This window comes from Lytechinus pictus, chromosome 2, assembly GCF_037042905.1.
Source record: "Lytechinus pictus isolate F3 Inbred chromosome 2, Lp3.0, whole genome shotgun sequence".
Lineage (NCBI taxonomy): Eukaryota > Metazoa > Echinodermata > Echinoidea > Temnopleuroida > Toxopneustidae > Lytechinus > Lytechinus pictus.
Genome location: NC_087246.1, coordinates 23,745,786 through 23,887,009, shown reverse-complemented (window position 1 = coordinate 23,887,009; position 141,224 = coordinate 23,745,786). Strand labels below are relative to the sequence as shown.

The window sequence follows — 141,224 nt, the reverse complement described above, 5'->3', positions numbered from 1 at the left end:
TTTTGGCCTTGAATTTCCAGCAAATTAATCAAAATTACGGCCTAAATTTAGGTCTATGTTATCAATTATATACTAATTTCATAATTATAATGTAAAACGGGTACTCACGGGTTCTTTTCTTTCCAAATTTTGTGTTTTCATCGCCTCTTCTGAATTCTGGCCAACTCTTGCGATGGATTTTGTCGCCATAGGATCCTGTACGTGCAAATCCAGGGCGAGTTGTCACATGACGCTCGCGAGTCTCTAGGGGTAATGGCCTTTAATCAAGGCGTTCTTTTTGCTATAATTTTATAATGACGCTTAAATATCGAAATCAATGTAGACGAGTCTGTGCAGGGGCATAACAGGGGTTAGACCAAAAGCTTCAGTCTCTGTATTTTGGTTGTTCCGCTGAACTACGTTGGCTCCACTCACCATACATAGACTGAAGGGGATGGGGCCCCGTACCTACAGCCAACGTATAGTGAACTAGCGTTTTATAGATCGCGATTTAAAACTGTTTTTTAAGCAAAATTGAAAGTTTCATGGTTTCCATTATCAGGGAAATATAAATAAATTAAGTAATTGCATACCTTGGGCCGGAGTTATTGAAAAAAATCCTCTGGATGATTGAGAAATCTGTCATCTAAGACATTTTCACCTGACCTGACGGTTTTTCTTGCAAGTTGCCATCTTGAATGACGTCATTATCGTTATTAACTTAATGTCTCGAATCGATATATCGCGATTATAACTAGTACTAGTACTAGTATAACTAGTATCGTTTATCTTCGGTTTCGTTCGCATATGGAGCAGATCGTATAATATCGAAAGCAATATCGATATCACATTTGTGATTGTTGACGTTCGTTTGTAAATATTTTATAGTTTGGCTGCCATTTTGACCATTTTTATTGTGTTCAACCCAATTAAACATCGGTAAAGTATATTTTTCATGCCTTTTTCATCTATATCGTTTAAAGTATTTAAATGTTGGAATATAAATAATTAAAAGTTTGTTGTTTATACATCCTTAGATTGTAAATGTGATGTGTAAAATTACATCAAACTTTGGACTGTGAATTGACAAAAGGGAGGGAATGAGAACACATGCGAGCCCACACGTACACCCTACCGTCGGTAAATGGGGATTACAGTAAAATGTCAGAAATTGTTGAATAAATCCCCAGAAACGACGGTTATTCCTGTCTAAACGGGTATATAAGAGGGGGCATAGTACATGTCGCATGTGGAAGATACAAGTTACGTAATGTAAGTCCCGAGCACTAGCGTACCTAGGGGGGGGGGCAGTCTGCCCCCCCCCCCCCCGATGAGTCACAAACCCATGCAAATTACATATCTCTGCCCCCCGGCCCCCCTGACGAGCTTGAAAACCTATTTTGCCCCCCCCCCCCCCCCGACGAGCTTGAATACCTATTTTGCCCCCCCTGGCGAGCTTGAAGACTTTTTTTTTGCTTGTCAAATTTTTTCTGGTACGATTGAAGACCTTTTTCATTGAAGAGCCTTTTTTTCCTTTTTTTTTGCTTGTCAAATTTTTTGGCGGCCGATTTTGCCCCCCTGTGGAAAATCCTAGGTACGCCATGCACTGCCCGCGCTACATGTATGTTGGTAGCCCTGGGACCTCTGGATATTAACTAATCCAATTTAATTACAGATGGCAGATTTTTTTATTATCTGAGTAGCCCCCCCCCCCCCCCGGATTATTTGTTCTCACATTACTTTCCTTTTTAAATTTCCTTTCGTTCTTTCTTTCATTTTTCTTTCTTTCTTCCTTCCGTTGCTCCTATGTTTTTTTTTCAGGTGAAATCCACTCGGGGGATGGCCAGCCATGCCCCCATCTGTTTATGCCTCTGAGATGTAGGCTATACTCATGATCTTAATCTTCGATTTTCCAAAGTAGGGGGGTGCAATTTCTCAAGTAAAATTTGACAACCCCCCCAAAAAGGTTATCACAGAAAAATTGTCATTTTGTCTCGCGTAAGATTTGACAAGTAAAAAGAAAAGATGGTTACTAAAAATAAAAGACTCATTTTGTCCGTGTAATATTTGGCAAGCCTCCCCCCCCCCAAGTTTAACATATCGGAGCCCTTATAAAAAAAAACCATGGTTTTACAACCGTAATCATGGTATAACCATGGTTAGGGGCGGTTTTACAATGGATCGATGGTAGTCCATGGTTTTAAATTCATAACCAAGGTAAATGTGTGGCGGAAGTGTGGTAATACCATTGTTAAAATACCATGGTTATAATAACATGATAAAAATGTCATTTTATGACGATTTTAAAACCATGGTTATAAAAACCATCATTATACCACAGTTTTAAGAAAGTTAAAAAACAATAGTTATAAAACCATGACAAAATCATCGTTCTACTTTGGTGAAAAAAACCATAGTAATTTAACCATGGTTGTAACCATGGTTTCACAGTAGTATAAAAACAATGGTTAGGAAACCTTGGTTTAACTCCCGTTCTACTAAGGTTGGAAATCAATGTTATAAAACCATGATTTAAACCATGGTTTTATGATAGCATAAAAACAGTATTTATAATACCATGGTTAAAATTCCGTTTTACCAAGGTTGAAAACGACGGTTATACACCATGATTTTAACCATGGTTTTAAGATAGTTTGAAAATGATGGTTATATAACCATGGTTTTAACCGTGGTTTAATGAGAGTGTAAAAACAGTGGTTACAAAACCATGTTTAAATTTCCGTTTCACCAAGGTTGAAAACGACGGTTATACACCATGATTTTAACCATGGTTTTAAGATTGTTTGAAAATGATGGTTATATAACCATGGTTTTAACCGTGGTTTAATGAAAGTGTAAAAACAGTGGTTACAATACCATGGTTAAATTTCTGTTTTACCATGGTTGAAAACGACGGTTATACACCATGATTTTAACCATGGTTTTAAGATAGTTTGAAAATGATGGTTATATAACCATGGTTTTAACCGTGGTTTAATGAGAGTGTAAAAACAGTGGTTACAAAACCATGTTTAAATTTCCGTTTCACCAAGGTTGAAAACGACGGTTATACACCATGATTTTAACCATGGTTTTAAGATTGTTTGAAAATGATGGTTATATAACCATGGTTTTAACCGTGGTTTAATGAAAGTGTAAAAACAGTGGTTACAATACCATGGTTAAATTTCTGTTTTACCATGGTTGAAAACGACGGTTATACACCATGATTTTAACCATGGTTTTATGATAGTTTGAAAATGATGGTTATATAACCATGGTTTTAACCGTGGTTTAATGAAAGTGTAAAAACAGTGGTTACAATACCATGGTTAAATTTCCGTTTTACCATGGTTGAAAACGACGGTTATACACCATGATTTTAACCATAGTTTTATGATAGTTTGAAAATGATGGTTATATAATTATGGTTTTAACCGTGGTTTAATGAAAGTGTAAAAACATTGGTTACAAGACCATGGTTAAACATTCGTCTTAGCAAGGTTGAAAACAACGGTTATAAACCAAAATTTTAACCATGGTTTTAAGATAGTTTGAAAACGATGGTTATATAACCATGGTTTTAACCGTGGTTTAATGAAAGTGTAAAAACAGTGGTTACAATACCATGGTTAAATTTCCGTTTTACCATGGTTGAAAACGACGGTTATACACCATGATTTTAACCATGGTTTTATGATAGTTTGAAAATGATGGTTATATAATTATGGTTTTAACCGTGGTTTAATGAAAGTGTAAAAACAGTGGTTACAAAATCATGGTTAAATTTCCGTTTTACCAAGGTTGAAAACGACGGTTATACACCATGATTTTAACCATGGTTTTATGATAGTTTGAAAATGATTGTTATATATAACCATGGTTTTAACCGTGGTTTAATGAAAGTGTAAAAACATTGGTTACAAGACCATGGTTAAACATTCGTCTTAGCAAGGTTGAAAACAACGGTTATAAACCAAAATTTTAACCATGGTTTTAAGATAGTTTGAAAACGATGGTTATATAACCATGGTTTTAACCGTGGTTTAATGAAAGTGTAAAAACAGTGGTTACAAAACCATGGTTAAATTTGCGTTTTACCAAGGTTGAAAACGACGGTTATACACCATGATTTTAACCATTGTTTTATGATAGTTTGAAAATGATTGTCATATAACCATGGTTTTATCCGTGGTTCAATGAAAGTGTAAAAACAGTGGTTACAATACCATGGTTAAATTTCCGTTTTACCATGGTTGAAAACGATGGTTATACACCATGATTTTAACCATGGTTTTATGATAGTTTGAAAATGATGGTTATATAATTATGGTTTTAACCGTGGTTTAATGAAAGTGTAAAAACAGTGGTTACAAAATCATGGTTAAATTTCCGTTTTACCAAGGTTGAAAACGACGGTTATACACCATGATTTTAACCATGGTTTTATGATAGTTTGAAAATGATTGTTATATATAACCATGGTTTTAACCGTGGTTTAATGAAAGTGTAAAAACATTGGTTACAAGACCATGGTTAAACATTCGTCTTAGCAAGGTTGAAAACAACGGTTATACACCAAAATTTTAACCATGGTTTTAAGATAGTTTGAAAACGATGGTTATATAACCATGGTTTTAACCGTGGTTTAATGAAAGTGTAAAAACAGTGGTTACAAAACCATGGTTAAATTTGCGTTTTACCAAGGTTGAAAACGACGGTTATACACCATGATTTTAACCATTGTTTTATGATAGTTTGAAAATGATTGTTATATAACCATGGTTTTATCCGTGGTTCAATGAAAGTGTAAAAACAGTGGTTACAATACCATGGTTAAATTTCCGTTTTACCATGGTTGAAAACGATGGTTATACACCATGATTTTAACCATGGTTTTATAATAGTTTGAAAATTATGGTTATATAACCATGGTTTTAACCGTGGTTTTATGAAAGTGTAAAAACAGTGGTTACAATACCATGGTTAAATTTCCGGCGTTTTACCATGGTTGAAAACGACGGTTATACACCATGATTTTAACCATGGTTTTATGATAGTTTGAAAATTATGGTTATATAACCATGGTTTTAACCGTGGTTTAATGAAAGTGTCAAAACAGTGGTTACAAAACCATGGTTAAACATTCGTCTTCGCAAGGTTGAAAACGACGGTTATAAACCATGATTTTAACCATGGTTTTAAGATAGTTTGAAAATGATGGTTATATAACCATGGTTTTAACCGTGGTTTAATGAAAGTGTAAAAACAGTGGTTACAAAACCATGGTTAAATTTGCGTTTTACCAAGGTTGAAAACGACGGTTATACACCATGATTTTAACCATGGTTTTATGATAGTTTGAAAATGATTGTTATATAACCATGGTTTTAACCGTGGTTTAATGAAAGTGTAAAAACATTGGTTACAAAAAGCATGATTAAATTCCCGTTTTACCAAGGTACTAACTTTGTTAGTCTGGGCCTATAAAGCTTGTCACGACTAACTCAGCTGTGGACTAACGAAGGTTTTTCATTACTCGTATTTCGTAAAAAGACAGGCTTGACTAACACCATTTGTGGTTTCTGACTAACTAACTTTCGGCCATCATCCAAAGGCATGACTGAAATTATAAAGGCCTGCGACCTGAATTACTAACTAGGCAGGGCCGTTGTTGTTGATCTTGAAGGTAGTCGGGCCGGGGGTGGCCGCTGGTGTTTTTTTTTTTTTTTTAATAGGACTATATTATCTTTTTGTATAATTTCAAAATATGTCTGCCCAGTCACTAAACATTGTCTGTCTATACGTATATATATATCATTTGTCATTTTGAACCTGTCTACTTTATAATTGTGTTCAACACGAATTTCGCGCATTCCCCGCCTGCCCCCCCCCCCACCCCTCCCGCTCATTTTCGCGCCCTTTTTTTATGCGCGTCGATGTACTAGTAGTACCACCGAGTACCACATGTGTAACGCACAACCCGCACATGTATGCTATACACACCATAGACAAATGCACACACACACGTACGCCGGCCGTGCATGCAGATACAATCAGCTTAATGCTTCGAAGGCCAAGGGCTAGCTAAGCTTCAAGTTCATGAAATTCAGGCAATTAACTGCATTCAACTAATTTTTTAACTGAAACTATAGGAGAACAGACAAATTATGGAACTGTCAGGAGATAGTTAACGGTAAGTAAGCTTATCTAATCAGTAATCTGTTGGGCATTCTCGTGAATTAGTCCACTCCTGGCACCTCCTTGGCCTTGCATGACTCGGAAATTGAACACTCGGCGGATTGTGCGCGTACCGTACCAAGCCCGAGTAGAACCGTACGGTACTGCACTCTGCAGCAGGCAGTGTCACTGTCAGTGCAGTGGATTATTTCAAGAGTTTGCCTTAGTCTGTAATGTTGCTGCATTTATTTTGATTAGGAGTGTTGCATGGATCTAGAAATGTATTCTGACTTCAACTTGAAGTTGAAGCCAGGCATTGGGGCTGGCTACATGTAGGGCCTAAAAGTTATTTATGGCTATATATTATAGGCTTGAGCTTGCCTTGGACTTTGCCTTTGGACTAGATTTATTATTATGGTGGAACACGTCGTACTCATAGCCTAGTCCCGGCCCTAGCCTAGGCCTAACTTAGGCTAGCGCTTGGCCTACCTGAAAAAAAAACTTGTTGGCTGCCATTGAGTATGAAGAAAAATTTTGTACTAGATCTCCTACTGGCTTAATTAACGTTAGACTATCGACTAGGGTCTAGATCTAGATCTATACTTTAACTTTTTAAAGTTTACGTTAACGGTTAGACTTAGAGTACGGTGTCGGTGGTCCTAATTAATGTTATACTTTTGAACGGCAACAGCATTCAGTCCACTGATCTGTATTCTTTTTTTTTGATGGGTCTAGTCTCTAGGCCTAGGCTACAGACTCTGCTACTGCGGGTTAATTAGTCCTCATTTAATTAGTAATACTTGATCAATGGATCAGCTAGCTGCAAAGTAGGCCTAGTATGTTTTAATAAATCCTTTATTTTTAAGCGGGAGTACAATTCATATGTCTGTATATGTTTTTCCATGTGAAAATCTGTTTTTTTTTTTTGGTAAGTTCAGAGTGTGGTTGTGGGAACGTGGCTGGCTCCTTGTTTCGACGATTTCTACAGCATGCATGCACATTACGATAGTAGATCTACATAGTTGTACACAACTGAAAGATATGCGCATTTTCCTAGCCATAGCGGCGATGATTGTTACCAAAAGAAAAGTAATGCCAATAGTTCTAGTGTTTACTTTCGAGTCTCCTTGGTATTTTCATATATAGGCCCTACAACTATTTATGAAAAATCCGAGGCCAAACCACGTAATGTGGAATTTCGTCACAAATGGGTTAAGTTATTAATTCAGGAAGTGTTGTTCCATATGTGTCACTAATAGTGGAATTGTCTGAAATTTGTATGAATTTTAAGTATGGTTGGTTATTATGAAATGAATGAATTTTCATGTGATGAAAAATGGAAATACCATCGCTGGACCGTTGTGTCGTAATAGTACTGTATCTTAATTTCAAATCAAAATTTTTAATAGACTACAATACAATTTTCTTTCCTGGTAGCGGGAAGTTAAAGGGATGGTCCAGGCTGAAAATATTTATATCTAAAAGTATATAAATGGAGTAAAATTCACAGAGTAAAATGCTGAAAATTTCATCAAACTTGGATATCAAATAACAAAGTTATTGATTTTCAAAGTTTATCAATATTTTTTGGAATATGCACATCATCATGAATATTCAATAGGTGGGCTGATGATGTCACATTTCAATTTTTTCTTATGTCATTACATGACATCGTAAATGTTTCATTTTTTCATACATGTGTAAATGATGTGTCTCCATTATGATGAAATAAGTTGAGGCAATAAATAACTAGTCCACTTAATCAGTTGTCAATCCAATTGTTTTAGTTCTTGGTAGCAATTTTTTTTATTAAACCAAATTTCACATAATAAAACACAAAAGAACAAGTGGGGATATGACATCACCAGCCAACCTAATGAATATTCATAAAGACATGCCTAGAACTGTTTCACCAGAATAATATCATTTGAAATTCAAAAACTTTATTTGTTATTCGATTTTGATTAAATTTTTAGCATTTTGCTCTGTAAATTTTCTTCTATTTATTGAGATATAAATATTTCCAGCCTGGACCATCCCTTCAATTTTACTAATATTCGAAGACAGGAAACTAATACTAGAAAAAAAGATAAATGAATGGAATATGTATCACCAAACCCAGACAAACATTGGAATATGTCTTGTTTGCCTCTTGCATCGAGGCAAAAACTGAATATTTGTGTCCATGTACATGCAATATCTTTTGATTACACACATTTATCCTGAAAGCTCTTTGCATACATTATTTATTCAAAATTCAGGTTTAGTAAGAAAATCAATTACTTTTCATTCCAGGTACAAATTTTTATTGATATATGGCCAAAATCAAAGAAGGGTGTTGGTAACCAACAAGTCAGAGGAGACCTCAAAACAGGAGCTGCTTAGGGTGGTGTGCACAACATTTGGAGTGAAAGAAGAAGATATTTTTCCTGCAGACATGGCAAGACAAATTCTACGATTTTGCAGACATGGAAGAGGACGAACTTGTGACAGGCCCATTGAGAGTAAAAATTACAAACTACCTGTGGTCCTCGGTGCACAGCAACTGGTGAATGGTGGAGAGTAAGTATCTGGTACCAAACAGAAACCCCAATTAACTCTCAATGTGCCATAGTCTTGCCCAAGTGCATGCCATTTAATTTCTTTGGCAATTGATTCATCCTTCTAGATAAATATTTTACTTGATAATGGCCAAACTTAAAGGCATTTCTCTTTTTCACATGACATAGTTATATGAGACTCAACCAGAAGGATTATTAAAGAGGATTAGAACTTGGCCAGTAAAAACGCTTTAAACGTGTATGGGGCACCTTAAGAGTTGATGAATTAAGTAAATGTGAGTAAATGCATAAAATATGAGAATATTTCTTGCATTATAACTTACTAATGTTTGAGTATCACTATTGATGCAGGAATCTTACAGTGGCTACATTGTTGTGACATTTTGTAATGCATTTCTCTGTTAGATTTTACCTAAAGTTAATTTTTTAGTCTAATTCGCATGTATATGGTTCTGCTATGGTCTTTCACCAAATGTTAACTGGTACAGTGTGTTTGTGACAGATAGTCGCAAAGTGTGACCAAGTGGAGCTTTTCTGTTCTTGTCTTTGGCAACAAGACTGGCGTGTCGTTGCATAAAACTTGCTATTATAGTAAAATTTGCTGTAAATATCTATTAAGGACTCGGATGAAAAGTGATTTGACAGAAACTAAATGAATGAGGATTCTAAATCTATTTGTTTTTTCTTTTTTAAGTATAATTTTTTATTCTTTGTTTTTTCTTTTTTTAAGTATAATTTTTTATTCTTTCCAAATCTGACACTGTTGCAAGGCACATAGAGTGGATGAGCACTGAAAAAAAGGCAGCCAGACTTCAAGAGAGTTGAGTTCTGCATGCAGAAGACACTGGCAGACAGAAGGGCATGGATCATAAATTCTGTCCCTCGGCCAAGGATCACTGATGACCGACTGAAGTATCCTTGGCTCTTTGATGAGGATCAGGTAATCTATGCAGAGTTTTCTCACCAGATTTTGAAATATACTGAATATCCCGAGATTGATTGAATGCTGACGGACGTTGATAGAGTTGCTTACTCAATGTTTCCCTATTACAGTGATTTACAGAATGTATTGGAAACTTCTAACTCCACATGGATTATCCAAACTTGCTCATAAACTTAATTTATTCAAGAGGTGTGAACTTCATATGTGGTCCTTGTATGTAAAATTCAGGTTATTTTCTTGTCAAAGCAATATCACCTAAACAGCTTGAGGTATGGATGTAAAAACTTGGTGTTTAACATGTACCATCATTAGGAAGACGATTTGAATGGATTTTGGAATATGTAGGTCAAAGGTCAATTTGTGAAATTTATTTGTTCAAACACATGGGCCCGTATTCTGATAGCAGGTTTAATTTAACCCTAGTCTAAAGTTAACCCTAGTTTAATTAAACCTCCTCTAAACCTCACCTCTGGTCCAAGTGTAGTTTAATTATTTTGGTATTCTGATAGCCGGGTTTAACTAAACCTGGGTTAAACCCGGGTTTAAAATTCTTTTTGAAAATAATAACCCTCTTTTAACCAAGACTAGCACCTTTTTGGTAAATTACTGCTGCAGGGGTGATTGCAACAAAGTTGAAAAAATGGCACTAAAGTCGTTTTTTCTTAAAATAATTGATATTATGGAAACTAATAACAACTATTGTAGTGAAAGAAAAGCATTCATCACCCATATATGGTAAGAAATTTTCATTTCAATTATATTTATTTTTGTTAATTACTAAAACATTTCAACCCCAAACCGAGTGACCTGCACAGTTTTTGAGTATCAGTCCCATTTATTTATTTTCATGTTTGTCAAAATCTAAATTGAATAGATTCCCCTCAACCACTCTAGACTAGAGTCTAGACCCTAGTCCTAGATCTAAAACAATAAGCTAAGAGGTCGACGTCTTTATTCTAACTTTAAGTAAGGGAATTTTTTATAACTTTTGAGAGTAGTCTTGAGTCTAAATAGGCCTATAGTTAGATCTGGCCTAGGCCCAATTGTTTGGAGGAGAATTGAACATAGTTTTTACTAACTAAGTTAGGCCTAGGCCTATTTGATTTTTTTTTTTACTTTCCTGAAGCAAAACATAGTCTAGTGAGTTAGTGGAGCAACCAAGACTGAAGATAAATATTGGTCTAGGCCTAGAACAGCATTCATGACTTAGGCTGGCTTAGCTTAGGGACAGGGATAGATTATAGTACTATTCTAAAGTAACCTTAGGCATAGGCTAGATCTAGTGGAATGGATCTGATTTGTCTTAGACAAAAAGCTTTGAACAGTCTCTGTATTGGTTGTTCTGCTGAATTATGACACTCTACGTTGGCCTCTCTCACCAAGGCAATGTTATATGACAGTAAAATGTCAGAATTTTTAAAATAAATCCCCAGAAACAACGCCAACGGTTATTCCTGTCTACAGACAGTACAGTGTTAGATCTCATTATCGCTGCATTGCTTGCCAAGTAACTGAGCCTGGCTAAATTTAGAATTAGTTCAAGACATCTCTCTACTCCTGTTTTAGGTCCATATCTGTTTCTTTGAAGAGTTTTTTATTCAAACATTTTTGGGGACTCGTTTAGGTTTCCAGATCCAGGACTAGAAAACAGGCCCAAACCTAGACCAACAGCTCAGTCTTGACTAACCCAGGGAGCTCCCTGGGTTAAGTCTTGACTAGACTAGGCCTGGCCTAGATTTATGTAAGAATTTAGATCTAGGCCTAGGCCTAACGTTAGTCTGTGCTATATATTCATTCTAGATTTCTAGCCTAGCCCTAACTGGCTGATCTAGTCTACTGTATGATCTAGAATCTCTAACGCTGGCCTAGATCTAGACTAAATAACTTAGACTAAAAGTTAAACCCTATCTAGACCTAGAACTAGATCTATATCAATGTAATACATGTAATAGGTCTAGATCTAGAGATTTGTAGACTCTCGACATGCTCAATGTAGATTCTAAATAAATAAAAAAGTAAATGTTGGCTAGTCTCGAGGCTAGTCTACAGTAGATCTAATCATCTAACGTTAGGCCTTAAAATAAAGTAGGCTGGAGATCTAACGTTGGATTATTTCTATTACTAGATCTAAAGGATCTAGACCTAGATCTAAAGCTAGGGACTGTAGTGGGACTGTAGTTCGAGATCTAAAGTTAGAGGTCTAGCAACCCCCTTAAAACTAGTACTAAGCCTACAGCTACATGTTGTTCTCTGTGTAGCCAAACAACAGTTAGCATTGTCTTAATCTTATTTTGGTTTGTGTAGTTACCGTACAAACACATATTTTGATGAATGAGAAAATGTGCCTTGCAGATTATTTTACCTCAAGTCAAAACCTCGTGTTCTAAATTTCATGAGCATACATGTAGGCCTATGTCATAAAATGAAGAAGCAGTTCAATCCATTAGATGTGTTTACACATTTATTGATTTAATATGCTGTCACCATGGCAACACAGTTTCCAACACACACAAATATATGTCTTGCAGATCTATACCTCAAAACCAATGTGTGAGCCAACTTTTATAAGAATTAGTTGAAAACTAATGAAGGAGTTCAGATTTTCACCTAATTTCATTATGTAATATGTTGTTACCATGGCAACATGATTTCTCATACATACAAAAATATGTCTTGCACATCTTCAACTTAAGACTAATGTGTGTGCCAAATTTTATGAGCATTGGCTGGAAAAAGATGGGAGTTCGAACTACCAAATTCTCACCTTATTTTCTTTATTTGATATGTTGTTACCATGGCAACACGATTTCTGATACAGACAAAAATATATCTTGGACATCTTCATCTCAACATTAATGTATGTGCCAAATTTCATGAGAATTGGTTAAAAACTGAGGAAGTAGTTGGAACAGCAAGATTTATACATAGTTTTTGCCATAATATACCGTTACCATGGCAACACAATTTCCGACACATGGAAATATGTGTCTTGCACATCTTTACCTCAAAACCAATGTGTGAGCCAACTTTCTTGAGAATTGGTAGAAAACTGATAAAAGTATTTTAAACGGCAAAATTTTTGCCATAATATACTGTTTCCATGGCAACACAATTTCCAAAAAAGAAAAAAAAAATTCTTACACCTCCTTACCTTGAGAACAATGTGTGTTCCAAATTCCATGAAAATCTGTTAAAAACTGAGGAAGTAGCTTGCAATGCAATATAGGCATACATTCTAAAAAAATTGTTGGCCATGCTTTGTTGGATTTAAACCAGGCTTAAACTACCCCCAGCGCGAGTTTAACTTTTTGAAGATTTATTACCACACTTAGACCAGGGTTAACTTAAACCTTGCTATCGGAATACGAAACTTAAACCTAGGTTTAAATATGGCAGTTTATTACCACACTTAGACCAGGGTTAAGTTAAACCACGCTATCAGAATACGGGCCATTGTCACCTTAACAATTTGAAATATAAATGTGAAACTTGGTGCTAACATGTACCACTATAGGAGATGATCTGGATATATTTTGGAATATGTAGCTCGAAAGTAAATTTGTGAAATTCAGGTAATATCTTTGTTAATGCAATGTCACCTTAACAGTATGAAATATGGATGTAAAACCTGCTAGCATGTATCACTGGGAAGAGGATGCATTGAGTAGTGTATGTTTCATTGACTGTTTTTGAAAATTTGACTCGATGTCTCTAATCTTCAAATTAAAGGTCTAGTCCACCCCAGGAAAATGCTGATTTGAATAAATAGAGAAAAATCAAACTAGCATGAAATTTTAAAGTTTTGCTTATTTTCAACAAAACAGTGATATGCACAACTAGGTGAGCCAATGATGTCACTCACTATTTCTTTTGTTTTTTATTGTTTGAATTATACAATATTTCAATTTTTACGAATTTGATGATTAGGACCTCCTTGCCTGAAGCACAAAATGTTAAAATAATTGAATTCCACGTGTTCAGGGACGAATGAAACTTCATTTCACATGACAATGACGAGAAAATCAAAATATTTCATACTTCATATAATAAAATACAAAAGAAATAGTGGGTGAGTGATGTCATCAGTTCCCTCATTTGCATACCGACTGAGGTGTGCATATAAGCGTTTTGTGAAATGAAGCAAAAATTTAAAATGTCATAACTTTCTTATTTTACTTCCGATTTTGATGAAATTTTCAGTGTTATGCTTGTTGAATTTTTCTCTTTTTATTCAAATCAAGGTTTTTTTTTTTTTTTTTTTTTTTGGGGGGGGGGGTGGACTTGTCCTTTAATCTTGCCATATCTGTGTTACCTCTGTGTGAAAAGTACATTAATTTATTTAGTTTATTCAGGGATTTTTTTTTGTATATACATATAGTCTTTCTACCTTGTCTTCTCAGTCAAACCAAATCTTATAAGATCAACAGCAAAAAAAAAACAGTTTTCAGGAGTATATGACATCATTCTGCATTCCATACTTAATTAAGCTTGACATATCTGTGCTAACTCTTAATTTATTTAGAATATTTATGATTGTTTAATGCCTCCGCCAACGAAGTGGCCGGAGGCATTACGTTTTCGGGTCGTCCGTACGTCCGTCCCGTTTTGTTTTGTCGAAATCTCAAGAACCGTGGAGTGGTTTTACATCAAACTTGGTATGAGGGTATATCCTGGGGGGATAATACTTTGTTTTGATTTTATGGTCACGGGTGAAAGGTCACAGAGGTCGTTATATACCTTAAAATGTCCTGTTCTTGTGATAACTTAACCATTGGAGCTAATAACTTCAAACTTGGTACATTCTTTATATACATAATAGAGGGAGAATGATCTGATTGGATTTTGGGGTCACATGGTCAAAGGTCACAGAGGTCAGTATGCCTTAAAATATCTTGTTCTTGTGTAACTAAAGGAATGTTAGAGGAAGTAACTCCAAACTTGGTACATATATGCTTGATATAGGGGGGGGGGGGTAATTTGGGGGGGTTGCAGGGCCAAGTTCAAAGGTCATAAAGGTCATATACTTACAACTTTTTTATCCATTTAGTAATTTTCTTGTGTTTTATGAATACTAAAAATTATTTTCATATATCAAGTTTGATTGTAGGTCAGTGTATGCATGAAATTGTTCTTGTGATAAACCAAAGACTTCGATAGATCAATTTCAAATATGGACAATGCATACATTATGACATTGACTTGAGAAGTTCAAAGGTCTAAGAGTTCATGTCTCTTGTCACAATTGCTTGTAGATTCAATATTAATGGTTCTTGGATGCATATATGAGAGTGATCAATATGATAATAGAAAATATCAATCAAGGTTTTCCGTTGGGTAGATTTAATTTTATTGAATAATTTTTGCCTTATCCAAATATAAGTGAACACCAAATGTTCAGGCCAGCTATGGTAGGAATCGAACTCACGATCTCCTGGTTACTAGACAGGCGTCATACAACTAGACCACCAGGAATTAAGCCCGATGGCTATTGGCTGCTATTATGTGATATATCAACACAGTACTGTACCTGCTGCTATTATGTGAATCAAACCGACTACCAGCCATCGGGCTTCTCGGTGGTCAAGTGGTATGACGCCTGTCTGATAACCAGATGGTCGTGGGTTCGATTCCTACCCGAGCCGGCCTGTAAAATTTTTTCTTAGCAGCTCAAACATGCACTGAACATTCAGTGTTTATTTATGTTGGGATAAGGCATAAATTATTTAATATAAAAAGAATAGAACAAATTTGAAGATTTATGGGAAATTACCTGTGCAACATATTTCTGATCTAGTGGCAATGGCGGAGGCATACATTTCGACTGTGTGCAGTCGAGAATCCATCTAGTTATTTTCTTTTGTTTTTTGTATAAAGTCTTTCTAACATGCCTTCTTGGCCAAATCAGTTATATGAAATCAGCAGTAATAAAACAGTTTTCAGGAGTACATGTATACATTCCTTACTTAGTTTAGCTTGCCATATCTGTGCTAACTGTTTGTGTGAAAAGCACAAAATTTATAAAGAATGTATTAACATTTATGTGGGTTCTTTTATAGATATGTATTCAAACCTGCCATGTATAAAGACTTGCCTCTTTTGTCAGCTAACTTGGGTAATGTTTCCAGAGCTGTACATGTAGTACTGTATTAGATGTGTTTGACTTTATTTTTATTAAAAGTTTTCATTGCGTTGTTCTTAACACTGATTTGCATTTTGTCCCTTTTTAGGTCATTGTGTGATCACTCACTGATTGATACAATAAGTGGCGATGTGTAGTGTGGAATATGACCTCTGTCATATTATCTGTCTGACTGACCTACAATTTCAAATGTAATTTCTTATTATACCATCACCAATGTGGCTCTTTGATGATGTAGCCGAATGTGTACATTGTAACTGTATTTTGATTGACTCTTTTCTTTCGCTGATACACTAGAAACTCAATATACAGAGATTCCCAATATAACAGTCAAATTTGCTGGTCCAAGGTCCTTTTGTTTTTGTGCCCTGGTGAAGTTAGATTCCAGGTATAATAACAAGGTTCATGATCCCAAGGTCCTCCTTATACTGAGTTTCCACTTTATCTCATTTCAGCAGATAATATGATAGAGGTAAAAAGCAGACAGGTTGGATGACGTGTATGCTGTGTATGACCATACGACCATGGTTATACTCTGGTTTGGGTGGTATAGCAGTTGATGGTTATACCAGAGGTCGGTTGTAAAACCATGGCTCTACTGTGGTTTGGTTTGTAGAACCAGGGATTTATCATCGTTTCTGGCTGTGAAACTACAGTTAAACTTTGGTTTGAGCTTGAGAACCACGGTTTTATTGTCTCACTTGCATAGCAGAAGTGAGACATAGGCGCCGCTTTTCCGGCGGCGGCGTCAACACCAAATCTTAACCTTGGTTAAGTTTTCGAAATGGTATAATAACTTTGGAAGAATTTGGTCCTATTTCATGAAACTTGGGTATAAGGGTAACCAAGTATCACTGATCGATCTGCTATACATTTCAGGTCACATGATCAAGGTCAAAGGTCATCTGGGGTTACTGAACTTAGGCCATGTTTAGGTGTCAATATAAAAAACTCAAAGATTTTGAAATATCATAACTTTGATCGTTTTTAAAATCGGTGTTTGATCGATGTCATCGAGCGCCGGTGCAGATTTTGCGAAATCGGTGCATCGAAAAGAAAAAAAAAATACGTCGACCAGCCGATTTGCTTGGTTAACACAATCATCAAAATAAACAGTAATGTCCAACTTGACTACTACTTACTTGATCTACATTGCCCCCAAAATAACACCTATTGTGTAATTATGATGCCTATTCACCACTAATTCGAAGTTTATTTCGATCAATATAGTTCGAGTCTAAGTCGTCTGCTCGTGCCGAGATAATTTATGCACGATGAATTCATGAATGGAAATGGTAATACTGTTGTAAATCCTTTCAAATTTACCATAGTTAAATCACAGTAACTGTAGTACGATCACGGTTGAAGGATGTCCAAACCATGGGCAGACCAAGGTGCACCATGGTTTAACCATCATCAGACCATCATGCACCATGGTTAAACCATGGGTATGTCGCACAATGGATCCAATATTAACCATGCATTTACCATGATTTGAGGATGCAAGACCATGGTAATTCTATGATTGGTTTGTAGTGAAACCATGGTTATACTTTGGATTTCATTGCATAACCATGTTATTATCGCTGTTTCTGTTTTAAAATCATTGTTTCACCTTTTCTTAACCATAGTAAAGACACTTTGAAACGATGGATTTACCACAATAAAAACAAGGTTGTAACCACGGTTAAACCATGGTAGCCATGGTTTATCTACAATGAAACCATCGATTAACTGTGGCACATTATGGTTAAACCGTGGTATACAATGGTTAAACCATGGTTAGACAGTACTTTGACATGGTTTAACCATCATCATACAATATTGCACTAATGGTTAAAAGGTGGTTTTACCATATGATTGATCATGGTTTTACCGTGATTTGGGTTGTAATTATGTGGTTTGGCTGCTGTAAAACAATGTTTTCACCGTTTTCTAACCATGGTTTCACCTTCGCTTTACCATGGTTTTACCTACCCTTTACCATGGTTTTATACTTTCTTAACCATAGTTTCACCTTTTCTTAACCGTGGTTATAGTACGGTAAAAACACAGTTGTGACCATGGTTATGCCATGGTAATGTCATGGTAAGTGCGTTCCAATTTAACACCTTTTAACCATGGTTACCATGGTTTACCCATGCTAAACCTATAGTTTAACCGTGGTACACCATAGTTAAACCATGGCTAGACAGTACTTTGACATGGTTCAACCATCATCATACAATATTGCACTATGGTTAAAAGGTGGGTTTACCATACAATTGATTATGGTTTTACCGTGATTTGGGTTGTAATTATGTGGTTTGGCAGCTGTAAAACAATGGTTTCACCTTTTTCTAACCATAGTTTCACCTTCTCTTTACCATGGTTTTATACTTTCTTAACCATGGTTAAACTATGGTAAAAACATAATTGTTACCATGGTTATGCCATAGTAATGTCATGGTAAGTGCGTTCCAATTTAACACCTTTTAACCATGGTTACCATGGTTTACCCATGCTAAACCTATAGTTTAACCGTGGTAAACCATGGTTAAACCATGGCTAGACAGTACTTTGACATGGTTTAACCATCATCATACAATATTGCACTATGGTCAAAAGGTGGGTCTACCATACAATTGATTATGGTTTTACCGTGATTCGGGTTGTAATTATGTGGTTTGGCAGCTGTAAAACAATGGTTTCACCTTTTTCTAACCATGGTTTCACCTTCTCTTTACCATGGTTTTATACTTTCTTAACCATTGTTAAACTATGGTAAAAATATAATTGTGACCATGGTTATGCCATAGTAATGTCATGGTAAGTGCGTTCCAATTTAACACCTTTTAACCATGGTTACCATGGTTTACCCATGCTAAACCTATAGTTTAACCGTGGTAAACCATGGTTAAACCATGGCTAGACAGTACTTTGACATGGTTTAACCATCATCATACAATATTGCACTATGGTCAAAAGGTGGGTCTACCATACAATTGATTATGGTTTTACCGTGATTCGGGTTGTAATTATGTGGTTTGGCAGCTGTAAAACAATGGTTTCACCTTTTTCTAACCATGGTTTCACCTTCTCTTTACCATGGTTTTATACTTTCTTAACCATTGTTAAAATATGGTAAAACCACAGTTGTGACCATGGTTATGCCATAGTAATGTCATGGTAAGTGCGTTCCAATTTAACACCATTTAACCATGGTTACCATGGTTTACCCATGCTAAAGCTATAGTTTAACTATGGTTAAACACTAGTGCACCATGATTTCACCATAATTAAACCATATCTTACTATGGTTAAACTATGAAATTACTGTACGATGGATCCAATGCAAAACCATGGTTTTACCTTAACATCAAACCATGGTTTTTTTTTACAAGGGAGGCGCGATGGCTCAGTCGGTAGAGCAGGGGTTTCGGATTCCGGTGACCCGGGTTCGATTCCCAAGTGGTGCGCTAGTGCCCTTAAGGCTTATCCTCATTACCAGGTCCCTCGGAGAGGACCTTAAGCCGTTGGTCCCCTGGTTGCTTGCTCACAGGCATTCGTGCTTTTTTAGCAGTCAGGTAAAAAATCTCGATATAACATAACATTAAAAAAAAGTGAAGGTCATTTTGTCCTGCGTGAAATTTTAAAAGTAATAAAAAGATGGTCACTAAAATTGAAGTTCATTTTGTTTGTGAAATATTTGGCAAGCCCCCCTCCCAAAAAAAGGTTTTAACTAAAAATGATTGAAGGCCATTTTGTTCCTCTTAAAATTTGTCAAGTATAAAAAAAAAAATCACTAAAAAATGAAGGTCATTTGTCCCACGTAAAATTTGACAAGCCCCCCCCCCCCTAAAAAAAAATGAAAGGTAGCTGATAATGATTGAAGATCATTTTTTCTTGCATAACATTTTACAAAAAAAAGTGTGTCACTATTTGGCGAGCCCCCTACCCTCCAAAAAAAAGGTTTAATTAATAATGATCGAAGGTCATTTTGTCTCTCGTAAAATTTGACAAATAAAAAAAAAGTTGTCACTAAAAAAAGAAGGTCATCTTGTCGCGCGTTATATTTGGCAAGCCCCCACCCCCCTAAAAAAGTTTGTCATTAAATATAGAAAGTCATATGTTCAAAGTAAAATAAATTTGGGAAGCAAAAAAGAAAAGGACAAAAAAGAGCAAAGAATATGAACAAAATATCCCCATTACAAATATTGCTGTGATTCTCATAAGGAGGTGGGGGGGGGGACTTAACTTTGTACGAACGACATTTTTTTTTTACATCCAAAATATTGACTATGAATCTCAAAAGGTGGAACGGGCCAGAAATGCTCAACCCCCCCCCCCCCCCCCCGATCTGCCATTGATTCCAATCGATAATGACTTTTCCCTGCAATACTGATGCTTGAAATCAAGATACTGAAGATTGATATATTGTAATATAAATTATGAACGTCTGACAAAAAGATAACCAACCGATCACCTGACCGATCAGCTGACCAGTACGTGAATCACATCGTAGTTGATCAGTCCCCACAGCGTTTGGAACGCTCACCAAGAATTCAAGAAAAAAGACTGAAAATGTAAGTTTAACCTCAATCCATTAAATTTCAAATGTCGTAGAAGTTTCCTTATCATGTTTAAAACTAATTAATACCTAAATTGTTACCATCCACTATGTATTAAGGCGTACATTTGCCAAAGTTCTTGGGTGCAAATAGAAACGGCAATGTCTAACCGGTTTTATCACTGATGTCGCCTATGAGGTCCATACATGTAATGTTTGGACCTCATTGGTACTAGGAGTGATTTGAAATACCTTTCAATACAATTTTTTATCATTTGAACCTACATGTATAACTGGGTCTATTTTTTTAGACTAGTCGAGAAAGTAGGCGACGGCGGCGGGCGCGTGTTGGAATGTTGTTTTGATTGTAGGGGGGGGGGATATAAAAAAGGTTGCATTGTTTCGAAACATGAAAGGAATTCTCCGACTCCCACCCCCTATCTTTCTCTCTCTCTCCCTCACACACACAAAGATGGGGAGGGGTCAATTTATTTCTGAAGGCATGAGTGCATGCTATGATCTCCTGGTGAACGCACGGATATTTTGAGAGCTCCCGATATTTCAACAATAATTGGTGGAAATATCCCTTGAACTGTTGCATATTCCTGAATATGGATAGAGGAATGCGAGATTACAATCTTAAGGCGCAGCAGAAAGGAAAATCTCAATCTAATGCCGCAACTAAGAGCAAAAACAGTGAGGTAAATTCCGTAAATACTACCGATAGTGAACAGTCCACCACTACCACTACAGGCACCATGACAGGTGACACGTCATTGCACGAGGAACGCAGCGCTCAGGGAGCAGCCATGATAGTTTTATACCTCCGGAACTCGTTTCTTTTATGCTGGAGTCAAGGGCTTCATTCACACAATTAAACGGTAAGCTGGATAAATTTATGGAAGAAATGTACATATGAAAGCAGATCTCGCTAATACTAATCACAAGGTATCGGATCTTGAAACGGGTCTTACTCTTACTTCTGATAAAGTTTCAAGTATTGAAAACACTTATCTTCCCCAGTTGCGTTCCCAATTCCTCAAGAAAATAGAAGAACTTGATGAAAAACTAATACTGAGTGAAATCCATGATAGGAAATCTAACTTGCTCATTTACGGAGTTCAACAAAGAAATGAGAAGGAAAACACCTACGATGTAGTGCATGAAGTGTTTGTTCATTTTATGGGAATATCAAAGGAAGAAGCGTCCCGGATCCCGCTTGTTAACGCACACAGGCTACCCTCTTCCACCCGTGGAGTTGCAGAATCTCAACGTCAACCCCCAGCAATCATTGTCAGATTCGTCAGGATGATTGACCGTGATCGTTTGTTGTATGGATTTGAGCGACGACCACGTCAACACTCACCGACATCTACCCAGCAGCCCAACCCACAGCCTCAATCTTCCCCCTACAGTAAAGTTACCATACATGTACGCACCGATTTGCCCCCGAAAATGAAAAAGGAGAGGGGTAGATTGGCCTCAATCGCGTATTCACTACGAAAAAAGGATCATGTGGCTACGAGAATCAAAATTATTGGATCGAAAGTGATTCTTCAAACACGCAAATTCTCGAGGAGTGCTGGAGCAACCCCAGAGAGCTGGTCTGTTTGGTCCGATCCCGGTAGCGAAAAGTAGTGATGTTTGCAAGTGTCAAAGAAATGTTTCAGAAGCAAAAGTGAAGAAAACAGCTCACTGTTGGAAAAAAAAAATCAATTAAATAATACTAAAATGAAATATGTACTTGAACAGTGAAGAGTGTATTCACGCAACATCTATACATGAGATAAAACATCAGTCAGGCGATGTAATTATTCCTTTTTTAAAAGAAGATGAACCCTTTGGGGCATTTTTTTTTTTTTTTTTTTTAATACTTCCTTTCTTTTTAAGTTGCTTTATAATCAAAATGGTGTGTTAAATGGATAACTAAGACGGCAAAATTTTGCAGATGATAAAAGTATGAAATTAGTATATATTGAAAGAAAATGATGGAAGGATAAAGTAAGGTAAAGCTGCTTGTCACTTTTCTTTTTCTTTATATTCATAAACAACTTTAATCTTTATATGATTGACTTGTGTATTTATAACTAGAACAAATGTTAATAAGCATCTACCAACAAGCCATTAGAAAGAAATGTTGGAAAAGATGAAATTGTAGAATACAATGTAACAGAATGATACATATTTTTTTTCAAATTGAAAGTGCCTTTCACTCTTTCATTTTTATTTTTTGTATTTTTTTTTCTTACGGAACCAGATGTGAAAGGGTGAGAAATTTAATGAAATTTTAGCCAAACAATGAATTAAAAAAAGTGAAAAAATTTGGCATAAAAAATAGTTTTAAATCAAATAATTGAATTTGGTAGCATGTCTTTATTAAAAAGAAGTGAAAGAACGATTAGGAAGGATTGAATAAGTTGAAATAGAATTTTTAAAAATATATCTTTCAACTGAATGTCCTTTACTTTGTATCACGAACATTTTAATGAACACTACCTGTAGAATGTGGCTCCAGTGTTCATATATCTAAAAAGTTGCTGCAAATAATCGTAAGTGTTGAAAAGGAAATGTTCAGAATGAAGTGATTGAAAGATTTAAATGAAGGAAGGGCAGAAAGAAATGAAACAGAAGGAGAATACATTTAGACTCTCCGAATGGAAAGCCCTTCACGTTTCTTCTTTTTCTTTAAAGTATAATCAGTACCTGAAGTGAAGCATAATGGTTGCATTGTTTATTATAATTTATTTTGAGCAAGTAATCATTAGTATTCAACTGAAAGATCATGTTAGAAAGAAATGATAGAAAGATGACGGAATGAGAAGAGTTTTTTTTTTTTTCTTCGATTGAAAGACCTTCACTTGTCTTTTAGGTTTTCTTTTTTTTTTCTTTTTCTTTTTGTGAAAGAGGGAAGGAAAATCGTTAAAGATGTTTACAATAACAGATTACAATACTCAAAGCTGAAGCAAAGAATTATAAAAGTATGACAGCAAGTCATCAATAGAAAATTATAGAAATCGAGGAATGGATGGAATGGAATAAAATGTTTACTAAAAGAGTTGTTTTGACATCAAGTCATTTCTAGAAAGAAGTTGATGAAAAGATAGAGAAAGGGTTTAACTGATAAAAAAATCACTTCAGGCTGAAAATTTTACCTCTTACTTTTCTGTTGCTGTGGGTTTTTTCTTCTTTTTTTTCTTACTTTTTTTTTTTTATGGCTTAGCTGTATAAAATGTTGACCTGGGTACAGTGTAACTTGCAGTTGTAAGTGGTAAAGAAGGCAATGGTGGATGAAGGAAAGATAAAATGATAAGAAACAGAAGGAGAATGCATTCAGAGTCTTCAAAAGGAAAGTCTTTCGCTTTTCTTTTCCTTTTTTTTTATAAAATAACTTCAAAAATGTGTAAAATGCTTGAATTTGGTATAAAAATTTAAACAAATAATAATAATAAACATTCAGTTACAAGTAATAGAAAGAAATGATGGGAAGGGGAAGAAAAGATAGGATGGAAATCAGACAATGACTCTTCCAATTGAAACTCCTTCTTTTTCTTTTTTCTGGTCGTTTGATGATGATATGTAAAGCTGAAGCAAATAAAAGTATCTGACAGCAAGTAAAGGAAACTTTTGGAAATCAAGGAAAGGACGGAATGAGATTTAACAAAGGGAAGATAGTTTTTTTGTTGTTGTTGTTGAAGTCTGAAAAATGATTCCTCACTTTTCAGTTAGCTTTTTTTCTGTAATGTTTTAAACGACAGTTATGAATAAGTCAGGAGAATATAGTTAATTTGGGCAATGGATTTAATTGAAACAGAGTAAGAAGACAGAAAATCCTTCCCTCTCCTCTCGCTGGTATTTAAAATGTATAAGCTGTATATTGAGTATAGGATTATGGAAATGTGGACTTGGATACAGAGTATCTAAATGAAAGTGATGCAAAATATAATAAGACATTTAAAAGCAAGTATTTAAGAAGGAAGTAATAGAAAAGAAAGATGAAGAGAGTGTGACATGAAATAAAACATAGGGGAATGTAGATTCTGCAAACGGATAATCCCTCTTTTCTTTTCTTTTTTTATTTTCGATATCTGTAAAAGGTATACAAAATGGCTGATTTGGGGTTCTTTTAAAGCTGAAGCAAATAGGAAGGTATTATAAAAAATTCGTGAAAAAAAAATTGTATAAAGGATGGGAAGGAAATGAAACAATGAAAACTTTCTTTCAGATTGGACGTCCTTCTTCATGTTCTTCACTTTGAAAAGAAGGGTTAACGACATGAAGCAGAGTTGGAAGAGTTTTTTTTTTTTCCTGTTTGGTTTTTGTTTTGTCAATGATGAGCATATGTATGTTAAATAATTTTGAGTACAATGCTGGTTTTGGGACAAGTAATTTTAAATGTGAACTCTGGCGTGTCTTTAAAATGTATGTTTGTTAAGGATTGCTTGGTATCCCTCATTTTGTTGAGGTTTGAGGATGGACGAAAGGTTTTGCACATAACGTTATACAGATAATGCTGTCGTATTTAATCAGATGTAACAGGTGCAAAGTCCGGGAAATTATGTTATTTGTGAGTTTCTCATGCATCTGATTGAGAATATCAAATGGGAAATTAGAATGTAGTTTCCCCGTTGGTGTCTCTTTTTTATATTCATTTTCTATGCATTTCTACAAGGTGCAATTACAATGAAGACAGAATGTTGGAAAAGCTTAGAGATGGAAGATTTCATTCTCCTCTCCTGTATTATTTGTTTTCCTTTATTTTCTTTTTATATTGGATCATCTTTGTTAGCGTTTGATGATTTGCAAGCATTACTACTTTTCTTTATTTTTGTTTGTAAAGGGTTATTATGTTTTACTTGGAAAATATTTCCTAACGAATTTGTTGAATGTGAATTGGAAGGGAGCTCTCTCTATGTTTAAGGCTATTTTTAAGTATGTGTGTTCTTTACATGGGTCTGTACTTTTTGATGAATAGTGTAATTGTGTTTCGATTGGCATGTACTTGGTGTTGGGTGTATGCGTGTGTCTGTAAATGGGAGTGTCTTTGGTGTGGTCCAGTGAATGTGAGTGATTGTTGTTTGAAGCGTGGTTATGCCTGTTCACATTTAAATCTGTTACTTGGTCAGTTTCATTTGCATATTTTTCGGGATAGGGTGTTTAGGCTTCAATAGTAGGTCGTATTTTACTTTATTAACTTTAAATGTCAGAGGGCTAGGAGATAGAATTAAAAGGAAGAACATTTTTGAATTTTGCAGAGATAAAGGCAGTAACATATTTTTTTTACAGGAAACATATAGTACGGTAGAGGTGGAAGAAAAATGGAAATCAGAGTGGAATGGTCAATTACTGTTCAGTCACGGAACTAATCATAGTAAAGGTGTTTTAGTTTTGATTTCTCCAAATATAAATATGAAAATTAAAAATGTGAGTATTGGCGAAAATGGAAGATATATTATAATGAAATTAGAATATCAGCAATCTACTTTTTTACTAGTAAATTGTTACTTTCCCACCAGGGATAAAGAAAAGATGCAAATTGAATTTTTAGATGAATTGGAAAATTGTATTTCAAAGCTTTATAGTTCCGGAGATACAATAATTTTAGGAGGAGATTTTAATATGATAATGAATGGGGATTTGGATTATATGGGGCCTCGAAAGTCTATAAAAAACAAATTTAACGAAAAGTTCGAAGACCTCCTGGACAGATTATTTTTAGTAGATATATGGAGAAAAAAGAATCCAGAAAAAAAACAATTCACATTTAGACAAAAGTGGCCGGTCGTTCAGAGTCGGTTGGATTATTGGTTCGTTTCCTCTACATTACAGGATTCCGTTAACTGTTGTGATATTTTGACATCAATTACACCAGATCACTCAGGTGTACTGCTTCAATTACGTAACTTTGTAAATGCTCCAGACTTTGGAAATTCTTATTGGAAATTCAATAACAGTTTGTGCGTAGATCAAGAATTTGTTAGGATGTTTAAAGATAGAGTAGTTGAATTAAAAGCAGAATGGATTCCAAAAATAAAGGACAAATTACTGTTATGGGATTTTTTGAAAATGAAAATGAGACAGTTTATTAATACCTATACAAAAGAAAAGGCAAAGGTCAGAACAAATGAAATTAAAAAAATAGAGAAAGAAATAGAAGAATTAGAAAATAAACTTTTGTCTCAGCCATTGAGAAATATAATTGATGACATTGATGAGAAAAAATCTAATTTGAACAAGTTATATGATTATAGTCGACAAGGTTTAAAAATTCGGTCAAGGGCAGTTTGGTTTGAAAAAGGAGAACAAAAAACACAATATTTTGAACAGTTATTGAAGTCTAATAAACGGAAAAGTGTGATAAAAGAATTATATGATGACGATGATCACATCATTAAGGATAGAAAGGAAATATTGAAGAAGATTGGAACGTATTATGAAAACTTATACTCATTGAGTGAAGCTATTGTTAATGAAAATTCTTTGTTCCTTAAGGATATTCCTCAATTAAGTAAAGAAAGTTGTAATATATGTGAAGGTAGAATAAGTATTCATGAATGTTTAAATGTTTTTAAAAGAAATGAAATATAATAAATCCCCTGGTAACGATGGTTTTACGGTAGAGTTTTATTATACTTTTTGGAATTTATTAGGGGGACTTTTGGTAGATGTTTTAAATGAAACATATGAAAGGGGAAAACTGACAACCTCACAAAAGCAAGGTGTGATAACGTTATTGGAAAAAAAAGATAAAGATCCATTATATGTCCAAAATTTTAGACCAATTACACTTTTAAATGTGGATTACAAAATATTGTCAAAGGTTTTAGCAAAAAGATTAAAAGGTATACTAAATGAGATAATTCACAATGATCAAGTTGGCTATGTAAAAGATAGAAACATTGGGGATGGTGTAAGATTAATAGATGATATGTTATATCAATCTAATTTAAAAAATATTGGATATTTAATCACTGTTGATTTTGAAAAGGCCTTTGATTCTGTTTCACATGATTTTCTTTTTAAGATCCTTAAACTATTTGGATTTGGGCACTCATTCTGTTCGTGGGTCCGTGTTTTATACTCGGATATTACTAGTAGTGTTATGAATGGGGGGTTTTCTTCCGGTTATTTTAATATAAAGCGAGGGGTAAGACAGGGGGATCCCCTCTCCCCATATATGTTTCTGCTCTGTATTGAAATACTTGCTCTGGCAATAAGAAAAGACAGACAGGTTGAAGGAATTCCATTTCAGAACCGTGAAATAAAGCAAATTTTGTATGCTGATGATATATCATTGTTTGTTAAAAATACACACTCTTTAGATCGTCTTCAATACCTTTTTGAAGAATTAGTGGTCTAAAAATAAACAAAGGAAAAAATAATATTTTGTGGATGGGTCGGGATAATGACAGACCTCAGACACAGTTGTTTGGGAATTTTGTTCAGCATATTAAAATTTTAGGTGTTTACTTTTCTCTTAATGTTGTAATAAAAGAAGACATGAATTACAAAGAAATACTTAGTAAAATAAAAAGACTGTTGGGATGGTGGAAACAAAGGGATCTCACACTTATGGGGAAAATTCACTTGTTAAAAACATATGCATTGTCAAGGCTAAACTTTGTTTCGTCACTAATAGTGGTTCCTCAGTGGTTGTATGCTGAGGTTGAAAAGATCACATTTGAATTTTTATGGTCCGGAAAAGATCGGATAAAGAGAATTATAATGTACCAGGATTACTCACAAGGGGGTTTAAAAATGATGAATTTTAAGTTGTTTGTAAAGTCTCAACGTTTAATGTGGCTTAAACGATTACTTTACGGAGAACGAGATGCAGGATGGAAGTTGTATTTAGATTTTTGTTTTCGATCAGTTGGGGGGAGATTTCTGTTTCTATGTGACTTTGACACTTCAAAATTAAATATAAAAATGCCCCCATTTTATTCAGAAATGATGAAGGCTTGGCAAGACTTAAGGAGATTTCGTTATTCTGAAGAGGAGGTTAACCCTATTATATTCAATAATCAACATATTTGTATAAAATGTAAAACAATTTTTGACAATGATCTTTTTAATAAAGGAATATTTAGCGTTGATCAAATCTTTGATAATGGCCACTTGAAGCCTGTGACTTTTTTTCAAAATCTCGGTATTACCGCAAATCAACTTCTTCAAATAATAGATATTGTGCACGTTATACCAGCAAGCTGGAAAAATTTTAATAGTTTAATAAAGTTTTAAAAAATTGATTTGGTAGACTTTGGGATAAGTATGAATATTGGAAAACAGGAAACAGCTTTTGAAGTAATTAAATCAAAAACAATTTATAACTTGTTTATTACTAAGCTACAAGAGCTATACAAGTTAACACTTAAGGATGGTCACAGTGATTTTGATTTTACTGATGTAGAAAATGAAATGTGTAAATTATTTGAATGTATCAGGAGTACAACTCTTATAAGAAAACAAAGGGAGTTTCAGTTTATGCTTTTACATGGAGCAATATATACAAAAGAACATTTGATGAGATTTGGTTTCGTGGGAGATAATTATTGTTCGTTTGGTTGTACAAAAACTGAATCGTACTTTCATATACTCATGGATTGCATAAAAGTTAAACCTCTTTGGCAATTTTGTATTGATCATTTTTGTTTAGCTGAATTAAGAACTTTGAATTGGAGGGAAATATTCTTAGGGTTACCTGGAAATTCTTGTAGAATTAAATGTGTCAATTCTGTTATTCTTTTTATTAAATATGCAATTTTTGATTCCAGAGCTGAAGGCCGGGTACCGCCATTTATTAAAATACACAAATATATAACGGGTTGTATAGAAGAAGAAAGACGCCTGGCAACGAAGTCAGGCAAGTTAAGTTTACATTTGCAGAAATGGGATGAACTGAAGGTGAAAAGGGATTTGAATGTGAACAGGTGGGATGTGTCTAGTGTGGTGCAAGTGTGAATCCTGGTGTGAATGTTGATGTTTTTTTTCTTTTTACTAGTTCTTTTCAATTTCCCCTTCTCTTGTATCAATATGATTTGCAGGGTTTTTTTCTTTCTGTATCCTATTGCGCCAAAATGTTAAACGTTCATTATGCAGATTTGTATATATTATGTTTGTTTACGTATGCATGGTATGTGCATGTGTGTATGGGTGTTAAGGTGGGTGTGTGTATGTGTGTATAATTATGTAAAGTTATGTTGAAGCTTGATTTAAAATGGGATGCAATGATAATACATTTAGGTTGATTTTTGTTTTCCTGCAAATCATTTATATAGCCATTTAACATTAATTATTATTGAAATACATGCATAGAGGGTTGGGGACTCAGTTGAGTTATTTTTTTTTTCAGATATAAAAGTATAATTTTAAGGAGTTTCATTCCGTCCTTATTTGCTTCAGTTCTTGGTAAATATATATGTACTTTTTTGCATATCCTTGTTGATATGAAATGAAGATTTGTATTTTTTTTGGTATTTATCTGCAGTTTATGTAATTCATTTGAATGAAATCCTTAATAAAAACATATTGAAAAAAAAAAAAAAAAAAGACCTTTCCTGATAGGGGAACCACGTGGCTTCTTTGTTTCCCAAAAAGTTTCATTGGCTATCGAAGGTCCAATCAGCTCAAGTGAGCTGGTTGTGTGTTTACTTTCTGTTTTGAGCATGCAGACAATAAATTATATTGTGTATCGAGGGCAAGGCCGGGTGGGGCCTGGGGTTAACATTTTCGGAGCTCTTTCAGGTCGGTGTTTAACTGTGAATGTGATACAATCATTGATCAGTTTTGACAAAAAACCTCGGTAGTTTCATTTTTAAACCTGTATCAAGTATTCAAAAACCGTAGTCATCATTGTTTTCTTGTCATTTTGTTATTATTACTTGGGTATTCGAGCTATCCAACATCATAATCGGGATCTGCCGAACATTCGATTAGTGTAAATTTTGCTAATCGATTGGCGATCGGCGGCAAGCCATTCGAGCCATTCGATCAATCAATGTTTACTCCCAGGCCTAGGAAATACCCCCTTCCCAGTGGCGTAATGAGTAAAAAAATTGAGGGGGCAAGATATGGTGTACCGGGAACGATTTATTCACAGTTGCTATCGAGCGAAGCGAGCAAGCAAAAATTTCGACATTTATAGATAACAGAAATTCAATTTTTTGATAGATTTTGACATAATATTCAGAAAAGAATACCATATTTCACACCTGCCTCTTCTTTTTTTTTTTTTTTGGGGGGGGCAAATGCAATCCCCCATCTGTAGGTCACTGCCCTTCCCTCTCTCTCTGTTTAACTGATAGGAGATACTTGACCAGGTGGGTGTTTCATAAAGCTGTTCGTAAGATACAAATGACTTTACGCACAACATCCTTTCTTGTGCTACATGTATGTGATATCCCTATGTAATTGATTTATGACCTAAGAATGTGTACCAGTTGTACGTAACTACAAAAAGCTTTATGAAACACCCACCTGGGAGGAGAAACCTGCGAGTCGCTGTGATTCAGTTCCCTTTCATCTCTCAGGCACAGGTGATGTCAAAACAAAATTAGAATAAACAATGTTCATGGTTGTGTAGTTGTACTATAAAAATGTCAGTTAAATGCGACAAATAAGTCTTTGAAATTCAATCCTGAATGGAAAAATGTTTCTGTTTAATAAATAGTCAATGAGCTAATATTGCTGTTTTTTTCTATTCCTGCAGAAACTCTCTTTGGAGTGGTAAGCCTGAATCTGTCACCATTCACAAGTGTATCTGTCAACCAAGATGGTGGATATGTCAATGTCAGTCTCCTACTCTATGACAGCGCTACCAACACACCTAGTATCAACAGCTCTTTTTTTATTGATGAAGATGTAAGCAACATATGATTTTAATAATTAGAGAGATCAATTGGTTCAACAAATTTCAGCAGTTTAATCAAATACTCTCGTGTCATACACCCATGATGTGCAAATTATTGTTTTGAGAAAAAATGCGAAAATTATTTTTATGTTTTCATAATAATTTCAGTGATAAACTGATATGGGTGTTCGAGTTTGCCATATTTATTCAACCAGTCTTTGTAGTGGGATGGTCTTGACCTTTCAAGTGAAAAAAGGCATTTAGGATACAAATTAAGCCTATACAATTCATTTTTTTTTTACTGTTCCCACCCACCTTTTTTCATTATTGTTTTTTTGCTATATTTTCCTGAGACCAAAATTGGGTTAGGGTTAGTATGATAAGGTTACATTTATTTTCCCTTGTATAACAACTGATAAGGTTAGTCAGCAATGGGATTGAATTGAAACACATGCATTTATGTGTATGTATTTATAAATCAAATCAAACAACTAGAGCTCTTTACAATTTACACCAAAGAAAGAAGAAGGAACAACTAACAAGAATAGATATGCATATAAAGTTGGAATTTATTCTTCAATATAGATACATGTAAAACTTTAGTAATGCATGATGGTTTGCAGTGCTTAGTAGTCTAGATTAGTTTTCATAGAATACACTTCTTTGTTTCTACAGGTGGTTGTCAGGTGCAGTGTAATTACGCCTTATGAGAATGGTGATTCCAGGGTGATGTTCACAGAGAGTGTCATTCCATCGTTTGCAGAGTCAGGCTCGATTGATTTCAGGTAAAATGAGACTTCATATACTGTACAAGCTATTATTTTCGCATACAGAATTTTTCGCGAATCACGGGGATCCCGACATTTTCGTGGGTTGTTGTATTCGCGATCAGAAGATGTACTAAACATTTCCACAGCATTTTCAAGAAGGAAAACTATTAATGCAAATCATGTGCATATCTATGCTCCTCAAAGTTCGTGTGTGTGTGTATTTGAGTTTTGTCAGACGTGTATCAATCAGATATGATTATTTACGTCTGGGACCGACCTTTAACGTCACCGTGACCAGGGCTTGACAACCTCTGCATCAATTTGTAACTCCCCCACAGCTTGGATTACAGGTACACATCACAGCACCCGATGTAAGGGCTGATGAGTCTTTTGTACATAAATATGTCCCTGTAAAAACAGTTACAAAATGTGGAAAAAAGGTGGCTTAAATTTCACTTATTTTACCTTTAGATCTGAAAATTCATCATGTCGCAGTTTGATCTGAAATCCATAGGGTTAAGCAATCTTTGGAATTTGTGTTTTGTGCGATTCATTTTTCAAAAATTTGGTAAAAGTGCAAAAATGACGAATTTTGTGAGCAGAATCTTACACTTCTGAAAGCTCTGGTCATGTGACTTATGAATATTAATGAGTATGCAAATAGCTGCCACAATGTGTGTGTAGAGTAAATCAGATGTCAATCAAATCAAATTATTTCATGGAAAATACATTTTAATATTACAATGAGTGAATAAATATTTATAAAATTATGTTAGAAAATAGTTTAGGCTCTTATTTTGTTTGAGAAATAAAAAAAGTGAAATTCAAGCTAACTTTTTGAATCACTAACTGTACTTTCTAAGCCTTATTTTTTTGTACATTATACAGAGGTGAAAAATAGCACTTTATTACTACACAGGATGTTTTCAATAGCAAAGCTTTGCTGTTGGGGACATTGGCACTAGCCAAGAAATGTTAATATTTTCGCGGCCGATCGGCAATTCGACAAACCCCCGCGAAAATAACAGCTTATATAGTAGTTTTGTTTTTAACTCTTTGCATGCTAAAAAATAATGACAATTGTTTCCATGTTATTTTCTTTAATTCAAGATTTCCATATTGTACCATTTATACTTATTATTGCTATATAGATGTTATCCAAGAACTATTGTCTTTTATAAGTTTACCTAATTTAAAGGTAGGGGAGAAAACTAATTATTTAGTTTATTCTCTGAAAGTCTCCAGAGTGGTAGGTTATATATGGTGGGAGAGCAATTGTAATAAGTAATAATTTCTTTCAAAAATGATGAGTAGTCTTGAAAATGACCCACTTAACTTCGACATAACATTGGGTAAGAAATTACCTTTTTTCTCTTTTATGAGGACATTAATAGAATGTTATCTTTGTTGTGTTAAAATTACTGAACATAAAGCAAGGCAAAAATCACAAATTCCTGATAATCAAGTACACAACAAATAAAGTGTTGGCCTTAATACCACTTTCAGGATTTACACATACTCACCAAATTGCCATTTGGATGTTTAGATAGTCTTAAGGATCTTATTTTTCAATCAGCTATTTAATTTCTTATTCCTTATCTGATTTCTTTCAAACATTGAGCTTTCTGTTTATCTTGTATTTCTCCTCTCACATAAATAACTTTAATTATTGGATTCCTCTTATATTTCTCTGTTGAGGGGAATGGTTGTGACAGGATCGTATTTCGTGAGGATCAGGGATGGATTATTGTTTGAGTTTAGGCTTTATGTTTGGCTTTCAGAATATTCATTGGATCACTGAAAAACACTCCATCCTTTGGAAAGGATTTTAAATGGAGGTCCCATAAAGAGAAGAGCTATTACCTTTTTCTTGTTAAGAACCCACTGCACTATTTTTATAAATGCAATGGGGGGGGGGGGGGACCCCAAGTATATTGGTCCACCTGCATACTCACCTACAGGTCACAGTGCTTCGCCAACATGGCATACACATAACTCCACAAAAAATGATAGTGATGATATTCTATTAACTGCATTTTTTTTTCAGAATACATGTAACTCTCCCTAAATCTTTATCATTTTTTCTTAGCATCGTTGATCAAGGTAGAGCAGTTGAGGCGCAGTGTAGCGGTGAGACGTCACCTGATAATACTGGTACTACATCATACTTCAGCTTTGATACCTCGGCAGGACCTCCTGGGTATGTGAAATTCATCATGTATTTCGTACAACTCGTTGTTTGAATAATTTTTTTAAACTGGTTATATTCAATATCATTGTGGGGCCGTATTGTTTGTGTTTGATGTTGGTCCTGTCCAAAGTATTGTGTCTAATCCTGCTAGATCTTAACCTTCACCATGCCATTGATGGCCAATCCTGCATGGCCCTGAGAAACAGGGTGTGTGTGTGGGGGGGGGGGGGGGGGGGACTTGTCAAATATTTTCTGACCAATATCATTTTGTAGTAAAAACCAAGCCAGCACCCCCTCTTTAAAAATCATTCCCAGGCCCCTGCAATCCTACTTAACTTGTTTCAGAGATTAACATAATGCTTTCGCCAAGAATGGCTTTAAAATTTAACTTTCCTACAGAACCTGTGTGCCAGATGTGCAATGTTTCATGTTATCTAGGCTCGTTTTATTTTTTAACAAAAGCATGGTAGAATTCAATGTACACTTTGGGAAAGTTAATATGGGCAATTGCTTAACAATAAGGTTGTATGGAGTGGGTTTAAGTTCAAGGTGGATATGCACCTCTTCTAATTTCTGAGTCCATAGTTTGTTTTTGAAGGCCTTAAAGATCTACAGAATTCAATTTTCCATTGAATTCAAAGAGGTTGTTTGTATCTTCATAGGCATTGTAAATCACATGAATACAAAGTGATAATTGCCATCTTACACTATTATCAGTCTATGGTGTTTGAGGTTGGAAGATTACTGACTCGGCTCAATCATGGCAATTTTGTTCTCTATGTCAACAATTTCATAAATAATTATCCTTTCCTCTGCTTTTCAGATTTTTAGTGGTGAAGAAGAGTCCTGTGGTCAGTTTTTGTGAGTCTATAATCTTGGTTCCGATCTCAAATGGGATAACATCATCAACAGTAGAAGTTGAATTGAGGTAATTACTGAGCATATCACTGGTATATAATATTTGTCAACCATATCCATGCCAAGTTCAAAGGAAGTCTAACATTGGAATCAGCTTTTGGTTTGGCAAATTTTAAATTTCATATCATTGGGTCAAATTACTTCTTTATTTTTTTTAAAGCAATGATCACAAAATATGGTTGTCATTTAGAGATATCTTGATATAATCTTTTAATGAATTCGAAAATATGGTTAATCAGCGGCATCTGGGAGATATGTGAGAATCATATTATTTGTATGTAGTGCAGAGTTGGGGCAGGGGGAGAACAACTATGACAGCCTTCACTGAATGGGACAATATTATAGCATAGAGGCAGATAATTATTTTTAGAGAAAGTCAAGAATCCTGCCTTTAAATCATCTTTCCATAGTTCAGATTTGTAGGTTGAAGGCTTGAAATTCACTATCATGTGAAAGTTTTCACATAAATAGTGAAATTTCCAGATTAAACTAATCTAGATTTTCATTTAGATTTCAATGGTGCACCGATTCCCAACTTTCCCAGCTAATTCACTCACATTTACATGTCAACCATCACAGGACCACAATTTATTGAAATATGCTAGGGATTGTCTATGTATTGTCTTGCTCATGTCTGTTTTTCTTTCTCATTTGTATCTCCCTCTCAAGTGAACCTGTGATTGACTATCGGGTGACTGTGTCGTGTAATATCATAGGCGTGATTGACGGTAAGTGTGAATTAATTTTTTAGCTTGTAACTGTCACTTGAGTATTATTTCATCCATAGATGCATTCCTTGTTGATTCTCCTCAGTTCATGTTGGTTATGTTGAGTTGAAATTGTTTTTTATTTTCTCTTATATTTTGTTTTTTATTTATAGAATATATGTACATATGTATTCTTTTAATTTTTATTCTATTATTATTATTTTATTGTTATTTATTTATTTGTATATTTATTCATTCATTCATTCATAATTCATTCATTCATTCATTTATTTATTATCATTATTTTTTTTTTGGGGGGGTATGAATTGTATCAATATTATGTGTTCCCCAACAAGCATAATGGATTCATACATTTCAATTGGTGTTCCCTACCAAGGAAAAACATAATTCATGTTGCCATTGGTAGCTATTTTACTTAGTAAGCCAAGTTACATTTAATCTATATTTCTGTTCCCCTTCTCGACCCTGCCCCCTCATTGATCTGCTTTTGTTTCACTCTAAACGAGAATGTATTATTTTTATCTCTCACTCTTTCTTTCTCTCCTTTTCTTTCCTGTTTATTTGTTATTATTAATGTTTTCACCCTCCATTAATGTGATCCTAGTAAAACCTCAATGCTCTTTGCTTGTAGAACCATTTTAGTACAATAAGAAATATTGCTTCTTTGGAGATCATTTACATACAGATAGAATCTGAAACGTTGGGATATTCTTAGTGAATATTGACTAAAATCTTTGCATCTTATTGACTGAATGACATTCTCATAAAAAATTCTGACAAGAAACATGACACACCCCTCTGATCTTCCCAGGGTAATGTTTACAGAAGGCTGTTTGTATTAAAGGGAGTGGTGACCCATTGTTAGATGCTAAAAATCTTATTCCTAATCATTTTTTTTTTTTTTTTTTTTTTTTTTTTTTTTTTTTTTCCTAAGCGCCATGAGCACCTTAATGTGGACCTGTGCGCTATACAAATAACCACTATTATTATTATTATTATCATGTACATTCAAAATCCAATATTAATTTATTAAGATTATCATTGTTAACAGACAATTGAGAAATTCAATGTTTTTCCAAATTTGAATATACTTCACTCCTGTTATTTTTTAAAACAGGAAAAAATTGGGGTATTTTAGTTTGCACACTGAAGGGTCACAGGTCATGTATATCAGGATGGTGAAGTGAATGTGTCATTCTCAAATGGAATGTATGCAATGCATGAAAATCATCTCTTGGCCCAAAGCTCTACAGCCATGCAAGAATAAAGACAAAAAACAAGGCTCTGCACACTGCATCCAATATCGGTTGCCAGCAACTCCCCAATTCTATCATAAACGCAGATTACAAGCGATTGCGTGCTGGATGTTGCAAATTCTCGGCAGCACATTTGCAAACACACATTCAGAGCCACAGTAATCTATCCATGTTATTGACTGAACAAACTGTGACAGGAATATTGGATGTTGGGTAGTAAGATTGTAAGGCTTTGGCCAAAAGATGGTTTGGACAACAAATTGTGAAATTTTCTGAGGATGATTTACATTTATTAGTGAACTACCATATTTAGTGAAACTCTCTGTTTTCTTTTCTGCTGTCATTTTCTCAAATACTCTTGAATTGTAGATATATACATGTACATTACCTTCTTCACCATCTGTCTGAATAAATGTGTTTGTGGTTGAGGTTCATCATTATTTTGTTTACTGTTTCTTCTTCTTTTCAGCAAATGGGAGTAGTATTGACAGTGGTAAAGAAAATCATACCTTAATATACATCATCACCATGCTCCTTAATATGTAGCTCTTTGAATCATTATTTTCAATGCTTGTTTTAATGCGCTAGAGAGACAGAAATTCATTTGATTCCCAGTAAAGCCGAAAATATAAAACTTTGCCATTATAACATGCATGTACATGTATGAACATCTAAAGCTTACAGCCTCTTCTCTAACATCATAATGGAATGATAATTAATAAGATGCATGTTTTGAAATTCAGTCATTTTTTTTTCCTTTCATAATTATCTCTTTGGAGATGATTATGAAAAAAGAAAGGAACTGTGTGATCTATGGTGTGTGCTATTTGCTCCCTTCACATATGTACAGTGTTTATATTCATTCTAGCTGTATTCATGCATGCAGAATGTTCAAGGCTTCAAGAATTGACTCATGCAGTTTGAGCATTACCAACACTTGCAGATTATAGTAATTGAGAAAAAAGTATTAGTTTATCAATTAAATTTGCAGTTTTCATATATATTTTGAAAATATTCAATAGTATAATTGATAATATGATGTAGGGAATATCCTCTCCCACTTGTATTTCTGGTCCTAGTACGCTCAATTCTGTAGTGATTGCACCTACTATTAAAGAAATGTTAGAGGACTCATATTTCCAAATTATTCCTATATTGAGAAGGTTATGCAATTCGCCATGGATTTACTGATGTGTGAGTGACTTTCAAGGGCACTTTGAAATTGTTTGGCTGCTTTTGTATGCTGTGCTAAAATGGCTTTGCCCTTCATTCATTATTTATTTCATCTTTTATAGTATCATTCTGTTTTAGTGTGAAATTTCAAAGATTTCAGATGCTCAAACTTCAGATTAAGACAAACATGTGTACGACATATCTATAAAACTAAATGTAGTACCTGTTTCTCATGAGTAAGTGAATTTGCCAATTGGATCTTCTAAAATGGATAAAAGAAATTGCAACTTTGCAGGATGTGCTCTTGCTGTTATTCTTCTGGTATGGGGGGCTACTCTTGGAAGCTGTGATCTGGAACTTTTAATAAATATTGCTTCTTTATAAATTGCACTGTTATGGAACTAATTTTACAGGGTAGTACGCCAATACATATAGGTCATGGGGTCAGACCATCCAACAGGTACAATCATTTCATCAGGAATAATGTTGCAAAGATGTACTACTTGCATTAATAGGTTTCTATAAAGTATACTTTGTGATATACGTGAAACCATAAGTTTTTAGAGCCTCTGTGGCTTTGGTAAATCCTCCAATTACAACAAACACTATAATTCCAATGGATTGGTAGATTATATGGAATGTGCAGGCCAATGTCCTGTAACTATTACGATAAGGAGGATATGAAATAAAAATTTGTTTTATAAGATAAATTCTGCAATTTTACATGAAAATTCAATTTGACCAGGTGCCCAATTAAAATAGAATGTCTTAAGTTCTTTTTCTCTTTTATATTATTTCCATACATTGAATGGGTTGTGAATTTCAGGATATCTGTATCTTTCTGGTATACATTCACATTCACTAGATAAGTGCTCAAAGATCCTTAATTAAGTAGAGAAAAAGTAAAAACATCGCAGAGAGAGATTGTGCCAGCTATGGAGCAATGCGAAATTTGAGTTCTAACGGTTGGATAAAGATGCAATGCTACTACACCTATATCTCATGGGAATGTGAGATAAAAGTCAAGTTTTAATTCACATTTTTTACAATTACCAAGCTTCAGCAGGGCTTTAATTTCCATGTATTTTTGTCTTGCCTGCATAGCAGAGCGAGACTATAGGCGCCGCTTTTCCAACGGCGGCGTCGTCAACATTGAAATCTTAACCAAGGTTAAGTTTTTGAAATGTCATCATAACTTAGAAACTATTTGGACCTAGTTCATTGAACTTGGACATAAGGGTAATCAAGTATTACTGAATATCCTTTTTCAGTTTCGGGTCACATGGCCAAGGTCAAAGGTCATTTAGGGTCAATGAACTTAGACCATGTTGGGGGAATCAATATTGAAATCTTAACCAAGGTTAAGTTTTTTTAAATGTTGTCATAACTTTGAAAGTATATGGACCTAGTTCATAAAACGTACACATAAGGATAATAGTGTATCACTGAAGATCCTGCCTGAGTTTCAGGTCACATGATTAATGTAAAAGGTCACTTACGGTCAACGAACTTTGGCCATGTTAGGGTTATTTGAGGAATTGTCATCATAACTTTAAAAGTTTATGGATCTAATTCATGAAACTTGGACACAAGAGCAACCATGTATCCCTGAACATCCTGTGCGACTTTCAGGTCACATGACCAAGGTCAAAGGTCATTTAGGGTCAACAAACTTTGGTAATGTTGGGGGTATTTGTGGAATTGTCATCATAACTTTAAAAGTCTATGGATCTAGTTCATAAAACTTGGACATAGGAGCAGCAGTGTATCCCTGAATACCCTGTATGCATTTCAGGAACATGGCCAAGATCAAAGGTCATTTAAAGGTCAATGAACTCTGGCCGTGTTGGGAGTATACAAATTGGCATCATAACTAAGGAAGTTTATGGATCTAGCTCATGAAACATGATCATGGTCAAAGGTCATTTTGGATCAATGGGCATAATATTTTATCATCATATTAGTGTTTTCTTCTGTGAATAATATTCATTAGCTATTTTCAAAGGAAGCACTGCTGCTATATCGCATTGCGTAATGCAGGCGAGACTACCAGGCGTTCCACTTGTTATTTAAGGTAAAGTTCATGTTACTCTGAAATTAAATCTAAAGCCTATCTTGTTTTGCTTTAAGTTCATGACTTCTGGGGAGCACTTCACCTACATTTTCATCCAACAAGTTTTCAGATTTGATAACTTTCATTGATTTTGATTGGCTGAGAAGTGTTACTATGGTAACTTTTGGATAAAACAGGACTTTTCGGATAAAACATCTGACAGGTCCTTTCGTGAAACGCTCCCTCTTTGCATGGAAGATATAATCAGTTGTAGAATTAAGCATAATTAGAAGTCTATAGAAAACAATCAGAAATATGTATCTCTGTCTATTACAGGACCAGGGCCCTGTTGCATAAAACTTACTATTATATTAACTTTGCCATCCAATGGTAACTACCACGGTTACAATGCTAAGCAGCCAATCAGAATCAAGGATTACAGGAAAGTTACCATTAGACGGCAAAGTTACCGTGTAATAGTAACTTTTATGCAATGGGGGTGAGATGTGTTGTATATATTTTTTCAATTTATATACAGAGTGAGTCAGAAAAAATGTCCCACTTTTGAAAAGTTGAATTGTTTAAAATATGAATATTTAATCATTAGTTTCATGATATGTCTTGATAGAGGTATCCTCCCAGTACATTCAGGTACCTTTTTCATTTGATCCCCTGCACGCATGACTGAACAGCGGACAATCTTTAGAAGACTGTCAGATCTCACTTGCGCCAAGTTACAGGGTGGGGAATAAAACACTCTTTGAACAAAGACAGTCCGACAGACTGAAACACACACACACACACACGTACGCACACCCAAACACACACACAAATGCACACGCACTGGCAGACCCACTCAAACATGCACACACAAGCACACGCACACACAGACACACAATTACTGCAAACGTCGGTGAATAAAAACACAAACAATTAAAAGGGAATTTTTGTATTTGTTGATGATAAAGATCAAGATCAAGATGATGACAATGAGGATGATGATGATGATATGATGGTGGTAGTGAATGTGTTTTAAGGGGAAAGATTGTCGGGAATTGCCACTTAAACATTCAGCGATCTTTTTATGAACCAGTTATTACCATGTGTGTTGTGTGTGTTTGTGTGTGTGTGTGTGTGTGTGTGTGTGTGTGTGTGAGAGAGCATGCCAGTCTGTCTGTCTGACTGTCTTTGTCTAAAGTACTGTTTTATTTATCACCCAGTAACTTGACGCAATTGAGATCTGACAGTCTTCTAAAGATTGTCCGATGTTTAGTCATGCGTGCATGGGATCAAATGAAAATGGTACCTGAATGTACTTGGAGGATACCTCTATCAAGACATATCATGAAACTAATGATTAAATATTCATATTTTAAACAATTCAACTTTACAAAAGTGGGACATTTTTTCTGACTCACTCTGTAGATATTTTTTTTAAATATACATAAATATTTCAATGTAGTTTGTAGTTGCAAATTGCATGATCCGAAGGGCTGAAATTTTCTAATGGCCAATACAGTGGTCAATAGTGTAGTGTTTGGCCCAACCCTCTCTGTTCCCATAATCATGTGAAATATATGCATGTGTGTGCACACCGTAATAGGTGATAGAGTATTTATCTATCCATCATTTTCTCTTACATAACAATATGGAATGCCAATAATACATAATTCAACCTCAGGAAAGTAAGTCCAACTTTGTTGAAGTCGGAGATGCAATTATTAATGAAACCCTACTCTTTAAGTTCTTATTTTAAAAAGTCATACATGTGAGTTTAATTTCATGTTGAGTCTCTTTGATTTGATTCTGTTGTTTATAATGTCAACCTTGTTTTATTTGTAGCAAACAGTTCCCTAGTGCTAGACTTCCAAGATGCAACTGTTGAGCCAGGTAGCAGGACTGATATCATAGTGAGTTTTATTTCTTGTTCTGCAATATCCCATTATTTCCCAAACTGAAATTTCAACTCTGCTAATGACCTCAAAATGAGTACAACAGAATCCAATAAGTTGACCAACCAAGTTTTTGTAAGTTTGAATAAAAATCAGAAATGGGTAATAGCTTAGAAATGAAGAAAATATATGTAACATTCTTGCTAAGTGCTGGTATTCTCCAGGAGGGAGGGGTCATGATTCAATTTGCATTCATGTACATAAAGCTTGAGATATTGTAGTTATTCTATCTTAGCACCATATATAATGATTATCCCTGCAGGCGTAGGGGGAGAAGGGTGTAGAAATTGGATGTTTAAAAGGACTTTCATCATTATTTCCACTTAAACCAAATAAAACAAAGAAAAAAATCAGTGGTCACATGTAACAGTATTTTCTATTAAATATTTTATTAGAGTGATGACAATGAATGAATTATGTTTTTCATCGTTGTTAACAATAGAAAGATGTGTGAATTTCATGTAGCATTAGGTCTTCTTTACATCTTCGTTTTTGTTGGCATTTACATAAAAATCAATCATTCGCCCATTCCAACCCCCAGCAATTATTAAAATATCAAACCTCATCCATCCCTGTCCTTTGTTTAATCAGATTCGGTACAACATACAGAGACGTGGAGACATTGTTCAGGTAGCTTGTTCCGCAGCGTCTGAAGAAGGCACTCAGTATCTACAAGACACGTCTCAAGGTAATATTGAAGTTAGGACTAGTGGTTAGATCCTCTTGACTTTGAATCATAAGGTTACAGGTTCATATCCCTTTGACAGTACAAACTTCCTTCAGTGACAATGTTTTGTTGGTTAAGTCCATTAGACTTTGAATCGTAAAGTTAGGGTTCCAAACTTTCATTAGAACTCATTCATTCTTATTACTTAATTTCCATTGGACCAGTCAAATCGAAGCATGGATGGCAATTGCAAAATGCAAAATTATCAAGTCAAACAGATGTAATATTTTCGCTAGAAGAGCTTGTTATTGTTGATTTATTGTGTAAGTTATTGTATCCCCCGAACAGAGTTCGGAGGATACTATGGATTGGCCTCGTCGCGCCGCCGCTGCGTCCACCGCCGCAGAGATTTCCTTGTGAGCGCTCTATCAGCTGCATTTCTTCTCCGATCATCTTCAAATTTAGCATGAAGGTTGAGTATGGTATAGCGAAGCCGCCTATTGATTTTGCTGTGGGCGGAGACATCGTTGCCATGGTAACGAGTTTTTGTGGAAATAGCAGAGATATCCTTGTGAGCACTCTACCAGCTGCATTTCTTCTCCGATCATCTTAAAATGTAATATGAAGGTCCATTATGGTGAAGCAAAGCCGCGTATTCATTTTGGTGTGGGCGGAGACTTCGTTGCCATGGTAACAATAGTTTTTGAGGAAATAGCAGAGATGTCCTTGTGAGTGTTCTACCAGCAGCATTTCTTCTCCGATCATCTTCAAATGTGGCATGAAGGTCCATCAAGCAAAGCCGCCTATTGATTTTGGTGTGGGCGGAGACATCGTTGCCATGGTAACAAAGAGTTTTTGTGGAAATAGCAGAGATTTCCTTGTGAGTTCTCTACTGGCTGCATTTGTTCTCCAATTATCTTCAAATTTTTCATGAAGGTCCATTGTGGTAAAGCAAAGCCGCCTAATGATTTTGAAGTGGGTGGAGACATGGTTGCCATGGTAACGATATTTTTGTGGAAAATTTGGTAAAACCTGTAACTTCTGCCTTTTTTCCAGTTTGTCATAACAGTTGGCACACAGAAGCAATATTAGGTGAAGCGAAGATGCCTATCATTTTTGGTGGGGGGTCTTAGGGTTAGGTTTACAAAATATATCCAGATTACTCTATAATTGTATTCCCCAACAGGTGATACATGTACTTTAGGTTCTGCAGAGTCACGCTGCTACGTCATATTATTGTCATCAAGTTTGGTACCCACAGGCAAAATGTGGGCAGGGTCATTGTCGCCATGACAATTGCATTTATTTGTCAAATTTCTGTGTGAGCTCTATTGACTATATATCGCAATGACTGATGACGCGTGGGTTTGGGGGATACATGTGCTCGGCCGCGCGACCCGCTGAGCAACTCTAGTTTATTATGCATTCATGCTTTGCAGGCAAACCAGAACCCCATTAAACTAGGGTGAATACATATATACAAAGATATATCTGTATAGTGCTTGGAGACATCAATTCATTTAAAGTGCAGTATTAAAGCAAGATTGTTTTAATGTTATTATGATTATATTATTGTGATAATTATCATTTGTCATCATCACCATTGTCATCAGCTTGACATATTCATCATTATTATTCATGATTTTCCAGGAAAACAATTTTTGTCAGCCTCTCCTTTTTCAATGATCTTTACATAAGTATTTTCCTGGGTGCTGGATTTGGTCATCAAAAAAATAACTGTTTAATAGTTAATCACTTTTTAATTTTTTTTCTTCAGGAGAGGCAGCAATCTTTCAGCAAGAGACCAGCTCTGTCACCCTCATCCCCTCTGTCTCCTCGATCGATGATCCCCGCATCACAGTGTTCCTGGTCCTGGGGGCGGTCCTGACCTCTGGAGAAGGCACCATCACCTATGCTTGCTATGTGGATCCCGTCATGTCCTATGAGCAGGGGCTTGAGCTTGCTGCTAGTCCTACGTGCGAGACACCAGATGATGTCTTCCAACGACCTACCCCGCCTCCAGTTGTGACGACTGTAACTGCAGGTAGGTCTGTAATGAATCTAGGGTGTTAATTCATCTGGGAAGCATTCCATTTTCGTCTTTGTTTTTTCCAAATTGTCCGTCCATCCTTCCAGCTTTCACATCATCAGGGGGAGATGGGTTGCTTCACTTATGAGTAAAGTCTATCTTGATTGAAATAATATCAATTTTATGTTGGATTTTAAGTTTTTGATGATATTTGATTGGTCTGTAGATGCTTAAATGTTGTCAAGATAAATAAAAACCTTCAGTTCTTAAATAAGTTTAAGATCACTTTGAAATAAGAATATGGTAATACGGTGTTGAAAAATTATTCTCTCAAGGGGCGAATTTGTGTGCGTGTGTTATGAGATGCACACATGTGCATTTTTTTGTTTTATTCAGTTTATTTATTTTTTTTGGGGTGGGTGTATGTGTGAAAAAAAAATGTATCAAGAGAGCCATACACACACACGTAATTAGAAATAAAAGAGAAGATTCCACCACCTGCAGTCAATGTATCAGCATATATAAGTTAGTCTCTGTGTATTGATGATATGAACCACGGAATACTTCATTTCCTACCAGCTATGACAGCAACCACTGACAACAGCACTGCAAATGTGACCACACCCACTACGCCAGCTGTCCAGACCACCCCTTCCACTGCCGCCCCCACCACTGCAGCCCCTACCACGCCCACCTCGGCCCCTGCTACCAGCACTCCAGCACCAACCAGGAGGACTAATCAGACCACGACGCCTTGGCGATTGGAAAAATCAGAGGTAGCATTTCAGGTAAGTATTCTCATCTTCTGCATGTACCTCCATGCTTTATACATAATTCTCACTGTCGTTGGCCAAGTTATTAGTCTGGTATGCCTAGATGTTGTAAGTTAGGTATCAAAGATGCAAAAGACTTGAAAGAAAATACATCCCGAGTGCCTTGTCAGGTGCTTTGCTAGTTGCAAAAATAATGCAGAGGATGTCAATTATTCTCATCCTTTTAAGGGGCAGCCATTTAGACTTAAGGATTTGATTCATATAACATTCATCTACCCATGGACAGATTACATCAAGAAACTCACCTATATCTTGCTCAATGTTTGGGGCTTCTTTGTTGCGGAATCAAATGTATTTTCCTTATGGATTGACCGTCATGAAAAAATGTATTCAATACTTTTCTCATTGTTTAGGAAGGAGATATTTTCAAAGAGCTTACTTTGAACCTCGAATCCTCCACACCTACATTCAACGGAGCCATACTGGTGTCGTGCTGCGCCCCTCAAGACATTAACTCCAATGCCAAGTACATTAATACCTCCACTGCTATGGTCTTCTATGCAAATGTTCAGGAGCCTAGAGCTGTTAACTTTACAACAGGAACAGGTACGTGAAATTTGAAGTTAGAAGGCTTGTCTTTGTGGGGGGGGGGGGTGAGGCGGAAAGGGGGCTCAGGATATCAACTCCAATATATATTATGTCAATACTCCCACTGAATTTGTCTGCAATTCAATTTGCTCCGGAGCCTACAGTTGTCTCTTGGGATTGAAACAAATATATATTTTATGAAAGATTTTTTTTTTCTAAAAAGGGGAATGGACAGGGTAAAGGGTATCGGGACATCAGTTCCTACATAAGATTCATTTACCCTTTCTCTTTATTTATCCTTGTTTATCTCCAGCTATGCAGGGCTCCACACTAACCCATTTTTTCTACTGGTCCAACCTATTCATGTCGGACCAGTAGATACCCAGTTTTTCAAATTTTTACTGGTCCGAACCTAAAATCTACTGGTCCCAAAAAATAAAGAAAACATTAAAAAAAGGCGCAAGTTTATTTTTCTAGCCTTTCGTCCCCCCCCCCCCCCAAATAAAATGAAGGAATGAAGGACAAAAAGAAAGCAAGACAGAAACAAAGAAAGAAAGAAAAGAATAAAAGAAAGGAAGGAAGGAAGAAAAAAAGAAAAGGTAAAGAAAGGATAGATGTGAAGGAAGGAAAAAAAGAAAGAACTAAAGGAAAGGAAGGAAGGAATAAAGAAGGAACAAAAATAAAGAAAGAAAGAAAGAAAAGAAAAAAAGAAATGAAGGAAAGAAATGAAGCAAGCAATACAGAAAGAAAGAACAAATCCAGTAAGTAGTAAAGGAAAGAAAGAAGAAGCAATTAAAAAAGAAAGGGTAAAAGGAGAGATGGAAAGAATGACAAAATAAAGAAAGAGAGGAAGGAAGGATTGAAAGAAGGAAGAAAGGAATTAAGGAAGAAATAAAGGAAATGTAAAATGATAGATAGAAGTAAAGAAATAAATGAAGGGAAGGAAAGAAGCAAGCAATATAAAAAAAAAGAGAAAAGAATAGATGAAAGGAAGAAAAAAAGAAAGACTGAGAGACAAACAAAGGAAGGAATGAAATAATAAAGGAGAGAAAGGAAGCAAGCAGTCAAAAAAAGGAAAGGTAAAAGGATAGATTTAACAAAGGGAAAAAGGAAAGAACAAGACATATATAAGAAAGGAAGGAATGAATGTAAGAAAGAGAGAAAGGGTTGGAAGAAGGAAGAAATAAAAAACAACAAGAAAGGGTAAATAAATGATGGATGGAAGGAAGAAAGAAACAAAGAAAGTAACAAAGAATGAAGGAAAGAAAAGGGTAAAAAGAAGGAAAGAAAGGAATGAGAGAAGAGATGAATATAGGATGGATGGACTCAAGAATTAAAGAAAGAAAAATATCAAAAAGAAAGAAAGGAAGGAAGGAAGGAAGAAAGAAAGAAAGGAAGAAAGAAAGAAAGAAAGAAAAAAGAAATAGAGAAAAATATTTTTAAAAGGAAAGAAAGAACAAATTAAAGAAAAAAGGGAAATTAAAAAAGAAAGACAGTAACAAAAAAATTGAAAGAAAAGAGGGAAGAAACAAAGAAAGATGGAAAAGAAAGAAGGAAAGAAAGATAGGAAGAAAGCTAAAACTATCATCAAATAATTTATCGGTTTCTTTTTGGCTCAATTAAAAAAGCTACGAAAGAAAGTCAGAAACCAAGTGTATCAACACACACATAAATGCATATGTGGGGCTATTATGTATTCAGAAGATATCACCCGAAACCCGATCTGTTTGAACCAAAACAGAAGTGAAAATTTCTCCTTTTACTGCTTACAAATGACAGAGTTACTCCAATTTTTAGGAAATATGGACTTATAAGAGCCTTTCATGAGTATGAACCGTGAATTTTTACAGTTCTGTGAGAGATTTCTGCCAGAGTTTAGCCAAGCTTCGTTCGCGCAGCCAGTAGAGAATTTACCACGTGGGTTGTGTGGCTGGCTATATGACACTGTATGCTACTCTAGTGTGTGTATTCTGTGTGTGAATGACATAATTTAACGGGGGGAAATAGTTTGCAGTGAATTTGACCATTTCTGGAAAAGTTATTGGCCCAACAGTGGATTTTATTAGTGGTCATTAAATCTTGCTATTTTTTGAAAAATTACTGGCCCAAAAATGATATTTTTTACTGGTCATGTCGGACCAGTAAATCTTCCTATTTCTGAAAATCTACTGGCCCGACAGCGATTTTTACCGGTCTGGGACCGTCGGACCGCCGCTAGTGTCGAGCCCTGCGCTATGCCTCCTCCTTCTGGGTGGTGCACTACTTATGTCTGGTGACCCTTTCTTGAAAATTCCTATAACAATGACATGTAACCGTATTTGCCTTTGATAAGGCCGCACCCCGACTTTGCTTGATTTTCTCATCCACAAATAGCGCGGCCTTTATGCCAGCGAATACAGTACCCCAGACCCTCCTGGTCTTAAGGACATGGGAGTGCATTGAATTTTCCATTCAGATGATTGTTATTATGAAAATTTAAATGTTTATCTGATTAAGTCAAAATGATTGAAAACCTGATTCAGCACACAAAAATAAGGTTACCAGTCATAAGTAGTAAATTTATTTGTAACTTCCTAACAGCTTCATGAAACATTCATGGCTTTATGAACTGCATTCATTTAACCTGTCTGGTAGTAAATACACAATGATAGTTATGGCACTTATGGTCATTCTTTCGCTTTTTACAGACCAAGCTGATCGTTTCTCAGAGACTGCATTCCCCAACCCAGCCTATGTCGACCTTTCACCTTGCCCTTGTGATCTGACCTCTGGTCACTGTGATGGAGACTGCTGCTGTGATCAGGTTGGTCATTACTAATCAGTTATCAAAAGTATATTCAAATAACCTTATTTTTAGTATACAGAGCTGTATTAGCCAAGCAGTTATTGATGTATCAAGATATTCATGATGCTGTGTTGAGGTTACATATTAGACTTCTTCTGGTAGGGTAGCCATACCCTTCTAGTGACGCATTCTGACTCCACCGACATACCTGCCCTGCCCTCCCCTCAGGGTATTCTCACCCATGATGTACAGCAAACTTCCACTATTTGTTGCTTAAAGACTTCAATTTCCATATAGAATTATCAGATATTGTTGATTTTACACTAAGACAAGAGAAGATATGCCTTGTAGTTTGTAAGAAGCACAATGTTCTACTTTCACCAACAGTTTTTTTCACCAGTGGAATAATCAACTACGGGTTGTTGAAAAAGATCAGTCCTTTTAAGAAGGATTTGAAACATTATGATAATGGGTTTTGAAATCTCTCAAACTACAGGAAGAAAATTAACATACTAAGCATGTAGCTGTCTGTTGTGCCATTTCCACTTTGGGTTAAAAGAAAAATCCTCTCAATAGTGGTAAATCCTGAAACATTACAATGTCACAATTATATTACGATCTTATCCAAGGAAATTAATTGTAAAGAATTTTTCTATTTCCAAAGCAGATCATATCACTAAAGATTTGATGATAAACAATATAACGTATGAGAAACTTATGAACAGCTTTATTCATCACTTCCTAAAGGGGAAATGAATAATGTGTTTTGAAATATACCAGGCTGTATTTTTTTTATAAACCCCTATCTTTATAGAAAATATATGACAAACTTATTAAGATTATTCTAATAGAAAGTTTTAAAGTATTTTGATCGATTTATCTTTTGTCCATTTTTTTTGTCATTGGCAGGACTGCAACGAAGCAGACATTTTGGTATTCACCTGCTATGAGGAAATGGAAGAATATCCAGTTACTATCTATGATTGTAACAGCACAGATCTGTACAGAGAAGACTGGTCACCTCTTCTTTGTGTCCAAACATCCAATTCCCCGTACCTGGGACTGTATCACAGCACTGTCGCAGCCATCCGAGATATTGCAACATTCAATGCTGCTAAGGCAAGCAGTTTGACTAGCCGGGACACCAGCTATCAGGATTCTGGCCTTCGGTCTTTGGAATACCAAAGCGTTGATAACTCCAAGTACAACAATGGGGATCCAGTAGAGCTCCTGTACAATGAGGAGGTGAGAGGATTCCTTGCACTGCCGCAGATGACACTGGATGGAGAATGCCTGTGGACATCCCCTGTGAAGTTTCAAGAGGATTTGACAACGCACTGCACCTTGATGCCTGATCAGAGGCTTTGTCAGCAGTTCTCGCCATTCAGTGCCCTAATGTTTCTGCGGTCATCCACAGAATCTTACCCTCCTTGCCCGAAGGAACCCAAGGTAGCTGGTCGCTTTGGTCAAGCAACGGAAGCACCAGCAGATATAGAGTACTATTGCCTTGAGGATGTCTCGGACTACCTTTCAGAACAGTCTGTTGATCAGAACCTGTTTGATCTCTATGAGAGCTCTTTGTTTGCAGAGCACCAGAATGATACCAGTGAGGGGAAGATCCCAAAGCGGTGTTTGTGGGATGATGGTTATACCCAACCTCCAGTTCCATCCTACAATAATGATACGAAACTCTGCTCTAATTCAGTGGTCAGCACAAGCTACGAGATGTTCTGGCGTGGAGGAGAGATTGTTCGCATTGAAGGTCAGGTGATTCTTGGTGCTGTGCCACTTATTCAAGATCTCTCGATTGGTATAGAAGAAGTAGAGGAGTTTGTCTCCCCACCCCCGTCAACAATTCAACCAACTGAAGAACCTCTGTTGACTTCTATTATAGTAACCGAAGAGCTGAACAGTGTCACTGTCATTACCGATGTTACTGAAGTCTTTGAAACTGCCATAACTGAGCTGACAGATGGAACAGACAATATGACTATGTTTATGTTAGAGGAAGAGGATAACGTGACAACAGCTCAACCGAGCACAATCACAACTCTAGCTATGACATTACAGGTAACTACTTCATCTACAACACAAGCCGGTTTGACACCACCTACAACGCCATCTGTAACCACCCCGCAGTCGGTCACCACACCTGGTGCGGTCACCACACCAGTCATCTCAGTTACTCCTTCAAACATAACAGACAACACCACTATGGGTGTTGACAATGTCAATGTAACTACGGATATGACCACTGAGGTACCTGGCACAACGCCTTTACCTCCTGACCCAGTCAATACCATGCCTCTCAACATCACTCTAAGATTCTCAACCACATTCACCTATCTTCCAGAGACTCTTGTCGACCCCCTGACAGGCCAGAATGTAGAACCCCCAGAAGCTTTTGAGAGATCAGGAAACCCTGGGTACATCGTTGGTAAACCTCTACTGACCGGGGTGATGTTGCAGACTCCTCTAGTCTTACCAACTGATCCAGGACCGCCAGTCAATTGTACAGAGTTTCCCACAAACCCAAGCTGTATTGAGGTACCTGAGAATGAAACTGTATATGTCTTTGACAGTGTGGATACATTGCCTTCCAACCAACTGCAAGTTTTCACTCCAGGTGAGTTTGCTTTAAATCTGATAAACCAAAAGTTTATTCTTTGTCTGGTTTTTCACTGGTGATAAACAGAAACAGGCTTTAAAATTGAGTGGTGGGATAGTGACTTGCCTTGGAAAAGCGTTTTGGCAATTTTTACAGTGTCTGCTCCAAATAATTTATAAATTTATTCTATGGCAACTTTGGTTATTATAGGAAACAAATAAGTGATTTTTAATATTTTGATATTCTTTTATTATTTGTTATATTTTGTAGATACATTATCTTGCGTGGGGACTTGATAGCTTGATAGTACTTACATGTATTTATTAAATATTTGATTAATTAATTTCCACTTAGAAATACATAAATAATTAATTTCCCATTATTTGGGGAATTCAGGGGGGGGGGGGTGAAATACCAACAAATGAGGAGGCAAAGCCACCAATCTGCCAAGCTGATTTTGAGGCATACTGTTTATTTCAAAATTATGCTTGACAGATGATAAATATCATGTGATTCATTCCAGGTGATGGAAGCCTTTGCGCCCTTTCCTCCACATCAACCTTGACCTTTGGGGAGGACCTGGTGTCTGGGTGCATCCTTCGAATGGGCCAGTCAGAGCTCCAGAACTGTTCCATCTTGGCAGCGTACATGGAGGAACAACTGAGGGCACTGGTGCCAGCAGATCGGATCGGAAAGAGAGGAAACTCTAGCGTTCTGGTGGAGGATGATTGGGCTGAAATTTTCAAGTAAGATTCTGACTACATTATTAAAAACGTCATAAAACTTGAAAAACTTTATTATGTTTCATAACCTACTATATTTTTTAAGTTGTGCATGACTGAACAAAACTTCAATATGAAGTGAATGTCAAATGTTTATTATGTATAAGCTATTGTTAAAATATGCAGGTTTATATTACAGTTCATGGTGTTATTGGTCACTCTTGATGCAAATATTGGTGGTGGGGGGGTACACCAGCGATGAAGATAAACATATCAGGGTTGGAGATACTTTTAACCTTAATAGTCCAGGTGGATGTTTTATATAGCTGTTTGTAAGTTACTAGGAACTAATTCAATGCGAATGGAAATCTGATGTGTATCACTTTACCACAACTTATGAACTTATGAACCGCTTTATGAAACACCTCCAGGCATCCTAATTGCCTTAGAAGACATAATTTTAATGTGAACATTCCTTTCAAAACTGTTGAATATTTATTCTGCCAAAGTGAGAGTAATATCATCATTTATCACTCTCTCTTGTTAGCCCCAATGATCATCCGTTCGACCCTCCAACCACCATGCCACCAACTACAGAGGCACCCCTTGAGACCACACCCGCCCCCCTTACAACACGCTTCCCTGCACAGCGTTACATTGATCCAGAACCCCCTGTTGATGCATTGGAACAACTCACGAGCAGGTGCAGTGGTATACCTACCAGTATGAACTTGGAAGTGCTCATTGCGGAGGCGGGGGTGTACAGTGGAGTGCCACAGTATGAGGTGCTGGCAGCCAGAGTTCAGTAAGGAATAGAACTGGGGGTTGTTTTGTAAAGCTGTGTAGAAGTTTTTTGTACATAACTCGACACATGACTGGAATATGTTCTGGGTGATATATCGGAATGTCCATTGTTTTGATTCCAATCAGCTTAATTTGAAATCTGTTTTTTAATGTAGATTACACTTTAGCTGTTACAAGCATCTAAATCAAAAGTTTAGAGGAATGCAGTCTCTCTTTGTTGAAATGACTGAGAAAATTTGGGTCATGGTGTATAATTCAACATTCATTCGACAGTCATGTGTAAAGTACTCTGTACAGGAAACTCATGGACAGCTTTATTCTTCACCATCTTGGTGTATTCTTAAGCTCTCATTGAAGTCTACCAGATAGCTCTAGCTTTTAACTCTTTAGCTTACAGTGCTAAAGGATGTTGCTAGTTCCAAGTTTCTTCCTAATCATGAACAATAATTAGATGTTTATATTTTGAATGCCTACAATTTTTGTTCACTAACTTTTGTACAAATATGCTGTGCAGAAAAGTTGTAGAAAATTCACTACCCCATCAAATGGTACCAAATATTACCACTTGGTGTTATGTCATGTATAAACTTTATTGTGATAAAAAAACTGTGCTGCCCCTTACACCTTAACATTTTTTCTCATTTGGTAGCTATTTATTCATATATATATATATATATAAAGAAAGGTTGTGTTAAAAGAGTGAAATAATCATTCTTTTCTCTATATTTAGGAAAATATGACAAATGATCCACCGCAAAGAATTTACCTTTAAGTGCTTTCCCATTCAAAATATGATAAACAAGGTGCAGTTCCATACAGGCTTATCTGTGTGCAATACTTGTGTGCTTCAATTGAATCGTTTTTGGTGGCACAATGATAGATATTTTTTTCTCACAGTATGCTGGATACCAGAGCCATGACCTTCAATAGGCTTTCAATTGATTTAGATAAATCTTGGTTACAAGCAAGCTACTGACATCATATTCTTCATTTTGAATTCTTGTTTATTTTGTTAGTAAACCAATGGCACATAGGCAAAGGGAATGTCATCTGTTGAAAGCAATTAGCTCAGATTTATTATGGAAAGCCAGTAATGTCATAATCTATCACATTCCAGATGACGAATTATGATCCTGAAATCAATTGAAATTAATTTCAGAATCAATCATCAGTCATGCATATCATAGGATGGAGCCGAATTCTTCCTAATCTTTTTTATTCTTCATCTTTTAGGTACAGTACTTCGACAGTGACCTTGACCTGTTCAGGGTCACTTGGTGCAAGTTGCATCCTTGAAGGTAGACCCGTTGTATCCGATCCCGCAGGAAATAGCACAATCGTCCAATCGTTCCCAGTCTACAGCACAGTCAAATATACAACCGTCCCTGCTGTAGACCCAGAACCTGTTATTTTGTAAGGACCTTTCTTTTATTTGTTGTAAATTTTTTCACACCAGTTATGCTATTTATCATTATTATAATTATTTTGATTTATTACTAACTTATTGTTATCATCTTCCTCCTCCTCCCTCTTTTTCTTGTGACTGGCATCGTCCTAATTATCATAATCATTAGTAGTGATGGCAGCATCATTATTATCCTTTTAAACTCAACTAAACAAAAAGCCAGAACTTTGGCTAATCCAGGTAACGAAATTTGGATCTATATTCTTCACTCCAAATAGACTTTTACTTGGTGACTACAATTCAGTGCATTTGTATTGTTTGTGATTACCCTGTTAATGCAATCAAACCACTTGAATGTTTTTGTGCCATTTTACCATACTTCTCACAAATACCTGCTCAAATTTATGAATTTTCCAAGGCTCCTTTTCACCATAGTGTGCTTGTTGAATGTAAATGCTTATATTCATTGTTGCATGACAATTAATTCAAACACTGCATTATCTCTGATCATAATGTACATGTATTTCAAACTGACATGAAAACGGTACAACGTTCCGTTCGATGGACTGAATAAATACAGGTAACTTTTCCTGAGTCTAATCAGTTTTCATAACAAAAATCTGTTCAACTGAGGGGAAATTCAACTTGGAAGAGATGTATAGCACATGTTTTGGATAATCTGGGGACCGTGAAACCAAGCTTAGCAATGATCATAGTACATTTTTCTGTGATTAATTGCATTGACTACAATGTACAATCGGCCATTAAAATCAAGTGTACGATTAATCGCTAACCTTTGTGTTACGGGACCCCTGGTCTGCAAATTGCTCTGTTTTAGGCAAATATTGAACTAAAAGTTGAACTACTTATACTTAATCCATTTTCTTTCCACCCTTCCCCCTAAAGATACTACAAGGATTATGACCCTGATCTGTGCAAGCAGGATGCATGTCTGGCGGAGCTCTTCTACCCCCTCACAGAAGGGTTTGATGGGGATACCTACCAGTACTCCATCGCAGTTTCTTTGTTGCTTGTTATCATTACCACAGCTTATTTCATCGTCACATCACCGTGGGCACACTTATGATAAGAACCTGTAGGCCGGTAAATTGCCAATTCATCTATTGCCAACTTGTCCACTGATCACATGGTCTAACTTCATTTAGTCTAATGCCATTCCGTCCATCAACATTTCATTTAACAACTATTTGGTCTAGTCATCACTTCATTTACTCACCAGTTCGTCTATGACCATTTTGTCTCATAACCATTTGGTCTAATAGCCATTTAATTTTCTTTCATTCGCCAAATTAACACTTATTCCAATTAGACAGAGTGGTATATCGACTAAATGGTTATTGGACCAATTGGTTATTGGACAAAATGGTGAGTGGATGAAATTGCAATTAGACCATGTGGATAGTGGACATAATGATGGTAGACAAAACGATAGTAGATGAGTTGGTAATTGGACAAATTGGCATTAGACCAATTGATAATAAACCTATAGCCCTTGGCCCAGTCATCATAAAATTCATATGGTGATCCAAATGTAATGCCAGAGCATTTCTTGAGAGTCTAACACATTGTGATGTTATTTGTGATCACCTTGGCTAAATTCGATAAAAAAATATTTTGCATGGTGATAATGAAAGCCTGTGTGTAAAAAGATGTTAAATCTACAGCATAGTTTCAGCTGGCACAATTGTGATTTGCTGTTTCACAAATTAACTCCTGGTCATAGCATTCTCATGAAAAAAATGAGGTAATTGTATTTTCTTCGTTGCATAATAACACCAGCTTAGCCCTGCATGTATTCAAGTAGGCTTTTTTTTTAGATCAAGTTTACAGGGTTGGTTGTCATTTATCAGATTTAACCCCCCCCCCCCCATTTCTTCTAATCACCTTGATTATATTACCCCTGAAATGTTATTTTGTCTGGTACAGACTGTACTTGGTTCGTGATTGAGGAGACCCATCATTATTTTTGTCTTTGAAATGTTGACCCTTGGAAATTTTTCTTGCCATCTGTAATCACTTGATAACTTTACAATCACTAGTTATATACCTTGGGGAGCGTTGCGTGAAGTGATTAGTCAAACATCCGACAGTTAGGATAATATAGTCAAGCCACCTGTTCTTCTCAGACAATCAAATTCAAGGAAAACTCTCAGATTAAAAATGTGACTAACCACCCCAAAACCAACAATAAGTCCCCCAAAATGAATTTTGAAATTCTTATTAAGTTTGAAAAAAGCACATCCTAACCTTTAAAATTATATACTCTTTGTCAAAATTGATCAATAATAACCCACTCAAGTACTTGATTGAATGCAGAAAAAAAACAAAGCATGAGCTTTGAAAAACAACATTTGAAGTTCAGGGTTCACTGAGCACACTGTGCAATCTCAATGAAACTTCCATGCATTCTGCAAAAATTGTGTCATAAAAAATCTTGTATCTTGTTTTCTATTCAGCTTTACAACCTGAAATTTTGACAGTATGAAGAACAAGAAATACTCTATCAGATACCGATAAGCTAATTGTTTAATGTTGACTTTTTGAAGACCAATTTACTATTTTGGCATTTTACAGAGAACCTTTCCTGGCGACTTGTTGGTTTTGGGTTGTCTGGTCACAAATGTTGATTAAACACTCTCCTGGGGACCAGTTGCACAAAGAGTTGTGTGAATGTATCTCATACCTGATTACAAATTGTGATTGATTTTGAGAGTTGTGTTTGATCACAGCCCTCTGTGCAATGGGCTTTGTCTTGTAAGTAATGCCCCTCATCAAACTCTTTTTCTTGCCTAATGTTGCATATGATGTATTTTGAAGTCATTTGTCATGTAATGGGTGATTCCAAGTACGGCTTTGTTGATTTAGAGTGTATATCAGATTGCTGTAATTGGTGACACGACATTTACTCCTGCGACATTTGCTCCGGTCTTAACCAAATAGCCCCTGAACCGCCCGAGACCGCCCTTCCTGTTACACACTGAACCGCCCGTACGTTTTATTTGCGCTATAGTATCTCATGTATATGATTTACCATGGTAATATTGCGTGTGCATACTGTATAGGTTGGCTGCTATATAGATCTGCATAGAAAAGTGTATGCTCCTATTGAGTATAATGGAGAAAAACCGATTGACACGCATCGGTGTGTAGCAAGTTCCAGACTGTTACGCAGTCGATCTCAGCAAAGATGGCTGCGTCCATGTCTTGGAAAACCACTTACTACGCCGAAGAAGCTCGGGCGTTGCTATACGTTCATCAAAACGTTGGATATCACACAGAGTGATATTCAGATGTGAGTTGGAATTAATTTTTGACATATTTTATCCCAGATTTGGCGAAAACTTTAGTATTCTGTCTGTGATACTTTACATTTTTTTGAAGGCGTGGGACTGGGGCGGCTGAAATCTGAACTTTTGCTTTTTCTTCTTCTCGCTCTGCAAACGATTGTCAAAGGTCAATATTTGTACATCTGATTGAACTTTGCCATGTACCATTCTATTCAACAGGTCCTATGCTACAAATTAAATATAACTTGTAATGAACAAAAGTAAATTGATAAAAAACTGTTTCAATTTGTTTGGAACAATGCCTACGAATTACCAGTTTTATTGTTTCCTCTAGTGAGAGATTGCCATTATGCATATAATCTATAGGTGCTATAGGGTTAATATCTCAGAGGGCATAGGGGTAGAGTTAGGATTGTAATAGAGTTTTTGGTTCAGAATAATGTAAACATAATGATTAGGGTTTATTTAGTTTTGTATGTTAGATTTTCATCTGAGCAATTTTCACCAGAGCAAATGTCATGGAAATGCTGTAATTAGGTTGCAGTTTTGTGGTGGAATACATGGAAGTAATTCTACCACTGCATTGTGCTAGTCAATGTCAGACGACGGCACACATTCAAAGAAGCTCCAACATGGTGCCCTGGACCTCTCAGGTGGAGACGGTTCAGGGTTTGAAGAAAATTAATCTGAAGTGTTTTATAGAGAGGGCTTAATAACAATGAGTGTCATCAAACTACTGGACCCTATTCCATGAAATTTATTACTGGAGAAAACTCAGGTTAGTTTTACCATAGATTTTTTTTCCTGTGTTAAGGGATAGAATTGTGCCAATCTGAATTTTGCCATTTTGAACAGGTTTTAGAGGTAATTTTTTATTCTTGAACAGGAGCTAGTCGGTTGGCTCTCTTTTGAGGTAGGTGAAAACTATATTTACACAGAAATTTCTATACAGTATTCAACACCAGATTAAAACACAAATTGCCTCAAATACTCAATTTTCTGAGGTCAATCCCAACACCAGACTGTTCAACTGGGTGTTATGGCTGGCTGTGCCCTAACACAAACACCAGCTTCCCACACTGTAATTTAAAGCTCCCATTGTGATTTAATAATCATATATAAAAATCTCCTTGATAGAGTGTAATTGATTTGTTTTTGTTGAATTCATGCATTTCATAATGCATGCACACAAGTAGTGACCATATTGTGATGTCACTCATTCGCTTTAATCCTAAGGGATGGATCAGCAACAGTGTACTGAATACCATGCATTAATCAGGGTTTCTTTGTCAAAGCCATTACAAACCTAGTTTAACTAATTCTCATTCTTACCTGCAAATTCTTATTCATCATTCAGTTAAATATTTCTTTACATCTTAGGAAGAGAGTTGAACATGGGTGGCACATGTATCATGAAATGCACAAACTAAACATACTCAGTGGGCGTTTCATAAAGCTGTTCATAAGTAACGAGCGACTTTACGAACGACTGGTGATCCTTCCTTTGGATCAACATCAACACCATTGTAAATCTTGCGTGTATCATTTACCACAAGGATCACCAGTCGTTCGTAAAGTTGATGGTAACTTACATGTATGAACAGTTTTATGAAACACCCACCAGTACTTTCAAAGAACTGTTGCAGTGTATTTGAACATAAATTGGTTTATTACAAGATTTTCACACATGTACATAGATTTTACAGTTTGTATTGTATGTTTTTATAATGTGTAAAGCCAAAAAATGTACCTTTTATGTTGTAAATAATGTATTTAACATAAATTATGACTGTAAATCTTTGTAAAGAATCGATTTGAATATTTGTAAACAACAGACCGACGGTGTACATTTTTTAATCATTGTGTTTGATAATAAATTATTAAATCTTTATCAGAGAACATCTTATTATGTTTACACTGTATCGCGTATTATCGATATATTTACATATTACTATTTTACAGACAAGTTATTATCCTTCTTCATCAATGCCCATTGAATAAATTTTTTTATCGCACTGCTCACCAACTTTTTATTTTCAAGTCTTCTGCATCTTCAGAGATGCACAATTATGCAACATTTTGTCAATGCTTATCAGATCAAAAAATGCTCCATAATGTGATTTTGTGAACAAAGTAATAAGTCCTGCCTAGTGAGAGTTGAGATAATGAAAGTGTTCCAATTCTCCATTTTTCAACGTGTATATTTCAAATCTTATGTATGGATTCTGATTCAAAAGCATATTTGGTAATACCAATCTTTCTGAAGTGTCCTATCTAAACTCGTGACTCAAGAATTGTGACAATATATCTGTTCACATTCACGTTCATAAATAGTATTTATTTTCAATTTACAGAAATAAAGGATTCATCGTAATTTACATATTTACAAAGGAATGTACATATATACCTCAAAAAGCAATAGACAAACGGGAATTCATCAAAATATATGTATGAGTCCATATAGCCTACTGATTTGAAAATTGAGTAAACAACCTCCAACCTTGGTCATAAAATGTGTGAGAGAGGAGAGAAAGTTAATGGAGTATATTGGAGTAAATGGAAGATTGGCATTTGCCTTACATCACTGATATCACCTATGTGGCCAATATTAAGTCTCCATAGGTCGAGTTATTACCAATTTTTACACATATAAAAAAATCATAGCTTTCTTATTGTTTGTCTGATAATATTCAAACTTTCACCTGTCTACTTGTCTGATTTTTCTCTTTCCTCTAAAAAAGAAATTTGGGTTGGATCCCCTTCAAGTGTAATAAGTGGGATAGTTTCAATATTTCACCCCCCAAAGAAGAAATAAATAAAAGATGCCACTAATGTATTTCACTTTAAAAAAAAATAAATAAACCAGAGAATTCAAACCGAAATTGAATATTTCATCTTTGCAAAAAAGATTATTATCCCTTTCTTCAATAGAGCATTTAGGTTTGTTCAGTGCATGATCTGCATATCCTGTGCATTCATTCATGTCTTAAAGAAAGAAGACTGGATATATGTATATATTACCTTTTCTCAAAACAGTTAAAACACACCATTAATGTTTTTTTTTTAATGCAAGGAAGAATATACTACAAAATATAATTATTTGAAAAGAAATGATTCATCCACATATAACCTTCCATGACAATGAAGTTTATTTGAAGCCTTGATTTTATACCTCAAATTGGCAACTTTAATTGCGGCAGTGTATGCATCAGAAATAAATTAAGAATGTCCTTAGAAGTTATAAATTTACCAGTTTGCATTGAAAAACTGCAAACCAATGTATTCAATAGTATTGCCAAAGTAAGGTAAGTGATTATTACTTTTAGTTTTAAGCATTTTTGGCATCGAATCAAAGATACTGATGCAATGTCCCAAACAGTTTAAGAAAAAGGGAAATCCTTCTCCTGTGCATGTGTTTCAAGGTACGGACACAACCAATAAATCAGGAAAAATAATAATAGAGTTTCATGCTTAATTCCTCAAGATTTCTGAGATTCTTCCTGACAATCAGGGAGATATACCAGCTCTGATTTCATCTGAACAGTGCCTTGGAAAGGATTTTAATCCATTGGTCCTCTTGTAGCTTACTAACAATAATTCAATAATGCTTTCTTAGCAGTCAGGTAAGATAACCAACAACACCATACAAAAAATTGATTGTGTGTGTGATATTCTTTCCTGACATTATCGGATAAAGAAAAAGTAATGGGTCCTTGCTCCTGCGTGCAACGGATTCATAAATCCAACTTCTCCGGCAAAAACAGTTCACGTATCAAATCGAAAATCTCACGGTCATGCAGGGGCCTCTGATTTTCCTTCCTCACTCTCATGGACAGTCGGTGTGACAGCCGGGGCTAACTTGGGAATAGATTCTTGAGCAGTCTTCCAATGGACCAGTTCAAGCTCAATAGTGACAGTCAATGGGGGCGGGGGCTTCTCCTCTTCGTCCTCCCCTGCGAGGGTGACCCCCGTATTGGGGCGCTTTCCTCCCTTTCCGCCATCCTTTTTGGCATCTTTGCCATCCCCCTTGCCAGGTTTTTTGCCTGAGTGAAAAAAAAAATTATATGAACTTTCTACAATATTTTTTCTATTTCAATATCAATCTTTAAGCTTAGGATAAATAATTATCTGGTAATGATTTTAATGAAGGACAGTTGTTGGGAACTCCTTTAACCAGGGGTGTGAGTGGTCACAAATAAAAAGATCTGAAAAAAGCTGAAGAGTGTTGAAAAAGTCTGAAATAGAAAGAGCTCCCATACTTTTTGTACAGAGGAAGGCCAAAAATAAGCTGAAATTAAGCTGAAAATCAAAACAAAAAAATCTGAAATCAGATAAAATCTAAACTCTCACACCCCTGTTTAACTCAAACTCAAACAAAATGAAACTCAAGTAAAATGTCCACTTTAATGAAAAGAGTGAATAGATCAACTACAACATGAAAAAGTTAAGAAAGTTCAACGTCTCAAAGTTCTTCACAGGCCATACCTTGTAGTAGCAATGAAACTTAAACAAGAGAATAACATGAGAAAGATACTCAAGTAATCTTCTTTTTTACAAATAATGATGTCATAATAAGGGAACTAATCAATACTATCTGTGTTACTTTCCATGGTCTACACCCCCCCCCCCCCCTCTTCAAAAAGAAAGAAAGTGTTTTAACCCTAATCATCTCCATAGAACAACAGGCCTAAAAGCCTGATAAGAAACAGTATGTATTTCTTTGTGAAATTTTTGTAAATTCATGAAAACTCCACAAAATTAATAAAAAAGAAGTAATAATGTTCACTCACCTTTATCTTTATCTTGCTTTGCATCTTTTCCTTTCTTTCCTTTTGCTGATTCTCCTCCATCCTTCTTCTTCTTATCCTTCAACAAAAAATAAAATGTTATTGATGGTACGAAAAAATGTCTAATCTTATCTACAGCAGCGACGAATGTAATATTTCAATCAATACTTAGATATATACAGTATAATCTGAGTCTCTGATAAATCTAGCTTATTTTGATAGTCAATTCATGAATTGGCTAAGTAGTTTACCGTAACTATAAGACATCTCTCAAGGAGACTTAAGCCAAATAATTCAGATATCATAATTGCAGGATAAGTTGTTATTTCCATTCATCCTAAGATGTGCAGAAATATTGAAATAAAAATCCATATTTTCATATTTTGAAACAGAGCAAAAATCCTCCGAAAATTTATTTTTCCCAATTAATCGTGGGCCCGCCAGCCACTGCCACTGCGCAGAGCCAGGTCAACGAGGCTCTATCCCTTGAATTGTTGAACGCCAAACAACGTAGCAACAACTCTCATCTTTTAACATCTGTTGGTCTCACGTAGCCGGGGTTTGAACTCCTGACCTCCCGGTTGTGACACAGACGCTCTACCAACTGAGCCAACACACCAGTGAAATATGAAATACCATGTTTGACACACCTTAATTGAGCATATATTTGGCCACAAAATGTGATGTCACAATGCTTTTCAGCATGAATTTGGCTTAAATTAATCTCACTACAGTAAAATGCCGAGTATTTGATTGCATACCAGTTATGTACATCCCTTAGCCAAGTAAAATGCTTAGTAAAAGTTTTGCTTAAACCAATTATTAAATTCCCTACTGGACAAGGTGTATTTCCTACAGATTCTCACCTTCTTTCCATCCGAAACCTCCTCTTCTTTCTCATCCTCCTGCTGTGCCTCCAGCGATCCACCCCCACAAATGCACACCTGTTCTATCTTGGTTTCACCATTCACTATCTCTCCCGTTTCTAAATGGTACGATCCTAGGATTGTAACCTCCGGGGGCATGTGAGTAAGCTCTATCTCCGGCTCTTTCTTTTTCTTCTTCTTTCCATCATCTTTGGCAGGCTGGATAGAAGAGAAATGTACATGTACAACAGATGAAGTCATATGTATCTTTGTGATTAAAGGACAAGTCCACCCCACCAAAAAGTTAATTTGAATAAAAGGAGAAAAATCCAACAAGCAAAACACTGAAAATTTCATCAAAATCGGATGTAAAATAAGAAAGTTATGAAATTTTAAACTTTTGCTTAATTTCACAAAAAACAGTTATATACACATCCTGGACGGTATGCAAATTGGCAGACTGATGACGTCACCCACTCACTATTTCTTTTGTATTTCATTATATGAAATATGACAAATTCTAATTTTCTCCCCATTGTCATGTGAAACAAAATTTTATTACTCCCTCAACATGTGGAATTACCATTATTTAAAAGGTTATGGTTAAGTCAAGTTGGTCCTTATTGTCAAATCTGTAAAAATTGAAATATTGTATAATTCAAACAATAAAAAACAAAAGAAATAGTGAGTGATGGACATCATCGACTCTCTCATTTGCATATCGCTGAGATGTGCGTTTAACTGTTTTGTGAAAAATAAGCGAAACTAAAAAACGTCATAACTTTCTTATTTTACATCCGATTTTAATGAAATTTGCAGCGTTATGTTTGTTTTATTTTTCTCTATCGATTCAAATCATCTGGGGTGGACTTGGCCTTTAAATAAAAGTGCCCAATTAGGATGGATGGAAAGTGCTATTTTTTTAAAGAAAAAAATTATTAAAAAGGCCTGAAAATAATTGTTAAAATAATTACTTTACAAGAAAATATATTATTGTAATTGATTTGTTGGGATGGATTTTGTGAAGGATGTTTGCATTTCCATGTACTCTCTTAGTACCTATACAGCTAAGACTTATTTTTCAATTTTCTGCCCCAAACCTCATTAACCCCCTGACAAAACTGAATTTAATGACTCTATTTTTTTTCACTTTGTTTTTACCTCTAAGAAAGGTTGTGTCCTTTTTTAAGATTCCAATTGGAAGATACCTTAAACAGTTCTTTAGTTATGATGACAAGATATTTCAATGTTTATAATGACCTAGCTCTGTGATCTTTGACCATTGAACTCATGACCCAAAAATATATTCAGATCACTGTCACTTCCAAATGCACATATGAGCCAAATTCGAAGTTGAACATTCACATGGCTCATTTAGTTATCACAAGAACAAGTTACTTTCAGGTATGTAATGACCTCGGTGACATCTGACCTCAAGACCAAAAATTTAATCTAATCACATCCACATCACTCTAATATGCACACTTGGACAAGTTTGAAGGTTCTTATTTTGTTGCAAGAACGAAAATGGGACGGGTGGACGACCTAAAAACACAATGCCTCTGGCAATCACCTACTGAGCGGAGGCATAACAAATGATGGATTATCAAAGTTGATCTTACCTTGGCATCTTTTGGTTTGTCTTTGTTGACACTAGCACCTCTTTTCTCAGGTTTACCTCCATCCTTCCCTTTCTTGCTCGTAACACTTCCTCTTCCATCATCCTCAGCAGGATATGACAGGACCTGACATTAACATGAATCATAAAGATAATGATCATGCAAATTTGCGAATGCTTATTAACTGTTTAGACTCGTGAGAGCCAGATCCATGGTTGTCTATTCTCTTTTAATAGAAAAAGTGTCCCACTTCCCTCTGATTTAATTCTAGATCTGCCCGTTGTCTCATGTTGATGTCCCCAGTTTTGGGATAAATGAAAGACAAAATATAAAATCGTAAAACAAGAATACAAAATTGCATGTTTGAACTATTCTTGTATTCACACACTAAATTCTCAAAATACAGCCCTCCCCCCACACAAAAAATCCTTTGAAACCTACTAAGGTAACCCTTAATTATCTGTTGGCTTTTAAAAAAGCTGAGGTATCTTACAAAAGAAAGAGGTGTATCTTGCAAAAGAAAGAGATAAAGTACAGTTGACATTTTATCGTCAGGTGATTGTTCTACTTTGTAAAAAGTTGGTTCATCCCTTTTATAAACTTTACCTTATCCTCCTTGATATCAATATCCAGTCCTTTCTTGAAAAGCTCCTTCAGTGCAGGCAAATCATCAATCTGAACCTCTCTCTCATACACCAGCTCCATCCCTTCTTCTGCCCAAGGGAGCCCATCAGTCCTGTAGGGTACCAGCTTGAGTGGTTGCTGAGATGGGAGCACCTCATCCTCACCAGTCTCTGTTGCCTCCTTCTCTGGCACTGTGGCTACTGTGCTGACATTATCAGTTTCTGACCAAAAAAAATAATTAAAAAAACACTGAAATAAATTCAAACTAAGTGTTTCATTCATTAATACATGATTTATCCAACACTTTTGTAAATTTGGATCTGGTAGGCCCGGAGGGGGAATAATTTTCCCAGTGTTGCATCACAAATTTGCTATGGTACTTTATATGGCTGCTAAACGAAATGCCTATTGTGTAGGAGATTTTTTTTTTGTTCTGACTTTACACAACTTTCAATCAGATTTGAGAATTGACATCAACCCCCCTTTGAAGTATTCCAATGCCATTGTGATTAGACAGGCATGTGTGTGCTAGTAAAATGGGACCTGGCCCAAATGCCCCTTGGGGAGTGGAGATAATGCAATTTTACATGTGGAACGGTGATTGAATCCAATGACAGGGTTTTATGATGACAACGAGCATGCATAAATGCATGATTTCAAGCCCTACATAAATATAACTACTATTATTATGATCATAATTCGTGGATGTGGCAGAAACAGAAATGGCCTTAATTTCCTATCATGCTTTGGATTATATTACACATATTCAGAGGTGGTACCAGTGTATGTTGATATGGAAAGGGGGGGATGGCAAATGTCTAAAAAAGTGAATTGCAATCTTAAATTCAACTTGACTATGGAGTGAAAAACTTTCACAGCATCTCAAATTTGCTAATTGCTTTGCTACAGCCAACCAAAAAACAAGTTGGCAAACTCTAACAAATTCTTCTTGAAGGTTTTACAGAAACTGCAAGAAGAATTTATAGGCATTTTTTCAATCTATAAAAATGAAACACTACCTATTCCATCTTGACCATTTTCCTGGATACTTCCATTCTCTTGTGGTTGCTGGTCTTCTTCTGGCTTTCCTCCGGGTTCATCTGCTTGTTCATCCAACTGCATGTATATCAAGAGATGTAATGTATAATATTCCAATGCATATAAATTCTACAATGCGCATACAGAAATATATGATTATATATTGGATGCATATACAAAAATACACATACACAAATATTTAATGCACATATAAATTATTCAAAGTAAATTCAAAATATTTAATGCATATTTATATGAAAAATATGATTTATAATAATTTTGCTGTCACAATGAACTTTTTTTCTTAAAAAGAGTTATACTGTATATAATGAAATTAATGAAATTTAGTATCACTTTGATCGATAGAGAGTTATTAATTCTCTATATAACCTTGGGTACTTACATGAGCTTCCTTCTCCCCTTCCTCTTCCTTTCCATCTTTCTCTTGCTCTTGATTTTTCTCTCCATCCTTCTGAGAATTAGTATTTAAGAAGTCTTCCAAAAATTGGAACTCTACATAATATGTCCTTGTGATGATAGGAAAGTCTGGTAATTCTTCTGTTGCCTGACAAAAAGGAAAAAGGCATCCCAATAATATAATTCTTAGTGATAATAGCTTTTTAGGGAATCACAGGAAAACAGTATTGTCTTTTTTTGGATTCCGTCAATTTTGTGATTCCACTTGCAAACTGATTTGCTGTGTATTTGTGAATTCCATGAACAGACAAGTAATGATGGATATTTTTTCTGTTATAAACAGGTATAAAATAATGTGTACAATATGGTGGAGTAATAACTACAAAAGTTAAAATCATTCAAAATCCATGAGACATGGCATTTTTCTGGAATTTGTATGAGGTACCATATGGATAGCACCCACTAAAAAACAATTTGTACATATTTTTATATTACTTTCAAATATATATTTTTACTGTTATTCAAACTAACTTGGATAAAATCTTCTGAAGAACTACTTAATACACACAAGATAGTCACTGAGTCTTCTCAGCACTTTAATGTCTAAGAGGGGGGCAAAAGTGAGAGATTGTTTTGTAGTTGTTTGTAAAGTAAAGTTACACAAGACTTTTAGGTCAACATCTGTAAGGAAAGACATTTGTGTTTCTCAATCAATTCTAATCATATTTAGCCAAAGAGGAAATATGAAGAAAATGAATGACACTAATTAAACTATTTACATAATTCAGAGCAGACTTTACTATTTGAAATGAAATATCAAAATAGAGTCATGCTTTTTAAAACATCTGAAAAAAAGTTCTTGCTCATATTTTGGCACTTTAGAGAAGAATAAGAAACCCACATAAACGAAAGGGTAAGTTGGATATACATACAGTCATAAATAGTCAGATCTTATTTCAATGGTGGTACCCTGCTGTGTAGTCATTAATTGGATGATGCATATCATCTTCATGTCACACTTATCTCATTGTAAAAGAGCCCACATGACCTATTCTTAATGAGCTTTTATTCAGTAATTTAATACATGGTATAAACCTTGATTACATACCTGCAGCTCTGCTGGCATTGGGATTCCTGACAAAGCATGCAATTTCAGAATAATCTTTGCTTCATCTCGTACAAACTCTGATAAGACATATAGAAAAAATAGAAGTAATAGAAGTCAATATACAGGTATTTATATTATAACTTTTAATACTAATGAGGGAAAACACTGATAATGACAAAGAATGATAGGGAAAAAAAGTTGAGGCATTAAAAAGAAGAAAGATAAGGAACTAGAAGGAAAAGTAGAGGACTGTCTCACCTCTTCGCCTGGCTAGTCCTTTGAAGTGATGCTTCTCATCTGCTGATATCTGCATATCATCAAGGATAGTCAATTTTCGCAAGCTATCAACCGTGTAGCCCCGGTAACCAGGTAGCAACTGTAATGAAGAATTTTAAAAAAAATGAGCTGTTGGTTAAAACTGTGTGAACTTGATTCCTTGTTTCACAAAAGAAAATTCTACAGGAAGCAAAGAAGAAGGGTTTTTTCAACTGGAAAACAACTGCAATTTCCCCAAACAATGAATGCCTTGGAGAAAAAAACATTGAGAGTTAAGATAATATTGATTCTGCAGAAACGTCTTTAAAAACATTCCTTTTCCGTGTTTCATGTTTTTGATTTGATTTAACACAACTGTGATTCTGCAGAAATGTCTTTCAAACCATGATTCTAGGGTAAAAAAAGTGGCAAATAAATACACCTTCTGACAACATGGAAGTCAACTTTCTGTTAATAAGAAACGCTTGTAAACACAGTGAGAGCAGGGCCCCGTCTTACAAAGAGTTACGATTAATCCAATCAATCATAACTCTATGGAAATCCTCTTGAATTTTCAAGAAAACGATGAATGCATGAATATACATCATAGCTAGAAAATATTTTGAACAAACATGCATAATAGATGTTGACGTTGCTGGCCGTCCGTAGTTGCGATCGATCGGATCAATCGCAACACTTTGTAAGACGGGACCCAGATCACAAATGCAGCTATTATAAATACTAGAAACCTGAGAGAATCAAGATTCAAGAAGGCAGACTTTATCTGAAGAAGAGTGACATAGAAAATACTTACTGCTAGTGGATTTCCAATGAGAACAAGATTTCTGAGTTTAGGTAGGGTCTGAAGCTTGTAGATTATTTCTTTGAAATCACACAGATTGTTGTAACTTAGATCCAATGATAAAAGCTGAGGCCTGTGAAAATAAGGTCATAAAAAAAAGGATAATGAATTTCATATAAACTCTGGTTTAACATTTTGATCTTAATGCATCCTCAACTATGGACACCAACATGTGACAATGTTTGATGATTCAGCTTATACGGCATGTATTTCTTTCAACAGCACTTTCTCAAAGATGGTAAACAAATGAACTTTCATCCAATATATAAAGAAAATGCAACAATTACATATATGTATGTTCTCTTTGATCTGTCATGGTTTACTTTGTACCAATCATACAGCAAAGTTTATCAACATTATTAAACAGTTACTGCTCCATTCACATGTTGCTGTTCAGCTGAATAATTTTGTTTATTTTGATGCATACTTGCATACTCATCCTTAGTTCAATGCTAAAACATGTCTTGTCAATAAATTGGCAACAAGAAGGAAAAAACAAAATCATAACTTTCCCACACAAATATACAAATTACTATTAGTAATTTGTATATTTGTGTGGGAAATACTAACTTCTACAATACATCCGTAACCAATTAATTTACATTCAATTATAATGAACAAATTTTAAAAGAGAAAAGTCAGCAATACAAGAAATATATAATTGTTGCCAATTTGAAGAAAAAAATGTGAAGTTATCACAGAATGCTTGATTGCCCAGAGTATTGATTACCAATAGGGCCCTGTAAGGTAGTCATGGATGGCTGATATTCTGTTGAGACCTAAACCTAAATGAAGGAGACCTGGTGGAGGGGCATTACACAGTGGTTCCAGATCGCTAATCTCATTGGCTACAAGTTCCAAAACCTGTATTAAAATAGTCACACATAATTATGAAGAATAATTGTCCTATTTGTTATTAAATCAGACATAACTTTGTTAAGGTACTTCTTCTATAGTGTATACTTGTAGTCTTATCTCCAAATTATGCATTAAAATTGAAGAAAGAAAAGAACACATTTGGATTAAAGAGTGGTGGAAAGCTGTGGGGAAAAAAAACATAACAAAATACAGTCAATAAGGGCAGCCCCATGGGGTTCAACATGTACAAATACAGAGGAGGATCCATGCAGAGCACACAAGGGCCGGGTGCCCTTTTTTTTACCCAATTCTATGAACAAATAGTATCTAATGGTATACAGTGCTTCCCCCTCTTGTACCCCTTCCCCTCCCTTTGTAATTGAGACCAAAAAAAGTTCATCCTTGAAGTAAATACTTATTCACCAAATCTGGGGGGGGGGTAGTTACTCCACTCAAGCCATTTTCCCTATTTCTGCTTATAATGCAAGGGGCATTTCTGCAACTCATTTCTTGCAATGTTGGATTCATGTATGAATCAACCTTTTATCCCATGTATTTTCTTGGGCAGGGACCCCACATGACCTGAGGGTGTTTCATACAGATATAGTCATGCTTATTGGCGTCAATGAGCAGATTACTCAACACATAATCTCAATGATGGATCAATCACAGAAGCATGCCATGCATTCCCTGTGAATGATCCGATCAATGGAACTGAGAGATAAGTGTGATTTGTAGAACACTTACCTATATCTTCATTAAACATCCCCTGGACTTTAATTCATTTGAAATTCAAAGAAAAAAAGTAGTAACCAATAAGAGCCATGAAAGAAAAAGAGAGAGAGAGAGAAAAAGAGAAACTTAAATTTACCTGCAATGTTATTGGAAGATTCCTAGAGTCTACACTTTGTAATGAGTTGGCACTGAGAGTGAGTTCAATCAACCTTGGAAACTGAAGCATTCCTTTATCAACATTACATACCTACAAGAACAAGAAGGATAAGAAAGAAGTCATAAATGCAAACTATCAATTAATAAAAATAATCATGATTATATAATGACTACATGTGGCTTCTAATCTAAACAAAGCTCTAGTACTAACTGGAGATTTGTGTCTTTTGATATATCATGCTGCTTGTAAAAATATTTTTGTTAAAGCTTTGTATTGTTCTTATTGTTAACAACTAAATTGATATACAATAAAATACAATATGGATTCTCAACTCTGAACAGTCAAACTTTATGCATGTGCTCAGTTTGGATATAGGCCTATATATTTGATATTTAACTTAAATTTCCAAATAATGATCTCTTTATTGTTTTACCTTTATTCTTGTGATCCCAAAATATAATCGTATTTGCTGACTCTATGTCAAATTTTTAACACACAGTTGATAGAAAAACCCAGTAGACTTATTTAATTTGACCATAGAAAATAATATATAACTAGAACATATTTCAAAAGATGTCTTGTTCAAATCCAAGCTCTCAATGTAGGAAAAAATTAAGCCAACAGACCATGTTGGAACAAAAATTCCCCTCTTTGACAAAATGTTACAGTTGACTTTTCTTGTTTTAATTACCGGTACTATCTTTTCTTGTAGAAACTTTCTTATTGGTCCATTAAAAAATGACCTAATGAAATATCTGAACATTAAGCCAAATATAAACACTATCCACAAACTTAAACCTTATGCTAATACTCATTTTACTCTAAACCAAGATAAATATCAAGTCTTCCCTAATACCTTACACGAAATCAGAGAAGGGGCAAGGGACAAGGGTACACCAAGGAATTTTGACATTTTGCAGAACATTTTTAATTCAATAAAAAAATTGATCTAATTTGCATATTCTTGAATCATTCTCAATATCAGAGCATAAAGGGACAAAGGCATTTCTCATCATTCTCAAAGGGCAATGAATGATAGTGCACAACTTTTTGAGGAGGCATGCCCCATGTGCAGTGTGCAGCCGAGAAGGACAAAGTGTTGCATGAGAAAATGTCAAGTCCCCTTTCTGCAACCCTGTATATCCTTACATTCTTATCCACGATCTTCATCGTCTGGAAGTGTTTCAGGATGAAGTTCCTGGTGATCAACCACGGGCTTTTGACAGCGATCTCCCTCAGTTGTCGGGCCTCTTTACTCCAGGTATAGTCCACACTGTAAGGGGAGTACTTGGAGGTCACTAGCTCCTCCAGAGTCTCCTCCTGCTCCTTGCCGGCTCCATAGTCTACAGAATGAAGACAAAAAGGAACAATCATCTTCTCTATTTATTTCATGTTGGGTTACTTACCACACAGTTTAATAGCATTTATTTGCCTATTTTACTCCTCGGAGAGCACTGGTTTGGATAGTTTTTCAAATAACGAACGGATCAACATATTATCAGAAAACTGTTTTCTCTCTCTCTCTCCCAATTAGACAATACTGATTTTATAACTCACCTCTAAGGGTAACTGAAAATTGTGTGACTGGATTCCTGTTGTCCGATGCAGTCCTCTGTAGAGATAAAGAAAAGACAGATGAAAACAATACCATTCAATCACTTTGAATGTCACAAGCAAAATGAATCAAATCACATATATATTCTCATCACTCATCCTGAATTCACTCTCTGGCATACATTTTTAATTTGAACCATTCATATATGATTTCAAGTATGGCAGTGAGTCCAAACTTCGCGCGTGTCCATACTTCGCGGACGGTAATTATCTCAAAAACTTGCCAATATCCTTAAAATCTGACATCATCAACATGAAAAGCAACCTAAAATTACCCTTTGGTGTACAGTAAGTTTTTTTAGGATGAGTTCAGTATTCATGAAAATATTGACAAAAGATAGGCAAATTTGTCACCGTTAGCGCCCGTTTTGAAGAAATCTGATATTCTCAACAAGCATCACGATATCACCATATTGCAAGCAGAAATCATCAAAAATGTGGTACTAACCGAGTCTATAGCATTTTGCCGTCAATCTGATATAAATATTTCACTTTTTGAGCTTGAGTTTTTGTTTAAATCTCCACAAAAACTTTGGTCTGCGAAGTTAGGTCACACTTTTTCAGAACTGTTTACCAGCACAGCGCGCATTCGCCGATCGGAATAGAATTTTGAGATCGCGATACCGGCGAAACCCCTTGACCTACTTCACATTTTTGTCCATGATTTTATAGTTTATGATCTTGCCGTCAATGTGGTAACTATTTTTTGAATTGGTTTTGTATAAATTATGAATATTTTGTGAACAAATTTAAGCCTGATGAATATTTTTTAAAAGTCCGCGAAGTTTGGACACCCCATCATACACAAGTTACAAGCTTCAGTCTCTCTGTATCGTCAGTTGTTACAATGAGGCTATATAATCAATCCACAGGAATCTTTTATCAACCCATTGTAACTAAGATTTAGCGAAGTAGAGACATGCCTTCCCAAGAACTTAGAAAAGTTAGGGTTAGGCACTTAGGGGCTGGCAAGGGCCGCTTGGCAAGGGCAGGCCAAGAAGCATTATTAATCATATTCATAATTTGTCTCAAATTTTTGGTGCATTTACTTTTAAGAATATTAAAGATCAACATCAATTAAATTTTTTTTTTTAAATTCACGTTAAACCCCCCCCCCCCTTTATGAAGTTAGATCATCAATCTAACGTAAGTCGTCAAAATTACTAGTACTACTAGTAGTAGACCAAAAGCTTCGGTCTCTGTTATGTTGGTTGTTCAGCTGAACTCCGTTGGCTTCACTCACCAAATACAGAGACCGAAGTTCTAGCGCGATCTGTACAGGGGACTCAATGGCCATATGTTTATGTGTATTAAGTTCAGATAAAACAGGGCAGTGAAGTTGCACGACAGCCGAGGTAAGACACTGTTTTTGTTCCTTTTAACTTGATTTTCCCCATTTTTTGGCAATTAATGCCAAAAGGGAATATTAATTTGCATTAATTTCGGTCGCGTTAATTTTCAAAAGTTTAATTCATTAAAGACAAAAATTGAAGAGCCCCGACGGGGGGGATTTTGCAATGGTGGCTAATAATGGTGGCTGCACGATAGCGAGCCGTCTGTGTATGAGGAGATATTTAAAAAATAAAAAAAATGTTAAAAAACTCCTCGAAACAGACGGCTGCCAGCTGTCAGTACTAGTAGTAGTACACTACTCTGTCCGAATTAGAAAGAGTAGGGGCCTACTAAAAAAAAAAGACAGTCATTTGGAAAAAATTTACAACTTCCCAGAAGGAAAAACCAGTTCCACTAGACCAGTTAGACCAGTAGAATTTTAACTGGTAACTCTGGAAATTGGAACATCGGTTTACTGGTCTAACTGGTCATACTGGTCCAGTTAAAATTTTACTGGTCCAGTTAAAAATTAAACTGGTCTTGATTTACTGGAATTTTATACTGGTCTTGCTTCTGGTGGTTGTTACTGGTCTCACTGGTCTTCATACTGGTATCCAAATTGAGCTGGTCTTTACTACTGGTCCTCGAACTGGTCCTCGTACTGGTCTTACTGGATCAAATTATTACATGCATTTGGGTTGTTATATACCATGGTCAGTGAAATGTGATGGAAAAGATGGTTAGTAAATTAATCTTTCTGCTGTTATTTTAAATGTGATACATATGAAATTACACATTTTCATTGTGAATTAGTTCACACACTTATTTAGAAAGTTTTTAAACAACAATGAGTGCCATTGCAAGGATATTCCATTCTAAATCCTGATTTTTCTTTTAAAAACAGGAAATATGCAAATGAGGTAAACCACGTGATCAGCATCATCAGAATTACTGGTATTACTGGTCTTGACCAGTTCAATTTCAAACAATGAATTACTTTAGACCAGTAATTGACTATAGAATATATCTTGCTCTTAATCATAATTAAAGGAAATAAAATTAATGTTAATACTTGATAATTGTGATATTAATCATAATAATTTCAATATCAATAACAATGATAACAGTAATAAGAATGATAACAACAATGATCATAATAATCATAAAATTTATAATTATAATTATAAGAAGAATGATGATAACAATCGATAACGATAATAACTTTCTCTGAATTGCAAGATTCATTTTCCATAATTCGTCAAATGATCTGACTTGAAATAGAGTCATTATTTATTCATTGGACCAGTAACACCAGTTTGATGAAAAACAATTTAACTGGTATTACTACTTTGCTTCAACTGGAATGCAATTGTTTGAACTGGTCTCCAGTTGATTTTTACTGGTCCAGTTAAAAATCGACTGGCCCAGTAAAAATATACTGGAAACCAGTAAGATTCTACTGGAAACCAGTAAAAATTATTACTAATAGTAATACTGGTCTATGGTTTTACCTTCTGTTCTGGGTTACATTACAAGCAAAGTTTCATCAATTTTTAGTAGAAAATGTTAAGAAATATTATATAGAACAAAATATAAAATGATTAAAACTATTGAAACCATATTTTTAGTGTAATCCAAAGACAAAAAAGAAGGCTTCAAAAAAATAAAGTGTCCGGACAGCCGACCCCCCCCCCCCCCCCCCATCCTACCAGACCTAAATTATAATACGTAGGACTAAGCTTAACTTTGACTCACCCATGAACCCGTCCCGCACGGAAATTCATCTAAACAGAGAGTCCTCAGTTGTCGCTCAAAAGCAACGAATGAATCAACTCCGGTTGCAACTGGCATTTCGAATCAACCACTGCTTCTTTTGATGGAAATCAAGTAACATTCGAATGATTCGATTGTTGTTTTGCAAAATCTCAGCTACAGATCAGTGGCAGTAACTTCATGTTGTTGTAGCAACCCCGCCATCTTGTGTCCTTTCGTGACGATGTCCGATCCGAGCGCGGCGCGACGCGACGTCGACTGACCTCGATCGGATTACGGCGCTCGATCTTCATCTCTTTTATTTCTTTGCTGTTTTCACGTACCCTTTCCTTATTTCTTTATATTTTTCTCCCTTCCTTTTTTTATACTTAAAAAAACTCATTACCCGCATGTCTTTCTTTCATTAGAAGTCAATTCCTCCTCTGTCAAAGTGGAATTTCCACCAAAGACATCCGAGTCTTTTATTTTTGTTTATTTGATTTGATAATCATTTCTCAACTTCTTTGTTTTTTGTCATTTGGTATTCGATATTTCTTTGTAAGGTAATTAAATTTCTCCCATTCATTCTCTCTTTCAAAATTCTGTCTATTCATTACGTCATTTCATTTTTTCTACCTTTGGCTTTAAATAAGACCTATCTTTTTTAACTTTCCTGATCCTTAGCTTGCTTGCTGAAAATATTTATTTCTTGCATTCTTTTTAATTTATTCTCTCATCTTTCTAATTTCTTTCAATCATGATGATCCTCACGCATTTTCTCCCTCAATTTCTTCCTTCTTTTCTCATTAAACTTCATCTGTTCTCTGCTTGTATTTCTTATTTTTCTTCCTGCCATATAAGTGTTCGCTTCCACTGTTTCATTCCTAATTCCCTTCTATCCCGGCCCTCTCCCCCTTTCTCTCTCTCACACACACCTCTCTGTCAATCTTTTCTTAAAGGTTAAATATTTCATATTCATATTTGGGGAGAGGAGGGGGGGGGGTTACTGTTATGGGATGATGCCTTCTCTTTTGAGGAAACTTTGAAGGGCATCTATTCAAGGCTTAGCCAAGAATAAGACAGCTTTATCCCCATAGCATATCATCTGAATAAAAAAAATGCCTTTTGATGGCTTATATTTTGGAAATACACAATGAAACCTGTATAAAGACCACCCTATGGAAATGGGGGGAAAAGGCAGTCTTGGCAGATGGCCTTAGTAGAAAGGTTCCTTTAATATACGTTTCAAGGGGGCCAAATATTCAAGGGAAACTAAACATATATATACATGTAGTCTTTACAGAAATGCCTCTATACAAGTTGTTGCTAAAGTATAGCTTTAACTGACATGTTTTGATTGGTTTGTGACTGGATAGTCCATGAATAAGGGTGTGACGATCCCTAAGCACTGTGAATGAATATGTGCTCTATTTATATGCATGATGGACAGAATTAGAGGGAGCCTTTTTTGTTCAGATAGCTTAAAGTGCTACGCACTTTCATCCAAGAGTGCAGTTATGCTACTACAATATTACATGAACTTTCAAAATGATCTTGATTCTTGAAAGTTCAAAATATTAACCTTTGGTTTAATATGGAATGATAACCTTGACTCCCTGACCTGAAGTGCAAGTTGACCCATTTGTGAGGCTCAATTACCCTCTGTCGAAGTATATGACATTTCAAAAACCTTAACCATGTTTGAAATTTGTGTTGGCAACACTACAGTGTAGTCATTCGAGATAAAAACTAAAACATAATTCATGTACACAACATTTCAGTGAATAAACATTGTTTATTGTGAAGATAGAATAGCACATTCAAAAAAATATAATTAGAATTAAAAGTAATGCTATGCATTCAATTAGAGTTGTTGAAATGCATAATGAAGAAAAATAATATAGTGAAATATATACAAATGATCGGTTTGTAAATAGACATTACTCATGTAAATATACAAGTGATGCATACATGTGTATGATATGTAGGAAAAAATAAACAAAAAACATTGTATACTTTGCAAGTAATCAGTGTTTCTTGATTTTGCTTTTAAACATAAAATCACACATCATGACCCTGCATATAAATCATATGTTTATACCTGAGAAATGCTGAAATGACAGTATAAATTGATAGGCCTATGCCAACTGCTTTTGTCACACATTCATAAATGAACATGACTGTGTACATAAATAATTTGTCAAATATAGAACAATACTCTAATCATTCCTGGACAGGAAAGATCTCATGTTGCTCCTCGAATATGCAACATATACTTTTTTTTACTATGCTTCTATGTGTATTCCTGTAAATTTTTCATATGTTATCTATTTTAAGTGACTCTCACAATAAAGCTGGAAAGCTATGATATGGATGAAGAAGGAATCCAGTTATCTACGGCGTGATAATTCTACACAAGTTAACTTCATTGAAAAATACCATTTCAAATGAACTAATATAGGAATCAATACTCACAAGTGTTTATAAACAATCATATTCATTTCAGTTTACATGTATTATGCAATGAAGTAATACTGCAACTCATGAAGGATTTTGACTTCATATTCATCAGGAGTTGCATTCCTGGCTTGCTTTGGCAAAAAATCTAATTTCACATAACAAAGACTTCCTCTTGATTACCTAGGCAAAAATATCTAATATCAAGTTATTGGGAAAAAGATACCTTTTCACAATACATAAGTATTGTGGTTATGACGTGTTTTTTGTTTTTCATTTCATTGAGTTTGCAATACGTGAGGTGTAATTTTTTTCTGACTCACTCGGTATAACCCAGCAAAGAAACATTTATAATCATTTTAAGAAAAATATTGGGGCATTGAAATGACTATACAAATAACATATAAAACATAGTTCCTTCCATTTGTAACCTTCCTTAGTGACCAAAATTGGATTCCATTTTATATTACCATGACAACGGGATATTGAGCACTGAAGCTTCTTGATAGTGCTCATAACAACTTTCCATGCATTCATCTGATTTTAATTGCAGTAAGCCTATATCTTCCATATCAATGAACGCATGTAGATGTAGAACTACAAGTAGATTCAAAAGAAACCTTCATTCCCACAAAGTACTATGATTTTGAAAAAGTCTGCATATTATCTGAATACTTCATAAAAGAGTACATTGATTACGCACATGCATAGCTTTGCGTAGAGAATAAAGTGTTAAGTTATTCCTTACAATGAAAGAGAAAATACATACATATCATCCGCTGTGAGAGTTCGAGTTGGAGGATATGGGGATTTAATCTGCAAAATATCAAATGAGACACCATGAGCAGACCGAAGGCACTGTGAAGGATGATGAATAATCATACACATTAGTTGAACTCAGTAATGAATATTCATTACATATGAATATTCAATTTTCAACAGCAAACTTATGTACAAATCATATCATTCTGGAATGGGTTCAGACACAACATAACAAAATTTCGAGCAAACTTCAAACTCAGATTTTTCGTCCTCAGAATCCCATGTTTAATACCAATTTTCACAGCAAAATATCCCCTGCCAATTTTTTAAGAACTATTTTTATTTTTCACCTCACATAGGTTGTTACAATTTTTTAGGGGTGTTTTTACACCTTTTTTTAAAAACAACACCGTTTGACTAATACAACCAGATGTTGGGGGTTTGGTATCGTAGCATGGAGGCTATTGAAATGCTAGTGCACTGTAAAAGGCTGCCAGGCTAACGGATCAGAGTTATAATACAAGTCCTTTGGATGACAGCGCATGTACATGCTGCGCTATACAAGAATGGAATATATATTATACCTCAGTCACATTTCTCCTACAGCGGCCGTACGGCGAGTCGAAAACAGCCGTTTTATTGATTTTCTTTTCAAACCTGCTATATGTAGCTGGTATAGAAAATGTTAAAACGGCTGTTTTGGACTCGCCGTAGGAGAAATGTGACTGAGGTATTACTGCTGCCTAATTTCTGCTCTTCATTTGGGCTTAAGGTAACAATAACTGTCAAAGGGGCATACTGCCTTATGCCCCGTTTACTATTTCACGTCCTAAATTCCTAGTCATAATGTCATGTTTGCTACCAGCATGGTATTGACCAAAGCAACGTGACCATAACAATAGTCATTAAAGTGACCTTAACAATAGGCATCAAAGAGCAATCTATTCCAGACATATCTACAACTTAATCTTCTTTACAAATAAAACAAGTTAACTACACTGTCATTGTATACTATGTACATTATTCATCAATGTTGGCACTTCCAGGATAGCTGGGGCAATTTAAAAACTACTAGTTACTAGTAAACCAGGACTTCTGTTTTTACAAAGAGTTGTGATTGATCTGATCAATCTAAATGGAAATCCATTAATGTCATAATTCTTCATGGGAAATGTAGGCCAACATTTAAAATCCCTTTGGAAACAAAGGCCCGTATTCTGAAGTCAGGTTAACCTTAGACCATGGTCTAACTCTGTGCTAAACTTCAGAAAGTCAAATATGTCCAAATTTTGTTTACAATGTATGTTACTCACGTTTACTGTGCTATTTCCTGTTTCTTTGATATTAAAGACAACTGTCTTATCAATCCTGCCATGCAGTTGAGAATGGTATTCAGCTTAATAATACTAATAATGATACAACTGTGGTTGTATAGCGCATATCATTGCCCAGGGGCGTCTCAGGAAAGAAGAGTGGATTCAAGCTATTATGTAGACTGTCTCAATAAAAAAAAACTGCTTAAACAAATAAATTTTGAGGCAACTTTTGAATGTAGAGCATATAGATGCCTCCTTACTGGAAGATGGGATATTTTGTATTCCAAAGTTTTATAGGGGCAGCATAACAAAATGACCTCTCCCAATACAACTTGGTCTGAACAACTGGACACTAATAAGGTGATATCTCTGTGAAGGTCTTAGGTCTTCATAGAGATAAGCTTAGTGCCTGAACCACACCTGTATTTGCTGCAATAACTTTTTTATAGCAAAGTGACATTCTTTAAGTAATTATACAAATTCAGAGCTACAAGCACTAAATAAAACTTTGACATAAAAAAATATGTTTAACACATTTATAGAGGTATTAGGGATCGTATCATTTTAAATAAACAACCTCTGAATAGGAAAGAAAATCATATGATAGTCATTTGATGCATCTAAAATCATGTGATATCAAACCAGCCAATGATTCCATCCCACAAGCTTTACATTTCCTTTATATACGGAGCAATTGCTAACAGTGATTCTGAGACAAGCCACCCCCACATAAACAATAATACAAAACTACATAAAAATCAGAAAGACCAATAATTTGAAAGTGGAGACATGTGACTCGAGTATTACAGGCAAACTTCATCTTTCGTCTAAATAGTGTACATGTACAGTTAATGTTCTGTTTTTTTTATTTATATATGTATAACAATTAATAAACATGCATAACAATACTAGAGTTATAAATACATACATTTCAACAATATCATCTTTGGTTGACTAAGTCTAAAAATTTCATAATACCACATGTATCATTTTATGATATGATCATCTTCTTTAAAAATGCAGAATTCCTAACATCAATAGAAGGAAATAATTCATAAATTCTTCTAAATCATTAATTTTCATCACTTACAACTTCAAGTTTGTAGATAAAAAGACACATACAGGTTTCCATCACAGGAATCTACATCACACCAATGCATGTACTATTAAATAGATCTAACATTCAGTCCACACACAAGCACTCTCTTCACTTTAATGAGACACACACTTCCAGCCAGTGGCGGATCCTGGGGGGGGGGGGGGGGCCAAAGCCAGCCCGTGTCCCCCCCCCCCCCTTGAGAGCCATAATCAATCAATTACTGACAATACATGTTAAATTTCATCTTTAAATAGAATAATTTTAACAAATGTGATAAAGCTGTGCTTGGACAAAACAAAACATTTTTTTATAAAATTCATACATAACATATATACTTTTCTTAAAATACAAGCCCTTGGGAGACATTTTTCTTACACAGATATCATGAAGTGGATAATGACTTTGGTTTATGGAGACTGGCTGATTATGCTGTAACTCACATCTTCCATAGTCCCCAGCATAATTATCTACGAGAGCTCAGTGAATCTCTGGCAGGCTAAAAAGAATGTAAAACCATTCTGTATCATTTATTTTCATAGATCTTCATAGTTTATCACTGCTGGGTGCAGTGAACTTCTTGGAAGCAAATATACTGAACCAATAAATTCATGTCAATAAACACCCATGATAGCTCCTCCATTCTCATTCTTCACTTCCCACTTGTTTTAGGCATTTGCAAGTGTAACATATAAGAATAATACTGTCATAATGTTTTGTAGAATTATCAGACACATGCATAATTTCTTTGAGCTTTGTTTTCCTTCTCTGAGAGCATACAACTTTAAAAACAAAAATGAAATACATAATCCTGTAGGCACACTCAGTCAAAATACATACATGTATTTCAGTATATCAGTTAATTCCATCGACTTCTAACTCATCTACCGGGGGGGGGGGGGGCTAGAGAATTTCTATAATTTCTCTTCGCACTGCGATTTTATGTAGTTTTACTTATCATTGTTTTTTAATTTTAATTATGTATGTTTTATTTTATGTGTTACTGTAATATTTTCGTATTGTCTCAATTTTACATGTTTTTTAATGTTCACGGACTTGCTGAAAAGCAGTCCGTTATGGCTGAATGTAAGTTTTACCGTGGTTAAATAAATACAATACAATACAAATATCTTTTTTTTTTTTATACTTAGGCATACATTTCAGACCACCTCTGGGGAGCATGACATGAAAACAAAACAGTGATTTTTCACTTACTGTTGGTATCAGCTATTAAAATCCTTGCATCTGATTGGCTAATTCAGAGCAAAATTTTCAGTAAATGAAATGGATTGACTGATTAACTAATCCATACATGTATGCCAACTTGCTTGGATACATTCATGGAGTGGAAGAACCAGAGATGGGTCCTTCAAGCACCATGTGAAAAAAGGCATACATATTCATCCATAAGTTGGGTTCATCTTGAACTAAAGATGCATATAAGTATTTATATATCTCTATATAGCAAAGGGCACTCAATATAAAATTTTGATCACTCCTTCAGCAGATTGAACAGGGTACATTACACAAAGTTGAAGTTCTAATTTAATGCAAACTAATGTGTTATTTTTTTCCTGAACCAGGCCTCTGGTTTAATCGAATTCTGTAGGGATCACAGATGCAAGCCATGGGTCAGTGCCTTTTAAACTTCATCCTTATTCTTTCTGTTTTTTAATGTTCCAATATTCCAAGTAAATGCTTTTTTTGGTTGTTCGAGTGAAATCCTTTCAATGGCATACAAAGAATTATCACGGCACATTGCATTTTGAAATCAAAATCACTTTGAGATATCTAGGTCCTTAACAGAACTGGGGTCCGTTGCAGAAAAAGTTGCGTTTAAACGAAAGTCAAAAAATCAATCGCAAGTCTCAAATGCACGCTGTTGATTGGTTGAAAATCAAGTTGCGCATGATTTTTAGAGTTGCGATTGATTGCAACTCTTCCTGCAACGGGCCCCTGGACTGATTTTGCTAGAAACAATTTACATCATCATGAAGCCATCTACTGTCCCATCTTGCAAGCCAAGAAAGAGAGAGAAATTATATAGTCCAATCTGAGCAAAATAGATAAATAAAATACACAATGGACTGATTTTTTAACATTTTACAGTACCAGTATATAGCTGACTGATGAACATATTAGCATCAACTGTTTAAAAATATGAAACTTCACCACTCAAAAACAATATCCTTTTCACAGGGTTTACTGAAAACGATGTCCACCTTTGATTTTTCTAAGAGAAGTATATCAGATCAGTAACAATGAAAATTATATCACAAAAAAGAAAAGTTTATTAGAATTTGAATAATGACAGTTCTCACTACCATCCTAAAACTACTTTACTGGAAACTAGTTTAACATGTAATGAGAACAGTCGAAGCGGTCTTGGAAGCAATCTTCCAAACCGGTTCAGAGAACCACCTCGCGATGCAGTTTTGAAGATCACTTTGCCTAGTTAAACTGGTTTTAGCGAAAGTGAGGACACAACCGTTCTTCAGGAAGCGATCTTCACACATTTTAAGCACGCTACTCCACACACTGTATGGGGAATGCCTACGCTGCGGTTTCAAATTTTATGCAAAACATGTCACCCCACTGAGAGTGTTCCCATAGCAACAAGACCGCTTCGCTTAAAGTTGTTTTGAAAACCACTTTCGGGTGATCAGATGGGATCGATTGCTAGCAAAGCGATCTTCCTAACTGGTTTTCTGAACCGGTTTCCAGTAAACCAGTTTTAGAAAGTATAATGAGAACGGAGTCCACTACTATGGAACATTGAATGCAATTGTTTGGGAAACAAAAATAGCAAATGGTACTCTCCTGCAAAGCACACCAGTCAACTGCACGTATTAAATTCCCCATGAAAAATGCAGATCATCGTTTTTTCTTTTCAATTTAATGTGCCATTAAGCAGAAAATTCCTTTATAGACACAGACATGACGCATGTGACTATAATTTGCAAGAGAACCAAATTTCATTCCGCCCATTTTAAGAACGGGTTTAACTGGTACACAGTATTTAAAACTTAACATTGAGTAAAAATTGTACTTTCTAGTGATATGTCAGTCATTGATTTAATATATTTCTCATAAAAAAATTAGCTTTCATTTTTCTTTAAATAAAACCAGTACAATGTATGTAAATGCATTAACAAGGCAGCTTAAAATCATAATCTAATCAAAGTGACCTCAGAATCTGGAAGAGTTTGTTTTTTCTCTCAACTGCTCAGTGACATCCAAACAAGTATGCACCAATTTCGATGTCGAATTTAGATCAAGACTGGAAGAATATATTATAGCTACCACTAATGATACTCCTTGTTCATTCTATTGATGGTGTACATGTCTAGCGCTTCATATTAAATAAACATTTTTAGTGCATTGTCTGAATAGCACTTCACATTCAAGAGACAACCACTTGAAAGCATATGGCATGACAAAATCAAGAAAAAATTGTTTTAAGGCAGGCTCATTGTTTTCTCTTTTTCATTATTCTCAAAGACACTTGTTACGACAAGGCTCTGACACAGATGTAATTACAGTACACTGTATATCAAAAAAGATATAGACAAATGAATGTCATATCATGTTTGGTTTAACCTTTACATATATTTGATTTTATATTTACTCAAGAAAATTATGAGATATAAAGAAATACAAAAATAAGTACATGGAGCTTTTTGTGATTTATGGTATCACACTGATCACAGAACAATAATATATGAAATTTTGAGTTTGAATTTTACATTTCCCGTGCAAGAAGATACAGGTTTATATGGTTATGATTTTGGTTGGTTGGAACAGAAAAATGGTTATAATAAAGCAATATTGACTGACCTTGGGGCGATACGACATATATGGCATTGGGGCGATACAACATATATCGCCCAAACTAGATTTAAATCGCCCGAGTCATAGACGAGGGTGATATCAATTTAGTGAGGGCAATATATGTCCTTTCGCCCCCAGGCCAGACAATATTGCTATTATTAACCAAATCAGACATCTAGAGCAAAAATCGTTAAAATTTAGATATCTTAGAGTTTAAGAATGGTAATTTACTTTGTCATGTTGAGCAGACTGGGCCTCTGAACTATACCATTGTGACGTAATTGAAATGACGCGACCCTGGCCTGGGCAGGTAGTATCCAGCGTTGTCTCAACTTGATAAACATTGTGACGTATAGCACTGCGCAATTCAAGGATGCGTACAAAAACACATAGAATACCCGGATGTTAGCTCTGCCTTATTGCCCGCAACATTTCCACGCATTTTCTCAGATTATCCTGAGCGGGCAATAAATTGAATCCTTGGATAAACAACTGGAAACTTATTGACCGACCATTTGACCACAGTCATAAGCAGGCAATATTGTATTAAAGTTGCCCTGCTCAGATGTCTGACACGGTTAATAATATACTGCTTGGAGTACCAATAAGGTCAACATGTAAACACTATTGTTTTTAGATCAGTTGTGTACTATCAAATAAATGAACATATGGCAGTATTGAAGTTAAAACTCAGAAACATTAATAATAATTTCAAAACTTTCATGTAGCTTTAATGTCTATCAAAAATCATTTTACTATCAAAGAATTATTTAAAATAAGTTTCTTCAGAAATATCTTCATTTGATGTAGTACCTAAAAATTGCTAGAAATTACCAATTAATCAAAATACATACATTATTTAATCTGCACTAAATTGGAGTGCATTAAAACACATTTGCCACCGCAGCAAGAGAATACATGTACCATGAGTATCATTGCATTAGTCTCATGATACTAAATACATTTTTACTCAGGAAAAGTGTTTTTTTCCTTTGTGCGTTTTAACAGCGAGAATAGAATATTGAAGGCTTTGAGGTACATAATGAAAATGATTTGGATTCTTGCAGTATAGTCAGCCAATGGCATTGTGTCATTCTCTGTTATTTTGTAAATGCTAACATGCAAAGTGCATGAATAAGACAACAAGTTAATGGATTAGTTCTCCAGGGAATGGACTTGAAGAAGAGCATGGAAATGAATAATGTCCAGGCTTGATTCAGCTGAATCTCCTTGTGGGTGTTTGATAAAGCTGTTTGTAAGTTAAGAGCAACTTCTTGAACGACTGGTGAACCTTTCTTACGCACTAAATAATCACCAATGAACATTTAATGGTGAATATCATTTACATGTACAAGAAAGAAAGGATCACCAGTCGTTCTTAAAGTCACTCTTAACTTACGACAGCTTTATGAAACACCCACCAGTTTCAAAACATTGATGTATATAAATGCAGTTTATAATACAAATGGCCAACTTGTAATCCCCGTTCCTGTCTAAACCCTATCGCCAAGAAAAAAAACCATGTTTACGGGGTGTAATTAATATACCACATAAAATCAACAACTGAATGGTAAATTGCAGCAAAGCTCTATGATTGCAGAAAGGAAAAAAAATGGTTTATAGTTGATAAGGTAGGTCTATTAAACAAACCTTACCAGCTTTTCATTTTTGCAATATCATATCTTCGAATTAGTGAACCTTATTCAATTTTCCCACTATTGCACCTTTGGAATAACAAACCTTATTTTATTGTCAGATTAAAAACCTTATGTTAAGAATAACAAACCCAATTTCTGTCGGATTACAATGCCATAAATGTTCAGATTAATGAACCCCTTTTCATCTTCGGACAGACATACATCTTGGTATATATGCAATTTACATGTTCAAGAATAACAAAATTTTGGAATATTCAAACCTCAAAATAATAACCCTATTATTTTCCCACAAGTAAATATCACAAGAATAAAAGTATATGATCTGAATAATTAGTCTTACTCCCAAGGTAAATGATTACGATGTTTTCACAAGTATATCAACATGACAGCACAGACAAATATCAGATAATTGCCAGTGTCTTGAAGGACGACAGTAGAACAGGTGCATGGCATGTGTAGTAGGTCATCATAGCCAGAGATCCATCCTTCACAGCTGGTGATTAATTATGAATGTTCAAGACAAAACACAGTCATATCATAAACAAGAGATTCTTAGTCTTCAAACACAAACCCTTCTCAGTCATAATCTGTAACAAGGTCTGAACAATGAGGCTACAGGGTATGCAGATCCATGCTTGATGTGTGAAACAGCAGACTCAAACTCAAACCTAAACTCAAGGCAGCTTCACAGCAGTGTAATTGTATGTTATTGTCAAATTGGGGTATAAATTGTACACTTGATGACATGGCAATGTTTCGTCAGGCAGTTGAGAATGGATCTCCTCCAAGTGGCTTCCAGCTTTGATTCACAAATTTGTTTCTTTCCATTTCAATTAAATCTGCAATTTCAATGTCATTTATAATTTATAAATTAAATTAATATGTAAACTGTTTACAATTTTCTTTTCATTAGATTTTTTTTCTGAACTGAATAATATGAAAAATTAAGTACTTGTGGGTGTGTTAATGTGAACATCTTTTAAAGTTTATTTCAAGAAAAAAATATGTATCAATTTTCTTGAAAACATTGGGTATGGCACATAACTATGTGGCACAAACAGTGAAAGTAATGAAATGTCTTGTAAGCTCCTTACACCACATGATACATTTATATTCATGTGGTTTCTCAATGATGAAGACCTACAGAGAATATTCAGACATCTCACCAAGAGTCAGATCCAGGCCTTTCACATGGAATCTGGCAATCTTTTCATCACAAACCCTCACTATTAAAGATAAAACATTAGGGAATGAAAGAGAGCCGCTCTGAGCACTGAGAGCACCTCTGATCCCTGGCATAAAGCACTGCATTCTTCAAATGACTAATACCCAATTTCTTCAAAATTCAATTTTCTTGACTTTACTGCGGGGGATTTAATGAATTATCAATCTAATGCAACATTTCAAGTTCTACTAATATAAAAAATTATCCTTGCTTCAAAATAGTAACTTGTTAAATTTCTCCATTTTCAAACTCTCAGATTTAATCTTCAACTCAGTCTTTTCATTCTTTAAATTATAGCTGTCTTATTCTTATCCCCAGGTCTGATACTGTATACCTGATACACCAGATTAACGATACACGTATGTTTTCTTCAATTATTGTTTTAAAGATTATTAGTTTTTCATTCAAAGGCAGTTATATTCTTTCAAAGCATCAATATCACATACACACATCATATAAATTCAATAATCAAACTACTGTATGGTTGAAGTAATTTGGAATCACTGCTGGGTTCAACGTAAACCAACAGATCACTTCCTGCTTCCATTAATACAATTACTCTGAATGACAAACATGTAAACATGCCATTAACAATCTCATGATCACAAACACAGTACAAATATACCCAATTTCTCCGACAGGCACTCACTTTCCCATTCACATTAGAGTACTGAAGCAATATGACATCACAATTCTGAATGCTTTTTTTTTTGTATTTCAGCATATGGATACCATGTTGAGCATGATAAAAAGACAAACTTCTACAGCCCAAAGTTGGGTGGGAATCTATTAATGATGGTCAAACATGTACATGTAGCCCTATTGACATCAAACTGTCCTCAACCAGGCCAATTTAGATTGGCCTCAATGGGGCTAATCGCGTATTGTGACTACCTTGAGCCAACAAGAACCATGCCAAATTTGGTGAGTAGAGGCTTGTCATCATGTGCTGCATGTACCAAATATGATCATTAAACAAATTTCCATATAAAAATAAAGGATGATGACATCACACATTTGCACTTTATGTGAGCAGTTCTAATTAAAAATAATTAATATGTGCATACAATTGCCCAACACATTCCACACCTTCTCATATGCCACATGGTGAATGCATAAAGAGTTTCTCATAAAAATCATATAAAAATAATATGACAACTGAATATGAATATCAGTTTAGACCAGGATGGTGTGTACATGTATATTCATCATATAAAAAAGAATTGTTGAGATGGATAACATGGAGAAACGGAAGCTTATTTGTCTAAGACATCCTTGTAACCACTATTTGAAAAGAAGTCACTGACAAGGAGTCTTAGGAAAAGCACAAAGTTTACAGTGATCATGATCGTTAGTCCACAGCCAGCCAGAAGGCTCATCGTGATTGGTAAGTCCTGCGTGTGCTGGGACAACCACCAAGCCATCCAGATCAGCACACCGAAACGGAACATGATATACGTTATCACATTGACGATGCTGTTGACTATGTAGGTCGTCGATGACTTGGGATAGCTGTTCATGAGTAAGAGCTGCCGTAAATGAAGGAATATACTGTTGACTTCTGCCATGAGCGCCACCACTGCATAGCCTATGTAGTGCTGGTAGTACAAGGCTACCCCAAAACATGTGAATATCTGGAGAGAGAGAGAGAGAAATGGAAAAAGAGGTAGATTATATAGCAATTGTTGACAAAATCATTAAAATTTCAAATGAATGATGGTTGAAATCATCATCATGCAACAAAATGTACATGTACATGTACAGATGGACCGACGATATATTACACAAAAACTATCAACCCTAAAATTTATGATGTGTATATCCCCCCAAAATGTTCAAAGAAACATTTCTGAATTTAATTATAGGGAAGGGGATCTAAGATTTCATAAATCAAGGGGGGCATATGAAGTGTATCAATTTTGTTTGGTAAAGAAAAGGAGTTCCCTCAATCTATGAAGACCTAATTTGGCTCCAAAAAGCCTCCAAGAGAAAATGCAACATTTGTCCCCCCCCCCCCCCCCATTTTCCCACAAGCCACAACTGAGTAGGCCTACAGATGATTGGTCTTCCTTTCTTTCTACCATTCGTAGCTCAGGTCTTTTATTAACACAATTGTTATTGTTAGTCTATGTACAGTACATGTAGACGCTAAAACTACAACACATTACATACAAACCACTCCTTGTGCAAATTCCTCTGAAAAAAAATGTGTAGTTCACTCATGCATGGTGGGCCTTGAGCATGAACAATTGTTCACGTTCAAGTTCTTTTCAATTTTCACGAACTCATTCCATTCCCATTACTAACAAAACCGTATATTTCACTTTGATATGGCAGCCAAACTACTTTTCACACTAGTTGAATCAATGCCAAGTTAAACCAATTTTTTCAGCTTTAAAAAAAAATTCTAAGTACTGCAAATCTTGATGCAAATTATTCTGTGCAGGTATAGTACAAGCCTTTAGCTGAAATCCATGCTTGTTTTATTTCTGTTTTTGTTATAAAAAGTGGTTCTGAATTCTACAAAAATACTTACAACAATATGATGAAGTAGTAAAGGCCACGAACTGGAGATTTTCTTATATGCAAGCATGTCTAGAAAATCATACACGAAATAACCTGCAAATAGAAATAAAGAAAAAATAAATAAGTTGTGAATATACAGCCTTGGTGGTGTCTTTAATAGAGGGGAATCTATGCTGAATTCCAGTTGGTTTTGGTGAAAGCAAAAAAATGTGAGAAACATTATCAATGAAAGTTAATTACAATTCATGAAAGGAAACAAGAGTTTTCAATTTTCACCCTGTACATGTACATGTACACTGTAGTGCCTAATTTGGCAGATTAATAGGCATTACCCACACTTTATATGCCCATGTTATAGGTATGGGTAAGCCCTACATGTACATATTCCACAGCCACTTTATCAGGATTTATTTTTACAGAGCATTTATAAATTAAAATTCATCACAAATTTCTGAAAAAATGGAAGTCTATAAACTTGACAGTACATAATGTATGGGAGAAGTAATATCACAAAACTGGCTTTACCATATAATCTTTGAGGAGAGATGGATTTGGGCAAGCTTTTATTGGAGTGCTTCCCTCAAATTTACTTCTTTACTTGGACACCATTCTCATTACTGTCCTAAAACTAGTTTACTGGACACTTCTTTTATAAAAAAATAGGGGAAACTAGTTTAACTTCTAATGAGAATGGTCGCAGCAGTCTTGGGAGCGATCTTCCACACAGGTTCAGAAAACCACCTCGCGATGTAGTTTTGAAGATCGCTTTGCCTCGTTAAAGTGGAAATAGCGTGAGGACACAACCGTTCTTCTGGAAGCGATCTTCGCACATTTCGAGCATGCTACTCTACACTGTGGTTTCAAATTTTGCACGAAGCATGTCACCCCACTGAGAGGGTTCCCATAGCAACAAGACCACTTTACTTAAAGTGGTTTTGGAAACCACTTTTGGGTGATCAAATTGGAAAGCTGGCAAAGCGATCTTCCAAACTAGTTTCCTGAACCGGTTTCCAGTAAACCAGTTTTAGAATGAGAACGGTGTCTTGTTCAATCGAAATCCACTTGATGAGTTAACATCAGGAGGGTGTTTCACAAAGATTTAATAGAGTCTCACTTACAGTAAATGCCTAATTGCGTCCAGTATAACAGGCATGACCGCATTGGTCAGACCATGTGAAGAGGGCACACACTACTGCGTATCAATTGATCAATAGATTGAGCATTGCATATCATGTACATGTACGCGTCAGCATAAAGTGTGACTCTATTAATCTTTGAGAAACACCCCCCTGGATGGACTGAATCTGAGTATGTTGCTCATCATGGACTGAAGAATGTGTATCATGGTGGAAGATTTAGGAATTGTCAAAATGATAAGAAGATGACTCAAGTTTTGTTCACTGTCAATTTTCAAATATTAAAAAAAAATCCTCTAAAAGAAAATCATTATCAACTTAATCTTATAATTAGAGCACCTCTGGCAGTCTCATCTACATTACGCAATTCAATATGGCAGCAATGCTGACTCTGAAAACAACTATCAAATAATTATTCACAAAAACACAATCCATATAAAAATAAGCTACGTTCGTTGACCCTAAGGCTAACGGATATTTGACCTTGATCATGTGACCTAAGACTTGTGTAAGATGTTCAGTAATATTTTATTACCCCTAGATGTCCACATTTCATGAACTATATCCATAAACTTTCAAAGTTATGATGGCGATTCAATGATTACCCCAACATGGCTAAATTCAATTGACCTTAAATGACCTTTGAACTTGGGTCAATGTGATTTGAAACTCACACAAGACGTTTAGTGGTATTAGATTACTCATATGTCCAAGTTTTATGATCTACTGTACATTTACATGTAGATCCATAAACTATTAAAGTTACAACTTGGTAATTCAACATATACCCCCAACATGGCCAAAATGTATTGACCCTAAATGACCTTTGACCTTATGTGTTCTGAAACTCGGGCAGGATGTTCAGTGATACTTGATTACTCTTACATGTATGTCCAAGTTTTATGAGCTACATGTAGATCCATAAAATTTTAAATTTATTTGGTAATTAAACAAATACCCCCAACATGGCCAAAGTTCATTGACCCTAAATGACCATTGACCTTGGTCATATGACCTCAAACTCAGGCAGGATGTTCATAAAACTTGATAACTCTAATGTCCAAGTTTCATGAACTAGATCCATATATGATATTTCAAAAACTTGACCTAATCACATTAAGCTTTTCCGAGCAGCGCCTATAGTCTCACTCTGTTTAATATGCAGGCGAGACAAAACAAATTTATTGGACAATTGCTTTAAAAAGTAGATGTAAGAAAAGGAATAGTAGCCCTTGACACACATGGCTGGAAAGCAAATCGCTCTTGGAGTTGGAGTTCACCTTCAGCGTTGTTGAAGGATCTAAAACTACTTGTAGAAATTTGAAGGACTTTCAAGAGCCTGATTAAACTGTCTTATCACAAATTGTAAATACAATGTTCATAAAAAAGCACAACTTATCGACAGGTCATACTGATCATTGCTGATCTGATTGTTGGGTAAAACGAGGCCATACATGTATGTATGCATGATAGATCATACACATGTGGGTCAATATGTAGTATTTTGTGTACAAATGACCTTTATTCATCAAAGGCAGTTTAAGTATTAACTTTGTCAAGAATTCAACACCAAAATCACCATTCCAGCCAGTCAGCCACACACAGATAGGCATATCAAACATCAACATTTTCCATTTCATTTTTCTCACCTGCAGACAAATTGGTTTTATTGGTATTGGTATTATTAGAGCAAAATATTGGTGAAGGTTTGCCATCAAAGAAGAGAGGTACAAAATTTTCAAGTTTTTAATTTGTGACAACATTATGTGAGCAGCTCCATCCTCCATTTTGTAATGTAGTATAAATTCTACAAATATTAATATTTGAATGGAACAAGATGAATAAAGGAAGAAGGGAACTGTACAGTCAGATGATAGCCTATATCCTCAGCACAATTAAAATCACTTAAATATTTTGAGAAAATGACACTTTAAGGAATTTATATCACACAACATGGAGGAGCTGCTTATCTGTGATGTCACAATATCATTTTTTTTTAAGTAACCCTCATTCTTTGACTGACTTTCATCACAAATTCACCAGTATTCTTCTCTTTTTTTCAGGCGTAGTGGAGTGGTGCAATTATGTTTTGAGTTGACCTAAAAGACGCTCAAAGTTAACAAGAGGGTTTCCTTAAAGGGATGGTCCAGGCTGGAAATATTTATCTTGATAAATAGAGTAAAATTCACAGAGCAAAATGCTGAAAATTTGATCAAAATCGGATAACAAATAACAAAGTTTATTGAATTACAAAGATTTGCATTATTCCGGTGAAACAGTTCTAGGCATGTCTTTATGAATATTCATTAGGTGGGCTGATGATGTCATATCCCCCTTGTTCTTTTGTATTTTATTATATGAAATTAGGTTTATTCAAAACTTTTCGACCAAGAACTAAAACAATTGGATTGACAACTGATTAAGTGCATTAGTTACTTATTGCCGCAACTTATTTCATCATAGTGGAGCATTTTGCTCTGTGAATTTTACTTTATTTATTTAGATATAGATATTTTCAGCCTGGACCATCCCTTTAAACCGCTGAGAAAGTGTTGCAGTAAAACTGCCATAACTTTTGTTAATGACCATGAATCTGAGTGATATTTATATTTTTGAAAAGAAGAATGATTACCTTGACTGTTCATCTCATTTATAGTTTTGCTGTTTGTAGAGTAAAAATACAAAAATATGTCACATAACTCTCCTTAAAAAATGAAAACAAGTAGTCAAAAAAAAAATTGCTTATTTCACATTTTCAGTCTTACAGCATGGACGAAACTGAGATGTGTCAGAAAATATAAACTAATGTACAAATGTACATGTACTAGAGAAATTTTGTCTGAAAAATCATTTCTGGTAAGCAAGGCATACGAATATGTCTGGAAATAATCTGACTCATTGCGATTTTCAGCCCGAGAAATTTGTGTTCTTGCCAAGTCAGCACACTAAAAGCGATGGCGCCCAATTGATGATGCCATCACCTGACTTTGGTCCCGTATACTCACTTTTTTGTCTGTTCTGAAGACGGTGAAGCACAGGCATTGGCCAGCTGTGAGCCAATGCAGCGAAGCTGCATGAGCATGCAAAACGCCCATTCATGTCGTGGACAAATTGATCAGAATGTGGTTTTGCAGTGCAGGTGTAAGCAAGTTGACCAGTGAAATGTAGCTATTTTATAAGCTTCATCATTGATCACAATCGTGTGTCGATAAAGTAAAGACGGAATAGAGAAAATTTGAAATTTCTATGCTCATCTTATTCCTTCGATCAGCTCACCATTCCTTAGAAAAATGCATACATGTAAACACTTGGGCCTGGTTGTAATAGAAAGGTTTAGTGATTGATCGCAGGGCTGGGTGCCATAACTGATTGCACTCCTTGTTTTTTTTTGTGTGTGTTCCAACCCCATTTACATGTAAATAAAATACGATGATTTCTCAAAAATAGGTCTTCGGCACAGCATGGATTTCCGTTAGATGGTTAGGGTGTTTTTGCCGAGTTCATTGCACCGCTCCGCTTGGCCGGTTTTTTTTCAGCTTTTATTAAAACCAACTTATTGCCAGGGTGAAATTCCCCTTTTTAGTTCTTCAAAGGAGCATGACGAGAAGTGTAAATTATAACGGTCACTTTTATTGGACGAAACCACTGGACCACAAAAATCACTCTCAATGTCCTATTCAAATCCAATTGAAATGGATAAATATGCTTTTATGTCTGTGTATCAATAGAAGCTAATTTATTTGCTTTGGCATTGTAAACAGCAAAAGGGAGAGAAGTGCATGTAATTGTGTATCACATGATTGATTCCATTGTAGAGGTGTTATGGTCAACAGATTTCCATCACACTCAGCTCATCGATCATTGTGAGGATGAGGCTGTGAGTGACCATGGGGTGATAGAAGGGCCGGTCTGGAAAGCACTGACGGAGTGGTAATTTCCTCAACAATCAATGCCGAAAAGTCAATGTCCGGTTGAAAATGTAGGTCAAGCTTTAATATACGTATTATGACCTTAAATTTTATATATGAAAATGTAAAAAGCTGTAGTATGTGTATAAAAAAAAACATTACATGAATTCATGGACTATCTCAAAATTAATAGAGAAATATCCCCAAAACTGAACCACGTAGTAGCTAAAAACCGTGAAAGAGTTCAGATACTTGCAGGGATGTCAAAATAAAATAGTTTGTTTAAAAATGTAATTAATAAATTTAAAGCATTTTAGGAATATTTTTAAACATAACGAAATAAACACTTTTTTTTATCACAAACCTGCATCCTTGGAAGACAAGTACATGAACATTGATCATCATGACAATATACATGTACCTAAACAAGGACCTTATTAAAAGCTTCTTGTAGTTCTTACCTGTAGAAAGGGAAACTAAAATCTCACTGAATGGAGTAAAGTTGTGTATTAGGTCATCTAAGATGAACGGAGATGTGTATAAACTGTAATGAGAATATAGAGAGAAAGAAAAAAATTAGAGCCCTGTTTCAATAGACCGTGTTCTGACGAAAACAGGACAAAGAGGGGGTAGAAAAGGAGGGGCATTCATCTACACATAAAAATATGGATGGGAGACTTCCATGCACCAATAACAGATATTTGCTAAAATCCTAGCAGCTATGGGCCTGGGGGTGGCAGTCATTGCAGGGCCATCATTTTTTTTCCCTTTTTTTTTAATCTTTGCAGCTTTTATTCGTCACAAAAACAATCAAAGTATACAAAACATATCGTTGCACTTCAATCAAACAGAACATTCATAGTTTTCATACAAACTGTGTATAAGTACATACAACATACAATGTATCCTAAATAAATTGTGTACTCAGAATAATTTACAAGCAACTTGTACCCTAGTCCTGCCGACAGGACGATCCATTAAGTGAAAAAGAAAAGGGACCGTGTACGGTAATACCCGTCGGTCCACGGTCGTCCTGGCGGCATTACAGGGGTATAGCGCAACCCAAAAAATATGACATTTTCATGTACAGGTGTATTAACATGACCGAAAGTACGTCGTAAAAAGACACCACTACAACATGAACAGTCCTAAGATAAAACAAACTCACAAAAATATGATTAACACAAAATACTAATCTACAGTGGTTACAATTTATGCAATGGAAAAATACTTGTGTATGTATTGCCATTTTACATTGTGTTTTTTTTGCAATAATCATTGCTATCATTCTTCCAAAAATAATAATTAGTACATAATCACATGCACAGATGATGACTGAGAAGTTTAACAAGTGGAGCACGTCTGGCAGTCTCACTTGCATTACGCGATTCAATATAGCAGCAGTGCTGACATTAAAAAAAAAACACCATATAAAATACTATGTTCATTGTCAATGACATTTGACCTTGATAGTGTGACCAAAGACAATCAGTGATACTTGATACAGTTGTATGCACGTCGTCATGAGTATTCATTAGGTGGGCTCATGATGTCACACCCCAATTCCCTTTTTTTTATTATTACATGTACATGAAATCATATTAAATTATTTCATTTTTTATACAAACTTGAATGATATGACTCCCTTAAATGATAAAAAATGAATACATGTACATGCATTATTCAGTTGTCAATTCAACTTCTTCAGTTCTTGCAGGAAAAAATATTCATAATTTCATATCACAAAATACAAAAGAAAATGTGGGGATATGACAGATCTGTAGTTTGCTCATTGAATATTCATGAAGACATGCACAGAACTGTTTTAAACACCTACATGTAATGTTGCAAATGTTAAATGTCAATAACTTTGCTACATGTATTCCTTGTCAAATTTTGATCAAATTTTCAGTCACAGTGTTTTGTTTGTCTGATCTGTTAAAATCATACATTGTATGTATTATCTTCAATCTTGAGTATACCTTTAATTGGAAGGGGCAATTTTTTGTCACCCTCACTTTGTCAGGAAAAGGCAGTCAGAAAAGCATACAGATGGGGCTAAAGAGAGGACCCTAAGGGTGGGGCACTCGTCCATAGCTTTTCAAAATGGACCCATAAACAAGTACAATGTACATGTATCCTGCTTTTAAAGGAGACCCTATCAAACAAGTACCATGTATGTACTGTAGGACCTATTTTGTAACTTTTCCCTCCTAAATATGTACCCTTGAGAAGCAATGTCTCAAATATTCATGATCGGGTGAAGTAGACCCTTTCCACAAATCCTTCGCAAAGGGCTGTTGAAAAATATACCATTTTCTCCTAATTTTGTCAATTTTGATACCCTTTTCACTACACTTGCATACAGTACATCTCCCACTCTAGAAAGAGGTGCTTTTTTCGTTGACATGCATGGAGTCCACCTTGAAATGAGAGTGGCCCCCTATAATATTGACAAGTATGAGAATATGCCAAAATACTATAAAATATTTCCCTAGATATACTTTGATCAACACTTTAATTTCCAGGCAACTACACAGCACAAACAAATATTATTATAATTTGTTTCATCTTTAAATGAATATGATAATTCATAAGGAGCAGACAAATATGCTCAGTAAACCATTTCATTTCATATGTCAAATTAAAGTACAATGGTCAATTGGAATTCTTACGAAAGCTCTACCCCCAGGCACACTCGCATTTAATTAGCACGCACTGTGTATACTGTAGTGTCATTGCGCTGCCAACATGGAGCTACTAACGTAGTAACTCCATGGAATTAAACCCTGCAAGGTCAGGTAAAGAATCTACAGACTGTATAGACAGGCCTACATTCATACATGTAAGGGGGGGGGGGAGAAGCCACAAACATGTTGGGCAACTTTGGCTACATGTATGTATTAATGTACATGCGTCATGTAGTACAGTACAAATTGGCCACAAACACGTATCCCAGCATTAAAAAAAAAGCTACATTAAACTAAAAGTAAACAAAAAATAGACCCTCCATGTCGAATAATTAGCCTGATGCATCAAATTTTCCAGACCAGAATTCATGCAAACATAAAGGCCTGTCACTATTGGCCTTCAATATGGACCTTAAGGTGTAGGCCTACATGTATGTAAATGTACTGTACATAGTGTACCCCCAGCAAAAGACAATCAAGTCTACATGTACATGAAAATGCTAAGTACATATGTAGACAATGTACATTTCAGATTTCCACAAACACTACCCCAAAAATCAAATTTTTCTTGACTTTCAACCAATGAAGGTGTATATTATAATTAGGGACTTGAGCTTGATTTCTTGAATAGTGTTTAATCATAAATCTTTCTGTAGCAGACCACTGGGCCTTCAAAATAAAGCTTTTGCTTGTCATTCTTCATGTAAATGTTTTTTTTTATCATGCACTTCACATGCGGCTATCATTCATAAATTCTTTTTTTTTTTATATTTACACACCTTAATTTATCTATTACATTATGACTATGATGCAGTGCCACATAATTAGAGGCAATCACTGAAAATGAAAATTACACAGAATTAAATTCCCATGTGAACATAACCCCTAACGTTACACAACCGCCCCATATGTAGGTCATAGTATGAACTCTGGGTGAATGAATGAATTGAGCTGCGGATTTCTCACACTTGCGTGTATTTGCATACAACTAATGTACCGGTACATTGTAAGCATTGATTCTGGGAATGTGGAGTAGTGTATGATATACATGTAGAACTGTCTTGGAGTATACTGATGTTAGTTATAAAATCTCAATGCACTGTTGATATATACAGTATAATCACAGTAAAATCAATTGAAAACAAAATATGTAAAAATCTTACATACATGTAAAGTACATGCACTGTACAATTATTTTGCATCTGACTCTGACAGGAGTAAGTTTGTCTTCAGCTAAAGCCAGTAGGTGATGATGATGATGATGATAACATACATGTTGTACACGTACAAGCATCCTTCTTCATCAGTATTACTAATCCCGATTATTCAGGTCATCATTATCAAAATTAACTTTGCCTTTATAAGCAGCTCTATTAGAATAATGTAGTATTAATCATCATTATAATCATCATATCATTATCATCATCTTACCATCATCATTATCATCATCAATTCATCATCATCATACATGTAGATCTTCTTCACCATTGTTCACGATCGCTTTCACCACCATCATCATCATGGCATCATCATGTCATTACCACCACAATCACCATCTCCATCATTGTCATCTTCATCATCACCATGTCCACCATCGCTTTCACCACCATCATCACCATCCTCATCGTTGTCATTTTTATCATCATGATCATCTTCGTAATCGTTGGGTCATCATCATCATCATCATCATCATTGTCGACAGCGGCTCTTATTTATATCACAGCCATATCAATAACCAGATCATTTAGTAGATTATTGTGCCTGAGTTGATCATGCCAGAACACGGGGGTCCTGCAACTGTTTTCCCATTCAGTGTTACAACGAAAGTTCTAAGTAAAAGCAGCTCACAATTTTGGCTAAAAGATTTTAACTGAGCAGCTTTTTCCAAATATCTATAAAACCTACTAGTATCCATTAAATTAATCTAGGCAGAGGTCACGGGAGGTGGGATTGACATGTTCCATTTCTTCAGTTTACTGTGTGTATGCAGCAGAACACAGCAGAATGAGATAACAGAATAAAAATACAATGCATACTTCAGCTTCAAACACAACAGTAGGCTACATGTACGTAGGCCTACACTGCAAAAATTCTCAAGTTTAGTGGGTCAGAAAAAAGACAGGAAATTACTAAGCTAGTGCCAAAACGATAATGGCCCTGGCAGATCTACAACATGTGACTAATTGTTTCAGTTTTCAATTTTTTACAAGTAGACCTACATGTACATGTATGTGTACACTGTACCTGAACATGATTGTACATATGGGTGTAGTACATGGTATATGTACAGATTCTTCAACCCTACAAACCAAACTCAAATAAGACATCCACATCCCAAAACCCCCCCCCCCCCCCTCCTTATGACAAGTTCAAAGACACAACCTATTTAGGCAGGAACCAGATTTGAGATCGGAAAAAGGAAACCAATATAAAGGGGTTTTGCAGACGTGATATTAGCCTATACACTGTATACGAATGAGAGATTTCTATGAGTTTTTTTAGGGGGGGGTGAGCAAAACCTTCTTGTGCAGTCTGCCTACAATCAATCCCCCCCCAAAAAAAAATTAATCATGTCCTCTTCAGTGAGATAAAAATAAAATGGTAATAGGTAAAAATGTAGCATATCATTTAGAATTTATCACATACAAAACAAAAACAGTGTATGATCAAGATGGGAAATAATAAATTGTACAGTGTGAACTTGACTGATCTATGAATTCACTCAAAAGGCAGTCAATGAAGAATTCTTTGGTGTTCATTCTACTAGAGCCTGTCAAAAGCTTTTAAAAATTCCAGTTACACAAAAGTACACTTGTTTATTTTCTTCTTCACTTGACCTTGATCCTTTGTAAATTAATACATGTAAATGTAATTTCACTTTTTACATGATCAAGCCAATGCCCTAAATTATTTAATTTTATTATTTTTTAACACCCTTTTTATACATACTGTACAAGTGATACAACTACAAATTTACTTATTAAAATCCCAAACAGTGACAGCTACAAAGTACAGAGAGAGTCAAGATCTAGACACGATTACAAATCCTAAATTTTATTTATAAATCAGTCTATTCCATGCTTGAGAAACTTGGTTTAACCAAGGAGGTTCCACTTTAACTTACTTTTAATAAGTTGTTTGGTTTTTTTTTGGAATTAGCATGTTGACCAAGTGCTGAGTAACAGTGCATAAATAACTGTTCTGTGAAAAATAATCAAAACTTTAAATGTCATTAGACATTACTTTACTTTCTTCCAATTTCGATGAAAATTTCAGCATCATGCTAGTTTTATTTTTCTCTTTTTATTCAAATCAACATTTTCCTGGGATGGACTTGACCTTTTCCTGTTATGTACGGTACTCTGAAACTGAAAAATAAGTGAAAATTTATGTCAGAACTTTTACATCTGATTTGGATGAAATTTTCAGCATTTAGGCTTGTTTGATTTTTCTCTATTGTTGATTCAAATCAACATTTTTCTGGGATGGACTTTACCTTTAATTAATACTTAGATCTAGGCCTCAATTTTCAAGTGGAAATATGTCATTACAAATACATTATTGGGTGAAAAGGGAGGGGTGTCAGTAAGTCAGTCAGTCACTGTGTGTCTGCATTGCCAACAATCACAATGGCATGAATGGTCTGTGAACTATATTATGAGAGGCATTTTGCATTTTAGTTTTACTAAAGTAAAGTTTATGAGGAAAACAAATGCATAATTTAATTACCAATAAAGTGATCCAGTCCCTGTGAGGAAAGCATGAAGAAAAGAAGCCATAACATTCCGCCATTTAAACCGATTTCCACCAGAATATTTATCAGGCGCGGGCACATAGTTGAGGGCTTGATTGTAGCACTGGAAGCCCAGAACTGACCCGAACAAAGTATACAGCACAACTGACCAAACTGCGGGCACTTCGTTCAATCCGGCCTCGACATGTCTTCGTAAATTTGATTCGATTTGATCCATCCTGTTCTCTTCTTTACCGTTTTCCTATTCGATGAGAAAAATGACAATACTTTACATCAACCTGTGAACATGATAATTATTCTAGCAAAATAGATCCACAAAGTCAAAGAAACGCGTCCAAAGAAACACACACTTTTCTAATTATGTAAGTGCACTGCACATTGATCTATCCTACATATGGTACGGCAATGCAATGTGAAAAACTGTAGCGCGCAGAATAGAACTGAGAAAGAATCGCGGGGCCGGGTAACGCCCTTGCCCTTAGTTTTGAAGCTCCTTAACCTTGGAGTGGTATATATAGAACCGGACAGTCGTTGGTGCCCATGCAAGCAAAGAGTTATGTGCCCTTGAAGATGTGGTGATTGGCGAGTGTTCTTGAGAGTTTCGGGAGAGTTTCGAGACCATCTGAATCATTTTTCATTTATATATACATCAGATCCCTTACTCCTTCACCTTAGCCTGCACTGTAAAAAAAAAAAAAAATAGTTGAAATTACTCAATAAAATTGACGCAAAAAAATTGCCTTTAATTTTTTCAAGTATTTATAAGTTTGGCATGCAGTTTTAAGTCCCGGTTTAAGTAAACTTTACTTATTTTATTTGCATCCATTTTACTCAAGTAAATTAAATTACAACAACTTAATTAAATTAAGGAAAACAAGCGCTGAAATAAAAACAACAAACAAACAAAAATTAATGGGGGAGTGGACTTTCGTGATACGAAAGTCAGCTCCCCCATCGTCCCACTTTCAGTGGCATCATTTTCATCTTAGACATCCTTTGTCCAAATATTAGACTTTATGCATTGCCACTTACCATGCTTACCTGTACATAATATATAGGTACTGACATTTACATACGCGACCGGTTCATATCCTAACAAAATATTCAAATTTTCCGAAAAGAAATCTGAAATTTTCTGATAAGTGACTTTTTAATGTTGCTCTTTCTTTGATTCAACAAAATGTAGTGTACATCCTAATCCAAAAACAATTTCAAACAAATAGATGTGACAGTTATTTACTTGCCCTTAATGGATATTCAGGTATTTAAATAAGGCGTTAATTGAAAAATATAAGTACATTCAATCTTTGCATAATTGGAGTTAAATATTAATTGAATCGAAGCAAGCTAGCAATACGTTAATTTTCGTAAATATATATTGAACCCAAATAAATCAAGTAAATTAAAAGACAAGTTAAATCTACTTAAAAATCGAGAAATAATTACAAATAATAGATTCTACTTATTTATGTGTTAACTACTGATGCAGATGATTTTTTTTACTGTGTGCATGAGTCCCCTTATACTTTTTCGTTTTTACGCGTGCGACGCAGCCGCGGGGGGGGGGGGAGCTGAATAATTCCGTCCCCCTCAAATGCCCATGATGTGCAATATTGTTTTCTTTGTCATTGTTACCCCCTAGTTGTTTTTGTGTTTCCTATGACGAGGAATTTTATGACTCTGGTTCTCCCTTCTATCCAATGTCCAATTATTATTATTCATATTTTGGGGGGGGGGTGGATATTACTTTATATTCTTTTTTTAAGGATTTGAAAACAACAAAATAATGTGTAATGTTGTTAAATTTGCAACAATATATAGATGATACTTCAGCATTAGAATAAATATGTTAAACTCCAAATAATTTTAAAAGTAAGAAATATTAATATTCGTATCACATTTTTGGCGAATAACTAAGAGAAGTCTTGCCAACGTGGATTAACTTTTTCAAAAATTATACAAAAACAAATGAACCATTGCTTCATCTTCTTTCTTAAAAAAAAGAACAGCTTGGAGAATCCTTCAGGGGCCTGTAATCGACGAAGTGCTGGTATGGAAAAACATTTGACTAGCAAAAAAAAAGTTATATGTTTTCACCCTATAAACTGAAGGTAATTTTGATCAGAAGAAATTTGACAAGCAAAAAAAAAAAAAAAATCGCTTACAAAATGAAGGTGATTTTGTAAAATGTCGACATAATAGCATAGGCCTATACCCAGAGGCGGAAATCTCTCCCAAAAGGTAGGGGGACCAGGGGCTGGAAAATTTGACAAGCAAAAAAAAAAAAGAAGGTTATCACCCAAAATTTAAGGTCATTTCGACGAAAATAAATTTGACAAGCAAAAAAAGGGTTGTCATCACAAAATACATGTTTTATTTCGATTTTGAATGATGTAGTTCTTACCATCATAATTATTATAGACCAAAATAGTATAGGGGGACATTTTGATATTGTGTCCCCCTACTATTTTGAGTAGGGGGGGGGGGGACGTCCCCCTGTCCCCCCTGGTATTGCCGCCCAAGGCCCAACCTGATTTCCAGGGGGTGCTGCCTATATGCTGTATTAGAACATACGCAGCACCCCGGCTTCCCAGGGCGATGCTATCTTCTTATGATCTCATGAACGAAATCGTTCAAAACAAGCGCTCAATGAACGATGAAATATTTTACAATATCAGGATCTCATTTTACGTATCAACAGTGCAGACAAAATTAGTGATATATATGTATATATATATATGAATCATTTTTATTAGGAACCTATAACTCAGTAGTTTCAAACTATAGTGTCGGAAAGACCAATAAAGTTACCATCAAAATTGTCGATCCATTCTCTTGGTATATAATTCGAAAATAATTCTCAGTGAAGAAAAAAGCCTAATTTTGTGATAGATTTTTAAATATTATTATTCAGAAAACTATATAATTTCTTCACCCTTTTCGAGGACTCGTTCTCCTTTTATTTCTTGGTCATGAAACTTTTGGGGGCCATGACCTCTAAGCTCCCCCCCTCCCATGTATGCCAGTGTTCCTTTTATATATCTGTGCATGGTGTGATACCAAAATCCAAAACAATTAAGTTCTTCAAAAAGCCTACACACCTGCAGGGCGAGGATGGTTCACAGCCCTGCATTGTATACACTACAGTATGTCATACCATGTATTATAGGGTGGTGAAAATAACAATGCTTGGATTTTGATCAACTAGATCTATTAAACCAGAGAGATTGACATCCACCCAACTATAAAGTTGCCGTTTCTATATAAAAAAAAAAAACAAGAACATGTGATTCAGCTTTGTATGTTACCAATGCATTACTATACCAAAACAGGGGCATGAGCTTTCTAAAGGTGAGAAGCATATAATACTTTTCAAAAAACAAAAACAAACATAATTCGATATTTTTCCAAATTGATTTATCTTAATCATGTTGATAGAACAATGCAAGGAGAAAGGAGATCAATCATTATATCCCTTACTCCAGACTTGCAGGGAAAAATGTCTTATTTAATTTTTTAATGAATCATTGGGGATTGTAATACACAACAAAAGACACAGAGTTTTATTTATAAGAGACGTAAATGACGAGTCCACCCCCACAAAAAGTTGTTTTGAATAAATTGAATAAAAAGAGAAAAATCCAGCTAGCATATCACTGAAAATTTCATCAAAATCGGATGTAAAATAAGAAAGTTATGACATTTTCAAGTTTTGCTTAATTTCACAAAACAGATATGCACATGCTGATCAGTATTCAAATGGGAGACTGATGACGTCATCCATTCACTATATATTTCTTTTGTATTTTATTATATAAAATATTTCAATTTTCTCTTCAATTGTCAAGTGAAACAGCGAATAATTCCCGGCTCCCTGAACTTGTGGAATTATGTCTAAAATCGCCAAAAAATTTCAGCTCACGCTTCGCGCTCGCATTATTCATTTAGTGAAATCGACGCCTGTCAGAAAAATGATAAACTGTCGGATCACGCTGAAATTTTCCAACTGCCTCATTACATGTACCGATAGTAATTACAATATAAATGTCGGGTCATCCAGGGCTGTTCTCAAGGCTAGGGCTTCATCTACAGTGATTAGAGGTCCCTATTTTATAGTATACATTGCCTAAAAAGTCATGCGCGCTTTTACCGACAGTGATTAAAATGACCCGGTCGTAGTTCTAGATCGCAAAAAAATTCGGCTCGCACTTCGCATCATTCATTTAGTGAGATCCATATCATCTTCACAATATTATTACATCTTGGACAGCGCATTAAAAGGTTCCCTAGAGGGTCAGTATGATCAGCTCGCGCTATGCGCTCACATTATCTATTGAGATGCAAAGTTTGTTCTTTAGACCTAGTGAAAAACGTTTCACAACGTCCAGTTTTGATCAAGTCTGAATATCAAAATTTGTTGAGCATGATACACTTCCCTTCGTTTTCATTATTACGAGAAGTACAAAAAAGAGTGTTGCCTTTCTAAAGTCTAGATATAAAAAAATCAGCTTGCGCTTTGCGCTCGTAATAACTGTTTATTGAGATAGGCCTGCATAGTTATATCTTCATGAAAACAACATCCTTCTCAGAATGTCAAATTGTCAGGTCTTAATATAAAAAATTTCAGCTCGCATTGTTTCATTGGATATCCAATGTCATTTATTTGGCTTAGTAATCCATTTTCATATCGGAAAAAAAGAAATCAGCTCACGGTTCGCGCTAGCATCATACAGTAATTTTTTTTTAGATATCAATCCTAATCAAGGATATATCGCTTTTGAAATGTCTTGTTTTTTTAAGGACTAAATCTACATTAAAAGCTAAGTCGCACAGTGAGATCGATATATCCTCTCCACATTTTCCCTCCATGTTGGACAGTGCTTACGTTCTCCCTCGGAATATCGAAAATTTCCGATCGCGCTTCGCGCTCGCATTAAGATACACAGATTGTTAAATTGCAAATGCCGCACTTGAGTTTGTTGTTTTTTTATAAAAAAGGTGTAAAACTATTAACTTTTAAGTCAAAGTGTTAAGTTTTTAAAGTCAAAATATCAAAAGATGTCAGCTCGTGCTTAACCGACAGTGATAAAAATGGCCCGGTTTAAAGTCTAAGTCTAAAAAAGTTGTCAGCTTGCGCTTCGCGCTGTTATCATATATTCAGTGAGATCAATATTCTCTCCACAATTTTCGTTCATGTTGGACAGTGCTTAAAATGTCACTTTCGGGTCAGTACTATATACCGATAATTTCGACTTGCGCTTCACGCTCGCATTGTGTTTTTTAAGGTACACAGCTTGTTCAATTACAGATGCAGGAACTAAGTTTGTTGAAAAGTAAAAACGTGTAAAATGTTTAGTTTTCCATTTATAATATCCAAAAATTTCAGTTCGCCCTCGCTCCATTTGATTAGTGAGATATGTATTCTATTAATGAGTCACTGCAAACGGTTAATCAACATCTTTAGTTTTTCAAAAAGTTTTAGTTTGCGCTAGCATGAATTGTCGAATTATATGCACATTAGTCTTACAAAAAGTGCTTAGAATGCACTGGCGTAAATCCGTGTTGATGGGTGGGGGGGGGGGGATGACTGAAATATTTTGCAATTTTTTTGCAATCATGTTTTTAGATATGCAAGGAATTGTCATTGATACGTCCACAGTGGCGTACCGTGGGTCACGGCATGGGGGGGGGGGGCACCAGCAAAATGGTGGTGGTGGTGGTGGTGATTTTTTACCTGATTGCTAAGCATGAATGCTTGTAAGCAAGCAACCAGAGGACCGACGGCTTAAGGTCCTCTCCGAAGGACCTGGTAGTACCAGGTCCTGGTACTGAGGATTAATGCCTTACCAAAGCGCACCAAGTGGGAATCGAACCCGGGTCACCGGAATACGAATCCCCCGCTCTACCGACTGAGCTATCGCGCCTCCCCTAATATTCGAATCACTGAGTGAGCGCGCTCAGTTGCCAGTTATTCTGACCTAATAGAGACATTTTAAGGACAATGTCATTAAACGGATATGTATCTCACCGATCAAATAATGCGAGCACGAAGCGCGAGCTGAAATTTGTTTATATTCACACCTAAAAAGGGACATTTTAATCAAATTTGTGTAATAATGATAGGTACCTGTCTCGCTTAGCAATGCGAGCGCAAAGCGCGAGCTGAAGTTTTCGTATATTTTGACCCCAAAAAACAGCGAGATTTTAAGGAATATATTTTAGGAATCCATTAAGAGTATGCATATCTCACCATAGTCATCTAATGCGAGTGCCAAGCGCTTGCTGATTTTATTAGAATTACATTTGAACCCATGAAACACTTTTTTGTAGTCATTACAATTATGATTATCATACGCATCTTACTAATGAAATATTGCGAGCGCGAAGAGCGAGCTGAAAATTTAGATAGTTCAGACCTGAAGTGGGGCATTCTAAGGTTTCTTTGTAGGAATTAACTAGGACCATACGTATTTCGTTAACCAAATGATGCGAGCGCGAAGCGCGAGCTGAAAATTTTTGATATTCAGATCAGAATTAAGAAGGGACATTTTTAGGACTGATTTTAGGAATTCATGAAGAGCAGACATATCTCACCAATCCACTAATACGAACGTAATCACGGACAGGAAATGTTTCATATATACGAAGACCTTAACATATGGGGCAATCACTTTTTGAGTCATGAAAAAGAAGCATAATATCACTACATAAAATAATGATAACTCAAGTGCTAGGAAATATATTTGGTTTATATTGACTTGAAAACGGGATGTTTTAGTACAACAGGATTATATATCTCGTTAAACAGACAATGCGAGCACCAGGAACAATAAAGACGTAGGTCCTGGGCAAATTATGTTTCATAAAGTGATGATAAAAATGTTTCTTATGTAATGTAACATAACATATTTATAATATAATATAACATTATAACGAATAATATTATTTCTTTCCCACTACGTTTATCTTCCTTTCTCCCTCTTTTCTCCTTTTCCCCTTTTCCCCGGTTTTTTTTTGGTTCAGCCGATTGGGGGGGGGGCACGCGATAGTTTAATGGCCTTTTTTATTACAGATTACATTCAAAAATTTTTGACATTCCATCTTAATCCCTTCCCAAAGACCCCAACATTGATGAATTGGAAGAAACGGGGGTTTCTCTTCAATGTTATAATAAGGACATAAGTATTTCGTTTGGAAATGGTGAACTGGCTCTTTATTTGCATTTTATGATTCAATAATATTGTTTTATTTGTTAAGCGGTATTTTAGGAAGAACTTTCACCAATAAAACAATTATCTTTTGTGATTTGTTTTCCATTTTTTTCGTAAAAAGTGGGGGGATGTTTGTACAGGCCATCCCCCTCCTCGAAAAGTGGGGGGGGGGATATATCCCCCCATCCCCCCCGGGATTTACGCCAGTGTTAGAATGTCCAGTTTTCTGGTCGGAATCACAATTTTCAGCTCGCGCTTCGCGCTCGCAACGATTGTTTGGTTAATGTATCTATCCTCTTCATGGGTACAATCAAGTTTTCAGGTAGAAAATGACATTTTTCAGCTAGCGCTATACTCGCTCGGATTTTTGGATAGGTGAAAATTTTATTATTCCACGGTTCACTGAGGACAGTCTTGAACTGATCTTTTGCTGGCCAGTATATTAAAAATTTCAGCTCGCAATTTGCGCTCACATTGATCGTTTAGTTTATAGATACCCTCTATAGTTTATGATAACAAAAGTGGTCAAAATGTTTAATTTTAAGGTCTAAATGTATAAAATATCAAAAAAATTTAGCTCTCGCTTTCCGCTCGCATGATGGTAACTTATATCCAGGTCACATAAAATACCTTATCTTGCTTCTAAGAATGAAAATTTAGTTAGGACTAACCCTTAAAAAAAAATTTGGGCGGCCGCGACGTGGAAATGCGGATGTAAATATATTCGCCCCCCTCCCCCATTGAAGCTGGAACTGCTCCTTGGTGTGACGAAAGAAAATGTGACAACAAGATTCATGGTCGCGGGACGTCGGTAATCGGTACTGATATTTGTCGGTAATCAGGGCCTCCACCTCCCCTACTGGAAAAAGCCTATAGCGACGCCCCTGGTTCCGCCCCCCCCCCAATACCCCAAACCCCTAATCACTGATCGGTGTTTTGGGGGGTATTTTGGAACACTTCGCCTTCCATATACGTCGCACTTCGCGCTCCTGTAATTACCATAGACGGATCTAAGGGGCCGAGGGGATCGCCCCCCCCCCTATTGGCGGAGCAAAAGCAATTAAAAAAAGGTGAAAGAAAGAAAGAAAAAGGAGTGAAAAGAGGGGAGAAAAAGAAGAGGAAGAAGACTAGTGCATAAATAAGATGAGGGGAAGATCGACATGGAAAATAAAAATAATCTCATGTCACGCCTTTATAAAATTTCCGCTCGCGCTTCGCGCAAGCATTGCCGGTTAGGTGTTTTACATCAATATCTTGCTTGAAATGGAACTGAATTACTGAAGTTCAGTATATCAAGTTTGTAAATCAATATACCGGTACAAAACATATTTCAGCTCGAAAATCAAACTTTCATTATTTTGTTGGATTTACATATTGATTTTTAAAAAGTGCTCGATAAAAAATGTCATGCAGTTTTATGGTTTGAATATCAACATTTTCTGCTCGCGCTGCGCGCTCGCCAGGTACTTATTATTTTTCTTGCATTCCATAAAGTTCTCAAAATATCCCTATTCGGGTACTTTGTCAACTTATCTTATCAGCTAGCACGTACTGCACGCTCTCATTTTGATTGGTGAGCTCTGTATATCTCAATATTAATTTATGATAGTTTATCAAAAAATTCGGCTCGCGATTTGCGCTCGCATTAATTGTTAAAAATATATTAACTAATGCATCCTATTCATAATTACAAAAGTGCTTGAAATTTCCAATTTTCAGGCCATAATATTAACAGATTTCGCGCTCTAATTAGGCTTGTATTAGATTTATGAATAAGATATTAGTTTAATAATTAAATTGTTCCTTTTTCAGAATGGAATATCGACAATTTTCATCTCGCGCTTAGGAAAAGGAATAGGAAGATAGATGACATATTGTCCCAGTCCTATGTCAAAACACAAAGTATAGGCCTAATAATGAAAAATATCAGCTTTTTATTAAGTCCGATCCCCACCTCACAATTTACCTACAAAGTTCTTAACTATAGAGCTTAAATTGACCCTTTTTCTGATTGGAATATCAACTATTTCAAACTCGAGCTTCGCTCTCGCTTGATTTTCATGATGAAACATGTATTTTGAATGCCCTGATTGTAGGATTTAAATCTGAAACACGCGCATGTTTTCAGATACGCAGCTTTTTCTATATTAATTTTTAAAATATTATCGTGAGTTTCAGATTAGAATATATATATATATATATATATATATATATATATAAGAAATCTGCTCGCAATTTGTGCTCGCATTATTATAGGAAGATCCCCAATTACAGGGGCGGATCAAGGATTTTCAAGGTGAAAATTTGACGAGCAAAAAAAAAAAGGTTCTCACCAAAAATGTATGGTCATTTTGTTCCTCAAAAAAATTGGCCTACTCATCCTTTTCATATGATTTACAAAACCAACCGCGTATATAGCCAGGATTTCATTTTGGAGGGGGCGGTAAATGCACGCGAAGCGCGTTCCCTAGGGGGTGGGTACGTGCAGGGAGGGGGAGTTTCATCAAAATTAATGCAGATATAAAGATTTTACCCGCCAGGAGCCGACCCGACCAGAAGTTGCGCGATCAATAAAAAAAATATAACTTCATATACTTCGGACTAACCTTACTCTAATTCCATGCCCTAATGTATACATTTGAACTTTAACTGACAAGAAACACATATAGCTGAGGTGGAAAAACAGGGTTAGAGAAAGGGTGGGGGAAACAATGGCTGGAACTTCAATATTGACATTTAACCGCGCGCAGCGCGGAAGCAAAATTCATGTATAAATTTAGAGCAAGAGTGAAGGAGTTTCTCTTTTGAGAAAAAAAAAACAGAATAAAAAAACAAAAAAACACAAAGCTACCTTTTTTCCCTTCCCTTCCCTTTTTTCCTTTTCTCCTCTCTTTTTTCTTTTTTCCCTTTTTTTCTTTTTGGGGACGTTTTTTTTTTTTTTTTTTTTTTTTTTTTTTTTTTTTTTTGGGGGGGGGGGGGCGACCGCCCCCACCGCCCCCCTGGCTATGCGCCTGTACAAAACATGAGTAGAGCGTCCCGTTTTTAGGTCTAAAATTAAATCTCGAATTTTTCAGCTCGCGCTAGCTTCGCCGTGCTCGCATCAATTGTTTAGTTATACCATGGACCTACTAGGTCCATGCTATTACAAAAAGTGCTTAGAATTTCCGTTCCGTTTTATAGGTAGGATGGGGAGTCGGGTGTCCGGACAGTTTATGTTCTTATAGATGCATATTTAGACTTACCTTCTTCTCTTAGTTTGTTTAATGCTTTATCATATATACTTATATGTCTTTTGCACATTATCAGTTGTTCCCCATTCTTTTCCTTCCCCCCCCCCCCCTCTTATGCACCAGTTTATTATGCCTTTCTTTGTAGCCTGTTTGACCCACCTCTCACTAATTTTCTTGTTATCATCTCTTCCTCATACCCTCTCAGGGGCGGATCCAGCTTTTTATAAAGGGGGGGGGGGTGGGGTGGTATGCATGGGAGCGTAGCGAGCGAGGGGGGAGGGTGTGGGAGGGGGGTGTCCCCCCTCCCACAGTAGGGAAAATTTTTGAAAATCTGTGTGTGAAAATGGCGTTTTCTTGCATCTAAAACACCACTCTTTTTGGTATAGAGGTCGACTCTGTGACATTTGTTCGCCCAACCCCCCCCTCCCCCAAAAAGAAATAATTATAATAATAATAATAATAAATGAAATAAATACATAGAAATAGAATAAAATAAAATTACAAGTTTAAAAAAAAAGATAAGATTTAAAAAAATGGTCCCTGGATTTTTTTTTTTTGGGGGGGTTGCAACCCACCCAACCCCCCCTCTAGATCCGCTTCTGCCTCTATCACTGTTTTGTTCCAGATCCTGTTTGATGTTGCCTGCCTCATTATCTTAATCCTTCTTGACTTGAGGTCTTTTACTGGCCTTACTTACACTAACTTCCATTGTCTTTTTTTTCATCCCCTTTACTAAACCTGCATTGGTCTTCTCTACTCACTAATGCCCCTTTTGTCTCCTTTCTAGTGTTGCTTGTAGCTTGTCTGTGGTCTATATTATGGTTGTTCCACTTTATAAGTTTGTCAATTTGCCTCCGACGAACATTCTGCCGGGGATTCTGCTAGGATCGAAAGCTTAGGCCCCTTTTGACTTTTTAGTTTATATTCTTGAGGCCTTCTTTTTTGTCTTTGGATTGCACTAGAAATATGAATTCGATAGTTGTAATCATCTTATATTTTGTTCTCTATAATATTTCCTAATATTTTGTAATAAAACTTCACTTGTAAATTTTTCCAAATGACGTTCTAAATTGATCGTCCGGACACACAACCTTTCCGGACACACAACAACTGGGTATAACATTGGCGAAGGCTGGATCCGCCCCTGATTACTTTTTCGTGGGCCGCGGCCAGTACGGTACGTCTCGCAAAACACGAGATTTCGGTATACGCAACGCGCGTTGGCGCTACCGTATTTTGAGATAAAAGGAACCGAGGAATTCGTTTTCTCCGTAATTTGCGCTGAAAGTAAGCGATTTGGGTTTGAATTTTATCCTCGAAGTAATACTGAAAAGGTAAGAAAAAAGCAGCCTGTCGTTTGATTTATTGTTTTGGACTTGAAGATGTACAGTTATTTATAATTAGGCCTAAGTTAGATCTATTCAATACAACTACAAATACAAAAAAGCGAGGTCGAGATCGAGACCACTCTAGGCGCGACACCCCAATACTTACCGGTACCCGTGCTAATAAACTGGGACTCCACTCACGCGCGTTTGGGCCTCCCTAGCTTAGAACTAAGCACTAATATCACCTTAAAAACTAAATCTACAAGGTATGTATAATCAACGTTCTCGCTACCACGCGTCACGGTTGGCGGGCGCCGACAACCCTGAAAATTTTCAGGGCAAATCCGCCAACCGTGAACTTCCCCGACAACCGTGGCCGACAACTGTAAAACAGGCCTAGATCCACACAAAAAACTGAATAATATATTTAAAATAAAAACAATCTGCTTTTCAGATCCTAAAATAAACTTGTCGATTATTTCTTCCACGATTTCTTCCCGGGATTTCTTTGCTTCGCTACTATGCTGTATACGATACGACCTCGACTCGAGGCCCAATTTAACTCTCTCTCTCTTATGTGGGAAGTGCGAAGATGTTTACCTCGCATTTGCGTATCGCATTGCTCTCATTATTTACGTCTTTAAAATGGTAGTAAAATACGCTCAAAAATATTAAAGTGAGAAGAGAGGGGTACCGTGGGTTACTGGGTTGGGCAATGTAATTTAGATGTTACGAATTTCAGTTGATATTGTCATTTATTTTGTCAAAAGTAAAGTGTGTCAAAAAATAATATAAAAATTCGATCGAAATTTAGTTTCATCTCGTCCCAGGCCCCAGCCTTATTATAGCTACATCTACATAAATTCATTGAATGCATTTCTGATGACACTGCCGTAGAACGAATTGAGAAAATTATTAAAAGATCACGTTAATAATGACAAAGCCACAGCCACATGAATGGATTGATATAATGTCCAACTCATTTACTCACAGCAAAATGATTATTCACATTTATATTCCAATTTAACTCCATAATTTCCAAAGTCTTGATCTCTACATCGATCTTTTGAAAGTGTTGATTAATTTCGCGACGGTGTGTCTACAAAGTTCTGTGTCACTGCACTAGCGCTCGCCATGGCCACATACATAATACAAATCGCACATGGCATCAAAATCTATCCGAGTCTTCCAAAATTAGATGGGATCCAAAACCGATTTGAATGTTTTTTTTTCTTCAGATATTCATTGAATCTGTTATAATTTTCATAAGTAATAATCTTTATTAATTTTATTCACGCTTTTTATCATATTACGACTCATTTTTTAATGTGAGTTATACGTACAGTGTATTTTCATTTGTATTGTTCTTTATTACTCTTTGCCTGCCAATTAGTCATTACAGTGAATGCTTCATGAATTTGTTGTACAATTGCTTAACAACTCCCGGTAACAACTACGATTTAAAATAAAATATTATTTGAAATTAATTTGTGTAAAGGAGAAAGAGAATAATGGGAGGTGGTCGTGGGCAATGTAAATGAAAATGATGGGATGTTTGTGACTTTGTGGGGGAGGGGATTGGCGAAAAGAAGTCAATGTTCGGAGCGAATTAAATTAATATTCTTTTATGGATGTGTCTACTCAACCCTTGGACTTGGTCGGGAGGGGTACGTGATTCAATAGATTTCAATAAAAGTACACATTCAACAAAGTGGAATTGACAATTCATTCACAGATATTCATTTCAGGGCCGCGGAAACGGGGGGGGGGGGGGGGGGGCTGGGTGGGCTTCAGCTCCCCCACTTTTTTTTCCAAAACCATGTACAAAAACAGGACCACCGGGGGCCCGTTTCATCATCATTTTTGTCCGACAAGTTGTCAGACTGACAACTTTTCTTGATGTTGATTGACTAAGAAGCATTGTTACTATGGTAACTGTCGGATGAAATGGGACTTGTCGGATAAAACGTCCGACAGGTCCTTACATGAAACGCTCCCCTGATTGCGTTTTCTTTTTGCATGGTGGTCAGCCCCCCCCCCCCACTTTCAAGACCTTTCCGCGGCCCCTGCATTTCAAGTACGAATGATTGAAGTTGATATTCGTAATAGGTCCATGATATGTGTGAACGTTTTAGAGGATATGTATTTCGTTTGCCCACGCCCACATGAGTCGCTAGTATAATTTGAATATCGCTGGATGAATTTTTCAATTTCACTTATGTCGTTATATATGTTTTATATCGGAATTGTGTTTTATATATAGAGTTATCTTTACAACGTCGTTAGCCTAATTACTGCGAGTGGATTATATTTATGAAATGAGTAGGAATGTGAACGAGACGCCCCAAAGCCGATGCGATGGCACGTGATCTAATTAGTATTCACTTTCTGGGTTGAGCCAATCATTGTGCTTGAAAACGGGTTTCCCCGAATTCCCGCCCTTGGAATGACTGTGTACCATGTGCGTGACCTGTTAACCTGTTGTATGAATGCGAATCAGCTGGTTTCGTGACCTCAAATATTCTTCATGTTGTCTACGCTGGATGGGGGCTATAAAAAGATCTTTCTGACTCTTTTTTTTTTCAATTTTAATAATCTGTTCGTGAATTTCTGTAACTTGAAAACTGATGCAATTTATTGAATCACGTACCTCGATCTTCCCACTCATGGTGCAAGAAAATATTTAAAAATTTTTGAATCGCCAAAATATACATGTAAAGAAAGATTATTCAGCCGTCATCATCAGTAGTAGTATAGACATGTCTATAAATATGCATTCGCTTCGAATATTGACTTCTTCACCAATCCCACACACACGTACGATCTCAACATCCCCTTGTCATTGTCCACGCCACGACCCCTCCCCTTTCGCGCTCCCCCTTCGACCATCCTAGCTACAACCCTCCCCCCCCCTCTTCCTCTCTTTCACACACGCTGTATTTGTAGGCCTAAATAGTGCATTATTTAAAAATACAAATCTGCTTTCCTGTCAATTAAGCTTTACTTTTAAAACATTTTAAATCGCAATTAATTATAATAAGAACAAAATCGTAATATTAAAGTATGATGAATGACTAAAAATATTTCTCCCGCTCGTGATGGACACATTCATTATTTTATAGGCGAGTATAGAACAATACAAATGAACATAGCAATAATTGACAGTGATAAACGAATCTTGATTGGATATTATTAGTATAAACATCATCAGCAGAAGTCTTAATTATGAGAGTCATAGTTTCAGTGAGTATCTGAAAACAAAACAAACATGCAAATTATATCGTCTCATGAATACCGATGCCCATTATTTGGAAGCCTCGGAAGTTTTCTTCCGAGGCTTCCAAACAAAGTCGGAACAATCTTTGGATTGAGTAAGGGCGTGGCGCGGCGCGCATGCGGTCCGTAGATGTAGTCGGTCATTGACACGCATTCACAAAATGAATCGCACTTTCTAAGGACGTAGCGATCTAGACATTGGAAAGTATGGAGTACATTATCGATGTCATTGATGTGCATAAATCTATAAACTGTAAGTATAAAATGAGATTGAATTTAAATCTTTTCTTTTGACCTTTTTCATCAGTACTTGCCTTTCTGCTTCAATCGATCGCAATTCGCGCAACCGTTACGGCTGTGTGGCCGGAGAAGCATTAAATAGACATAAAATGTGGTGCATTTAGCAGCAATCTAAGCTCGTCGATATTGATATTTTCGATAGCTACCGCGCTCCGCGAGGGAGGGGGGACACCCCCCTCCCGCGACCCTCCCCCCGTGCGTGCTTCGCACGCACCAAGGCCGCTGCGCGGCTTGCGTATCATCGCTTCGCGCCGCCAAGCGTCAGAATGAACCTGGCGAGAACGTTGTGTATAATCTATTTACAACTTTAATAATGTTTAATCGGTACTCACCGGTTCTTTTGTTGCATTTTCAGACCATTTCTCACAATTCTTCGTAAATATTTGCGGCAAATTTTGTCGCCATAGACAGCTTAGCATCCATCTTTATTGATAAATGGAGCGCCCTTTACGATAGTTGTTAATGCCGCAGAGAAATCGTTAGGCATTTTGGCCTGTGTTCAAGGCGTTCTTTCTGTTTTATTCTTTATATTGAAGATTGTGCATTTGTTGAATAGCGCCGTCTATGTCAGGTATGAGATCGAGTGTATAAATACACTCTTCCAAAATAATTATGATTCCGACCTGGCGCTGTTTAACTTCAATCTCTTTCACCTAAATTAGCGATGAATGCTAGCATTATAAAATATATATTATTAACGTCTGACGAAAAGAATAACCAACCGATCAGCTGACGAGAACGCGAATCACGTGATCTTCATATCAGCTTCGATCGCGAGTCAGAAGAGAAGAGCAGCTGCCCAGAAAATCAGGAAAAAGCCGTGAAAATGTAAGTTCCCCTTCATTTCTTTCATTTTTTGTTGTTGCTAACGATGCATTTACACTATAAAATTATAATTTAAATAAGAGAAAGGAATATAGCTTGTACTTGTGATATAATATATAAATATCCTGTTCTCAGAGATTTCTAACCAAAAATACTACTGATGTCGCCTATGAGGTCCATACATGTAATGTTGGACCTCATTGGTACTAGGAGTGATCGAGACGCTAAACCTCGTCGACACGATTACGGTAGGGACCGTACCACGGTAGGCTTAACGTACCCGGCACGTACGGGGCGCGGCCCGGCTGGCGGTACCTAGCCAGTCTTTAGCTAACCCAGTGGAGGAAACAGTCCCGGAATAAATTCCCAAGGAATCCGGCAAGGAATTAATAAAATGATCAATAAAAAACTCTGCAGTAGATTTGATTACTTTATGCTAATTTTAGTAATATATTCAATCGATTGTCAAGAATACATGTTTCATAAATAATTATCTCATTCTCAAGACTCAAATCAGGATTTTTATTCAGATATCAACCGAGCTGCGTTTTCTTTTCTCTCCACACGACCATAGATAGGCCTACATAATTATTAGATGTAATTCAGGATCATGGCCAGACATTCTAAGTTTTATTAGTGGCCTGGCCCCAAGATATTATAATAACTGCAAAAACAGTGCAAAGACATGAATTAGGGCCTATATAGAAAAAATGTGGGAAAGAGTTCCATATGCACCCCCCACCAAAAATAACATTAACAAAAGATTGTTGAGACTTCCGGTTCGTTCACTTCAGATTTTTCTATCATTTTTTTACTGTTGCTTACCTTAGTTGGGACTCGAACTCACCTCGTTTGATCTGCAGTCAAGACCTTTCCCGCTATGCCTATGCCTATGCTAGCGAGAAGCGCTGATACCGGAAAGGGTACGGTATTTTTACGATTATCAGCCGATAGCTCGACTAGTCTTGACTCGCAGACCCTTTACTGACTAAATAAACCGATGTCTATGGACAATTACACGCGCAGATCTCGCTTGAAATTTGTCGGAATAAAGCCATATTTTGGTATGTATTTCCACTTCCCCATCATATACGTTCGATATTAGGCCTAGGGCTAGATATATTATTCTGAACCTTCTCCATGTTTTTATTTTCAATTTTAGTGGGGGGTGGGTGCATATGGAACTCTTACCAAAATGTGAGAATAGATAAAAGTATAATGAGAGAAAAATGACAAGTAAAAAAAATGAAATGAGGAAGGTACGTGATCTGTGAGCTTGGTGAGAGAAGTAGTGACTGAATGCGATGAAATTAATTGAAGATGCAAATTTTTTAAATAATATTTGTTTTATTAAAACAATGGAATATATATTGTTTATATGAATTAAATATCAATCAGCTGCTTAATTTTCAGACAAAATAAAATTACAGAGAGGTTATAGACTGAGGGAGACCATGCAGAATACTATAGGGCCTATACGGCATCATAAAATGATTTGAAATATAGGGATTTATTTAATCTTTATTCTGCATGTCATAGGCCTATTTATGTTTATTAATATGTATACACACAGGCTTTAATATTTTAATATACTTTATATTTAAATGGTCTCTCCGCTCGATCCTCGAGTCTCAACCCCCCCCCCCCTCTAACATTATTTATAGATCTTAACCCAAAAGCCCATTTGCAAATGACTATATATTTCCCCCAAAATAACAAAAACTAGCTAAATTTACTAGTCATGGAGATAAAATATATTATTGTCTAAATTATGATTCTCATCAATATTCTTTAATGGAAAAGTAGCCTTGCCCTGAGGCTCTCCTATTGCCGACGTGCTCATTTCTAAAGTCGATGGGCACATGCCCGCAATCACCATGCTCACTTTTCCCACAAAATCTTCCCAAATTTAGCCCCAGAAAACTTGGAAAATATGGTGAGCATTGACTTCATACTTTCGCTGTGCAATCATGATACAAAGATTGTTCTATAAATCCACATTGTAGCATCTAAAATAATTTCAATTCAAAGAAATCAGACTTTAAAAAAAAAAGCTTGGTTTTTGAGTGACACTACACAAAACATATGGTGTTATATGGCTTCCCGAAAGCTGATTCCGCGTTTGCTCCCTTTTCATTCCCGTGATCCTTTGCGGTGACATACACCCTCACGCGACGAATGCTATTTGCGATAAGGTCTATGTGTGTGGATGACAACAAAAATCTGGCCTTATCAAAACAGAAGTAGGGCCTAGACGGTGAAAAGGGGTAATTTTGCATGAGCCATGAGGAATCGAATCTGCCTTTTTGTCGCCAAGCATGCTGCATGAATGAAGGCAAACAAGGGCAAGGCCATGGCTAACCCAGGGTCGGAGCTTTCTGGGTTAGGCCATGGCCTGGGCCTAGCCTTGACTGAGGACTCCGTGATCATATTTTTTAATGATTTTGATATTGTCATTTGATCACGAATCCTTGAACCCTCTCCCATATTATAATAGAAACTTGTAAACAAAGATGGATTTCCCTAGGAAATCCATTTTGAAGATGGAAATGACGTAAATTTGTGTGATTTTACTTATTTACATGTATACTATAATAATTATACACCTTCATACGCCTAATGCGTAAGAAGGTGCATAAAATGTGTTAATAGAAAGGTCAAAGGTGAAAAAATAGAGATTTCTTACCAGATCGATCTCGTGTAGATCCCTCGATCCATTTGTACACAACGCAAATACAATAGGCTTGTCCCTTGAACCGCTTATGTATAACGTACGTGTACCTTCGATTAACGATGTTACAAAATTTATAGATAAATATTATTATTTAACAAATAATGAAATTTGAAACTTGATTAAAAATAATTATTATAATGATAATTATTTATAATCACGTATCTCTTTGGTGACTTTTTTACACTTGACTTTTGAGTGAAGAATATTTATCCTTGCTGTTGACGTCAGTGCTGTGTTATAAAAATAGCCTTATAATTTTGTTTAAAAATTATTAAAGACACCTAGGCAATTTATGTGATTTTCCAATAGCACCTAGCCAATTTTTGAGAGTTGAGAAGGGCACACCACTATTATGAAAGTGTACACTTTAATAATTGTATTTTCATTTTATCTTTCATACCTTATCAGATTATTAGTGAAGCTGTGAGTGGATACAGATACCAACTGCCAAAATGGCTTCCCCTCCAACAAATGTTGACCATACAAATCACAGTGAAGGAGAGAATATAGAAAATAGACTATTTTCTGAATCAGATGATCATCTCAGTAAAGTACATGTAGATCCTTCGAATGGAAACCATGCTTCTCCAGGTTCTGACACGAGAAGGGCCTCAAAGTCCCGATCAAGGAGTAGGTCTCCTGGTTCCCCTCCTTCACCTAAGACTAGAGACGGTAATAGTGTAGAAAAAAGGAAGCAGATCAACAGATCACGCTCCAAAAGCCGCTCAAGGTCACCCTCAATCTCACCACAACGAAAGAAACGATCTAGGTCCCGCTCTCCAAAGCGGAGGAAGCGTTCACGCTCCCGTTCACCAAAGCGCAGGAGAAGATCTCGCTCTAAGAGTCCCAAGCGGAGATCACTGTCGAGGTCACCAACGAGAAGCAAGAAGCGAAGATCACGGTCTAGGACGCCACGGAGGAAGCGCAGGTCTCGCTCACCGAGGAGGAAGTCACGGTCACCAGGAAGGCGGCATTCAAGATCGCCCTCTCCTGGGAAGAGGCGGAAGAGGTCTCGTACTCCGAAGAAGAAAAGGCGGTCACGTTCAAGATCTCCTTCCAAAGAAAGGAGAAGAGCTAGGAGTAGGAGCAAAGGTAATCCTACTACAGCATAAAGTGATGTAGAGATATGTTGGAATTTAAAAGAATGAATAAATTGGTTTATTTTGATGTTATCATTATGGCTCCTGACTTCACCTTATAGGAATTTTAGATTTTTTTGACGAACTGAAAACTAAAAATATTGTGAAAACGATTGTGTGAATTTCATGTCTTTCAGGAAACTTATGGCATGCACAATGATTGCACTTCATTGTGATGTTATTTCCCTATTCTTTTCAGATCGTTACAGGACGAAACGGAAATCGAGTCACCGCAGTAGAAGTAGAAGTCATTCCACCAGCAAGAGCAGAAGCCCTTCACAGGTAGGAGAAAGATGAAACAAAGTTTCAGTAGGTTATATTGTACTGTTGAAAAGTTCACCCTGTTTATCTAGTGGCTTATATTTGTGTACCATTTGTATTGTATTGAAATTTAGATCAAAATTATGAATTAGTATAGGGATGTATCACTGTTGAAGAAGAACAGCATGTTGATATATTTTTGAGAATGAAAGGTCCATTTGTCCATGGGGAATTGAAAGGAATGCTTTGGCTATAAGTATTTTCATTTTCAGATTTCTCATAAATAATCCATTTATGTATGTACAATCCACATTTTACATGAATCAAATCGTGAAGGGACTTTTGTGCATGTAAGGAGGGGGTTGGGGTAGAAAAATACAAAACAATAAGGAAATGTTCAGTAGTATCCAACATGATAAAAATATAGAACATAATGATGTAGATAACAAATACATCAACATCAAAAGATCCTTGAAGAAATCTTTGACAAAATCCCCTCCAAAATCTTAAAAGAAAAGTGGTAGTAATGTCCTTTGCCGTACCCAAAACCAATTGTGCATTCAGCCCGATGATAAACTTCAAGAACGAGTGTTGCTGATGAACCAGCAGCGGCCTTGACTCCTAGGAAGAGAGCATTGCAGCACCACCTACCACTCTTCCTCCTACAACTACTACAAAGGTGCCAGTGCCAGAACCACACGTACATGTAGGTTCTGACATGGAACATGTCGGTGAAACCAAGGTGAATATCTGGGGCAAATATCGATGGGGTATTTGACTGTCTGTTTCTTGATGCTTTTGTTGGTAAGGTCATAATTGTTGACATTTAGTGTATGTTGATACTTGATACTTCCTCTTTGTCACTGTTATTTTGATTTTGATATCACATTTATCTGGTACATTGTAGGTTGTTGGTTGTGTATTATAGAGAAGGTATGCCGCATGTGTTTAGGTCCATGTCTTTATTAGTTTCATCTAAATTCAGCATTTTATTTTTTTAATATTTTTGGCAATTGGTACATATATTCTTTTATGCTGTCATTAAAGATTGCAGTCCTGACAACTGATAGTGGCATTCTATTCTTTATATTACTACTACATTGTAGCTATGGTTTCTCTAGACTTATTTGAAAAGTACATGATACAATATGCCTAAATGCCATGTTCTTTAAAAAAAATGTCAGAAAGACCCTTATGAAGATTAATCATGGACCTTTGCATGAAATATCTTCTCTTCTATAAACCATCAGTCGTACTACCTAATATGCTATTCCGGTACTCATTGTAGGTATATGTTCTATTACAGATTTTGCGCATGGTAAATGTAATTGCTTACTGTACATATTTTAAAGGAGATTCTTTTTTTTATATCCCTTCCCAATTCACTCCACATTTTTTATCAGATGTATCAGATTTTTACATTTATATGTAGGACTGTACAGGACTTAGTTGAGGGCTTTTCTTTAATGACCAAAACTGTTATTCAAATTTAGTAAGCAAAATTATTCACTTGAAATGTTATCTATTTTGTCTTTCAATAGGGGTACTGTCGATGAAGCCATATTTATCTTTTTATTGCCCATCAAAAGTACTGTAAAAGCTGAAGTAAAACTTTCCTCTCTATGAACAAACTGTATTTCACTACATGTAGCTTCAGTTAAAATTTAGCTCTAAGATAATAGATTTCATTATTTTGTGTCAGTACATGTATGTAGCTAATTACATATTACACATATACCCATTGATATAAACATTATTTTGTTTTAAGTTTGAAGGCTTCGTCAAGAAAATTTAAATGATAATGAAACAAGTAGTGTACATGTACATGTACATATCAAATTTCTATGCAATGTGACAAGTTCTTTTTCTTTTATTTATAATATATGTCAATGCAACCTATGTACTGTGTTCGATAAAGAGTCTCTGGGATCCATAAAGGGCAATTTACATTGAAAACGGCCTTCTTCACTTTGCAAAAGTTTCCTTGTTGGGTGCTTCTTTGTTTTACAAAGTCTTTAATATTTAATTTGAAATATTTTCTGTAGCATTGCAGTGCACATTCCACAAAAGGTGCTTGATAGAAAGTACAATTTTAAATTACACCTATTACATAGTTCACTTTCATCCTTTATTTCTTTTTCGCAATTGTTGGATCATAGAATAGACCTAACTGGGGGGAAAAGTACAAAAGAACTGTTACAGTAAAATCTTTGTGGTCTTGAGGTGTGAAGCAAGAAAAAAAAAGAGTATATTCAGTAGTTATACAGGGACTGAATGCGATCGAGCCCTCTAGAATTTCAAAAGTATTCCTGTTAATGATCATGATTAGGTTCAAGGTAAAATATAATGTTGAAAAATGAACAGAAGGAAGTGTGTGGGGGCAACCTCATACGGATTTTTTTTTCTCGACTCAACTATTGTTGTCATAGGTGATCATTTTCTCTTGTGATAGATTTTTATTAAAAAAAAAATCCTGTGCACAGTGTCTATCTCTCCTTCATATTAGTGATAAGATTAATTCAACTTTATCATCTTAGGACGTTAACTACTAATACGTAATAAATTCTCCTGCATTCTCCTACGACAAGTAGTCATGTTGTTAAATTACCTATGATGTCATTCACTAATCCATACATTTATGGCTCTAGTGTTCAGGGGCTTTGAACTGAGAATGTTGAACACACATTGAAGCTCCTGCAATAGGGCCATTTTTTATACATGTTGTACATGTATACCCTTTCAGAGAAAAAAGTATCAAAAATATATTTTGAACTATCTATTGAAATATACATGTAGCCTATACGGGCCAGGATGCATACAATGTATATCTTAGCAAATACATGTTTGTAGTATGACCATGAATAAACATGTACATGTATGTAGTATGAATGTTGTAAAGACGAGAAGGGAATTGCTTTATTGCAGTGCGTACAGTACATAATGTTGTGTCCTGGATAATGATGGAGGCTCCCTGTGAGGTAGTTTTAGGTCTCCAGATGGCATAGCTTGTGCATAGTGGCTTTAGGGAGACCTTGTCCAGAATTGTACAATATATTTTGAGCCCTTGTGGATGTACATGTATATATGTAGTGCCATGGTATGCTGTTTCCATGCTGAGGATTCCTGGATTAAAGAGACAAGTATGTTGTGGTATTTACATCCATGAACATGTACATAAAACAATTAGGTGGTCATATTATTGGATTATATGTTTACTGGAAATTTACTTTTTGTGGTGCAAATAGCAATACATGAACATTTTTTTTCAATTTTATTTGTATTTTATTCTTTCATTTGTTTATTTATTATTACATTTATTATTATTGTTATTGTTATTATTATTACTATTATGATTTTGTTTGAAGTTGAAAAATATTCAAATTTCAAATCAAACAAGGGATTATTTACTTCGAAAGTTCTATCGTGAATGAAAAAAGTTTTCCAGCATAAGAAAGCTATCAGGGTCTCATTAAAAAAAGCTTTATTGGGATTTGTCATTGAAACTGATTCTTACAATTGATTGCATTGACCAGTAATTGCAATTGATTGTAGAATTCAGCTGCATGATAAGTCACTATAAAGCTTTGTGTCACAGAACCCAGGAAGCATTTGCGATTGCATTTTCTGTTCAAAAGCAGTTTAGCTTGATCTGGTTGTGTGTTTTGTGAGTGTCAATGAATATAATTTGTATATGAAAAGCCTCTTCATTAATCACTACATGTAATCCAAAAAGACCAGTTCTGTGATAATGCTAACACTTTTTGTTGGCTTATCCCTTGAAAATAGCCCCCTCTATCCCCACAGGCCAGGTCACACCACTCTCGCAGCCCGAGCTCTTCATCCGGAGACGAAAGTGGAGCGGAACAAAAGGCATCCTTGCCTGCGAAGGCCAGCAAACAGCGCTCATCCACCCACAAGAAGAAGAAGAAAAGGACGAGGTCAGGATCAAGGTCCCTATCAAGATCGCGATCAAGGTCAAGGTCTAGGGAGAGACGCAAGAGGCGGAGCAGGTCGAGGGAAAGGAGGAGGAGATCCCCACCAAGATCACGAAGGTCACAATCCCATTCAAGGTCGAAGAGAAGGTCACCACCTCGCCGCAGGTGAGAAAATGTGTTGTTTTACAAGTTCATAGGTGAGGGCCTGAATTATGATTTGCTGCTGTAACATTTATAAAAACTGAACTTAAGATGAAGAAGTCATGTAAACACGATTTTCTGTTCAAAAATACATTTTGATTTATCAACTGTTCATATACTTATAACTTATTTTCCCTGATGCTTAAAGAGAAATTCTAAACACAGTGACTTTGCTGTAGGAAACTCTTCTGATTTTTGTGTCAAATCTCATCACTTTTGAAATAAGTTATTGAGTATTCATTGTAGGCATTGTAAGAAAATCAATTGTGACTCGGACTCATTCCTGTGGTATCTTTAAACGATAATACTGATCTAAATATGTTTGGGTGTGGTAATATTACAATTGTAAGCTGACGTAGGTGTTCATATGTTTAAAGGACATTGACCTTAATCAAGATAGAACTCTATACAGGATGGCTTTTAAAATGTAGTCGACTTTGAATATGTGATGATATTGGTATTGCGTTACACCAGGGTAGAAAGTTCTTGATAATGATGATTTATTTCTGTCCGAAACCACAGGTCCAGGACTCCACCAAGACCTCGTCGTCGCAGTCGTTCACGTTCCCGCTCTCCATTCAAGGGAAAGTCATACAGGCGTCGATCAAGGAGCCGATCTCCAATAAAGCGTCATAAGAGATATTCATCATCTGACAGCGACAGTGCGATGAACGCCCAAGAACAGCTGGCCAGGAGGCTGGAACGTGCCAAACAACTCCAAGAGGAGAGAGAAAAGAGAGAAATGGAGCAGCTGAAGAAAGGATTGAAGGAAGAAGAGAAGGCAGAAGAAAAGAAACCAACTGCACAAAAAGGTATGTTTGATGATGTCAATAGGGAGAGATGCCAACTTCTCTGTTTGGTTTGGGATGTGGGTTGGAGCATGGACCTACTACAAATGGACATTCAACAAGAACATTTTATGGCCACCACCTGTTTCCAGCTGTCAAAATTGCTGTCACACAGTTAACTTTCTCTTTGCGATTTTTTTATGACGAGTGCCGGGGCGATTGTTTACTCAATCCCTTCTCGGCCCATGATTGTCACCGCTCGATCTCTGGCCCTCTTTTGACCAGATACGGTCATGTAATTTTGATAGCTGCGATCAGGTCTCACGCGCGTAAAACATTCCCCATAGACTTGTGTGTTAAAATGGCACTTAAAAAAAATTCGTAAAAAATAAATGTGAAATTAGGAGGTCGAATGTTTACTACCTTTGGATAGGATATATATCTGACATTCTATATCTGACCAGAGAAGGGTATCGTAGCCAGCTCATTTTAAAAATAAATCGCCATTTATGAAGATAACTATGATGGGATCAAATTCATCAACTGAAACAGTAAAATAGCCCCAATTCTTCCGCCAGTCAAAAAATAGTTCCAAATCATTGATATATCTTCCCAATTTGGGCAAAGGAAGTTCAGTAGTTACCATTTCTAGAATCAGTGTTAGATTTTGAATCATATTCATACACTTTTGTCAATCAGCAATATCAAATTGAAAAAATTTGAATGGGTTGGGTCGAACGAATATCTTTAGCCCTCCTGATGTAATTAGGCTCATGGCACCTATATTATATGACCTATGAATTTTATTTTTTTTAATGGCTACTTTGCTATTCTTTTATATCTGTACACTCACACTAGCACAAAGAAATGCATTGAAAATGCCTATTTTCTATGCAATGACCCATTTTAATGTGTTACTCATACATGTTATATTCACTATATGGATGTCTACATATCCTACCTTCATATAGCCCAATGAGTGAATGCAATGACAATATATATAGGCCCCTATTCTCCTTGTAATATAAAGGTGTATGTAAATTTTGTGTAGATATCAGGATACCAGAACTACCCCAAACATAATTACCAGATATACATGAGATTGAATGAGGAAACAATAAAAGAATGAGAACATATTACTTTAGTACATTTGCACTTGACCTATTATATCAAAATCTTCCTAGGGCTATTGCCTATCAGATGTAAGAAGGAAGAGATACATAAATAGATAGAGAGAGAGAGAAAGAAAGAAAGATAATTTTATAGATGGCATGGCTTTAATATAAGGAGGGGGGGGGGCTAGACTAAGATTGGAGCACACAGCCACCCCCCTCCCTCCTTAGTTGAGCACTATTAGATACCTTACCTTACTCTGTGCCTTTTTCTAAATACCTTCTTGAATGTACCACTCTAGTTCTCTTCAGTAAAGTTCACAAAGTTCTATTTCCTCTCTACCCCATTTCAAAGAACAATTTTAACATGAGCAATTTGTAAACTAAGGTCTTTCTAACATCAAGTAGGTGATAATACACTAGCACAAACCAATGATGAATCAAAACATAAAGAGGCCTAGACTCTCATTGACCAGTCTATATGCATTCCTAGGCGTACATACACATACCTACTAACTTTACCTGATATATAGCCTTGCTAAGCCATTAAATCAATTTTTTGCACCACTTGATGACTAAACATATTGATATCAGTTAAAAATTGTTTGCTACTGAGGAGTTTGGGCAGGTATTCCATCCACTATAGGGAACTCGCCTGTATTACCTATAGGTCTCACGCGCGTAAAACATTCCCCATAGACTTGTGTGTTAAAATGGCACTTAAAAAAAAATCATAAAAAATAAATGTGAAATTAGGAGGTCGAATGTTTACTACCTTTGGATAGGATATATATCTGACATTCTATATCTGACCAGAGAAGGGTATTGTAGCCAGCTCATTTTAAAAATAAATCGCCATTTATGAAGATAACTATGATGGGATCAAATTCATCAACTGAAACAGTAAAATAGCCCCAATTCTTCCGCCAGTCAAAAAATAGTTCCAAATCATTGATATATCTTCCCAATTTGGGCAAAGGAAGTTCAGTAGTTACCATTTCTAGAATCAGTGTTAGATTTTGAATCATATTCATACACTTTTGTCAATCAGAAATATCAAATTGAAAAAATTCGAATGGGTTGGGTTGAACGAATATCTTTAGCCCTCCTGATGTAATTAGGCTCATGGCACCATCAGGAAAGTCCCTGCATTACCTATAATGCAATGCACAATTTATTTCCAGTTTTCAATACATTATTTCATGCTGTCAATATTGTGCAATTGTCGTCTGATCATCAGAAAAAAATCCTATTAAAATTTGCCAATCTGGAATTTTACGCCCAAATGAAAATCAACTTCTGACCGAAGGTAAGCGCGACTCTCGATATCAATATTGTCAGAAAAAGATGCATTTTTAATGCCTTTCCGCACATTTCTCCGTCAAATTTTTACTGCATTTTTGCTGTAGATATACTGATCTGCACGGTGATGTCAATGTATTTTGTGAGCGGTTGTTAGCGATGTACGTTAAAAATATGTTTATGCAGCCTGTTTTCTAGTTTCTGCAATCATTTTCATAGTGCTAACGTTCGCTGCTGTGTGTTGCTTTTGATAAAGTGAACAAACAACATCGCAATGTGTAGGAGCAGCGCACAATTGATTTCCACTGTCCATCAGTGACAGCGTGTTTAACGACCGGCTTGATGGGTGTTAGCTGCCAGCGCTGTGGTTATAAAAGGATTAGCGGTGACGGTTTTAGGCCCAAAGGAGGGGATTTGTTGAATGTCCAGTTGTAATAGGTCCATGGTTGGAGTCAGAATTAGAAAGTAGCAAAATTCAGTTTGGTGAGTTACTAAATGGCTTACCGGGGGAGAACAAACAGATAAGAACTCATTGTTTATTGACTGCCAGCTTTTCTATTTAAGCCTTCTTCATTTATTGGAAATAGCACCATTACCCTTTATAGCATATTCATAACCAATTTGATATAATTTTTTTTGTAACTTCTCATTGTTCGTCCCTTTGATACAGTTTAGAGAAAAATGATCAGATTTTAAAGATGTATGAAGATGGCTTGTTCTTGTAATCAATGACAGATCATTTGACCAATCAACCTGAAACTTGACTCACATATGCACATGAGAGTGACAAAAATCTGAACAGAGTTTGGATTAATGAGATCACTTGTCAAAGGTTACACGGGAGCAGAGATGATTTGAGTAGTTCTCTAGGTCATAAGGTCAGAAGTCAAATGTTACAGAGATCATCATGTGCATGAAAATAACTTGTTCTGGCGATTACCGAAGCACTGTTTGATTGCTCAAATAAAATATGTATGAGTGATCTGATCTGAATTTTGGGTCGGTCGCAAGGTCAAAGGTTATAGAAGCCATGGCTCATTGTCACAATAATAGCTGAATTAGAATTAAACTCGATTCATAAATGCATATGAAATTGACACTTGGACTATATTATGAAGTTTTAAAAATGTTAGAAGTTAAAGATCTGGCTATGGCCGAGGCATGAATACCTGCTACAGTACATAATAGGTCACAGATATGTTATTTGTTTTAATTCTAAAGAATCAGAGTGATTATAAGCCGAATTGTAGTAACTAGACATTTTTTTTTCCATTTGCTTTGTGATCTAGAAGCTGCAGCGATTGCCGCAGCCCTCAATGCTGCAGTCAACCCTGTGGCCCTGGCTGCTGCCTCCACAGTGAACCCACAAATAGCTCTACAAGCAGCTGCTGCAGCTGTACAAGCTCAGGTAAGACAACCAATTTCTTTTGGACAAAAAATTGTCAATGATTATACAATCATCATGTGAGTTGGCATCCTCATTCACACCATCAACATCAATATCAACATTGAAAAATAGATAATCACTGTAGATAACATGAATACATACATGAATACAAATTTACAAAACACGTTCAAACTACATGTAGGAGCAACCAGATTTCGTGATCCGCAAATATCACTGTAACTCTGCAGTAGAGTAACCAAAAGTGTAAACAGAACAAAATGGACACACCCATGCAACAGGGATAATAACAATTCTGGCTGATGAATTCAAGCAAGAAAATTGAGAAATCCTGCTCTGGTACTGTAATTTTTATAGCTCTACTTGGTTGATTCATTGTTTAGAAATATAGTATCATAGGTAAGTTTTGATAAATAGATCTAGTTAAGGAAATAAAGGCCTGAAAAGTGGTATTCATAGTCTCGGGTGGCAGTGCATATCTTATGTACAGTATTTCTTTATTTTGGCGGTTCGTTGGTCTACGCCAAAAACAACTGGGCGGACACCGGTCATAAAAGAAAAACCTGGGATGACTCGGGTCTAAAAGCTACGGAAATCTGATATCAAATCTGATAAGGTAATAGTAAACTTGGTAAAGTCATTGTGAACTTGAAATTATAAGTATTTATGAACGGGACCCTGTTGTTGGTATTATAGGTTATCAGTAACATGCCTCAAATTTGATTAAGGCAAGTCCAATTTTCTATTGCGCACATTTATAGACCAAAAGAACAAATGAGAAAGTGAGAAAGGGTACAAAGAAACTTGAAGTCCATTTGAAACTAGCATCCAAAGCCATGGTCTTTTGAGTTGCATTGATTTGCACCCTGTTACCACATTTCTTCATCACGATCATCATCATTCTTGTCGTTGTCATTGTTTTCATCACCGTTACCATCATCATCTTCTTCATTTTCAGCATTTATATTCATATATTTTTTAAATGTGTGTGTTTAATTTTTTTTTCATTTGTGTTTTGCTTCTAGGTTCTTGCTCAAACAGGGATAGCCGTGCCCAACTTCTACAACCCAATGGCTGTCAATCCAGTTCACTATGCAGAGCAGGAGAAGAAGAGAAAACAACTCTGGTCAAAGAAACCGGAAGAGGTATGAAAAGTAATCATTAATGTGTCTCTTTGCACTTTGGAAACAATTTTTTGTAGCGTTACTTTTCCAAAGATGAGTGCTACCAGGAACTTTTTTAACACCTGGATCCCATAACACGAACGTTAGTGATTGATCATGCACTCGATTTTCATGATTGATTGTACATTGTAGTCAATACAATTATTTGTATAGATATCCTTCTATGATGACTGCTAAGCTTTGTGTTACAGAAGTACCAAATGCAACGCCAAAAGTCAAATGCAAACAGAAGCATGTATTTAAAGCCCGGCTCACACTATGCGATTCGTTGCAATCCAAATTTCAAAGAAATTGTGATAATATTTGATATGGACATTCCAACTAATAAAATCTAATGTATCAGAGTTCGGAATAGTAGTATAGGACTACCGAAATCAAAATTCAGTCCAGTTCGAGCCTTCCTGAATGAATAAAAACAAATTCAAATCCAAATCGTAATGACGTCATCATCGGCTGCGACTTGAAGCTGATTTGGACTTTACTCCTACTACAGGGCTTGCCGCAAAGTAAAAATATGATTTTAGTATTCCTTATATTTTGCCAAACTTTGAATAAAATAATTTCACTTCTTGGAACTTTCATATTTAATGCAAAATGCCATTTCTTGAAAAATAGTGTCGCAACAAATCGCATAGTGTGAGCCGGGCTTTAGACTTGCTTTGAATTCTGACAGTGCGTTCAAACATAACTCTTCTGCAACAGGCCTTAGGGGATGTTTGAGGAAGATGTTGATAAAGTTATGCATTTCTATATGAAAAACTGAGATGAGGTGTAGTGACAAAATATGATCCCAATATATATTGTATTAAATTAATGATCTATCTCTATGCGATTTGATTAAGCGCTGTCCTGAAAATGTGTTATTATGATCAAAATCTTGATTAACTGCGATATATTTCATATTTCAACATGGACTAATTAATTTAGACTCACAGTTAAATTGTCATATATTGCAATCATCTGTAAGGTTGTTCTTAACGATACAAACAGCTTTATAAAATACCCCTAGATCATTAACATCATCAATTGCATCATGATGATGATCATCATCATCACAATCATCATCGTCATCATGTCGTTACTAACATCATTATAATTACAAAGATACTACCATCATCTTGTCTTGATCAGCACCATTATCAGTATAATCATCACCATCATCACCATAATCCTCACCACTCCTATCAACATCAAAGTCAACAAACTCGCAATGAGTGAGAGATAGGCGGAAATCGGTGTAAGGGGGAAAGAGACTTGAAAATTTCAAAAATAGATTAGTGTTTCATAAAGCTGTTTGTAAGTAATGATCGACTTAAATATCAATTGACTGGTGGCCTTTTTTAGTAGCTAAATCAACAATAAAGATTTGGTGTATACACTGTACCCCTAGAAAGGGTCACCATCTTTCATAAAGTCAGTCATCACTAGTTACAAGCAAATTTGAGAAACATCCACCGGGGCGCCTTAAAACAAAGGTTAGCGATTAATCGCTAAATGAAATGATCAATTAAGATCATCGTTGCATGCGCATTTGGCCAAGTAGACTTACTATGAACCAATCAGAATTGTCCTTTGAAATTAGCGATCAATCACTAACCTTTTGTTATGGGACCCAGGTCTTTCAGTGAAGTGTACTAGAGAATGTTTCCCTGTGATACCCTATCCACAACTGAGGCTATCAATCCTTCCATTTATCCTATTTGGATATGAGAACTTGGTTGCCTGTGTAAATCAGATCTCATTTGTTTCTTTACAGAAAACAGAGGCCGCACCTTCGAGCAACAACTGGGAGAAGACATCCTTTGGTGATACAGCTACCCGAGAAAAGTTCAGACGTCTCATGGGCATCAAGGGTACTGCAGCAGAATCAAGTACAGGTAAGATTGACAGTATCAAGAACTTATTGAAATATTCTTGCTTTAATATTTCATCAGAACACCTTAAGCACTTTGTAGATGATATGTTTTTACCCCAGTCATTGGATTCTGGCTTCCTGCATGCAGTGTAAGCACAATTCACTACCAGGAATAAGCAATCAAGACACTCTAATTGCCAAGCCAACTGCAATGGCGATTGCATCTTACCATATACTCCTATATCACTTTGTTGGAGAGTGGGTAAGTGGAGATGGATTGATATCTTGTCAAAGAATCCTAGTGTTGAATTGCAATATGAACTGACAAGGGAAGCATCAGAATTACAACATCTTGGTGGTTTTTGCTAAAATTTGTGTACAAACGTCACTTGTATTACCAATATGAGCATGTATGGACAAGAACAAGAAATGTTAGAAATCTTGCTTCAAAGAACATCGGCAGATTTTATAGGTTCCAGTAACTCTCTAATTTTATATGACTGCAGTTGACAATTATGCTGTCATAAGTACTACAATTTGTCTTGCTACTTAACTGATCTTCTTTTTATTCAACTCTGTACAATTACTCTGATTTTTGTTTGAAGGTGATGACGAGAGCACCAGGTTGATGGATCAGTTAGATCACGACTATCAGACGGCTCGCATCAAGACACACACCCAACGCAGCTTTGGTCTTGGTTTCGGCCACACCTATTCAGTGCCCACGCAGCAAGTAGCTGCACCTTCCACCGCTACGGCACCCAAAGATCCAACCAAGAAAGAATGATCCATTCTTTATCATTTAATGCATTGTTTTTGGATCAAATCTACATTGTACTTGCCATTGAAATGTGAGTGGCCATCTTGGAATTGCGCTGTGTGTAGTATGACAAATACCCAACTTTGTTTTGCAAGTACAGTACAAAGTGAATAGATTCAAACCAATTGAAAGTTAGGGTAAAATATTTATGTCAAAGATGGTTGTTGCTTGAATCTGTTAAAGCTACATCCTCTAAAAAACCATCCTGGAAGATTGATCTGAAATTTAGTGAAAATGATTTTAGGATTGATCTATTAAAGATATTGAATTCATTATTCAAAATAAAGTTTTGAAAAAAGAGTGGTTGTTTTGACAGTTGAGTTAAAATCAACTCTTGCTGATCATTAAAACCTTTTTACTGTGATAAAAAGCTATTATATTTTTCAGAGGGTGGCAGAAGTGAACTAGATTTTTAAAGAAAATAAAATGGACTGAGAGTTAGTGCTGAATCTTTCCAATGTATGTGTGCCAATGATGGAGATAAAGCAACCTTGTGAATATTGTAAATCTCTTTTCTGATTTGTAAAATCATGAATTTTGAGCAGCTTGTTTCAAGAACAATTTTTGAAAAATATGCATTTATATGTAATATTAGTGATTTAAATTCGCTGTTTATGTTATGTTTTTTTCACCTGAAAAACAGTTTAAAAGTTCATAAATATATATATACACAGAAAGGTTTCATTTTCTTTTATGAGTGTTTGAATGTTGAAACATTTTTCTGTATCTTTCATCTACTGAATATATAAATCTGTGTTATCAAAGATGTGTATAACATACAACTTGTAATCATCAAATTAAGTAGATCTCTTATCAAACATGTATAACATATTTCGGTAATCATCTGTAGTGATAAATGTCTGTAATTAAACATGTATAGCATGCCATCCGTTATCATCTATAGCCAATCACAGTGATCAAGAGTGCATGGCTTACATGTAACAGATGAGGTGATTCATATAGACTCAAATGGGTTAAGAATTTCATCCCAGTTGATGTTTTTAATGCATCACTGCATTAGTCAAGGTCATGCTTGGGTAAATGCTATGGCCCGTATTTTGAAGTCGGGTTTAAGTTAAACTCAGGTTTAAAGTTGTGGTTTAAGTATGGGAAGCCAAAAGTATCAAATTTGTTATTAAGTTGTATGTTTCTTATGTTTACAGTGCTCTTTCTTGATTCATCGATGGTGAAGCCAATAATCTTTTTATACTTCCTAGACAATTATGAATGATTTGAGAGCCAAATGAGCTGAAATATGATATCTCTACTGTTAGTGATTTATGTAACAATTGGCTCGCCATACTTAAACCACAACTTTAAACCTGAGTTTAAGTTAAACCCGACTTCAGAATACGGGCCTATATATCTATATCATGTTCACATTGGTACTTAGGCATGACTTACATGTCATTCTTTTTTTAATCATTCTTCTGAAGTGAGAAATCTTTTTGAGAAGACATGTATAGATATGTCCAGAAGTGAGTCATATGTTTTAATGTAAAGCAGCATTGAATAATTTTCATTTTATTTTGAGCACCAGTACCTGCAGAAAAGTTGTGAGCATTAGGTTAGCTTGAACTATCATCTTACTTTCATTTTTTGGTGTATAGACATATGGCCATTTTGTATAATGTTAGTCCAATTTTAGGATATAAGTCTGATGAAGTGTTGACTACTTAATTGTGTACATTCATTCATTATGTTATATTCACTTGTATTTTCCTGCAACTTTTTTTTTATTGAAAACGCGCTCATATATTTGCTTCATGTATCATTAATGTATTTGGTCTGTTGATTCAGAAGTCAATGTACATGTAGCATAGGTCATTAGATGGAGATAAATGTTCTATAATGAAAGGCAAGGAGTGCTTTGTTAGGTAGTTTGAAACATTACAAATGGCTTGTATATGGAGTGCCAAATGGGTTGCCAAAAAAATTTCTCGACCAATCCATGTACCAAATGTGACTCAACATCAACATCAACTATGTCAATTTTAATTTGATTAGCTTAACTTGAATGATGCAGAATTATTAACATTGTTGTAATGCAATTCAGAGTACATATTTACCACTATTCATATTTCTTTAAACTGATACATTTGAAAGTTATCACTCCCATTTTGCATTTCACATTGAAGTTGTTTGATCATCAGATTCATGATGTATTCAAGAAATTTTTGCAAAAGAAGCAAACTTAAAGAAAGTTGAAGCGACTTGATTGTTTTATGATTAAACCATTTTTATTTTGTACAAAAGTAGTGTTATGTACAAGTATGTTATTTGTTAACTTGACTGGTATTCTGAAATTCATATTTCCTTTTATTTCATATTCATCATTGTATTTTTTGTGAAATAGTTTTTTTTAATTTATCGGTGATAGGTTGAAGTGTGCAACATTGTGCCAAATGGACCAGCCTGCAAGTTATTAGATCATAATAGCAAACCAATGGTGTGCTAAATTTTGATCACCATTACAGTTGAAATAAGATAAAATATGAAATTCCAGAATAGCAGCCCTGTTGTTTTTATAAGATAGCTTTCTGAAATGATGGAGAGAGTATATTCAATCGATCTTATCTCATCTCCAATATTTTGATATCTGGTCTATGTCCATCATGAATATTTGTTGTGTGAAATTGTATATTTGTCATTTGTAAATGAGTAATCGATGATCTGTGGTTGCAGTTTTTTTTCTTTCTTTTTCCTACTTTGCTACATTGTACATAATGAAAATTAGCATAGTTTTGACTTTCATCAATTCTTTTAATGAACAAATATGAATTTTTATTTTTGGATTGTTTCTTTTTTATGATTTGGTATGGTTCTTTCATCCTTTTTTTCCCATTAGGATGCATGTACATATGCCCAAGCTTGACACAAATATATTTTTTATCATTGATTCAGTAATTTTATATCTCGTCATGCAAAAAAATTGAGTAAAAGACATCACAACAAATAAAAAAGGGATTAGCTCTGATAAATAAAAAGGGAAGGGGTGGACAATCAAATAACACCCTCCTTTGCGGTCCATATCCTCCTGTACTGACTTGATACAAAACATTCTAGAAAATAAAGCCTAAATTTTGATATACTAGTTATATTGGCTACTTCAACATTAAGAAAAGGCTTGTTTGGTAGCGTAATATCTTTGTTCCTTATTTCCTATATTATTTATGAATATGTAAAGAGATGCAGATAAATTGTTTTCATTTGAGGGGGTATATTTTATAGGACTATATGATAAAAGATATTACATAAAAAATGCATTATTTGTCTTCTGACATGTATCCTTTGTTTTGAACTTCTGAAATTCAAATTGCAAGTCCTAGCTTAATTTAAACTTCTGATTGAATGAAAATCAAGTATTGATCAAACATAAGTTTTTAGCAACATCGTCATTGACCAAATGAATGTATCTTTATCATTAACTCAAGTGATGTTCGTGTAGGCTCCACTCGCACATGCGATGTTTTTAAATCAGCAGTGAATTATTTTTATGTGTGAGGAACTCGATATTGGCTCTAAATCACCAATTTTGAGGATAACCAGAGGATGGATATGGAGTGAAATTAGGATGAAAAGTAAGAAATTAAGCTTCTTATTCTTTGTAAGCTAGTTTTGGCGTATGATTTTTACAATAAATATGCATTTTTTCCCACCTCTGCCACTCGGAGTATCAGAGCGAGTTTTGGACCTTGATGTTTGGATAGGTGTAGCATAGTGTAGCGGTGGTGAAGTGGAGTGGAGCCTACACGAACATCACTCGAGGTACTTCATCATATTCTCTCATTGTTATTGTATTCATTATGGTATCATAGTTCATGGAGGACCATTGTTTTACTCCATTTTAGCCAAAGCTCTTGTTCATGGATTGTAAATAGTTGATATGATAATGAAAATGTTAGGCTGCTGACAAAATGAGTCCTTGGAGCTTACATGGATCGTAATGTTGATCACATCCCCCCTCCCCCAAAAAACAACAACAACCCACCCACAAACGGCAAATTTGTTCTACTATATAAATTTTTCCTGTTAATCACTACTCAAACTCGCTTTCTGTACTTTGCTACTCATACAGATTTGAGATGAGTGGAAAATCCATATTTCTTTTAAAAATTTGAATGTGGTAATGGACTGCAATTCCCTTGCCCAACTTTTGTGTTTTCGAATTTCAAAGAATACCTACTATTTTAAGAGCTTGGGAATTCTTTCCCTTTGTCATTTCAATGTACATTACCATTGATTTGTATATATTACAAACATATCCCATGGAGACTGAGCTTGTTTTTGGTTGCAATTCAATATTTTATCCTTAGGAAGTACACCTTACCTTCATCGATGGTGTATGTAATCTCAAAGCCAGATAATCACTTTGGAAATGTACTTTTATGGCAAACATGTATGAAATTGGATTTAAAACAAAACACGAAGTTTGAATTACAAACATGTATCGTGGTTGTGTTTTTTATTTTTTTAATGGTTCTTTCCCTTGACTATCATACTTTCAGTATTCTCTGAAGAACACACAATGCAACGTTGCGTGAGGCATGAAATTTGATTTTGATATGGCGAGTGGGTTTTTAAAGAAATTATAATGGTTTGTGGACCCATTTTCATTAAGCTGTTTATGAAGTTATGCATGACTTTATGACTTGACTTGAATATTTCTTGTTTGTCGCTAATCATTTCAGCAGGTAAATGTACATAAAACTTCTTAATGTTGAGATGTTTTTCATGATGAATACATAATTCGTTGCCCATCGAGATTTACTTGAAATAAAGTTTTATTAGTTAAATGCGACAGCATTAAACTTGGGCTCTTTTTATCTCAGTTTACTAGTGAAGCCATTCATAGTCTATGAATTGCTATTTGAAATAGGGTCTACCTCTTTTGATTAAATCCATTATAGCCAGAAATGAATACCAAGTACAAATGACAGAAATTTCTAATAAATTATATTATAATCTGGGTTTTCAAAGCCGCTTTCTATCAGTTGGCATGGAGATGAAGTTCTTCTGAGTCAGATCTTACCGGGTATCTATCCTCTTGAATTTTCAGATTAGTCTAAACTATGCACCAGTGATCTATGATAGAAATGGACAACAGGAAAACAAGATAGTTTGATGTGGATGGTAATGTAGAAAGAAAGAGAGAGGGAGAGATAGGGGAGAGGGAGAGTGAAGAGAGGGCTGACAAAAGAGAGGATAGATAGCGAAAGATGGATGAGTGGAGAAAATGGCTAATATAGAAAAGTGATGAAGAAAGGGGGATGGAGTAAAGGGAGAAGGATAATGTGTGTGTGTGGGGGGGGGGGGGTGGCAGGTATATACAGAAACATTTATTGATGAATATCCCGTGCATCTTCTACCAGATTGTAACGATAATGGCGCAGTGAAGCAGAAATTTCTACTTCGAGATCGTTAACCATGGTCGTGTCTGGTAACGATATACAAGCCGAGTGCGAAAAAATTGAAAATGTTTCCATATAAAGCAACCAAATTAAATTGTAAACAGAATCAATTGTAGGCTTAATAAAATGGTGTGTATCTTCCATTCAGTGATAATAAATTGTGTTCATTAATGAATGATGTTCAAACAAAGAATCCAGTTATTTTAACAATAAGAATTATGTATGCAATATCGTTAACTTAATTCATTTTGTACCGATATCAATCATGGTTTATAGAAAATAGAATCATATTCGGAAAAAAGTACTTGCATTCAGATTATAGTATTCAGAATATTTGCGTGTCTGCTTAGCAACTATTTTTTTAATTCAAGGGCACATAAACAAGCGTCGTTAGATTCGAGCTATATGCAAAATGTAATTTTGTTTGACTCCCGAAGAAGCAAAGGGTATTTACACCAAACTCCCAATTCAATGGATCAGGTTAAAAAGAATGGTTGCTCTTCCATTGAAATGTTGTCCAATAAAGAAAACAATTAAGGGGTGGGTATATATGGGGGGGGGGGGGTGCTGCCCCCTCTCTCTCTCCGTGTACTGCTA

At 35.7% G+C, this 141,224-nt stretch overlaps 4 protein-coding genes and 1 long non-coding RNA gene across 7 annotated transcripts; 3 read left to right on the top strand and 2 right to left on the bottom strand.

Moving 5' to 3' along the window:
- Positions 1-6,029: 6,029 nt before the first annotated feature.
- On the top strand, positions 6,030-13,860 carry LOC135157579 (uncharacterized). The gene is made up of 3 exons (XR_010296573.1): positions 6,030-6,175; positions 8,455-8,721; positions 9,491-13,860. It is a non-coding gene; the product is annotated as an uncharacterized LOC135157579 (long non-coding RNA).
- A 7,102-nt stretch (positions 13,861-20,962) lies between these two features.
- LOC129282659 (mucin-2-like) lies at positions 20,963-59,824 on the top strand. Its single transcript, XM_064095567.1, has 18 exons — positions 20,963-21,052; positions 21,375-21,765; positions 31,057-31,208; positions 31,873-31,982; positions 34,057-34,167; positions 34,982-35,086; positions 35,746-35,804; positions 42,129-42,196; positions 42,830-42,926; positions 44,683-44,949; positions 45,514-45,722; positions 46,121-46,313; positions 48,983-49,098; positions 49,990-51,706; positions 52,212-52,434; positions 52,958-53,215; positions 54,448-54,627; positions 55,526-59,824. Exons 1-18 carry the CDS (start codon positions 20,963-20,965, stop codon positions 55,704-55,706), a joined length of 4,527 nt encoding a protein of 1,508 aa, XP_063951637.1. The 3' UTR covers positions 55,707-59,824.
- A 420-nt stretch (positions 59,825-60,244) lies between these two features.
- Positions 60,245-76,289, bottom strand: LOC129254534 (leucine-rich repeat-containing protein 43-like). The gene is made up of 15 exons (XM_054892997.2): positions 75,955-76,289; positions 72,811-72,865; positions 72,403-72,596; positions 71,233-71,343; positions 70,234-70,367; positions 69,456-69,576; positions 68,645-68,762; positions 68,387-68,463; positions 67,265-67,426; positions 66,843-66,939; positions 65,806-66,044; positions 65,203-65,325; positions 63,581-63,799; positions 62,718-62,793; positions 60,245-61,970 (listed from the first exon to the last, which is right to left on the bottom strand). The coding sequence occupies exons 1-15, from the start codon at positions 76,048-76,050 to the stop codon at positions 61,720-61,722; spliced, it is 2,073 nt and encodes a 690-aa protein (XP_054748972.2). The 5' UTR covers positions 76,051-76,289; the 3' UTR covers positions 60,245-61,719.
- Positions 76,290-85,615: 9,326 nt separating this feature from the next.
- Positions 85,616-102,724, bottom strand: LOC129254535 (TLC domain-containing protein 2-like). Its single transcript, XM_054892998.2, has 4 exons — positions 102,286-102,724; positions 96,328-96,410; positions 90,833-90,915; positions 85,616-89,930 (listed from the first exon to the last, which is right to left on the bottom strand). Exons 1-4 carry the CDS (start codon positions 102,525-102,527, stop codon positions 89,553-89,555), a joined length of 786 nt encoding a protein of 261 aa, XP_054748973.2. The 5' UTR covers positions 102,528-102,724; the 3' UTR covers positions 85,616-89,552.
- An 11,128-nt stretch (positions 102,725-113,852) lies between these two features.
- Positions 113,853-140,017, top strand: LOC129282670 (arginine/serine-rich coiled-coil protein 2-like). Of its 3 annotated transcripts, XR_010296572.1 has the most exons (10): positions 113,853-114,085; positions 121,623-122,306; positions 122,553-122,635; positions 126,419-126,714; positions 127,273-127,562; positions 131,242-131,360; positions 132,383-132,502; positions 134,298-134,418; positions 135,002-138,639; positions 138,969-140,017. XR_010296572.1 is itself a non-coding variant. In XM_064113703.1 (9 exons), exons 2-9 carry the CDS (start codon positions 121,667-121,669, stop codon positions 135,181-135,183), a joined length of 1,851 nt encoding a protein of 616 aa, XP_063969773.1. In that variant the 5' UTR covers positions 113,853-114,085; positions 121,623-121,666; the 3' UTR covers positions 135,184-140,017. The 3 variants fall into 3 exon arrangements, 2 of the variants coding, with proteins under 2 accessions (XP_063969773.1, XP_063969767.1); XM_064113703.1 differs by having other exon boundaries at positions 135,002-140,017; XM_064113697.1 differs by having other exon boundaries at positions 113,949-114,085; positions 126,401-126,714; positions 135,002-139,660.
- The last annotated feature ends 1,207 nt before the right edge of the window (positions 140,018-141,224 follow it).

What these genes read in the sequence shown, in the direction of transcription:
- LOC129282659 (XM_064095567.1), top strand. Translation starts at nt 20,963, where the DNA reads ATGGATAGAGGAATGCGAGATTACAATCTTAAGGCGCAGCAGAAAGGA. An exon ending in TCAGGCTCGATTGATTTCAG is followed by an intron (nt 31,983 to 34,056) that starts GTAAAATGAGAC and finishes ATTTTTTCTTAG; the next exon opens with CATCGTTGATCAAGGTAGAG. An exon ending in ACTGCAAGTTTTCACTCCAG is followed by an intron (nt 51,707 to 52,211) that starts GTGAGTTTGCTT and finishes GATTCATTCCAG; the next exon opens with GTGATGGAAGCCTTTGCGCC.
- LOC129282670 (XM_064113697.1), top strand. Translation starts at nt 121,667, where the DNA reads ATGGCTTCCCCTCCAACAAATGTTGACCATACAAATCACAGTGAAGGA. An exon ending in AGAGCAGAAGCCCTTCACAG is followed by an intron (nt 122,636 to 126,400) that starts GTAGGAGAAAGA and finishes CCTTGAAAATAG; the next exon opens with CCCCCTCTATCCCCACAGGC. An exon ending in TGCAGCAGAATCAAGTACAG is followed by an intron (nt 134,419 to 135,001) that starts GTAAGATTGACA and finishes TTTTGTTTGAAG; the next exon opens with GTGATGACGAGAGCACCAGG.
- LOC129254535 (XM_054892998.2), bottom strand. Translation starts at nt 102,527, where the DNA reads ATGGATCAAATCGAATCAAATTTACGAAGACATGTCGAGGCCGGATTG. An exon ending in TTTAGTTTCCCTTTCTACAG is followed by an intron (nt 90,916 to 96,327) that starts GTAAGAACTACA and finishes TTCTATTTGCAG; the next exon opens with GTTATTTCGTGTATGATTTT. An exon ending in TACTACTTCATCATATTGTT is followed by an intron (nt 89,931 to 90,832) that starts GTAAGTATTTTT and finishes CTCTCTCTCCAG; the next exon opens with ATATTCACATGTTTTGGGGT.
- LOC129254534 (XM_054892997.2), bottom strand. Translation starts at nt 76,050, where the DNA reads ATGCCAGTTGCAACCGGAGTTGATTCATTCGTTGCTTTTGAGCGACAA. An exon ending in ATCTTCCAATAACATTGCAG is followed by an intron (nt 70,368 to 71,232) that starts GTAAATTTAAGT and finishes ATTTTAATACAG; the next exon opens with GTTTTGGAACTTGTAGCCAA. An exon ending in AAGGGGAGAAGGAAGCTCAT is followed by an intron (nt 66,940 to 67,264) that starts GTAAGTACCCAA and finishes ATATACATGCAG; the next exon opens with TTGGATGAACAAGCAGATGA.